General features: G+C 40.9%; 1 protein-coding gene across 8 annotated transcripts; it reads left to right on the top strand.

Annotated features, from left to right (window-relative positions):
* The first annotated feature begins 46,724 nt into the window (after positions 1–46,724).
* On the top strand, positions 46,725–130,482 carry LOC140737957 (Krueppel-like factor 3). 8 transcript variants are annotated; one of them, XM_073064837.1, is made up of 9 exons: positions 46,725–46,861; positions 55,292–55,372; positions 56,422–56,470; positions 93,857–93,954; positions 106,935–107,394; positions 108,454–108,537; positions 110,176–110,317; positions 124,346–124,509; positions 125,155–130,482. In XM_073064837.1, exons 2-9 carry the CDS (start codon positions 55,328–55,330, stop codon positions 125,334–125,336), a joined length of 1,224 nt encoding a protein of 407 aa, XP_072920938.1. In that variant the 5' UTR covers positions 46,725–46,861; positions 55,292–55,327; the 3' UTR covers positions 125,337–130,482. The 8 variants fall into 8 exon arrangements, with proteins under 8 accessions (XP_072920938.1, XP_072920939.1, XP_072920944.1 ...); XM_073064843.1 differs by lacking the exon at positions 55,292–55,372 and adding an exon at positions 93,699–93,770 and having other exon boundaries at positions 46,749–46,861; XM_073064841.1 differs by lacking the exon at positions 46,725–46,861 and adding an exon at positions 93,699–93,770.
* The last annotated feature ends 13,697 nt before the right edge of the window (positions 130,483–144,179 follow it).

The raw sequence follows: 144,179 nt of genomic DNA, 5'->3' as shown, positions 1-144,179 counted from the left end.
TTTTTACTTTTTGAGTCAGTCTAAGTTTCACATCAACTTCAGTCATTAGCATAATTCTAAATAAACATAATCTCCTCTTCCCTGTGTTGACCAGTTTCTTTCTTCTCTGCATTTGTTCTTTGTCGACATTCTACATTCCTTGTACTCCTGGCTGGGATGACTGACAAAATTTGAAATGGCAGCATGAAATTTTGACAATACATTGGACCAATGCTCAGATAGATACACTTTTGAAATTTTCACCTTTTCAGTTGGTTGCAGGCTGAAATATTTCAGCCTTTAAAGTTAAAAATAGACTGCTTGCTTTTATAGCATAAAATACTATTGTGTGATGACATTTGTTGCATGTAGAAAGCTCTGAACAATTGAAAAGAATATCTGGATGCCAGTATTGAGAAGTGAAGTGTGCATATTAATTGCATCAACCACTCCCTTTCCAAATATGGTGGAACAGCGAATAAGAAGAGAGAGGTACGTATTCATGACTCAGGAATGTGAACAGTCAACCACTATATTTGGGGACAACAGAAACATTGTTCTGGGCAAAAACATAATTAAGTTTAGAAATATAGAAAAAGGCATAATATTCAGTAAGTTCATCTTTATCTTGATCATGACCCTACCTAGTTGCCTTTCACCATATTCATCAACATTTTCATGCCTTGAGATCGTGATTTACAGTGCCTGTAAATGTATACACCTTCCATTTGCTTGGAAGTTTTCATGTGTTATTGTTTTACAACATTGAATCACAGTGGAATGAATTTGTTTTTTTTTTACACTGAGCAACAGAAAAAGATTCTTTCATGTCAAAGTGAAAACTGATTTCTACAAAGTGATCTAAATTAATTACAAATATAAAATAATGGATTGCATGTATTCACCCATTCAGGTCAGTACTTAGTAGGTGTAACTTTGGCAGAAATGACAGCCTTGAGTCTGTATGGATAGGTCTCTAAGAGCTTTGCACATCTGGACACTGCAATTTTTCCCCATTCTTCTTTACAAAACTGCTCAAGCTCTGTCAGATTGCATGGGGATTCTGAGTAAACAGCCCTTTTCAAGTCCAGCCACAAATTCTCATTTGGACTCTGACTTGGCCACTCAAGGATATTAACTTTGTTGTTTTTAAGCCGTTCCTGTGTAGCTTTGACTTTATACTTGGGGTCATTGTCTTGCTGGAAAGCTAATCTCCTAAGTCACAGTTCTCTTGCAGACTGCATCAGGTTTTCCTCCAGGATTTCCCTGTATTTTGCTGCATTTCTTATACCCTCTGCTCCCACAAGCCTGGTGCAGTGAAGCAACCCCATAGCATGATACAGCCACCACCATGATTCACAGTAGGAGTGGTGTGTTTTTGATGATGTACAATGTTTAGTCTGATAGCGAAAAAGCTCAATTTTGGTTTCATCAGACCATAGAACCTTTTTCCAGCTGACTTCAGAGTCACTCGTATGCCTTCTGACAAAGTCTAGCTGAGATTTCATGTGTATTGTTTTTCAATAATGGCTTTTTCTTTGCCACTCTCCCATGAATCTGCGATTGGTGAAGCACCAGGGCAACAGTTATTGAATGTGCAGTCTCTCCCATCTCAGCTATGACAACTTCCAGAGTTGTCATAGGTGTCTTGGTGGCCTCCCTCACCAGTTCCCTTCTTGCACGGTCACTCCGTTTTTGAGGACAGCCTGCTTTAGGCAGATTTACAGCTATGCCATATTCTTTCCATTTCTTGATGATTGACTTAACTGTACTCCAAGGGATATTCAGTGACTTGGAAATTTTCTTGTATCCATCTCCTGACTTGTGCTTTTCAATAACCTTTCCGCAGAGTTGCTTGCAGTGTTCTTTTGTCTTCACGGTGTAGTTTTTGCCAGGATACTGACTCACCAGTAGATGGACCTTCCAGATACAGGTGTATCTTACTGCAATCAATTGAAACATCTTGACTGCACGCAAGTTTATATATAGCTTGGACATCTTAACTAGTTACGTGACTTCTAAAACCAATTAGCTGCACGAGTGATGATTTGGTGTGTCATATTAAGGGGGGGTGCACAGTGAATACTTATGTAATCAACTATTTTGTGTTTTATATTTGCAATTAATTTAGATCACTTTGTAGAGATCTATTTTCACTTTGATACAGAAGTCTTTTTGTGTTGATCAGTGCCAAAAAGGCCAATTCAATCCACTGTAATTCAATTTTTATAAAACAACAAACCATGAAAAATTCCAAGGATGGTCAATACTTTTTCTAGGCACTGAAGAAGCTACAGAGTAGACCTTGTTTAAACTTAGGGAAGAGTGGAAACTTAATATACCTGGCTACTAAGTATTCAGAGAAGTATGCAAAGTTAAAAGCACAGGTGTGAGTTTTGATAACTATATCACTTCCCACAGGAGGTGGTAATTCACTGGAAGTGTTTAACACTGATAGTTGAGAAAATTCTGGGAAGCATTTCAAGAGAAGGTAGATAAATATTTGAATGACTGAGTACATATGTGGCACAGAAGGGAAAAGATATGCTAGGGCTGATCGTACATGATGATATTGAATGGCAGGGCAGGCTTGATGTGGTATGAACTACTACTGTTACTATTTTCCAATGTTCTTATGAAAGATTATATTACATTCAACAGAATAATATTCTAAAGACTTCAAGAACTGAAACTATTTGCGTGTAGTTGAAGAGCATGGTAGCTCTATTGCTGGTACAGACCCCAAAATGTTGTGTAGGAGATAGCGTAGCAAACTATTATTATCATTAGGAAATAGTTACATAAGCTATAGTAAATCGACTATATGTCTTTGTACTTCAGCTGCTGCAAAACAACAAATTTCACATCATATGTCAGTATATGAGTCTGATTCTGAAAATAATTGGGTCTTAACAATATGATGAAATTCTTCAGGACAAGGTAGAGAAGAGGTTTGAAAAGATGATACCAGGGCTAAAGGAGTTCAGGAATACAGATATTAGAGAATTTAGAGTTGATATTTTCAGAGCAGATGAGGTTAAGTGGAGACCCAGCAAAGTTTTTAATCTTGTGTAAAGCTTTAACAGAGAAGAGAATTTTTAATAGTGGAGAGAATTAATTTCTCTGGCAAGTGAGAAAGCAGAGTGATAGGTTTAAAGTAATGAGCAAAAGATCTAGAAAAAAAAGAGGAGAAATTTCTTGGACTCAAGAGACATTAGAATCAAGGCCATATTTCCTGTAAGTATGATAGAATCAGTTTCTGACAAACAGCCCAAAAATTAGCTACAGGCTCGGAGAGGAATAAGGTACATGACTAAAGGGAATGTTGGGGTGTGTACTAAATTAGACAGCACCTGGCCCAACTACAATGGATCAAATTGCTTTCCATTTCATTGTAGTATCCTATGAGTCTATGCTGTTGAACTACTCCATTTTAGATTTGGTCTAAGTTTTGCCAGTTAATGTTGGCAGACATAGAGTCATGGAAAAGTACAGCACAGAAACAGGTATTTCAGCCCATCTAGTCCATGCCAAACCACTTAAACTGCCTACTCCCATACAGCTGCACCCACACCATCCATGTACTTTCCAAACTTCTTTTAAAAGTTGAAATCGAGCTCACATGCACCACTTGCAGAGGCAGCTTGTTCCACACTCTCACGACCATTTGAGTGAAGAAGATTCCCCTCATGTTCCCCTTAAACTTTTTATCTTTTACCCTTAACCCATGACTTCTGGTTGTAGTCCCACCCAATGGAAAAAGCCTGCTTGCATTTACCCTATGGATACTCCTCATAATTTTGTATACCTCTATCAAATCTCCCCTCAATTTTCTACGTTCCAAGGAAAAAAGTCCTAACCTGTTTGATCTTTCCTCAAAAATTAGGTCTCCCAGTCCCTGCAACATCCTTGTAAAATTTCTTTGGACTCTTTCAACCTTATTTACATCTTTTCTGTAGGTAGTTTGACCAAAATTGCACACAACACTCCAAATTAGCTTTTACCAATGTCTTATGCAACTTCAACATAACATCACATCTCCTGGACTCAATATTTTGATTTATGAAGACCAATGTGCCAGGAGCTTTCTTTATGACCCAGTCTACCTGCACCACCACTTTCAATGAGTTATGTACCTGTATTCTACTGCGTTCCTCAATGCCCTACCGTTCACTGTGTAAAACCTACCCTGGTTGCTTCTACCAAACTGCAACACCTCACATTTGCTTGCATTAAATTCCATCTGCCATTTTTCAATCCACTTTTCCAGCTGATGCAGATCCCGCTGCAAACTCTGATAGTCTTCTTCACTGTCCACTACACCCTTAATCTTGGTATCACCCACAAATTTGCAGATCCAGTTAACCACATCATCTTCCAGATCATTGATATAGATGACAAACAACAATGGACCCAGCACCAATCCCTGAAGCACTCCAGTAGTCACAGGCCTCCAGTTAGAGAGTCAACCATCTACTACAACTGACTGGATTCTCCCACAAAGCCAATGTCTAATCCAATTTACTACCTCATCCTGAATGCTGAGCAACTGAACCTTCTTGATCAACCTTCCATGTGGGACCTTGTCAAAGGCCTTGTCCATGTAGACAACGTCCACTGCCTTGTCTTCATCAGCTTGCCTGGTAAATTTCTCAAAAAACTCTATAAGTTTGGTTGGACACAACCTACCACACTGGAAACTATGTTGACTATCCTTAATCAGTCCATATCTATTCCAATACACGTATATCTAGTCCCTTAGAATACCTTCCAATAACTTTCACACTAGTGATGTCAGGCTCACCAGCCTATAAATTCCTGGTTTATTTTCAAAACCTTTCTTAGACAGCAGAACAACATTACCTATCCTCCAATCCTACGACACCTCACCTGTCACGAAGGATAATTTAAGTATCCCTATTAAGGCTCCTGCAATTTCTGCACATGCTTCCCACAGGGTCCAAGAGAACACCTTGTTAGGCTCTGGGGACTTATGCATCCTAATTTGCCTCAAGACAGCAAACATCTCCTCCACTGTAATCCTTACAGGGCCCATGACTAATGCTGCACTGCCTTACTTCTAGAGACTCTGTGTCCATCTCCCGAGTAACTATAAATGCAAAATAATCCATTTAAGTTCACCCCCATCTCTTTTGGCTCCATGCATAGAGAAGCATTCTGATCTTCCAGAGGACTAATTTTGTCTCTTACAAACTTTTTGCACTTAACGTCCCTCAGGATTTGCCTTCATCTTGTCTGTTAGGGCAACCTCATGCCTTCTTTTAGCCCTCCTGATTTCTTTCTTAAGAGTTTTGTTTCATTTCTTATACTCCATAGTACCTCATTTGTTCCTACCTGCCTTTACCGCTGTACACCTCATTTTTTTTCCTTTACCAGTAGGAGTATCTTTCTACACCTTTTATCTTTACCTTTTATTCTGACAAGCACATACAAGCTTTGTACTCTGAAATGTTTACATTTGAAGGCCTCCCACTTACCAAGTACACCTTTGCCAGAAAACAGTGTGTCACGACCCACATTTGCCAGCTCCTTTCTGATACTATCAAAATTGGCCTTTCTTTAATTTAGAATCTCAACCCACAGAGCAGAGATATCTTTTTGCATAATTACTTTTAAACTAATGGCATTATGATCACTAGATACAGTATTCCTCTTTGCAAACTTCTGACACTAGCTCTGTCTTATTCCCTTACAGCTGATCTGCTATCTCACACTCTCTCATTGGGACTTTTACATACAGATTAAGGAAACTTTCCTGAACACATTTGACAAACTCAATCCCATCCAGTCCTTTTACAGTATGGGATTCCCAGTCAATAAGTGGAAAGTTAAAATCACCTACTATAACAACTTAAAGTTTCTTGCAGCAGTCTACGATCTCTCTACAAATTTTTTCCCTCTAAGTCTTGCAAGCTGTAGGGTGGTCTGCAATATAGCCCTACTAATGTGGTCATACATTTCTTATTTCTCAGTTCCACCCATAACGCCTTACTAGATGAGTTCTCTAATCTGTCCTGACAGAGCACTGCTGTGACATTTTCCCTGACCAGTAATGCCACCCCTCCTCCTTTAATCCCTCCCACTCTGGCGTGTCTTGATTTCTGAAAGGAACCATTTAAAGGACAGCAGATCTGGTACTTCTGTAGGTGGGGAATATTAATATGTGAAAATCCCAGAATTATTGAATGACTCACAGGAAGAGCAGGGGGATCGGTCTTACTTATATTCCTCAGAGCCTCCTGCAGGTTAGTCAGTACGGTATTCCGAAACAACTTGATTTCAGTGGGATAGGGAGGCTGCAGGAAAGAAATGAGAAGGTAAATTTATTTTCTTGATTATTTAAATGCTCTTGGCTGAAATGATCAGAATTATTTTAATAGCTTTTATGTATTTCTAAATAGTAAAGACACATTGAATATGTGATTTCCTTGGGAGCAGCACTCAAGAAGTTGACCCTCTATGGAGCCATTTTCTTAATTCACTTCTTTTATTTGTGGAAGGGTCAGAGGTGGAAAGCGTGAGCAGCTTTAAGTTCCTGGGCCTTAACATCTCAAAAAGCCCACGCTGGGCCCAACACTTCAATGAAATTATGAAGAAAGCACGCCAGTTGCTCTACTTTGTTAGGAGTGTAAGAGAATTCGGTATATCACCAAAGACTCTTACAAATTTCGATAGGTTTATACAGTGGAGAGCGTTCTGACTGGTTGCATCACAGCCTGCGATGGAGGCTCCAGTGCACAGGATTGCAAGAGGCTGCAGAGGGTTATTGACTCAGCCATTTCCACCACAGTCACAATCCTCCCCAGCACCGAGGACACCTTCAAGAGTGGTGCTTTGAATAGGTGCATCTATCGCTAAGGGCCCTCAGCATCTGGGACATGCCCTCTTTTCATTACTACCATTGGAGAGGAGGTACAGGAGACCCACACAGTGAATCAAGAACAGCTTTGTCCCTTCTGTCATCGGATTTCTGAATGGTCCATGGACCCTTGACCAGTATTTACTTATTTTTGTAATTTATAGCAATTTTATATTTTTGCACTGTACTGCTGCTGCAAAACAACAAACTTCAGGTCATATGAGTTTGTGATAATCAATCTGATTTTGAAAAGCCTTACTGCTTTGACAGTTGGCTGTGAAAAATTTTGAAGGGACTTCTGAGGAGTATCCATTCCAAATATTCAATCTTTATTGCTCTGCAGCTCATGTATCTAGAAGCCAGGAGCATTTTAAGCCAGCAATGCAGACTCTCCACTTTCAAACCAGGTAGTGATAGGTATGGGTAACAGAGAGAGTCAATTGTCCAGTACTAAGCCATCCAACATCTAGCCTATAATTTTATCCCCTGCTCTAATAACTTTGTTATTTTCTAAGTTCCCTACCTAAGAAGAAACAGAAGTTTATATTTATTACTTATTTTCAAATATCTGTCTGGATACCCTGAATGCTTTGTACCAATATTTTTTACATTGTTAAAAATTCAGTAGCAGTTACTTGCATATAATAAGCTTTGGCAAGTAATGTTGTGATAACAATCAGATTCGTGCACTTTATGCAGTCCTGGGTAGGTCTGTAGTCTAGTGTAGTTTTTTTTTTCTCTCTGTGTTGTTTTTTACGTAGTTCAGTCTAGTTTTTGTACTGTGTCATCTAACACCATGGTCCTGAAAAACGTCTCATTTTTACTATGTACTGTACATAGCAGTTATGGTCGAAATGACAATAAAAGTGACTTGACTTGACTTGAAATAGTCATATCTAGAAGTATTGATTGGAGAATACATTTTGGCCAGGGCTCTGGGAATAATTCTTCTGCAAAAGAACACCTGCAGACATTCCACCTGAGAGATCTCAACCAGAAAACAGCATTATACCACTTCTCACAACCACACTAGGTCAGTCCAGGTTTCTGGACCCATTCCTCAGGTCCAGGACTTTACGTGCTCCCATACAACATAGAACAAGACATTCTTATCCCATTAAGTCCACACCCTGACCATTTCATTCCCCACTAATTTACCCTGTAACCTCTTTTCCATACATGCCTATTATTAGGGACAGATTTGTCGAGAATGTTCACTCTGTCTACAGCAAAAGGCAGGATCATCCATTAAATTCAATCTCCTAATGGCTTGCATTTCAATTTGACTTTTCCATTCCCATCTTGACTTGTTGATCCATGGCCTCCTCTATTGAAATGATTAAGCCAAACTCAGGTTGGAGGAGAAACGCCTCACACTCTGTCTAGGTAGCCTCCAACCTGGGGGCATGAAATTCAGTTTCTCTAACTTCAGGTAATTTCTCCCCCTCCCCAATCCTTCTCTCTTTTTCCATTTCCCATTCTGGTTATCCTCTCACCCCTGTGCTTCTCCTCCTCTTTCCATCACTTCCCAATAGTTTCCTTTCTCCTTTCTTTCCACTGTCCTCCCTTGTTAGATCCCTTCTTCTTCAGCCCTTTACCTCTTCCATATACACCTTCCAACTTTCCTCTCCCACCCATTCACCTTCTCCCTCACCTGTTCTCACCTATCACCTACCAGCTTGTACTCCTTCCCCTTCCCTCATGTCCTCATTCTGGTTTCTTCCGCCTTCCTTTCCAATCCTTATGTAGGATCTTGGCCCAGAACATTGACTGTTCATTCCCCTCCATAAATGGTGCCCGACTTGCTGAGTTCTTCCAGCATTTTGTGTATTGTTGGTCGGATTATACCCCCTGGATCTTACACCTTCTGGACAATCTACATGACTGACCAGTTCCCATATTTTTAGGGTGGGGGGGGGGGGAATCCAAAGCACAAGGGAGAATATCCCCCAGGCAACAGCTCCACGTATATTAGGTAGGGGATACAGAAGCCTGAAGACAAACATGTAATATTTTAGGAACAGTTTCTTTCCCTCTGTCATTAGGTTTCTGAACAGTCCATGAACACTACCTGTCTATTCCAATTTCGCATTATTGACTTGTTTATTTATTATTGTGCCTTCCAGTAATTTGTTATGCCTGCACTGTACAGCTGCCACAAAATAACAAATTTCACACTTAATGTCTGTGACGGTAAAGCTGCTTCTGGTTCTGAGTCACTTACTACACCAATGATTCATCCAAACTTAAATCCAAGTTCGGGTGGCACATTGCGGAATCAGTCAGGTCAGAGAGCTAGCTGCCACTGCCTGATTTCATTCTTGGAAAGATCTGAATCTGTTGGTCATGTTCCTTCTGATGTATATAAATAATAACATTGTGTGTTATGATACGGTGAGGAACCTCTCCATCGTTCAGTAAGTTGGGCACCATGGTATCATAGAGGTCAGCTATTACATCTGGAGCGTTTCGGAGTTCAGAGTTCTCTTCTGGCACCATGCCGTACCTTCTCCCTGTGAAATGCGTGGGTTTTCCCCAGGCACTCTGGTTTACTCCCACAGTCCAAAGACATATCAGTTAGTAGGTTAGTTGGTCATTGTAAATTGTCCCATGATTAATTAGTGCTAATTGGGTTGTGGGGGGTGAGGGGAGGTGGCCGGGGCAGAGTAGCTCAAAGGACTGGAATGGCCTACTCCACTCTGTGATGTGAAACAAATAAATAAATAACATTGATGGCAGATTCAATCTTGGCATCAACACCACTTAGAACATACATCATAGCACGCGACAGTAAACTACAGGCCCTTCAGCTGATGATGCTGTGATAACCTTTTAACCTACACTAAGATTAATCTAATCCTTCCTACCTACATAGCAGTCCATTTTTCTATCATCCATGTACCTATCTAAGAGTTCCTTAAATATCCCTAATATATCTGCTCCTACCACCACCCAGCAGGACATTCCATACACCCACAACTCTCTATGTAAAAATCTTACCCCTGACATGCTTCCTCTAATCACTCCCCATAAGACCTGCCACCCAGTACTTTACTCCAATCACCTTAAAATTATGCCCCTTCGTATTAGTTATTTCCACCCTCAATCGATACCTCTTATCATGGGCTCACCTTTATTGGCACCGCTCAGATATTGCTGGTTTATGCTGTCTCCCCTTATCATTTAAATCCCTTTCAGTTTAAATATTCGTCCATCTTATTTTGAAAATATTTGCTATCTGCCTCCCAATGCTCTGGAGTGGAGAACTCCAAATATTCATATTCCCAGAGAGAAGTAACACCTCATCCTCTCCACTCTAACCCTAACCATTATTGTGAAACTATGTCCGCTTGATCTAGATTCTCCCACTGGGGAAACATTTTTGCAGCATCTACCCCTTACAGTCTTCTTTGGAATTTTATATTCAGCTGTCATTCTTCTAGACTCTAGTCTAGAAGGCCCAGACTGCTCAATCATTTTTCGTACATCCGGCCCCTCGTCACAGAAATCAATCTAGTGAAACCTCTCTGCACTGACATCAAGGCAAACACATCCTTCTTTAAATATAGAAACAGATAATTGTACTCAGTATTCCAGGCACAGACTCAAGTACTTTAATTGTCTTGCAATCAAGATCAACATTTCATAATCACCACATCTAGACTCATAGAATAGGACAGCACAGAAGCAAGCCTTTTGGCCCATCTAGCCCATGCCAACCAGATCTTCTGCCTAGTTCCATCTACCTTCACACAGACCATAGAACCTCCATTTCCCTCTCATCCATATACCTAACAAGCTTCTCTTAAATATTACTATTTAACACACATTTCTCAGTTTTCTGTTGATTACCCAACAGAATGTATTGCCAATGTGTTACTCCCAACCTTGTGCACTCCTCGTTATTATTCTTTGCGAGCAGAGTTTACTGCTGGACACAAGTTGATGATATAAATGCCCAGGGATTGAAGAAGCAATCCATATCTCCTTTGTTATTTAGTTATCCTGCTGATAAATGCATTTTTGAATGTTAAGTGAGAATAAGGTTGTGTATTTAGTTAAGGAACCAGCTAATGTTGGTCTGTAGAGTGGAAAATGGCCAATCAAGCACCACACTGAACAAGAGCCATTGGCTTTGGAATCTATTGGCAAAAAAGGAAAGAAAATTGAGGATGTCATCATTAATATTCTTTTTAAGAAGTCAGCTCAATTCAGTGTGTATGATCTTATCATCAATCCATGTCTAATTTCCCTTATCAAATTTTCCGTTCCCAAATATACATAGTAAGTATACCTTTTAAAATTATTTAAATACATTTTGCTATAACCAATGTTTACATTTACATCAATAAAATCTTCAACTAATTTAAATTCCCACTTCCATTGGTAAATACAATGTTTAACTACACACAAATTCTCACTTAAAGAAACTACTTTTGAAATTGACATAAGGAAATTTGATGCCAATCAGTAAAGGAAAGGATGACCTAAAGCTATCCAAATGTGCGTTGAGCGAAGCGAGGGTTGACAGTTACTCAGGAGCTTAAAGAACAAGGGCAGAGGTGATCAGTAATGCAATCAGCGGTCATTAATTGAGTAATTAAGGATGTACAGAAGTAGAGAGACAGAGAAATTGAACACATAAGATGAACGAGAGGATCCAATGCAAAGGAAAGAAGTCACATCCATAAATTCACAGGGAAAAATTTGATGCTATGATGCATGAACTGAATGTGTAGCAAAAGATTTAACTCCAGCCAGCTTGTGGAGAAGCAATGAAATAGAAATTTACTGATCTTTAAAGCTGAATAAAGAAGGACAAGGCTTTTCTGATTCCTGAGACATATTAACATATCAATGGACATTTTGTCTCGGGAAGTAGAGCTGATCATTTCAGGGAAGAAGTTCAGGCAAAAAGCATTAAGCATTATCTAAGGGCACAGAAGATAACAACTCTACCTTCAGGGATCTGAACACAAATGTACTATATATCTTCAAAGTGATAGGTGAGGCATTGCCGCAGCTGTTAATTTCACTACATCACAGCTCCTGCAGTCTGGCTAAATGCTGACCTCGAGGAGTTTGCACTCTTTCTCTGGTATTTTTAAAGTCTCCTCGGACTCTTTGGTTTCAATTCACGTACCATTGATGTGATGGCTGCTGCATTAAGTGGCTATGGTAAGTTACCCTTTGTATAGGAGGGTCGGAACAGAGTGGAGTTAATAGGCAGAACAGAAGAGTTAATAGGCAGAGGAGGGTCAAAATAGAGTGGAGTTAATAAGTATATGAAGGGTAAAAGAGAGATATAGGACCAATAGAACATTACGCTGGTGATATTGTAATGAGAGACTCAGAGATGGCAGAGGAACTGAATGTGTATTTTGCATCAGTCTTCACAGTGGAAGACATCTGCAGTATACCGGACATTCAAGAGTGTCAGGGAAGTGAAGTTTGTGCAGTGAAAATTATGACTGAGAAAGTGTTCAGGAAACTTAATGGTCTGAGGGTGGATAAATCTTCTGGACCTGATGGAATGCACTCTTGGGTTCTGAAGGAAGTAGCTAGAGGGATTGCAGAGGCATTAACAATGATCTTTCAAGAATCAATAGATTCTACCATTGTACCAGATGACTGGAAAATTGTAAATGTTATTCCATTATTTAAGAAGGATGGGAGGCAGCAGAAAGGAAACTATAGACCTGTTAGCCTGACATCAGTGGTTGGGAAGTTGTTGGAATCAATTGTTAGGGATGTGATTACAGAGTACCTGGAGGCACATGACAAGATAGGTCAAAGCCAGCATGGTTTCCTGAAAGGAAAACCCTACTTGACTAACCTACTGCAACTTTTTTGAGGAAATTCCAAGTAGGGTACACAAAGGAGATGTAGGAGATATGGTGTACTTGGATTTTCAGAAGGCCGCACATGAGGCTACTTAGCAAGATAACAGCCCATGGAATTACAGGGGAGTTACTAACATGGATGGAGCATTGGCTGATATGCAGAAAACAGAGAGTGGGAATAAAGGGATCCTATTCTGACTGGCTGCCGGTTACCAGTGGAGTTCCACAGGGGTCAGGATTGGGACCGCTGCTTTTTACAATGTATGTCAATGATTTGGATTATGGGATTAATGGATTTGTGGCTAAATTTGTCAATGATACAAAGATAGGTGGAGGAGTGGGTAGAGTTGAGGAAACAGAGGGCATGCAGAGAGACTTAGATAGTTTAGGGGAATGGGCAAAGAAGTGGCAAATGAAGTACAATGTTGGAAAGTGTATGATCATGCACTTTGGTGGAATAAATGGGCAGACTATTATTTAGATGGGGAGAGAACTCAAAATGCAGAGATGCAAAGGGACTTGGGAGTCCTTGTGCAGGATACCCTAAAGGTGAACCTCCAGGTTGTGTCGGTGGTGAAGAAGGCAAATTCAATGTTGGCATTCATTTCTAGAGGAATAGAGTATAAGAGCAGGGATGTGATGTTGAAGCTCTAAAAGGCACTCATGAGACCACATGGAATATTTTGTACAGCTTTGGGCTCCTTATTTAAGAGAGGATATACTGACATTGGAGAGGGTTCAGAGAAGATTCACAAGAATGATTCCAGGAATTGTATGAGGAACATCTAGCAGCTGTTCGGCTGTATTTTCTGGAGTTCAGGAGAATGAGGGGGGATCTCATAGAAACATTCCAAATGTTAAAAGGCCCGAACAGATTAGATATGGCAAAGTTATTTCCCATGATAGGGGATTCTACGACAAGAGGGCACAACTTCAGGATTGAAGGATGTCCATTTAGAACAGAGATGTGGAGAAATTACTTTAGTCAGAGGATGGTAAATCTGTGGAGTTTGTTGCCACGAGTGGCTGTGGAGGCCAGGTCATTGGGTGCATTGAAGGCAGAGATTGATAGGTTCTTGATTAGTCAGGGTATCAAAGGGTATGGGGAGGAGGCAGTGGAGTGGGAATGACTGGAAGAATTGGATCAGCCTATGACTGAATGGTGGAGCAGACTCGATGGGCCAAATGGCCTACTTCTGCTCCTGTATCATATGGTCTTATGGCAGCTGAGAAAGACTGGGAAATAGGTAGATGGGAATGGAATTTCTCTGAGTGCCAGGATAGTCTCGACTGTAAGGAAATTGGAAATCTCATCTGGTTGTCTGATTGACAGCTTAACCAAAATTGAGAGCAGCAAATGAAGGTGAATTGTTATCAAGGTTCACCACATGCTCCAACATACTAAATAGAAATAGTAAAAGATAACAATAGTTGATACCTGAGAAATGGAATTTGAACTCTCTAACAGCTTGTGGCACAACCTTTATCTTTATCATTTACTTGGAACTGATAATAGAGTTATTACTCATAGTCGCATATTTTCCTACAGATGTTAAGGATAGATGAATTGCCATGAATCTATCTGGCGCAAAGGTAGTTTCAACTGTTGCCAATTCATTGTGCTGAAATATTAACTCTCTCTTTTTCATCTCAGATGCTGCCTGATTATTTTATAAGAACACCAGAAACTGAACTGGGAGTAGAGTAATTGCCCCCTTGTATCTACTCTGCCAGTTAATCATATCTTTCTTGGTCGATCACCTCATTATTACTTTCTTGAACTAATTCTACATTCCTTGATTCTCAATATCTGAAACTATAGTCTAAATTTTAGCAATTTTATGTTCTTCAACCAAAAATAGAAGCATGAAGCTGACTGGCTGTTAGTGACTAAATTATATGATTAACCCAACAGATGTTTATTGTTCTATCACAGGATCATTGTTCATAGTTGTTTACTCATCAGCATAATCTTAAATTCCTATGTTCAACTCTTGGTACTTTTCTAGTTTCTAATATTTGCATATGATACTTAGTTCTCTTTACAAATCCACTAGCTAATTATTTTAATTCTTTAACCATGCTTTACCTCTCAAATTTGCCAATGTTGAGCCCAAAGTAGTAATCCATTGGGCCTTCCGTTATTGATGGGAAAGTCCTAAATCTCGTGGCTATTTATGATAAACGGTTACAATTTTAGAAAACAGGGCACATAAATAAAGGAAAATATGCTTGTTTTTATGAAGTAGATTGTTTTGCGGCATTTGACAAATAAAAATACTAAACAGAACCTCTATTTCCACTAAACAGGTAAATATTTCATGTTAATGGCGTTACAATCAGAGAATTGAATAAATGGCTCAATAGGTCAAGCAGCATCGTTGGAGTGAGAAACTGTTTTTAAGGTTTCAGTTTGATGATTGGTCATCAGAACTATAAAAAGTAAGAAATCACATATGCTTTGCAGGAGGTTTGGGAAGAGCAGAAGGAATGTCCGTGATGGAGTAGATGCCCGTAACCATGGTAGCTTTGTGGTTAGCGCAACGCTATTACAGCCCGGGGGCATCTGAGTTCGGAGTTTAATCCCAGTCTCATCTGTAAGGAAGTTCTGTTCATCCTCCCTGCGGAATACATGGGTTTTCTCCCAGTCTTCCTGTTTCCTCTCACAGTCCAAAGACATATTGTGTAGGTTAATTGGTCATTGTAAGTTGTCCTATGATTAGAGTACGGTTAAATCGGGGTTGCTGGACAGTGTGTCTCAAAGGCCTGCGGGGGCCTGTATAGTGCTATATCGCTAAATAAAATAAAATAAATATATAAATAACATGAAGCCTGTATGACACAAATGGTGGCAATGCTTGCCAAGGGAGAGTGATGACCACTGATGCTGTCTGTTCTGAATTATATTCCCAACAGTTTCTTTTTTTAAATTTCTGTCATCTGATATTGTTTTTATTTCTTTATTTGGCAACTCTGTTCAGGTTAAAAACTGTTAGGAGTAACTTTGCACACCTATATTATTGTTTATATTTAACTTATATAAACGTTTGCTCCATTAGGATGGAACCACTGTTGATAATTGCTTAGTAAGTTTGCTAATTAAATTTGGTTATCTGTGAATAATGTGAACCAGGTTCACACAGTCATTGCAGAACTCATTAAAAGTGTCTCTGTTCTCCTCAATCATACTTAAAGGAACAATGACAATCTAAATGTGATAACTATGTGATATGGTTTAGCATTGATTTACCATTTAGAGATCAAAGCTTTGTTCATGCAATTGTCAAATCTACCCAAGCTATACTTGGTAACAACAGAAGGTTTTCCAGTCCTGGTGAAGGGTCCTGACCTGAAACATCGATTCTTTGTTCCTTTCCATAGATACTGCCTGACCTGCTGAGTTTCTCCAACATTTTGTGTGTGATACTCTGGATTTCCAGAATCTTGAGCTACCAATGTAATTTCTAGTGTGGATGCAGCACCATTCTTTATAATTACTATTCTTGGAAAATCCTTCAGGATCAACTTACACTCCATTAAGTAGTTTCTGGAGTGGCTACTGAGGTCATTGCAGGAGCCGTGGAATTTTCTGTCTTCTTAGAGCGGCAGTGGCTGTTGGGGCGGAGAAGTGGGTACTCTATCAGGTCATGAGCACCCACCACCACTCTGCGGTACCAGTACACACTCCAGGTTCCTCGCACTTTGAATGGTCACGGGACAGAAATTCCTTGGAGTCATGTAGGTGCGGAATTAGGATGACCAGACAATTTCAAAAATTCTGAACTCCTGATATTCAAGGAAGGAGAATGCTCCGGCATTGAATGGAATGCAAAGCAGAAAATCAGGTCTGGAGATTAAAAATCACCTGCAACCGCAATCATTCCAGTAAATAGTCGAGAGACTGGCAGACTCCATTACAGGCACAGAAGGCCAAATATTGGATTTCACTCTTTACTGATGTTGTTTGTGCCCACAGTGGTGCATGAAATTAATCACCAAATTGGCTATAAAAATGCTTGAGACGGCATTCTAGTGGCTTATTCTCAGAAGCATGTTGGAAAAAGACCTGTGTGTTTCCCAATAACATCTTTATCGGGTCATGTCTCAGATGAAATGAAAGGTGTAAAACCTTCATGTCAAAATAAAAGCTGGAATTATCCAAGAGTTTAGTCAGGTTCTATTTACTAATATCTAGGTGCTGGTGGGCTTTCACATGACTGGGCTTACAAGTTGGTGCAATTTTGGCAATCAAATTTATGAAAGAACTTGAAAGGATAAATGGCTAATCATGTAAGCACAAATAAGTGCAGCTTCAGATGCTCTCTGGACTGAAGGGCTACAGCCCTTCAAGCACATTCCCAAAATGAGTCCGATTAGCAGTCTGGGAGGAGACCCTCCATTGACTCCCTATGAAGGGACGCCTTGTGTCAAGGGAAGCTGAAGGAGAGCCATTTTATGAAGAGCCTGGGAGGGAATAGTTCAATTAACATTGGTCATGAGTGAAAATCTCTAACATAAGGTCATTGCTTCTAACAACTTACTAGCATGTCAAGGTGAGCTCTGAACAAACACAAAGAGTTCCCCTGGACTTTCTTTCACTCTTGCCCTTCCCTGCTGACAGTTAATTCATTGGTAAGCACCACACATAAGTTTGCATTAAATAAAGAGTTCAGGTGCCAGGCTACAATTCCTTCTTCTTGAGTCCCAAGCTATGCTTGCACACCCTTGGGCAATTAACAAAAGCTTTTCCAATAAGCCTTCACCTGTTTGGAAAGATATAATGGAAATACACGTCAAGCTTACGAAGGATTTCAGGTGTGTCAGTGAAACATACTTCGTGTGATTCTGAAGATAAATAATGCGATTCATAAATCATTTATTAAAAGTAACTTAACAAGAAAATGAAAATGCCCTGCAGAAGCCTTTCATAATCCGTCATTAAACAGAAATGTAATTGCATTACATGGAATTTTATCACAAGGAACTGATCCTCCAGCCAATCAGGTTCATGTCAATGAACCTGCTTCTATTTACTTTATCACATGCCAGAAGCCTAATTTTCTATTCTGTTCTCATGTCTACCCTGTTCTTAAATACATCTATTCTACCAACCACAAATCCTCTCTGAGTAAAATCTCACCTGATTTCCTTCATTGTTTTATTCATTACTATATGAAATAAGATCATAAGATAAGGGAACAGAATTAGATCATTTGGTCTATCGAGTCTGTCCCATCATTCAGTCATGGCTGATTTATGTTTCCCTCTCCACACCATTTTACTGCCTTCTTCTCAAAAGCTTTTATGCCTTTTCTAATCAGGAACTTATCAATCTCCACTTTAAACATGTCCAATTGCATGGCCTTTGCAGTCATCTGTGCCAATCAAGTCCGCAGATCCACAATGCTCTACTCGGCTAAAGAAATTCCTCCTCATTTGTTCTAAAGGGGCATTCTGAGGCTGTCCCTCTGGTCCTACACTCTCCCTCTACTGGAAACATCCTCTCCTAGTCCACTCTATCCAGTCCTTTCAATATTTGGTAGGTTTCAATGAAATTCCCCTTCCTTTTTCTAAACTCCAGGACATACAGACCCAGAGCCATCAAAAGCTCCTCCTATCTTAATTCTTTCATCCCCAGGATCTTTTTTGTAAAATTCCTCTGGACCCTCTCCAGCACAAGCACATCTTTCCTGGAAGATATGGGGCCAAAACTGCTCACAATACTCCAACTGTGATCTGGCCAACATCTTCTTAAGCCTCAGCCTTGCATCCTTGCTTTTATATTCTAGACCTCTCAAAATAAAAGTGGAAATTGCATTTGCCTTCCTTACTACCAATTCAACCTGAAAGTTAACCTTTAGGGAAACCTGTGCTAGGTCTCCCAAGTTCCTTTGAGCCTCTAATTTCTGAATTCTATCCCCAGTTGGAGAATTATCAATGTCTTCATTCCTTCTACCAAGTGCATAGCCATGTTCTTCCCTCTGCTGCACTCTATCTGCGACTTCTTTGCCCACCCTCCCAAACTGTCCAAGTCCTTCTGCAGTTCCTATGCTTCCTCAGCTCTATTTGCCCCTCCACCTATCTTTGTAACATCTGTAAATTTGACCAAAATCCCATCAGTTACATCATTCATAAGACCATAAGATATAGGACCAGAATTACTAAACTATTCTACACTTAGAGTCTGCTCCGCCATTCAATTATGGCTGATTTATTATCCTTCTTTACCCCAGATCATAAGCATGCTCCACTTCGTACCCATCATGTCATAAGCTTTATCAGGTCATTTCTCAGACTACAAGAAGGGCACAAGACCCTGGTGTCAAAATAAAAGTGTGAAATTCTCCAAACATTTAGTCACATTTTATTTACTGAGACACAAGTGTGGCAGCACTACAGATTCTGTTGGGTTTTCACATCATCTGGGCTCACAAGTTGGGCGATTTTGGCAAAGGTTAAAGCGGGCCAAAGCTATGAGAGAACTTGACAGAAGAAACAGCAAGTACAAGTTTGGTTAATTGTGAGCAACTGATCATAAACTGAGGAATAATTTAAACTGAAAAGGGATTTGTTTCCACCCATGGCATTATTAGTGGAAAACCATTCTTTACCACAGGCATCTGTTGAAACATATCCTCAAGCAATATTTATTACTTAACTGGATTTGTATTTGGAAAGGAAGAATACAAAAGGATTAGTAAATGGGTAGGACAATCCAGAAGAAGAGCAAGTTCTTAATAACATCCTAACCTCCACATGGGTATAAAATAAATCTTTGGCTGGAATGTGTAGAAAAACTCCTGTGGAACAGCTATTCTAATCTCACTGTTGTTCTTTAGAGTTAGAGCAACAAATCCATAAACCTAAAAAATTATTATAAGAGCATATGATATAGGAGCAGAATTAGGCCATTCGACCCATCGAGTCTGCTCCACCATTTAATCATGGCTGATCCATTTCCCCCTTAACCCCATTCTCCTGCCTTCTCCCCATAACCTTTCAGGTGCTGACTAATCAAGAACCTATCAACCTCCACTTTAACTGCCTCTACCACCATCTGTGGCAGCAAAATCTGCAAATGTCCTATCCTCTGGCTAAAGAAATTCCTCCTCATCTCTATTCTAAATGGACATCCATCTATTTTGATGCTGTGCCCACTGGCCCTAGACTCCCCCACCAAAGGAAACGTCCCCTTCACATCCGCTCTATCTAGGCCTTTGAACATTTGGTAGGTTTCAATGAGATCTCCCCTCATTCTTCTAAATCCCAGAGAATACAGGTCCAGAGCCTTTAGTCGCTGCCCATGGGATAATCCGTTCATTCCCGGAAAAATGTTTGTGAACCTCCTCTGAACTCTCTCCAATTTCAGCACATCTTTTCTCAAATAAGGGGCCCAGAACAGTTCACACTACTCCAAGTGAGGTCTCATCATTCAGGATTGCATCGAGAACTTGGAGTCCCCACGTCATAACTGCACAGGAGACCTGCACAAGCTACACAAAGAGGGCACTACCACCTGAGGAGACTTGGCACGTCACCAAAGACTAGCAAGTTTCCACAGATGAACACTGGAGAACATTGTGACCGGTTGCATCACCACCTGGTGTGGAGATTCCAATGCATGAGATCAAAAGAGGCTACAGTGAGTTGTAGACTCACCCAGCTCCATCATGGGCACAAGCCTCCTCACCAATGAGGAAATTTTTAATGGCAATGCATCGATCATTAAGGACCTTCATCACCCAAAGCATGCCTGCTTCTCGTACTACCACAAGGGAAGAAATACAGGAGTCTGATTTTTGGAATAGCTTCTTTCCTTCTTTTAAATGGCCCATGAACACTATCTTGTTATTCCTCTTTTGCACTTTTGTTTATTTTTTTATTGTAACTTAACAGTAATTTTTCATGCCTTGCACAATACTGCTGCAACAAGATAACATGGCAGACACCAGTGATAATAAACTTAACTCTGACCCTGACAAGCTAGCCTCCCACCCACCAGCACCTCTTATGAAAGAACCTGCAGTTCAGACTTTGGCCTCAGAATCCCAAAGCCAGAGAGAAAGTAAATAATCCTCAATCCAAGGGTTCTGAAAAGAAGAGGGAGAAGGGGATGGCCTCTCAACCAGCCTGCCAGAGAGATAATAAACACAAGAGATTCTGCAGATTCTGGAAATCCAGACGTACAAAAACTGGATGAACGTCAGGATCTCGGAGGGTCTCGGCCCAAAATGTTGACTGCTTATTTCAACGGACGTTGCCCGACCTGCTGGGTTCATCCAGCTTTTGTACGTGTTGATTTGACCACAACATCTGCAATGTACTTTGTGTTTACTGGAAATCCAGAGCAGCACACACTAAATGCTAGAGGAACTCAATTCAATTCAAGGTTATTTAAAGCCATTTCTGGTACATTAGTGCAAAGGAGAACAAAATAATTATTACTCCAGATCTGATGCAGTACAAAAAACACATTTTTTTAAAAAACATAAATACAATTGCATATGATAGTTTATATTGTATGTACATAAAGAGACTTTATTTTAGGAATGTCTGTACATAAGGTGACTGACAGGAAGCGATAAAGTAGTGGTGGTGAAGTGTGTGGTGGGGTGTGTGGAAGGGTGGGTTAGTAAGTGAAGGTGCTGATCAGCCCTACTGCTTGGGAAAGTAGCTGTTTTTGATTCTGGTGATCCTGGTGTGGATGCTACATAGCCTCCTCCCTGATAGGAGTGGGACACGCAGTCCACGAGCAGGGTGGGTGAGATCGTTCATGATATTGCTGGCTTTTTTTCCCCGGCGTCTTTCTGCACGTACGTCCGTGATGGCGGATGGGCTGGTGCCAGTGAGCAGTGGAAGTTTTGACGATCCTTTGAAAAGCTTTCCTATCCGCCGCAGTGCAGTTTCCATTTCATGCAGTGATGCAGCTTGTTACAATGCTCTCTACTGCGCATCTGTAGATGGCTGTGAGAATTGATGTACATGGTCCAGCTCTCCTCACCCTCCTCAGAAAGCAGTGGTGTTGGTGAGCTTGCTTGATTGTGTAGGATGCATTCTGGGACCATGAGAGGTTTACGGGATTTGCACTCCCAGGAGTTTGAAACTGCTGTGCTGCCGATGTAAAGAGGGGTGGGAGTGATGTCAGTTCTCCTGAAGTCAATAACTTCATTTTTATAAATGACCTGGATAAGGAAATGGAGGGATGGGTTAGTACATTTTCTGATGACAGAAAGGTTGTGGGTGTTGTGGATAGTGTGGAGGGCTGTCAGAGGTTATGGCGGGACATTGATAGGATGCAGAACTGGGCTGCGAAGTGGCAGATGGAGTTCAACCCAGTTAAGTGTGAGGTGGTTCATTTTGGTAGGTCAAATGTGATGGCAGAATATAGTATTAATGGTAAGACTCTTGGCAATGTGGAGGATCTGAGGGATCTTGGGGTCCGAGTCCATAGGACACTCAAAGCTGCTACGCAGGTTGACTCTGTGATTAAGAAGGCATACGGTGCATTGGCCTTCATCAACCGTGGGCTTGAGTTTAAGAGCTGAGAGGTAATGTTACAGCTATATAGGACCCTGGTCAGACCCCACTTGGAGTACTGTGCTCAGTTCTGGTCGCCTCACTACAGGAAGGATGTGGAAGCCATAAAAAGGGTGCAGAGGAGATTTACAAAGATGTTGCCTGGATTGGAGAGCATGCGCTCTGAGAATAAGTTGAGTGAACTCGGCCTTTTCTCCTTGAGCGATGGAGGATGAGAGGTGACCTGATAGAGGTGTACAAGATAATGAGAGGCATTTATCATGTGGATAGTCAGAGGCTTTTCCCCAGGGCTGAAATGGCTAGCACGAGAGGGCATAGTTTTCAGGTGCTTGGAAGTAGGTACAGAGGAGATGTCAGGGATAAGTGTTTTACGCAGAGAGTGGTGAGTGTGTGGAATGGGTTGCCAGTGGCAGTGGTGATGGTGGAATCAATAGGGTCTTTTAAGAGATTCCTGGTAGCTACATGGAGCTTAGAAAAGTTGAGGGCTATGGGTAAAGCCTAGGTAGTTCAAAGGTAAGGACCTGTTCAGCACAGCTTTATGGGCCAAAGGGCCTGTGTTGTGCTGTATGGTTTCTATGTTTCTAACCATCTCCTTTGTATTGTTAACATCAAGGAAGAGGTCATTAGCTTGGCACCAGGTCTCGAACTCTTCCACCTCCTCTCTGTGAGCAATCTCAGTGTTGTTGGTGAAGAGCCCCACCGTCATATCATCAGCGAACTTGACAATGTGATTACTCTGTGTTTGGGTCAAGCAGCTCGTGTGTCAGCAGTGAGCCTGGGGACACCCATGTTGAGGATAATGGGGAGGGAAGAGTGGTTGTGCATCCTGACTATCCGAGGTCTGTTGGTTAGGGCTGCAGGTAAGACAACATCCATGCAAAGGAATAAAGATTCGGCATTTCAGGCCGAGGCCCTTCATCAGGACTGGAAAGGAAGAGGGAAGGAAAAAGAAGAAGATGGCAAAGAGTAAGAAGTATAAAATGGAGGTGATAGGAAACCAGGTGAGGGAGAAGGTAGGTGGGTGGGCAAGGGAGGAAAGAAGTGAAATGCTGAGAGGTGATAGGTGGAAAAGGTAAAAGGCTGAAGAAGAGGGAAGTTGACTGGGGAGGACCGTGGATAATGGGAGAAAGGAGAGGAGAGGCACCAGCGGGAGGTGTTAGTCAGGTGAGGAGTAAAAAAGAGGTACGAGAGGAGCCAGAATATGGAATGGAAAAGGAGAGAAAGCAGAGGTAGGAAAAACTACTGGAATCTGGAGAAATCAAAGTTCTTGTCACCAGGTTGAAATTGTCAAACACCGGCAAGAACGGGGTGTTATGCAGGTTCGTCAAGAGTGGATACTCTTTCAGCCTGCTACTTTCTAATGAGAAACCATCTCCTTTAGTCAGTTTAAGGGCATTTTTCTTCAAAACCAAGTTCAACAGTCTACAAAATTATTGTCTCTACTGTACAACTGCTATAACTGAGATGCTGAAATGTCTCTGAGTGATAACTAACTGAATTGATTTTCCTTAGGACCCTCATAGCGTGTGTGTTTGTGAATTCCCTTGACTATTTTAAGTCGGTCACGTATCAGATTTTGAACAAACTAAGGAAATGTATCTGAACTTCTGATATACAAGGAATACATCAACCTTGTTAATTAGCACTGATTTAACCTCCGGGTCAAACTTCACAAGTGAGTATGTGCTTTTCAACTGTTGAACCTACACCGAAGAGTAAAATTATTCCACACTGCTGATCATAAAGTGATAAGTAAACAACAGAATTAATTTAAATTCCTTTGTATATTCCAAGAAAACAGACTTATAACATGCTGCCAATAGAATAAGGAAGTAAATAAGATCTTTGAAGCTGATTTAGAATTTGTATACTTCTTATCATATCTTTAGTTTAACATAAACAGAAAAATATGGAGTTCACCAAGAATGCAGCTCAGTTTCCAACAAACAGAAAACTAAGTTTGACGAGGTAGACACAAAAATTTTTTTAATTTTTTTAATTTCCGAAAGGTAAATTATGCAAAATTTTGACTTGTTCTTAAAGAAAGTAACAGCTTTTGAACTATAAACTTTGTTACTAAGGTGATTTGAAATGCCTTGGCAAGTTTCAACTCAGCTGGGAGAGTTTAGCTAGAGGGTGTTACCATAGTTAAACATTGTTAAGAGCAGGTGCAGAGTGCAGAGGGTGGAGGGCAGGGCATGGGGGAGTGCAAGGCAGAAAATACGCATTTAACTACAAAGTAACAGGCATTACTAATCAAAACTAGAACAGAGAAAATCATAGATCAAATTATGACTTTTCTGAAACAAATACTTTTAAGCAGAATCTGCCTTTCATCATTGATCAATATAAATACATTTGACATTGCAAAACACTTACCATTCATCATTTCCATCCACTCTGTAATGGTCACTAATCCTTCTAATGCAGGCAAAGTTAATCAGGAACAATAATGTATGTGTATGCACGCAGATTTGCAGAAGGAGTTCATAAGTTGGGTTGGACACGTTTACCAGTGAGTGCTCCAGGTTGCTATAGGCACTGTATTGGCAATTATCATTACTGTTGACATCTAGAATTCTTTCTGAGATGCATCTGCACTCCACACATTATCAGATCATTAGTAGAATGGAGAAATAGCAGAAATTGTTGGCAAGAGCACAAACTGAATTTGATTTGCTGTATTCAGTAATAATTGAAGTCTAATTGAACACTACTGCTGAGATTAGGCTTTTGAGATTTAAGTTAGTGAAGAATTTGCTTTTATTCCAATTGTCGGGCCAAATAAACATCCTAAAGTAGGAGGATTTAGAAGATGGATTTAGTCCTGAAGAAAGGTCTCAGCCCGAAACGTTCATCCGGTCAGGGAAAGTGAGGAGGTGATGGAGAGGAGCTATAGGCAAGTAGTCACATCGGGGCATCGGGAGACAGACAAGTGGGTAACAGTCAGGATGGCAAGAGTCAGATACTAGAGAGTACCCCTATGGCTGTAACCCTCGACAATAAGTACTCCTGCTTGAGTACTGTTGGGGGATACAACCTAGCTGGGGGAAGCAACAGTGGAACAGAGTCCAGCTCTGTGGCTCAGGAGGGTAGGGGAAGGAAGAAGGCAGTAGTGATAGGGGACTCTATAGTTAGGGGGTCAGAAAGGCAATTCTGTGGATGCAGGAAAGAAACATGGATGGTTGTTTGCCTCCCAGGTGACAGGGTCCAGAATGCTTCTAATCGTGTCCACAATCTTGTCCTCATTGTCCACGGGAATGGTAATGGAAGATTGGAGGGAGGCGAATGTTGTCCCCTTGTTCAAAAAAGGTAGTAGGGATAGTCCGGGTAATTATAGACCAGTGAGCCTTACATCTGTGGTGGGAAAGCTGTTGGAAAAGATTCTTAGAAATAGGATCTATGGGCATTTAGAGAATCATGGTCTGATCAGGGACAGTCAGCATGGCTTTGTGAAGGGCAGATCGTGCCTAACAAGCCTGATAGAGTTCTTTGAGGAGGTGACCAGGCATATAGATGAGGGTAGTGCAATGGATGTGATCTACATGGATTTTAGTAAGGCATTTGACAAGGTTCCACACAGTAGACTTATTCAGGAAAGTCAGAAGGAATGGGATCCAGGGAAGTTTGGCCAGGTGGATTCAGAATTGGCTTACCTGCAGAAGGCAGAAGGTCATGGTGGAGGGAGTACATTCAGATTGGAGTGTTGCGACTAGTGGTGTCCCATGAGGAACTGTTCTGGGACCTCTACTTTTCGTGATTTTTATTAATGACCTGGATGTGGGGGTAGAAGGGTGGGTTGGCAAGTTTGCAGATGACACAAAGGTTGGTGGTGTTGTAGATAGTGTAGAGGATTGTCGGAGATTGCAGAGAGACATTGATAGGATGCAGAAGTGGGCTGAGAAGTGGCAGATGGAGTTCAACCCGGAAAAGTGTGAGGTGGTACACTTTGGAAGGACAAACTCCAAGGCAGAGTATAAAGTAAATGGCAGGATACTTGGAAGTGTGGAGGAGCAGAGGGATCTAGGGGGTACATTCCACAGATCCCTAAAAGTTGCCTCACAGGTAGATAAGGTAGTTAGCTTTCATAAGTCGAGGGATAGAGTTTAAGAGATGCGATGTAATGATGCAGCTCTATAAAAATCTGGTTAGGCCACACTTAGAGTACTGTGTCCAGTTCTAGTTACCTCACTATAGGAAGGATGTGGAAGCATTGGAAAGGGTACAGAAGAGATTTACCAGGATGCTGCCTGGTTTAGAGAGTATGCATTATGATCAGAGATTAAGGGAGCTAGGGCTTTACTCTTTGGAGAGAAGGAGGATGAGAGGAGACATGATAGAGGTGTACAAGATATTAAGAGGAGTAGATAGAGTGGACAGCCAGCGCCTCTTCCCCAGGGCACCACTCTAAGTAGGCAGCATCCTGGTAAATCTCCTCTGTACCCTTTCCAAAGCTTCCACATCCTTCCTATAGTGAGGCGACCAGAACTGGACACAGTACTCCAAGTGTGGCCTAACCAGAGTTTTATTGAGCTGCATCATTACCTCACGACTCTTAAACTCTATCCCTCGACTTATGAAAGCTAACAACCCATAAGCTTTCTTATAGCTTAAATAGGTTGAGTGAACTCGGCCTTTTCTCCTTGGAGCAGCAGAGGATGAGAGGTGACCTGATAGAGGTGTATAAGATGATGAGAGGCACTGATCATGTGGATAGTCAGAGGCTTTTTCCCAGGGCTGAAATGGCTAATATAAAAAATGTAGATAAGCCTACAAGAGGAGAGGTTCTACTTGATTTGGTATTGGGAAATGAACCTGGTCAGGTGTCAGATCTCTCAGTGGGAGAGCATTTTGGAGATAGTGATCACAATTCTATCTTTTTTACAATAGCATTGGAGAGAGTCAGGAACAGACAAATTAGAAGAGCATTTAATTGGAGTAAGGGGAATTATGAAATTGGAAGCTTAAATTGGAAACAGATGTTCTCAGGGAGAAATATGGCAACTGTTCAGGAGATATTTCTGTGGAGTTCTGTATAGGTACATTCCAATGAGACAGGGAAGTTTGGTAGGGTACAGGAACCATGGTATACAAAGGCTAAAATAAATCTAGTCAAGAAGAAAAGAAAAGCTTACAAAAGGTTTAGAGAGCTAGGCAATGTTAGAGATCTAGAAGATTATAAGACTAATAGGAAGGAGCTTAAGAAGGAAATTAGGAGAGCCAGGAGGGGCCATGAGAAGGCTTTTGTGGGCAGGATTAAGGAAAACCCCAAGGCATTCTACAAGTATGTGAAGAGCAAGAGGATAAGACAGGAAAGAATAGGACCTATCAAGTGTGACAGTGAGAAAGTGTGAATGGAACCGGAGGAAATAGCGAAGGTACTTAATGAATACTTTATTTCAGTATTCACTATGGAAAAGGATCTTGGTGATGTAGTGATGACTTGCAGCAGACTGAAAAGCTTGAGTATGTAGATATTAAGGAAAAGGATGTGCTGGAACTTTTGGGAAGCATCAAGTTGGATAAGTCGCTGGGACCGGATGAGATGTACCCCAGGCTACTGTGGGAGGCGAGGGAGAAGATTGCTGAGCCTCTGGCGATGATCTTTGCATCATCAATGGGGATAGGAGAGGTTCCAGAGGATTGGAGGGTTGAAGATATTGTTCCCTTATTCAAGAGAGGGAGTAGCGATAGCCCAGGAAATTATAGACCAGTGAATCTTACTTTAGTGGTTTGTAAGTTGATGATCCTGAGAGGCAGGATTTAGGAACATTTGGAGAGGTATAATATGATTAGGAGTAGTCAGCATGGCTTTGTCAAGGGCAGGTCATGCCTTACGAGTCTGATTGAATTCTTTGAGGATGTGACTAAACACATTGATGAAGGAAGAGCAGTAGATGTAGTGTATATGGATTTCAGTAAGGCATTTGATAAGGTACCCCATGCAAGGCTTATTGAGAAAGTAAAGAGGCATGGGATCCAAGGGGACATTGCTTTTGTTGATTCAGAACTGGCTTTCCCACAGAAGACAAAGAGCGCTTGTAGATGGGTCATATTCTGCATGGAGGTCAGTCACCAGTGGTGTGCCTCAGGAATCTGTTCTGGGACCCTTAGTCTTAGTCATTTTTATAGATGTCCTGGATGAGGAAGTGGAGGGATGGGTTAGTAAGTTTGCTGATGACACAAAGGTTGGAGGTGTTGTGGATAGTGTGGAGGGCTGTCAGAGGTTACAGCGGGACATTGATAGGATGCAAAACTGGGCTAAGAAGTGGCAGATGGAGTTCAACCCAGATAAGTGTGAAGTGGTTCATTTTGATAGGTCAAATATGATGGCAGAAAATGGTATTAATGGTGAGATTTTTGGCAGTGTGGAGGATCAGAGGGATCTTGGGGTCCGAGTCCATAGGACGCTCGAAGCAGCTGCGCAGTTTGACTCTGTGGTTAAGAAGGCTTATGGTGTATTGGCCTTCATCAATCGTGGAATTGAATTTAGGAACCAAGAGGTAATGTTACAGCTATATAGGACCCCGGTCAGACCCCACTTGGAGTACTGTGCTCAGTTCTGGTCACCTCACTACAGGAAGGATGTGGAAGCTAGAGAAAGGGTGCAGAGGACATTTACAAGGATGTTGCCTGGATTGGGGAGCATGCCGTGTGAGAATAGATTGAGTGAACTCAGCCTTTTCTCCTTGGAGTGACGAAGGATGAGAGGTGACCTGATAAAGGTGTACAAGATGATGAGAGGCATTGATCGTATGGACAGTCAGAGGCTTTTTCCCAGGGCTGAAATGGTTGCCACAAGAGGATACAGGTTTAAGGTGCTGGGGAGTAGGTACAGAGGAGATGTCAGGGGTAAGTTTTTTACTCAGAGTGGTGAGTGCGTGGAATGGGCTGCTGGCAATGGTTGGTGGTGGCGGATATGATAGGGTTTTTTAACAGACTTTTGGATAGGGTCACGGAGCTTAGAAAAGTAAAGGGCTATGGGTAAACCTGGTAATTTCTAAGGTAGGGACATGTTCAGCACAACTTTGTAGGCCAAAGGGCCTGTTTTGTGCTGTAGGTTTTCTATGTTTCTATGGCACAGTTTTAAGGTGCTTGGAAGTAGTTATAGAGTAGATGTCAGGGGTAAGATTTTTACGCAGAGAGTGGTGAGTGCATGGAATGGGCTGCCGACAATGGTGGTGGAGGCGGATACAATAAGGTTTTTTAAGAGGCTCCTGGATAGGTACATGGAGCTTTGAAAAATAGAGGACTATGATAACCCTAGGTAATTTCTAAAGCAAGTACATGTTCGGCACAGCATTGTAGGCCAATGGGTCTGTATTGTGCTGTAGGTTTTCTATGTTTCAATGTTTCTATTGACTGTTCATTCATTTCCATAGACGTTGCCTGACCTGCTGAGTTCCTCCTGCAATTTGTGTGTTTTGCTTGGGTTTCCAACGTCTGCAACCTTTCTTGTGTTTAGGATATACCATCTACTATCTCTCCCTATTGTTTCACCTCAAGATCTCATCTTCAAAGCTTCCTCAAACATTTGCATGTTGACATTAGTTTAGATTTCCAAAACCCTCTCCAAACACATTCTGTTCCACTTATTCATTGCCGTAGTAGTCTAGTGGTTAGAAGAACACTTTTAGAGCTCAGGGCGTCAGAGTTTGGAGTTCAATCCCAGCGTCCTCTGTAAGGAGCTTGTACGTTCTCCCCGTGGAATGCATGGGTTTCCTCTGGGTGCTCTGGTTTCCTCCCACAGTCCAAAGTCGTACCAGTTAGTATGTTAATTGGTCATTGTAAGTTATTCTGAGACTAGGCTAAGGTTAAATTGGTAATTGCTGACAGCTGGCTCAAAGTGCTGGATGGGCCAGTTCTGCTCTGTGTCTATAAATAAAATAAAACAAAATGGCTCAGCCAAAACCAAACTATGATCTCTGGAAACCAAGATTGACACAAGACTCCTCTCTCTCTCCAGCAACCTGCCTCCTGTACCTTGTCCCCTCCAACTTCTGCCAAGTGTGAAGGGATCATTCACCATGACTGAATTTGAGATAATTGTTACGACTGCCTCTACTAACATCTGCTCTTCTGCTCTGCTGCATCTAGTTGTTTATTTATTTATTGAGATGCTGCATGCCTCTCCCCCATTTTCCTGCACATACAAGCTCAAATTTCACAGAAACAGACCCTCTTGCCCAATAAATCCTTGCCATCCCCACATTCCCTTTAACTTGGTCCCAATGCTACCGTTCACCTACACAACAGAGTTAACCTACAAATTTCCTCATCTTTGGAATCTTGGAGGAATTTATGGAAATTAGAAGAAACAACATGATAACAGGGAGAATGTGTAAACTCCAAATAGAATTGTGAGCTGTGCAACTATGCTCTAATGTGCTCATCCTTCAATCTGCTTTCAGGGACCCAGACGTCTCATTGGCCTTCATCCATTCTGTTTTATTTTACCTTTTTGCTTGTCCATAGCCTCTGTGCTTATCTCTCCCCTTCAAACCTACCAAGTTCAAGTTCAGTTTGTTGTCATTCAACGATATACATGTATACCTCCAAACGAAACAACATTCCTCTGGACCAAGGTACATATAACTCACACCCACAATGCATAAAGTAATATTACCACAAATAAATTGCCAAATAATAAGGCAAACACGAGGAAATCTGCAGATGCTGGAAATTCAAGCAACACACACAAAATGCTGGTGGAACGCAGCAGACCAGGCAGCATCTATAGGGAGAAGTATATTTTGGGCCGAGACCCTTCGTCAGGACTAACTGAAAAAAGAGATAGTAAGAGATTTTATTAATTTATGACACAAGCTAAAAAGTAAACAGTATAATGTTACTGCGCTTCATATGTGATGAGATGTGGCTGGTGGCTGGGAGTTCAGTAGTCTTCTCGCCTGGAGGACAAAGCAGTTTTGTATCTTAACAGTCCTTGTCCTAATGCTGTGGTACCTCCTAACTGATGGTAGGGGGTTGTTAGACGGATGGGAGGGATGGCCCTGTGTATGTAAATCTCTGGATAAATATCTCTGGTGATCCTCTCAGGAGTCCTTAGTTTCTTGTGGTCAGCTGCCTGCAGTTCCCGTACCAAGCAGTGATGCAGCTGGTCAGGACACTCCCGATGGCGCTCCTGTAAAAATTGGTTAGATTTGGAGGTGCGGGGGATGCCTTGCTCATCTCAATCTTCCCAGGAAGAGGAGATACTGCTGCGCTTCCTTGACCGAAAAGGTGGTGTTGAGGGATCAGGTGAGACTGTCTGTTATGTGCACTCCCAGAAACTCTCCTCAAAAAATGTGACCCAAAGCCTGTCAGTCCTCTTCCAGCCACAGCCCCGTTTATAATCCACCACCTCTTTAATATCATCAGATATGTTATTATCACCAACCACCTCTTCCCTTTTCCTCAGAATGTAGTTAGAAATTTTTGTTCTGCTCTTTCCGCAGCTCAGCACAAGATCAAAAAATGAGAGCTGCTGTGATTGCCATAATGAAAGCTCATCTTTAGTTCTCTTCTTTCACCATTCCACAGCTCCAATTCATTCAGTACCTCACCCTCTTCATCCAGAGTGCATCCCCATTAGGCTTCCCTCATTCACTCCATTTACTCCATTCCTACATATTAGTCCCAATCCTACTCACTCAAAGCCCATCTCTTATCCTATCCTTTGTTTCATTCTCTGCTTTTCTATTGTTCTTTGGAAATCTCCTCTAAACTTTAATCTAATCCTCCTCATCTAATTATCTGGTTTGATTTGTGATGTACCACAATGTCATTTCTGCATTAGAGGCACCACATTGGTCTTCTCGTCAAAGAGGATTTCTGACTCACTGAAGCTTTTTGAAGTTTGCACTCTATGGAGCATTAACTGCATTAAACCTGCCCCATAGACAATGCAGATAGAGGAGTGAATCTATGTCCCAGCTATATCATTGATGATTATTCCCACCCATCCCTCCCCCAGTCAACAATGCAAAAATTGATCAAAGACTTCAGCTTCTCTTCTGGTTTCTCTTCTGAATGTTGAAAAAGTTCTCCAATATCATCAACCTAAAACATTCTCTTTTCCTCCCGCCTAATGCTGGCTGACCAGCTGGGTACTGTCTGCTTTTATTTTGGATTTCCATCATCTGCAGGGCTTTTGGGTTTTCAGTTTTTATTCAGTTACTATTTTGTATGAATAATTCTGCTTCATTGACACAATTCAACTTCAGGAGACATTAATCGTGATATGACCTTCAGTCAGCGGCCACGTAGATGGGAAAATTTGACAACAATGAAGGCACAACCCTTAGATCATTTCTATCTTCCTAATTGAGATTACTGAGACCATTCCTATAACCTTAAGCAAGATAATTTGACTTAGAATTTCAGGTTTTTGTGGCCTCAAGGATCAAGCTCAGCAGCCAATGTTTCAAGGATCTGCATCTCAATGCAACAGAACTTGCCTCTGATAAAGGCCAGCTCCCACTGGTCTCCTGTGACAATTCTAGCATGCTCATTTAGCTGCAGTCACAGTGTTTATTTAAAGTCCTGTTGGAAGCAACTAGCATGGGTTCTGGAGTCTTTCAGTGCTTTGAATTGAGCACATTTATCAATAATTCAGGGAATAGCAGCACTGACAAGGAAGAACACACAGACCAGGAAATTCTGAAGAAGGCTAAGGAGAATTGGGGTTGGTGGTGGAGGGTACTGTGGAAGAATTTGCTTAAGGCCCTGGACTAAGACTGTGTTCTTAACTTAACTGCAGTCCTGCATGATCACTCCAGACTGTGACACAAGACATGATATGACTTTGCAATCCATTACTACAAAACATACAATATGTAAATGTTTTCCGATTTCTTGGTAATCTTCTTTAATTATCTCCAAGTAGCAGGGCTGAAGGATTGTTTACAACACATTATAATGGCAAATCATTAACTCAGCTCCATCTGCTGCAATCTTAAATCTGTGTCAAAAGGTTGCGGGTTTAAGGCCCATTCCAGGATACTCGAGCACGGAAGTCTAAGATGATGTATGTGAGTAAATTAGGCTTTCAGCAGGTGCTGTGCTGAGAGGTATTAATGGAAATGTTGACTTTACTCCCAATTGCTTCACTAAAATGCTCCCATGGCACCATTCAAAGGCAAGCTATTCCTAGTGTTACTTGCATTCCTGATATTACTCAATATCATAAAAGCATATTAATTTAGCCATTATCATACTGCTGGATTTGGAGTTTCCTTTGCAGAAAATGGCTTCCAAGCTTCCTACCATAATAAGAAATAATTTCTCTTTGAACTGTCTTAACCGGTTTTCCAAAAACAGAACACTGTGGATGCCGAAAATCTGAAATAACAATAGAACATGCCCATGTACTTTGCAGGTCAGACTGCACTCAGGAAGAAGGAAATGGAGGTTATGTTTAATTGGTCACAAATCAGTTTTGCAACCAATAAAAACTAGAGCTTCTTGCGCCTGTGAAAGGCAGGATAAAAAGCAAGCCTTTATTAGCATAGGAAGTTTAGAATCTAGCTTGGTGTGCTACATACAGTTAGGACTGCAGTTACAGATGAACTGGAGAATGTGTATGTTCCCATCCAAGATAAGGAACTGAACCCAGCTGATCTTCTTTCTGCTGCAATAGTGCTGTCTGACCTGAGTTGAGGCAGCCTGATTTCATTTTGCTAATGGGACTGAGTTAATAGCAATTTCCACAGCGCAGAATCAAATTGCACTCTTTCAGTTGAGAATGTTATACAAAAGCATTTTTAATTTTCATCATGGCTGTGGCATTACTAAATGGCAGGCTGGGTTTGGGAGGAATCCACTGGCATAGAGAATTGCCAGCACGAGCTGCAAAGTGCAGGAACTATGGAAATTACCAGCAAGATAGTACTTCCTTTTCTCTTTTCTGACTCACAAACCCTTCGTGGGGTGGACTCGGATCATTCAGGTGCGGTAGGGAGGACAGAAAGTTGATGGAGCAGAATGCATCACAAGAGATTGCCAATACATAAGAGGAAGCCAAAGGCCAGGGATGGGGGAGACGAGTGCTGGTCTTGTTAGCTGATAGGAATGTTGCAAAATGTTACAGATTTTACCCCTGTAAGCTTTCGAAGCCTGGTCAATGCCAGGTTGGGATTTCATTTCAGAGGATGAGTGCAGGGACATAGAAAAGGGCCGTACAGGAAATGGCCCTTCACCTCATGATGCTATACCTGATCTGGAAATTATTATATTGGATGCCTGAAATGGTTGATGTACTTACATCCCAGGTTTACATACCAGGAGAGACACATTTTAGAAGAATAAGGACCAGTGTAGCAGAGGAAAGGCTGTCAAACACGTCAGTTATTTGTGCGAGCTGTTCCATTAAGGAGTGGCTGGGAATGTCTGTCTCACTCAGAGGCACCATTGGGCAAATTGGAGAGAACCTGGAAATGTAGTGCTATCCAAACCCAGCTTAATAATTTATAGTCTCCATTTTGAGATTAAGAACAGGACAGGGCCAAAGTGTTATGTATTTATGTATATTTTGACCCTTATGGGATGCTGTCAAGCTGCCCTGTGTGTTATGTGAGATGACATTCCGGGTAGATGGTTTACATGTAAAATAAACAGCTGTACATTTGTTCCTCACCTCCCCGTCTCTGGTGGCCAGCTGGCTTCCCAGTACCACAAATATACACAAAGCACAACTGGAAGTTGTTGTAAATAAAATAATGTTTCAAATGGGGCTCATACTGCAAACTGAAAATGGAGCAATCTTACAATTATGAAAAGTAAATAAATAAAAATATAAATAAATAGTCCTAATCACATGACATCAATAACATTTTTATTTTCTGCAAAATCTGCCAATGAAGAGGAACTTTATTCTTTATTACAGTCAGAGCATTCTTTTAGACTGACCTGATTGACATGATATGATTTGTTTCGTTTGCAGAAAACCAAGGTTTCAGAAACATCCAAGGCGCATTGAAATTAATTTGATTAATTCACAAATGCTTGAGATTTTGCAATGCCCTTTCAAGCTAATGACAGTAGCACAGAAATCCTGAGGTACTGCTCATTTAGCTTGCTCATTAACATGATTCAGAGGACATATTGCCCAGCAATTTTGTGAGTTCTGCATAATGTTCATTAAAGTAAACCTGTAGAAACATAGAAACATAGAAAATAGGTGCAGGTGTAGGCCATTCAGCCCTTCGAGCCTGCACCGCCATTCAGTATGATCATGGCTGATCATCCAACTCAGAACCCTGTACCTGCTTTCTCTCCATACCCCCGATCCCTTTAGCCACAAGGGCCATATCTAACTTCCTCTTAAATATAGCCAATGAACTGGCCTCAACTGTTTCCTGTGGCAGAGAATTCCACAGATTCACCACTCTGTGTGAAGAAGCTTTTCCTCATCTCAGTCCTAAAAGGCTTCCCCTTTATCCTTAAACTGTGACCCTCGTTCTGGACTTCCCCAACATCGGGAACAATCTTCCTACATCTAACCTGTCCAATCCCTTTAGAATTTTATACGTTTCAGTAAGATCCCCCCTCAATCTTCTAAATTCCAGGGAGTATAAGCCCAGTCGATCCAGTCTTTCTTCATATGAAAGTCCTGCCATCCCAGGAATCAATCTGGTGAACCTTCTCTGTACTCCCTCTATGGCAAGAATGTCTCTGTAGCCCCTTTAAAAGAAGATGCCCTTTGGATGAGGCAGTTACTCCAACTGAAAGTGATCTGGTGAACAGCTTACAATGGTGTTGCATAGAAGACATCAGGAGTCAATTATAAAAAGGAAATTACGACACATTTGGATATCAGTAGAAGGATCAGTCTGAGTCAGCTTGGATTTATGAAGGGAAAATCATGCTTGACTAATCTTCTGGAATTTTTTGAGGATGTAACTATGAAAATGGACAAGGGAGAGCCAGTGGATGTAGTGTACCTGGACTTTCAGAAAGCCTTTGATAAAGTTCCACATAGGAGATTAGTGGGCAAAATTAGGGCACATGGTATTGGGGGCAGAGTACTGACATGGTTTGAAAATTGGCTGGCTGACAGGAAACAAAGAGTAGTGATTAACGGGTCCCTTTCAGAATTGCAGGCTGTGACCAGTGGGGTACCGCAAGGTTCGGTGCTGGGACCGCAGCTGTTTACAATATACATTAATGATTTAGATGAAGGGATTAAAAGTAACATTAGCAGATTTGTTGATGACACAAAGCTGGGTGGCAGTGTGAAATGTCAGGAGGATGTTATGAGAATGCAGGGTGACTTGGACAGGTTAGGTAAGTGGGCGAATGTATGGCAGATGCAGTCTAATGTGGATGAATGTGAGGTTATCCACTTCGGTGGCAGGAACAGGAAGGCAGATTACTATATAAATGGAGTCAAGTTAGGAAAAGGGGAAGTACAACGAGATCTAGGTGTTCATATACATCAGTCAATGAAAGCAAGCATGCAGGTACAGCAGGCAGTGAAGAAAGCTAATGGCATGCTGGCTTTTATAACAAGAGGAATTGAGTATAGGAGTAAAGAGGTCCTTTTGCAGCTGTACAGGGCCCTGGTGAGATCCCACCTGGAGTATTGTATCCAGTTTTGGTCTCCAAATTTGAGGAAGGACATTCTTGCTATTGAGGGAGTGCAGCGTAGGTTCACAAGGTTAATTCCCGGAATGGTGGGACTGTCATATGTTGAAAGATTGGAGCGACTGGGCTTGTATACATTGGAATTTAGAAGAATGAGAGGGGATCTGATTGAAACATATAAGATTATTAAGGAATTGGACACACTGGAGGCAGGAAGCATGTTCCCGCTGATGGGTGAGTCCAGAACTAGAGGCCACAGTTTAAGAATAAGAATGGTAGGCCATTTAGAACAGAGATGCGAAAAAACTTTTTCACCCAGAGAGTGGTGGATATATGGAATGCTCTGCCCCAGAAGGCAGTGGAGGCCAAGTCTCTGGATGCTTTCAAGAGAGAGTTAGATAGAGCTCTTATAGATAGCAGGGTCAAGGGATATGGGGAGAGGGCAGGAACAGGGTACTGATTGTGTATGATCAGCCATGATCACAGTGAATGGCGGTGCTGGCTAGAAGGGCCGAATGGCCTACTCCTGCACCTACTGTTTATTGTCTATTGATCCACAATCCTGACAGTGAAGGGTCAATGAAGGGCCGGAGTCAATGAGATCTCTACACACATGCACACACGCACACGCCCATAATCTAAGGAGTCAAGCTCCAAGGTTACAGTGATAGTTAAACAACACACACACAAAATGCTCAGGACTCATCAGGAATCACGACCCTGATGAAGGGTCCCAGCCCAAAACATCAACTATTTATTCCCCTTACAAACTTGCTGAGCTCCTCCAGCATTTTGTGCATATTGCTCAAGATTTCCAGCATCTGCAGAATCTCGTGTGTCTACGATTCGCAGTGATCATTAGAGTCTTTGGCTTGTAGCAGAGCAGAGGCAATTAAAAGTGATTCTATCCTTATTCCCACTCCTCTCTCTCAGTCACCCAGCAATCCATCTTTTCAACTTCTGATGTTAAGAGACTGGGGTGAGATTGGGGGAGCAGAGAGTCAGAGCATCGGTGAGGGGAAGATCAATGAACAAATCTGAGGGAGTGATGGGTAGCAGTTGTGTTTGGTTTCCGGATGGGAGTACCTTGTTTATTTAGATGTAACAAGTGGTTTGGGCTCAGTTGTACCATACACATACAGGAATTGCATAGTGGTAAGACAGCTCAAACGATCAGAAGACACTCAACGGCCGTTGTTTCTGAGCACCAGACTCCCGAGCAGGGAGCTGCTCAGGGCCTGCAAACAACCTGCTGGAAGATCTCAGTGGATAGAGCAGCGTCAATAAAACAGGAGAAACTGTCAATGTTTCAACCCCAAACCTTGTATCAGGACTGAGAGTGGAGAGGAGCACAGAGAGGAGAAGAGAGTGGCAAGGAAGAACTCTGGGGTGAGTGGTGCACTGAGGAGTGGTGTAAGCTCAGGGAATGTGAACTGGGGTGGAGTTGGGAGACTGTGCCAGGTGAATGATAGATGGAGGCAAACAAAGACAGTGCCAAAAAAGAAAAAAAAAGACAACAGATGGAACTAGATGGTGGGACTTACTCTGCTTAAGTAAATCCTCTTTGAGCCAAAGTAGGCACAACACTTTGCTCTAGCACAATGAGTCTGTCCCCACTGATACCCCCATCCGATTACCTCCTCTTGTCAGCTCCATGGTAGCGCAGAGGTCTGAAGAATAATTTCACATGCTTTAAGGTATAGTGAGTAGGCGATCACGTGATTTTTCCCAATAAAGTTTAATGATCTAATATGCATACATATTACAATATGCAGTAGAATTTATATGGCATTCTGACTCATTTTAGCTCCCTCAGGTGACATATTGAATGCCCACAATTTCAAGACTGGACCAGGATTTAGTAAAGCCCTTGGCACTTAGTTGAGGGAAGGATAGTTCAGGTGCTACCTCTCCGGAGGATTTGTCCTTGCACACCTTCCATCACGGTACTGTTTCTGACGAAGGCTTATGCTGAGGGGGGAGGAAATTCTTGGTGCAGCAGCAGGCCCGCTCAGAGACTGAACGTGATGTCAAGAAGCACTGAGAGATTCAGGACCAGCTTTAACCCAAAATGTTATGCACAGCTTCCGTCTGTCTTTCCCAGCTTGGATAGCAACTCCACCATCTGGCTTGAACTTTTCCGAAAGTGTGTTGTGATCCTCCCATCTTCTGCTTATTCTTCTAGTAGTGTTATATTCTTTCACCTGCAGGATTTTGCTTTGTATCAATCAAGTCAATTTTCATCACATGGGATCTATAGTTCCAAAATGTCTCTCTCTTTGCTTACTTGAACAATAGCGTAACATCTGGCATCTTCCAATTACTGTAACTTCGATCATTTTAGAATCTAACGACTTCTGGAAGTCTATCACTGTTGTATCCACCATCCTTACAGTTTGCTCATGTAGATTTGAGCCTTGATCTAACCAACATCACCAATGTGCTGGTCATCTTGTGCTGCTGGTGTTATTTTGCAACCAAGAATCCAAAGAGACATTGGGCAAAGTGAGATTAGTGTTTGTGACCCACCTGTACCTGCACCTATGGATGTTTTATTGATGGGATGCAAATAAGCTTTAAAATAAGGCTCAAGAGGAATGTTTGGATCAATCAGGTGTTAATTTGGCTTCTGTAGTACTGCCCTGCAGTTACGTTGCAAAGTGACACAACGATTTGGAGCTGCTGCCTGACTTGATGTTGGCAGCTCATCAGATTAAAACTTCAAACACCCTAGTTGTATGATTTCTGACAGCTGCAGTGAGGCGGCAAGAGGGTGCCTCCAAAATTAAATGGGTCTATAATCACTCCCATTTGTGGGCCGGAAGAGCTGGAGTGCTGACAGTGAAGCAGTTATTCAGCCATCAACCGTACTCGGGCAGAGTATGCAGGAGGGCATCCCAACACCCATCCTGCATCCCCATCACCCAGCCACGGTCCTGCTCTCCAGGCTCTCTCCCCTCCCCCCCTCAACCCCCACAGCCTTCCTGAAATGGCCAGCAAGATGCTGCCAAACGCCTGCTTCCACCATATCATTGAAGCGCAGGGCCAGTGGTATATGAAACAACGCAGCAGCCCAAAGGCTTGAGTCATGCTCCTCCTCACACACAGTCCTGAAGAGAACCAGTGGCCAGTTGTTCTATCTGTACCCCGTGTTGCGTAGGATGGATCTGGCCCCGTTGCCGGGTAACATCCGAGTTAGCTGGACTTTGCTGCACTACATATCCTTCATGGAAAAGTCCTTCCACACCAGCAGCTTTGACCACAAGTCCTTCATGCAAGGATCAGCAGACAATGCAGGGAAAAGAACTCAATGGACACAGTGGGGTGGCTTCTTGAGCAGACTATCCAGACCCTCTGGCAGAATGCCTCATCACCAGGCCTCACCAACAGGTACCTGGCGGTGAGAGGGCTCCTCCAATCAGATCTTTCCTGCATGCCTGGAGCATCACTCCAACAGCTCGCTGCCCGTGGGGTGACTGTAGTGGGGAAGAGGCAGTACCGTCACATCCTTGTGGACTGTAGGTTTGCAAAGAGGGTGTGGAGAAAAATGAAAACACCTGTGCTGCAGTTCACCTCGAGCAGCTGTGTGACAGAGGGTTCTCAAATCCAGGGGCCGTTGTCAGGAACACACACAGAGATTAACATCAAGTGCTGCTGGCAGATCATCAACTGGATGAAAGTCACCATCTGGTTGTGCCTGCAACGTGTTGGTCTGCCAGCACATGGAGATGCCCGTGGAAGAATGCTACTGACTGGGACATCCCAGGCCGCAGGAGTACCCACTGAAGAACACACTTGGTGCAGCCACCGCAAGAGCTCGGTGGGGAAGGACCACAGTATAGAGTTCTCCTCCTTCTAGCTGGGCTGGGGGAGGAAGCCTCTCAATTATTATTATTATTATAGCAGTATGCTACCCCAGAGTGCCACAGAGTGGAGTACTGCTATTGATGTGTATGAATACAATAGAACAATATGCCAAGCCTTGACAATGAATGTATTAAATGAAAAGGCATTGAATGGCGTATTCTTATAAATGATATTTTTTTATTATGAATGAAGTTTATTCAGTTAAAAAAGGGGGCAATGCATTGTGTGAGTTAGTACATTCCCAGTATCTGTGCTTGCGCACCGTCGAGCAGACGTACAGAACACTAGTGAATGTGACGTCAGCACACCTGACCTCCATCTCCGTTGCTGAATTCAAAGGTTTCCCAAAGAATTATCTGCATTTCCCTCTTTTTCCTTATTTCAGTGCAGTCCCGTACAACATGGTTTGTCAGCCTCGGGTAGTTTTTATATATTCAGTGATTACATCTCATAATCGCCCTCCCCTGCTGTCAATCTGTTGCAGTGGTATAGAGTCTTGATAGAGCTAGTCTCCTACACAAAACAATAGCAAAACAGAGGAAACAGATATGTGCAGAGATGTACCATCATTAAGGGCCCTCAACAGCCAGGACATTCCTTCTTCTCATTACTGCCTTTGGGGAGAAGATACAGGAGCCCAAAGACCTACACTCAATACTTTAGGAACAGCTCCTTCACTTTCACCATCAGATTTCCAAACAGTCCATGGACTCATGAACACTACCTTGTTATTCCTCTTTAACACTACTTATTTATTAATTTATTGTAACTTATGGTAATTTTTATGTCTTGCACTGTACTGTTGCCACAAAACAGCAGATTTCGTGTGTGTGCGTGTGTGGCCTCCGTCGGTCGTGGTTGACCATGGGTACTGTGCCTCTGGTAGTCACTGGTTTGTCGAGCAGCGTCGACTGTGGCTATTGAGGCCAATCCTGGAACGGTAGGCTCTGTCACAGTTGCTGCATGTGTAGATTTCATGACATATTGTATATCAGCGATAATAAACTCGATTCTGACTGTGCTCCATTTTTGGCAGTAGAAGCTGAACTAAACTGTGTGCAACATAATCTCTCAACAGCCACTTCCACCTTATTGCCCTCCTCCAGCCCTTTCTCAGGCTGTCTATTAATGGTCCTCCTTAATGGATCCTTCCCTGTAGATCAGATTATTTCCAGCACTCCCTGCATGACATACTTCTATAAACCTCACATTCAAAGCTATTCTGTCAGAACCTAGCTGGAATTAAATCCTGCTTTTTCCTTACCCATGATCTACAGTTGTTCCCAATATTCCAAAGCTTCCAGTTCAGCAGGAGCAGAAATAGGCCATTTGGCCCCTTAAGCCTTCCCTGCCATTCAATATGATAATGGATGATCTGTCCTTGGCCTCCATTCTTCTCTGTTCTCTTTCTCCATAACACTCAATTCCCTGATCACTCAGAAATACGAGATGACAAGAATAGATTTCAAGTCAGACGTTTCTTGGGTGATGCACCTGCCTTGTCTAGGCTGCCTAATATATGATGTCTGGTAGGATGAAACTTTTAAAATCAGCCTTTGAATTTCTTTGTTAGTTTCAGAACAATCAAGACACAACTTCAGGTTGACACAAGTAGCAAAGCCATCAGCTCATTAATCACCGATTAGCCTTCATGAGACACTGGGAAACCTGAGTCAAAATACAAGATGAAGAACTGAAAGATGTGGAAATACTAGAATCTAAGATATTCCTACATCATTTATTGATTTTTTTGCACTTTCTGTATTTTAACCCTTGAATATATATAGAATGGTGCTGGAAAAAGGCCAGCTAGCTATATAATGAAGGATCCCACCCTCCCTGCTCATGGACTATTTATCCCACTCCCACCAGGGAGGAAATTATGCAGCGTCCACATCAGGACCACCAGACTCAAAAACAGCTACTTTCCCCAAGCAGAAAGGCTGATCAATATCTCCACCCAGTAACCCACACCTCCACACCCCCCCACCACCACCACTTTATCGTTTCCTGTCAGTCACCTTATGTACAGACACTCCTGTACCTAGCATCACTTTATGGGCATACAATCAACCTATGTATATAAGCTATCGAATGTATTTATATTTATTTGTTTATTTTTGTTTCCATTATCTTATTGTGTTTTTGTGCTGCTTGGGTCTGCAGTAACAATTATTTCATTCTCCTTTAGACTTGTGTACTGCAAATGACATTAAACATTCTTGAACGTTGAATCTTGAATTTTGAAAGACACGCTAATAATACAATTCGCATTTTAAAGTTTGAATTATTTTCTTTGAAACAGGAAATGGTGAGACCATCCTTCACATTCTCTCCAGTTTTCACATCAGTTTAGACAGCTGGCATACATTATCCACCTTTCCTGATACGAAAGCTCTTTTAACCCTTTGGCTCATTATCCATAAATTTTACTGTGCCATTGAAGTAAAACTTCAATAGTCTGGCCTCTCATTGTTCAGAAAACTTGATGGTTTGGTATCTGGCTCACTTATTAGTCTGGAGCCTGAGCTGAGGTTCTAGAGTGAATGTGGGGCAGGAATCCTGAGTGTGGTTCTGTGCACAGTGGGAAATAGGGTTAGAGTTCATAACACCAGGGGTAAGGAATGTAGGTATGTTTGCAGCCACAGTTGAAGTCTGGAGTACTTGTTTATTTCCCAATCCCTTTAAACTCTCTGGGTCAACTAGAAAAATTGTTATCCCAATGTGTATTATGTTTGAAAAGTCAAAAAAGTGTGTTTAGGTATTAATAGGAGTAACATCCGATAGTCTGAAAACATTTCTGGTTTAATATCACCAAATGTGGCAGACTACTGGAATTTGACTGGATTGTATTGCTTTGTTTCAGCCTGGCAGACGCTAACACTGTTAAGTCTCCTCTCTCTGAACCTCATTCGACTGTAGTCATTTCTGATGGTGCTTTCTGCATTTTAACATTTTTTGAAAGCCCCAGGGACATGCCAAGTAAGTCAGAGCTCTGAACTGAGTCTGGTTATGGGGTTGCAGAGTTGGGTAATGGTGCCCGCACTTTTGGCTCTAAGGTCAGGGAAATTAACTGACCAACAGTACTAATTGCCCTATCGACTGTCGAGTGTTCTCAGCAGCAACAGAGGCTCCAGCTCCAGCCTGTGACACTGTTCATCTTGAGAACCATCCACACTATAAATTTGAATCTGCTGCACCGACTAGGCTCAGGCAAACCCTATGATTATGGAATCTGGAGATCCAGGTCGAGTGAACTTCTCATGTGTCCCCAAATAACACGTCTTCAAAGGTTGCTCCACAAGATCGGACAGCTTTGTCATTAGACCAACACAAGAAATGTCAACTTGTGGGCAGTCCTTCTGTGGAGTAGCTCCACAAAATGTCCCAACCACTGACAATGGCACTGTCTGAAACACAACACCTGATCCTTCCATTCAAATTAAACTGTACACCTTTAAAGTTTTTTTCCAGTCTTCTCTCTCTCCTTTGCCATAGAATACTTGGCCGCAGAAAAATAGTTCCTCTGCTGCCCTTTACGGCTAGTTTCAGTGAGGAACACCACAAAGCAAGGATTCATCAGCACAGTCAAGATGTAAAATCTTAAGTCCCCAATCCCAATGGAAGCCAATTCAGTCCCTTTTATGTTATATTTCTGAAAATGCATATTTTTGATTATGTTGAAGGAAAGACTTTTTCTCAGAGAGTAGGCCACTATACCAAAACAACTCCATAAACAGAACTGAGTACTGATGTTAGAAGGAATGATTGGCTTACTTATATTGAATAACTGGAACATTTTATATGTAATAATCATAGAATGTATAATGTTCAAAATGTACACAACTATAAGGCATATACCTAGGGTATATAGTAGGAAATATTTCTGTAATCAGAGGCTAATAGTTTAAGGTAAGAGATATAGGATGATTTCTTTTTCATCCAGAGAAATCAGAATCAGGATTACCAAAACATTGGCTATTCATTTCCTTCCACAGATGCTGCCTGACCTGCTGAGTTTCTCCAGCATTTTGTTCAAAGGTTCAAAGGTTCATTTATTATCAAAGCATGCATCCGTACACAATTCTGAAATTCCTCTTCTCTAGATTGCCATGAAACAAAGAAAGAGCATGGAAGTTGTTCAGAGAAAAATATCGACCCAACCCCTGAACAAAAAAGAATAGCATCCTGATCATCAACCCCAAGAACCCCCTCCCCGCACAAAATGGAACAGTAACATCTGCCCCCAGAACCACAATGCCATCTCAGGATTTCAAAGACATTCATCGAAAGAGGGGGACACCAGATGAGTCAGAGAGGCCTACCCACTTGCCATAGCAAGCCACACAGCAATAAGCCACTCTCAGATTCCTCATCCAGCAACGATCGAAATGAAGGCAGTTGGCGCTGAACTTCTCACTTGCCTTCCACATTTGACTCAATGTCTCAATCCTTCTTGATACTTTAATCGGCGAATAATGGACAATTTAACTGGCGAAATGGAGTCGAACATCGGCTTGTGCTCCATCTCGAAGTTCTTGGAAAGCTCTTGGCTGAGTGCTAGAAAATGGGATTACAGTGGATAAATGGCATGAATATTAGGAGCAGATCGAGGTCATTCACTCCACTGAGTCTGTTCCACCATTAGATCATGGCTATTTATGTTTCCTCTCAACCCTATTGTCCTGCCTTCTCCTCATAACCTTTGGTGCCCTTACTAATCAACCTTCTCTGTAAATATACCCAATGAAATGCACAGATTTACTATCCTATGGTCTGAGAAATTCCTCTGACTCCATGCTACATCACCATATGATTCTTGTGGATGTGTTGTCTGAAAGGTGGAGCTGGACAATGTTCAATCGAACCTGCTCGTCACCCTTACTAACCACAGTGTTCTCAGGGCTGCAGATAGTTTTTGTGGCCCACTGTCTCTGAGTAATCTCCGTGCCTTGCTGCTGAGCAATCCCACAAAGCAAAGAGGCCTGTGAGCAATGATCAGGATATTCAGACAAAGGATGCCAAAGCCCAAACTCCAACCCCCGAGATGGCCAATTGAGGTAATGTTTTAAAAACCTAAATATTAAGAATTATTAAAGATAATAAAAAATTAAAGGTAATTCATTCATTTAAAAACTGCACCAAAGTTATAGAAATTAATTAGAAACATTAGTTTAAAAGCTGTCATTTATCTGCTCTTAGCTTTCCAATCAAGCTTGTAATTGCGTTCATTCATATCGCCCATGGCTAGTGTAAAGCCATAGACCCAGATGTAAAATGCACCCATACTCTTAGCCAAACATGCCTGAACTCTCTTCTGGCCCTGATGCTGAATTCAGTACTGATCAGGGAAGTTCCTGCACTAAGGTTTGACCCTCCAGCCTGTGTCTAGCTTCCCTGCTGTGATGCACAAGTTCAGAAAGAGCTGATTCACACAGCTGTCTATGGAATGGACGGCTAGTGAGAAGCACAATCCCACCCATTACATCTTGGTTCCTGACTTCAACCTTCTGGGCTGAACCATGCTAAGCCTGCAATGTTTGCTTTGTTGGCAATCTTCTAGTCAGGCTTTGCTCAAAATTCTTGGCAGTTCTCCATCAATGGCTTCAGTCTTTTAAAAAGGCATTTCTGCAAAACCTCAATAGCCTCTCACTGAACCTGCTGGCTTAATGCTTCTTTGCACTTTCTGGCTCAAACAGGATTTAAAAGCACAAAAGGGAGACTACTGACCACTTTCATTGCTTTTCACTTTCTTAAGACACATTTTAGTGCTAAAAAGAAATCTCTGGTTTGACAGATACACTGAAGACATCCTCTGCTGCAGAGCAAAGCAGTTTTTGAGATTTTATTCAGAGTAAGTTGACACTATGAGACACCAAGTTAATCCATCCAGTTCTTGGTATGAAGTTTATATTGTTTACTAGTGAGAGAAGAGTATCTGGAGATTCTGAGCAATGGTAAGAGTAGAGTCCAGAGGTTTTATAACTCCACCCTTCCCAGTCTAAGCCCGCCCTAGATATCAGTGATCATGTGATTGGAGTAAGGTATTGGCAGTGTTCAGGGCAGTAGGATTCACATTACATGCACATTCTCAAAGGGGGAGAGAGAGAGAGCAGTGTGTGTGAATTAAAACCAAGGACTACACTTAGAGGAATTTACTAAGCTGAAACAAGTAAGTTTTTGTTTAATTATCTGATACCTAACCATATTGTTTTAGTATTAAGTGCATACATGGTATAGGAGTGTTTTGATATGCACAAGTGGTAGTTCAACTAATGTTGGAGAGGCTAATCAGAAAGCTTGTGTAGAAGTTATTCCTAATTCCTGCTTTGCTCAGCTGTAGCAGTTTTCTCCCTGCCTGTACGTCTATTCCCCCTTTCTTGTGCCTCTTTTGCACTTGTCTCCCTTTCTCAAACTTCCATCATTCTACTTCCATTTTAAGTTTTTTTTTAGATGACCCTAGTTTGTTACCGGTGTTTTAAACTCACTGCACAATGTTTTAAACTCTGTGTTGTTTACTCATCTGTTGCTGCTCTAAGTCACTTCCTTTTTCTCAGATACAGTCCTGTCAGCGTACATCCAGAAGGAGAAAGAAGCCAGTTTAACAGATTACCTGAACTGGCTCAGAACACATTTATTTCTTATAACAAAAAGGAGTCCAAAAGAATAATATACTGATTTTGTTCATCGACCAAAACAGTGTTAATTAAACCCTCGTGCTGAAAATGCCAACTCTTTTGTCTTATGCCACTGTAAATGAGTGAGACCTGGGATTAAATTAATAACCAGTAACAGTTTTTGCCCTGCCATTTGAACCAAAGAAGGATATAGTTGCTCTCTGATCATTTAAAAATATTTAGCCAGAAACAAAGTACGGCTGGTGAAAGTGAGCAGGGCAAAACAAAATAAAGTGCAATGTGCTGTTGTGTGAAATGGGTCCTGGAGATCTCTTTACTTTGTGCACTCGTTGTGAAGAAGGGCTTGGATCAGAATACTTTATAAGAGCTTCGGAGGCCAATGAAAGAGATGTGGTCTTGATTACTAATGTCAAAACTCTGTGGCTGATCTAAAAGTAATAAGGAGGTGGTCTCCGCCTTTTTCTAAACATGCATTCCTAACATTGTGTTTTTAAATGTTCTGTGAATTCTTTCTAACATGGACAAGGCGAAAATGTTGTAGCTTTTGATTGATTCTTGTCTTGTATTGGAAAATCTTCCTTTGTGACAGGGACCTCTCTAGATTTTTTTCCAAAAATCTGTCTATCCACATGGAAATGGAAATATTTTAGATGCTGAGGCAACTCAGGTGTGATCTGTGATGTTATAGATATTATATAGTTTGGTTCCATAGAAAAACTTCATTGGACCTATTTGTTTTCTGTACCAACTACTAGACAAACCACATTTGTATGTTATCATATTGATCCACTGAATTCCGTGCAGTGACCTTGCATATCTACAGCTGCAAAACTGTTTTAGTGCTATGAAAATTATATGAAAGAAAGGTCTTTGTTTGATAACATTTATGAAAGGACCATGGCCATTGTACAAAGTAGTTGATAGCATTTTTCTTGTATTGGACTTGGGTCTTTCTATGCAGGATTCTGCCAGACACATTTTACACAGACCTGCCCTTCTAATACAGATTTTATGAATTTTCTTTTGAGTTTAACAAAAGACTATTAAACCACCACTTTAATTTTCACATCCGTGTAATGCTACAGGACAATCCTTTTTTTTAAATGAAATAACTTAATTTTCTAACCATTTTCTTTTACTGATGGCCCTACCTGTGAACTGTCCCTTGATTACTACGTGTTAGATTGGAATTAAGCAGGTAGATGGTTCACATAAAACTTCTGCAGTAAATTACTTTTCTTGGAATATGTCATTCCCTAAACCAATGCTTATGTACCACAGTTAGGTTGAGGTTTATAAAATACAAGACAAGATCTGGCGGTGGACTGTACCAGTGTTACTATCCGGCCAAAGTGGCTGTTGGAAAGTTTCATTCTCTTTGTTGTGTCTGACCTAGGAAGGAAATGGGAATCAGCAAAGTTCTCTTGTTCAAATTCCTCACTATAAATTGTGTGATTGTGTTTGTGCCTTGTACTAATTCTGCCTGCTTTGACTTCATACCTCATATCCGAGTATACCTTTGCTGGTGGGAGTTGCAGAACATCTTGGCGGTGAGGAATTATCATATCAGTGAACTGTACACACCAAATGGCTGAGGGCCAGAATGATATTTAATGATTCAGTGGAAGGGAGTGGAAGTTAGAAAGGCAGGGCTGAGAGGGTGTAGGAATACTAATTATGGACAGGGTTAGAACATACAAACTTTCCGTCCTACCACAAGGAATACTCACACACCATTGGACAAATCAGAGGTAATTTCTCATCTACTGTTTGGGGTCTCTTCCCCCTGTGTGGATGTTGCATGTCCTGCTTTAAGTGTTTGAGACTCCCACTGAAATCTGATAAGTGCCATTGTGCAGGAGGTATGGGAGAAACATGCAGGCGAAGGAAGAGCAGGTAGGAGGTCATCACAGCAGTGATTATAATTGCTAATTACAATCCTCCTTTCCAAACTTTGCCACTTCATTTTATTTTTACTTGTATCCTCTCTGATCAATTTCAGGTGCAGCACCATAATCACAAAGCAACATAGATGACCCTCTAGGTATGAGCCTGAACCATGTAAGCAGGGATCTCTTTCAAGTCATATTTCTCTCACTGCTGCCCCCTGCATGTCCATGCTTTCTTCTTTCCCATGACACACAAAGACCAGCAACAGTTGCTGCACAGGATTGAACGCTACGGCCATGTCAGTGAGTGTTCTGACCTGCCCGCAGAGCAGTGAAACCGCTCAAGTTATTAAAGATGGGCAATGGGTCAGTAAATCAGAACATAATCATTCCATACATGTATTAGATCATTGGTCTTGCCAAAGTCCTTAGATCTTTGGAACCTCCGATACGCATTATCGCCACATCAATAGGATATTTCTATTTGAATTTAACTATGGAAAAGAACACTTTTCTTATTCACAATACACGGATCCTCAGGATGAGTCTCATCACGCAGTATCACCTCTGCAGAACAATTAACTTTTCAACAATATGAACAGCATGGTTGAGTGTGATGTGTCTTTCTAAAGGATTCTGATTAATAATGCTGACCTACCACAAGAAAAGTAATCATTGACAACGATTTTATGTAATTTGTTTTATTATAATTTTGCTCCAAAATTGGATATAGTCTCATTTAATGTTTTGCAAGCTGACATTTTGTTAGAATTATTTTGATCTTGATTCATGTTTTCTGATAATAAAGTCTTTAGGTCGGATAGTAAAAGGAAAGTATCTTGAGGACTTGATCACATGATGGTGTTGCTAAATCAAGCACCAGCAAAGGATTATATGTTACAAATAAAAGTAAATCTTTCTTTTGCTTCATTTTAATTGCTTCATCGTTGTCAGAACTTGGGTATGAATTTAAGATCTCTCCCTAAGTTACTTTGGTCTCCACCTTTCTCTTCTCCTTTAAGAAAACTTGATCTAAAACCCCCCTGCAGCATGATGTCAAATTGCATTTGTTTACTCATTTTCTTTGTTAAAGATGCAAGGTAAATGCATGTTGTTGCTCCTGCATTGTAGTTCAGCATTTTCAACGGTGAAACTCTAAATGTTCTAAAGTACAAAAATTCAAAGTAAATTTATTATCAAAGCACATATGTGTCACCATATACAACCCTGAGAATCATTTTTTGTGGGCAATCACATTAAATACAAGAAATACTAAAAATCAATATAAGACCACACCCAGCAGGATGGACCACAACCAACATGCACAAAAACAGCAAACTGTGCAAATACAAAATGAAAGAGCAAAAAACTAAATAATAGTAAATAAATAAATAGATTGAGAATGTGAGATGAAGAGTCCTTGAAAGTAAATCCATAGGTTGTGGGATTAGTTCAGTAATGGGGTGAGTGAAGTTGACTGAAGTTACCCCCTCAGGTTTAAAAGCCTGATGGTTGAATGGTAATAACTGTTCCTGAGCTGGTGTTGAGAGTCCTGAGACTCCTGTACCTCCTTTCTGATGGCAGCAGTGAGAAGAGAGCATGACCTGGGTGACGAGGGTCCCTGATGATGGATGCTGCTTTCCTGCGACATCGGTCCATGTAGATGTGCTCAATAGAGGGCAGGGCTGGGATGGACTGGACCGTATCCAATACGTTTAAGGACATTGGTGTTTGCATACTAGGCTATGATGCAGCCTGTCAATATACTTTCCACCACACATCTATAGAAGTTTGTCGAAGTTTTCGATGTTATGCCGAATCTTTGTCAACTTCTAAGGAAGTTGAGGGACTATCATGCTTTCTTCATAATTGGACTTGTATGCTGGGCCCAGGACCGGTCCTCCAAAATGATGACACTGAGGAATTTAAAGTTGCTGACCCTCTCCTCCTCTGGTCCTCCGATGAACATCGAATTTGGTATGAACATCAAATTCTCCAACTTCTGATAATTCCCTCTCTCTCCCTTCCCTCATCCCACTTTCACTCTGTTTCCTCTTCTAGCTGCCTATCACCTCTCTCATGATTCTGCCTTATCCTACTACCCATAGTGCTTTCCCCTTACATTCCTTCTTCACCTCTCCTGCCTATGCCCTCCCTGCTTCCCCTCCCCCACCCCTTGATCTTTCCTCTGGTTGGTTTTTCCACCCTCCCCCCACCTTCTTTATGGAGCCCCTGCCCCCTCCTTCTTCAGTCCTGATGAAGGGTCTCGGCCCGAAACGTTGACTGCTCATTTCAACGGATGCTGCCCGACCTGCTGAGTTCATCCAGCTTGTTTTTATGTGTTGATTTGACCACAGCATCTGCAGTATACTTTGCGTTTAGTAAGCACACACCTTGTGGTGCACCTGTGCCGTTGGAGATTGTGGAGGAGATGTTGTTGCCAATCTGACTTTGATGATAATTTCTTATAACAGCGCTCCATGTAGATGATCTCAATGGTGGGGAGGGCTTGACACCCTTCACGGTCTAGGCCGTATCCACTACTTTTTGCAAGGCTATAATTATGCAGAGCACCCAGTGGAGACCCACTCGCCCACGGGAAGGACGTACAAACATCTTATGGACAGCAAAAACAGAATTGAAATTGAACTACAAAGTCCTGAGCTGTAATAGCATCACACTAACTGCTATGCTACCAAGGCACCTTTATGGTACTGTGATGTACCGCGGATTATGGTCACCATGTGGTTGATGAGTCTAAGCAAAATAACAGTTCAGCATGGATTTGATGGGCCAAAGGGCCAGCTTCTTAACAACTTTTGACTCAAGATGCTGTTAAAGTTTTGGGCTATGTACTTCAGTGTGATTGCTTTTTGGCTTCTAGTCCAGCTTTCTAATCCTGTGCTTTATTCCACTGTTTCGAATTATTTGAACCAAGACATGACTGAAAATTTAAACACTGCCACTCAACAAAAAAAAGAATCATTTGCAGGCAGTAATCTGTATTGATAGTACTTTCGCTGGGTGCCGTGGGTGTGTTCAACATTTGCCAATAGTCCAGTCCTGTTGTCTCCCATGTTATTAACCCCGTAATTCCCAGAGTGCAAATCAGAGCCAAGCTTGCATCTGTAGAATCTAACAATTGAGAATCAAACAACTTTCAAAGAGGGAGAAGCATGACTGTGAGTAAATGCAAGAGCGATGTTATATTCCAACAGAGACTCTTATGGAATAAGTACTGCACCCACACCTGGGCCATAACCCTCTACGCCTATGGTACGCCACTGTATTATGAGGGCCCCACAGTAGCATAGCGGTTAGCGCGAGGTGTCACAGTTTACGCTGACTGTAAGAAATGTGCATGTTCTTCCCGGGTTTCCTCCGGGTACTTCACCGTCCTTCCACACTCCATAGACATACCAGTTATTAGGTTAATTGTTCAATGTAAATTGTCCTGTGATTAGGCTGGTGTTGAATAGGTGGCTTGCTGGGCGGTGTAACTTGTTGGGCCAGAAGGGCCTGTTCTGCACTGTATCTTTAAATAAGTAAATACCTCGCCCATCTATATCTTTTCCAAATTTCCTCTGAAATTGAACCCACATCCACCACTTCTACTGACAGCTTGTTCCACACTTGAACTGCTCTCTAAGTGAAGAAATTCGCCCTGAAATATTTCACCTTTCACCCTTAACCAATCTCAGTGAGGAGCCTGCTTACATTTACCTTGTCTATACTCATAGTTTGGTATACCTCTATCAAATTCTCCTTTGAATCATAGACTGTAATTATTTCTTATTTTATTACCCATTTGTGGGGCTTATTGGGTTCCCATGACTTTTCTCCTATTAGTGTTGTAGTCAGCAGAAGAGTTTGGTCTTTTGACTGTCATCTTGTACATGCACAGAAAGCCTGCAGGTACTGCTGCCTTAAAGCAGTCAGTCCTCACTTGATCTGGTGTTTTGCTATGTAGCAATTTTTTATAAAGGAGTCCAAAGTCTAATTCAATATTTCCTGCAGGAAAATATCAGGGATATGTGGTGGTGGGGCAGGGATTGGACAGATCAGTTTGAAAGTTAGCACGACCTTGATCTTTCACCCCCGAATGCAGTGACTGCTTAGTTTCTCTCAGATGGGCAGTGTACCAGGTCCGCTGCTCAATAAATCCCCAGCTCTCTGCTTCTGTTAGCAAGTTTTTCCAGCAGCTGGCCAAGTAAAACTCCATGGAGTGGGATATGCTTTGAGCAACAGGAGTCAGCTTTTAGACGAGGTGATCTGACAACAGTTAAAATTTTTCCAATAATGGCCTGCTTGAAAGAAATCTGATATTTGTATGGTTAATATACTTAAGTAAAAATAGTGGGAAAACAATGTCCTGTGTCTGACAGTTATCAAGCAGTAATTTCTTTAGATATCAAGTTACAACATTCAGTGTCATCCAGTTACAGCATTAAGGGTTAGCTCGGTCCACTCAATTCTAATAGCCAGTTATATTGTACAAGAAACTCTCCCCTTGCTAAGCAACCTTATGCCTCAAACAGCAAAAACAAACCTTCCCTGCAAACCTACAGAACCACACCCAAAAATAAAAATATCTTGATACATTGCTGTACCCAAAATTCTAACGTGTTCTTTATGTTCTGCATTGAAGTGTCTGGATGGAAAGTATTTCAAGCACCACTGCTTTGGAGATAGTTGAAAAAGTAGATAACAAAATCCTTTTCTGTACAAAATAAAATCTAAGTGAGACTATAGATATCCAAGAAAAGCTGACTGAGAGCAAGGTATTGGAAAAAATGGCTTAAACAACAGATTTATTAAATAGTAATAGTTTAGTGGTTTGCACATCGCTTAACAGCACTAGCGAGCACTAATCAGGGTTCATTTCCTGCTGCTACTTGTCAGGAGATTGTACGTTCACCCTGTGACTGCGTTAGTTTACACCGGGTGCTCCATATCCCTCACCCCCACCGACATTCCAAAGACATGCGGTTAGGGTTAGTCAGTTGCAGGCATGCTACAGTACGTTGGCACCAGGAGCATGGCGAAGCTTGCGGGATGCCAAAAACAATTCCTTTCTGACTTGATTTGATGTAAATACAGTAATGCATTTCGCTGTATGTTTCCACAGTTTGATGTTCATGTGCCAAATAAAGCTAATCGAATCTATCTAAGTCGGTAGGAAAAGTTACATGACCCACTGAAAACTTTATTATGCATGAGCTAAGGATACAGCTTCGGTAGAGCAATAAATATTGAATGAGTGGTGTTCTGTCAGTTACCCTTGTTTGTACTCTTAGGCATTATACACTTTAAAAGATACTTAAATACTTCATTGACAAAAATCATATTTAACACAATCTGGTTCCCTCTACAGGTCAAATTCAAAATAGTTGTGGAGGTAACCATCCATGAACACAAAAGTTATCACTTAATTCAGATCTTTTGAAACAAAATGAAGATTTTCTCCTTCTGAGAACAAGTTATGTTTTATAGCTGGGGTTAATTTGAACTGGTTCACAATGAATATATGACATTGCCATAAAGAAAGAAATACAAGGTTGATACAGTGTTGTTGTGTTAGTTTGCCTGCACTGGGCTTTCAGAATACCATTTTAGGAGCATGTGCAACATATTTTATTGCTGTTACCAGCTCTAAGGGCATGACTGGGAAGACTGGCAGCAGGCTGAAGGAGATAGCTAGATATTATAAAGTTGATGTAGTGGGGAAAGTGCACGGTATTCCCTGCCAGCCTACGTAAACTCTTTGTTCTGCTTAGGCTTCCGGCATCGTTAATGGATCATATTAAGTTCAGGTGGTCCGAACCCATAAAGTGATTTTAAAGTTATGTAAAGTTTATGTTAACTCTTTGCAGTGTTGCTTTGTACCTGTCACAACTTACTGCAGTAGAACTTTTGTTGGCAAGTGAAGGAAGCAACTACAATAAGTAGTGGGTGTGAGTGCTAATAACAAAGAACCTAATGTATTGTAGTGATAGAAATGTGGATAGAGCTTATCAGCACTTAAAACTAATACTCCCATATTTGTGTTTTTGTGCATATCCTGCCCTCAATCAGTGGCCACACTTCAGAAATAGTTGGCTCTGAGATGCTATGGGATTCCATGAAAAGGCCATGAAACATGCCATAAAAATTCAGGTCTGTGTAGAAGCAGATATTTCAAATACTTACTAACATAAGGATAAATTTTGACTTTAAGTATCTGTAACTTAAAGGCTTTAACTAACAATTTTGGAGAAATGAGAAGTGGATACTGGGAATTTCATAAGTTTCATAAATAGTTTTAATAAATACCTGATTGTTTTCTGCATCCCTAAATTCACGCCAGCATTGCTTACTGGCACCATAAGCTAAATTTTTTTTTTACCTAGTGAGTAAAGGGATTCATTCACTCCCAGGAACTGTAGGCAAGGTTTAACTGAACTCTATCAACTGAAAGAAAATTTGTTTTCTTGACTGGACACATTTTCCCATTTGGAATCACATGTGCAAGCAGTACCAAACTCCACAAGCAGGTTATAGCTGAAATTACAATTTAAAAGAATCATTCTAACCAAAGAACACTCGTCGATGTCAGTCAGTATGAATGGCAAGCAGCCAATGATCATTTCCTCAAAACTCCCTGACCCAAACTGGCCCAGCTGCCCATGTAAATAAGACTGTTTAGAATGTATAAATGCCTCTCCCTGGTTTCACTCCGCCTCAGCCAGCCAGAGCAGTTTCCTGCTCTTTGTTTCAAGGCTGAGGTTTGCGTCATGCATTCCAAGTGCTATTTCAATGTTCTTTCCTGTTTAGGTTGTTTTCTTCTAGAGGAGCTGAAGCCCTGTCCCTGCCCTAACCCAACCCCCGGCCCCTCCCTTCCCCCCAGAGTCATTCATTATCTGTTGACACATTGTGTACAGATGGTCACTACTCCCTGGTCGCCTCCTGTCTGGAAAAATGAAACCTTGCACCCAGATAAAAGTTGGAGATTGATTTATGCTGGTTGATCAAGCAATACTTTACAATTATCTTCTTTCTGACTGGGTGCTGAGACGAATGAAGGAAGTACCCAGTTGTTGTAAGTTAGACATTGTGCCTGTGAGGAATTGGTGGAGTGATAGTCATATTGTTAAATTTTAAGTAAGTCTTTCTGCTGCATTGCAATTTAAATTTTTAACATTTTCTTGCTTGTTTCTTTTGCCCAGAAACAATTTTTTGACCAAAAAAGGAGCATAAACTGCGGAAAGATACAAAGTAAGTGTTTGGTTGTGATTTAGGTGACAAGTTTTATTGCAGGGGGTGGATTGTGGTTCTTGTCCATTGGCCAGTAATATATTCAACTTGAGGATTTTTATTTAGTTTGTGATATTTAAGCTCTCAAAGTATAAATTCTGCTTTGCAGAAACAAATCTGAATATATTCACAAGGTTTATCCCTTGGTTGTGTTGGGTGTTAACACAAATGACAAATTTCACTGTGTGTTTCGATGTACATGTGATAAATAAATGAGAATCTGAATCTGATTGGTATAAAAGTTTATAGGTATCACTGGCAATCAGCTACTGGACTGTCCCTAATTCCATGAGTTTACACCAGTGGTTCCCAACGTGGGGCATACACCCCACAGGGGGGTAATTTGATTTTTAAGGGGGGCAATTCGAGAATGAGTTATTAACAGTGAATTTTTTCTAGTAAGTCTGTGTGAGTATGAGTGTGTGTGCGAGTTAATACATATGTGTATATACAGTATGCATACATAAAAATATTTGTGTGTATGTACATGTGTAATTGCGTATGTACTGTATATATAGTGTATCACCATCATTACAACCATCAAATGGCTTTCATAATTAAATTAATGAATTGACTGATGTAGGAAGGAACGAATGAACAAGTCCAAACGCGTAAGAAACTCGTACGAGGTCGCGCCAATGCTGCTTTTTGCAGTAGCTTTCGGTTCTTGGTGGTGTGAAGGTGTGTACATTGCGTCATCTCTTTTAAACGGTGTATCTGTCTTTGTATGCTGTAGAAACGAATCGGCATTGTTTTATTTATTTATTATTATTATTATTTTAATATCACTTAATGTTCTTTTTTTTTACAATTTCTTAGTAATTTCTTCCTCAGAACTTTAACAGTCCTTTGGTTCTTTTATTTTTCTCTTTCATGAATGCCATGTTCTTTGGAAGCTTGTTTAAACCAAGTTAATGGTCTTTTAGGCTTCCTCCAGGTGAATAGGAGTTCACTTTTTGAATAATAAGAATTATATATCACCACAGGGGGCATCAGGATTTTAGAGGTTATTAGGTGGGGCATGGCCAAAAAAAGGTTGGGAACCACTGGTTTACACCATAAGAGTTGGTAACATAATTGTATCCTAGTATATCTAAGGTGAACAAACTATATGTCTATTTATGGCAAGCATGGGCTCTCTGGGAAGATACTAGATCACAAATGTATAATATTAGGATGCTTTGGTGAATGTGGGGAATTAGCTGACAGATCTTTTAAAATTAATTTCTATTTAGACACGCTCGTTATTTCCCTTATCTTTCTGTCCAGCTTGTGATGTAGAATCTAAATGATGCAACAGGCAGGGATAGATCCCTGCCCCTACCTTTATGCTTTGAGTACATGGGAGTGCCAAATGCCACCCCCAGAATGCCCGGCCAGGGAGGAAATGTGCTTCAATTTATGAACTTCATTTGTGAGAACTTGGCTTCTTAACTTTGCTTACTTTGCAACTCAGGACCATATCAACGTTCTGAGACAAATGATATTGTTGCAACATGACATATACTGTATAATACTGGAGTGGAGATAAAGGTGTAAACACAGAAAATGCTTGTGGAAAGGCAAGAAAACAGATTAACTTTTCAGATTAAGTATTTTATCAGAGCTTGTTCTTGATTTTGGACTGAAGTTTGCTGCCTGAAATATTGCCATCTTTTTCTTTGTCTTAAAATGAATGTGAGCCAGTACAGTGTGTTCACTGTTTTTGTGTGCCTTTATGCTGTTCCTGGACATTAATGAAGACCTTTCTGTATTTGTAATCGGCATGGTTCTTTTTTATTTGCAATTAAATAACAGGATAGGGGATCTTCTATGTCCATCTGTAGGTGACAACTTTTCATGCACCTGTGATTGAGGGCATGTATTGCTTTCTATGTCATTCTGATAGGAAACATCTTTCAATTGTTAATGAACTGGCACATGAGTGTTAATTCAAAAGATCAACTGAGATTACAGTAGTTTCATTCCCTGTTAGACAATTATTTAATAATCTGAATCACAGTTCTGGTGCAAATAGCTTGCTGGAATTAAATTGCTTATTCCAACAGAGGTCAACATACTCATTCCTAAACAATCTAATCTATTGGGATTGTCAGTAAATTGTTTTGGCAGATGTACTTGTAAAAAGGGTTATGTAAAATATGGACATTGTTCTTTGATGCGACTCAATGATCTGTGCAGGAAAATATTGCAGACTATTCACTCAAAGAGTAGCTACATAGTCGAACAGAAACACGTTTTGCAACATGATTTACACAGAGAACCTAGGTAGCAAGCTTTCTGATGTAATGTGTTCTTGTTCCAAGCAGAAGTGCGGCTTTAAGACAGGAAACCAGACAGCAGTCTGTCCCGATAAGGGAGGGTATTGTCTGAGGGAGCTGGCTCATGTGTACTCCCCAGAGATTACTGGGTGGGAAGAGATGGCTGACAGGATACCATATGTAATGTGGCCCAATATTCTTCTCCAAAGCTAGCTGCTTTTATTCAAGTGGATAATGGAAAAAGAAACATAGAAACATGTGCAATTTTTTCTCATTTTCACTTCAGTTTTTATAACTTTTTACTAGTATAATTACTTAAAATTTTGAAGAAATTTAGAATGAGTTGCATTCGTTAGAAGGAAAGAGAAATATAACCATAATTGTGTGAGTGCAAGCACTGTGACAGTACATATGTGAAGCACATAAAAGTATTAGAAGAAATTATTACAGTAGTATAGTTGTTTTATTATTGAACTAATAATGCAGAACTCAGGACTAATGATTCATAGGTATAAGTTAGATCCCACTAAAACAGTCTGGTGAATCTAAATAAACAGAGTCCACATCAGGAATGGTGACTAGGAATATACAAGTTTCCGATCAAAATCCACCTGGTTTACCAGAAGGAACCTCAAAGGGGACTAACCCTTGTCGTAGGGTTTGGAGGCTTACGTGCCTCAATGATCTGGAGAGCTATTATGGTCGGAGTCAAGGCCTTGCGCTTTGGTTCTTTGTAGGGTCAATCATACCAAACAGGTCGAGAGTAGAGGCCAGGCCAAGAGTGGTTCACCAGTCCTCCATGTTTGGGGGTTCAGCTCAGGTGAACAACCCTGACTGGTAAAAAAACTGCAATGTAGAATCCTTCTTCATCTGTGCGCAACGCCATGGACAGACGGAGATGGAAGACCTTCATTGTTGCTCTAAACACAAATGGCAGACGGGCAGTAAGTTATCAGAAGGAAATTTGATGTCCTTCCCATCTGTATCTGACCCTTAATTACCCTCTGAAAGGGGCTAGCAAACCTGTTGGCTGTGTCAAAGTGGCTTTGAAAGTCAATAGTAAGAATAAGATTGGATACATCCCATTCTGTCTTGACTGAGAGTGCATGCACCCCGCCAAGTTAGCCATGCAAAGTCCTCCTTGTACTTCCTGTTTCATTTTGTGTCCTGCACCAGAAACGCTGAGCTGTTCCAGACCAGTCAGGCAATTGTTGAGATATACACCTGAAAATGTTCTGTGTTTCAGCTGGTATCTCTCACACTTTATGAAAATTCCTGGGGCTTTGGGGACATCATTACTAAGCTCATCATCTGGACTGAGTGGGCAACAGGCTCCTAATGGTATTTGCACACCCACCATTGAGGTTTGTGTGTGCGCCGATTAAAGGCTATAGTCAGACTCAGGTCATTCTTGGGTAAGGTCTTAGGTGTAGTCACATAGATATCCTCAGAATAACACCATCAGATGACCCAGACTCTCTATCTTCATAAGGTATGTTCCCTGGGAAGGTCAGGTGGACCAGAGGTTGCCATGCAGTGGTATACAAAGAGGGACAACCTGAATTCAAACCCCATACAAAATGCTGGAGGAACTCAGCAGGCCAGGTAGCATCTATGGAAAAGAGTACAGTCGATGTTACAGGCCAAGATCCTTCATCAGAACTGGAGAAAATCAGCATCTGCAGATTTTCTCCTGTTTGTGATCAAACCCCATAGTTTCTCAAGGCCTCAGGACAAACATGGGCAAGGAAACCTCTTACTGATAGCCATCTTACCTCACAGATGAAATTGTTTCACCCCCATGTTGAATTGGCCTTTGTAAAAGGAAATGAAGGTTGCAAAGACATGGAATGTATTCTTGGTTGGGGTTTCAAACTGTTTCAGAGGTACCCATTACTTACAACCACTCTTATGCTGAGGGACTTTGCTGCCCAATTAAGCCTGTTGTAGGTGGACTGAGAACTAATAATAGTGTTTACACTGATTGGGCTTTGTCCTTCTGAATTGCCTTGCACTTTTCCATGACTGTATTGGTAGAAGTGTTAGGCATGCAGAGACGAGTTCCTGTCTTTATAATGAGGACAAACTCTCTTGTGCTATGCGTACCATTCAGAATCAGAATCAGGTTTATTATCACCAACATTTGTTTTTTGGCAGTAGTTCAGTACAAGACATAAGAAAAGATTTCTATACAGTAAGTTATAGAAAAAAACAGTAAATAATTAGTACAAAGAGGAAAAGTGTTCTTGGGTTCATGGACCATCCAGAAATCGGATGACAGAGAAGAAGAAGCTGTTTCTAAAGCATTGAGTGTGGGTCTTCAGACTCCTGCCCCTCCTCTCTTGGGGTAGTAAAGAGAAGAGGGCATGTCCTGGAAGGTCAGGGTCCTTAATGATGGATGACGCCTTCTTGAGGCATGGCCTTTTGAAGGTTTCTGTGATGGTGAGGAGTCTTGTGACCATGATGGAGCTGACTAAGTCTACAACCCTCTGCAGTATCTTTCAGTTCTGTGCACTGGAGTTTCAATGCCAGGCATTGATGCAGCCAGTCAGAATGCTCTCCACAGCACATCTATAGAAATTTGCTAGAGTCTTTGGTAGCCTACCAAATCTCCTCAAGCTCCTAATAAAATATAGCCACTGGTGTTCCTTCTTCATGATTGCATTGAGCTCTGGATAGAACCTCTGGGATGTTGGCACCCAGGAACTTGAAGCTGCCCACCTGCTGATCAGTGAGGACTGGCATGTGTTCTGACTTCCCTTTCCTGAAGTTCACAATGAATTTTTTGTTCAGCATTGTTCTACATTAGGTGGATTCATGCCACGTCTAGCAACTCCAAGCCGGCCACACTCTGAGGCACATGGATCTTGGCAGGGTTAATGTTGTATTCCACTGTCAGTAACCTCATACTTCGGATAACCACCACTCTGCAATTATCATCAATCTAGTAGAATAACTCTGGTTCAATGAAGAGAGGTGAAAAGCATACCAGGAGCAGAACCAGGCATTCCTGAAAATGTCTTGCAGACCCGGTGAAGCCACGAGGCCCAACTACATGAGTGAAAAACAGGACAATACAGAGTGCGGAGTGGTCCTTTATTTGTAGTCAGACAATTAATAGGAGATGGAGTCTCCACGACGACACAATGTGAATTCATAAAACAAGACTGAACAATCTGTAACCACCTTCAGCCAGAAGTGCTATGATCCACCTTGTTTTCCATCACAGAAGCGAGTCTTCATTCAGATTGATTCATTCCATGTGATATTAAGAGAACCAGTTACAGAAAAACGTTGTTGAGATGGAGATTAATTCTCTTGTTCCAGCACATCTACAAAGCTTACAAAGACAACAAAAGTGCGGCCCTGTCCACAAAAACCATTCAAAATCCAGAGTGGCCAGTTAGTTGCATTGTAATCATCCGTGAGGTAATTGAAGATATCACCAGCAATGCCCGACATTCATCATTCTCCATCTGTGCAGGATCAACAGCCAAGAGGGTTACTAGCATTGGGCAGAGACCTAACTGGAAAAAAAATCATACAAGTACTTTGGCTAGAGCCAGTCAGGCATTCTGTGACAATCCATTTTGTTTCTGACTCCATAAAGCCTTTGACCATCCAAGTGAGAACTACAATGGAATATTCTCCATTTTCTTGGATGAATGTAGCTCCACCATCACTTAAGAAGCTGGACCACAACCAGGGCAAAGCAAACTTCTTGGTTAACATGACTTATTTACGTCATGTATTCCCTCTTCCTCCCAGCTGAGCACCACAGAAAAGAGGAAGAAGCAGAGATTTTTGCTATGGTATTCCTGAGCTTTAGCAGTGCCATCATTTAACAAGTAGGTTCTGGAATAATTTCCCAAATGTAGATGTCCCAGAGTTACTGGAAAGCTCCATTGGCCATTCCCCAGCTAAACGTTGTCAGAACTCACTAAAAACGTCAGGAAGGTTCAGAATAGTCAAAAGGCTTTTACAGGATTGATAGACTAAAATGTTAACGGTGAGGACAATCATCAAAGCTTTTCGAGGAATTTTTCAGGCATGGCTTATAATTTACAAATGATGCCACAGGCCAAGCATCAGTCAGTGCCCTGCTGCAGAGCCTGAGGACTGTCTGGGCATGGAGCTGATCGTGGTCCTTCCTGAGCCCAAAGGGAACATGGATGGTGAGACCTGGCAGTGAACCTACCTCAGAAATGTACAGTGATGTCAGGTTGAGCTCCCTGCTCAGAGGTGAGGGTTGAGGAGAGAGGCTTAAGGCAATGTCTTAAAAAAAAGAACATTAGAGAAGTGGGGGTTATCTTTGCCTCCAGGATGACTGTGAAAATTTGAGTTCTTTTAACAATTTTTGGACCTGACATTTTCTTACAATTTGTTAATTTGCTTTAGCATAAAGTTATTTTCAGAAATCATGGGTTAAGTGGATTCTTTTCGATTCCCCAGAAATAGTATCCATGATTGTTGGATTCGTTGAAAAAAAATTGATTTAGGATAAGAGCATCCAGTGATATTACAAACTTGCATGTATTGATACACAACAAACAAATTATATCACAACTGTGCGTAGCAATTGAATAAAATCTATAAGCAAATTCTGGTTGCTATGGGATAGCTAGGAAGGAAATTATGACAACTTAGTTCAATGCATCCTTTGGGTAAATGTTATGCAAGGTGAAATTTAATCTTGAAGCATGAGTGACAAAGTATATTTTAAAATGAATATGTTCAGCAGCAAATTCCTTTATTTTTCCTCAAATCTTCTTGACTCGTTGGACAAATACTACTAATAAACATTTGCTTTCTTAATGTGGGTTATTGATTTCGATGTCCTGCTGTATCTAATTTCACAATTGTAGTGAAAGAAAATTAGAATATTCCAAACCTTCTTAAAATCACTTTAGGGCCACTTCTCAATGTATGCTTTTACTTTCACTAATTGTTGGTAAGCCATTGTAGAATTTTCTAATTTTTTTTGTAAGATGTAGATGTATATTCTACTAGCTTTCATTGAAGATTTTTATTAAGCAAATAAGATTATATTATAGATGTAATCTGTAAAACTAGTAAAACCAAACTAATTACTTGTGGTTGCATATGTAACTTAATTGGTTAATGTCTTGTGATACATAATTGTTTACATTTCATTAGTGTCATCTTTTGATTCACCTCACTTACACACTGAAGTAGTTGCTTGGTTTCATTATGTGGGACTGGGTGTGTTACGGTCCCAAATTTCTGTCTTGTTTGGGCAGGTTAAGCTGCCCTAACAAAAAACCACACAAATGGGTGTGGAAAGACAGGAATGTAAAGTGCCACGGAAACATTTATTAACAGAAGAAAAGGAGAATTGTTTGCTAGCTCTCTGTAGTGGGAGTAGTTACAGTACATTACTAGACTAAGATCAGAATCAGGATTGTTATCACTGTCTATATAAGACCATAAGACATAGAAGCAGAATTAGGCCATTTTGCCCATCGAGTCTGCTGTGCCATTTCATCATGGCAGATCCATTTCCCTCTCAACATCACTGTCCTGCCTTCTCCTCTTAATTTTTCACACCCTGTCTTAGCAAGAAGTCTCTGACTGACTTATCAATAATCCTCTGCTAACTTCCACAGCCACCTGTGGCAAAGAATTCTTCCACACCAACCCCCTAGTTAAAGAAATACCTCCTAATCTCTGCTCTAAATGGTCATGCCTCTATTCTGGGGTTGTGCCCTCTGGTCCTAGACTTCCCCACTATAGGAAACACCCTCTCCACATCCAGTCTATCTCGGCCATTCAACATTTGATAGGTTTCAATGACAGGTTTCATTCTTCTAAATTCCAGAGATTACAAGCCCAGAGCCATCAAAGTATCCTCATATGACAAGCCTTTCATTCCTGGAATCATTTATGTGAACCTCCTTTGGACCACTTCCAATGTCAGCACATCCTTTCTTAGATAAGGGGCCCAAAACTGAGGCCTCACCAGTGCCTTATAAAGCCTCAGCATTGCATCCTTATTTTTCTATTCTAGTCCTCTCAAAATAAGTGTTAACATTGTATTTGCCTTCCTCATCACCGACTGAAACTGCAAGTTAACCTTTAGAGAATCCTGAACAGGGACTCCCAAGGCCCTTTGCACCTCTGATTTTTGAATTTTATCCCCATTTAGAAAATAGTCTGTGCTTTTCTTACTTCTGCTAAAGTTTTTGACCATACATTTACTGACACTGTATACCAAATACCACTTCTTTGCCCATTACTCTGTCTTAAGTCCCTCTGCAGCCTCCCTACTTCCTCAACACTACCTGCCCCTCCACCTATCTTTGTATCATCCACAAATTTAACCAAATCATCCAAATCAATAACATACAACTTAAAAATAAGTGGTCCCAACATAGACCCCTGCAGAACATCACTAGTTACTGGCAGCCAATCAGAAAAGGTTCCCTTTATTCCCACTTTTTGCCCCCTGCCAGTCAGCCAATGCTCTAATTACATTAGTATATTTCCTGTAATACTCTGGGTTTTTATCTTGCTAAGACGCCTCATGTGTGACACCTTATCAAAGGTTTTCAAAAAATCCAAGTACACAACATCCACTGATTCTCCTTTGTCTATTCTGCTTGGTATTTCCTCAAATAATTTCAACAGATTTGTCAGGCAAAATTTTTCCTTAAGGAGCCCATGCTGACTTTGGCCTACTTTATTATGTGCCTCCAAATACCACAAAACCTTATCCTTAACAATCAATTCTAACATCTTCCCAATAACTGAGGTCAGGCTAACTGGCCTAAATTTTCCTTTCTTCTGCCTCCCTCTGTTCTTGAAGAGTGAAGTAACATTTGAAATTGTCCAGTCCTCTAAACCATGCCAGAATCCAGTGATTCTTGAAAGATCGTTACTAATGCATCCACAATCTCTTCAGCTACTTCTTTCAGAACTCTGGGGTGTACACATCTGGTCTTGGTGACCTATCTACCTTCAGACCTTTCAGCTTCCCAAGCACCTTCTTCCTAGTAATAGCAGCTGCATTCACTTTTGCCACCTGATGATCTTAAACTTCCAGCACACTGCCTTCCACAGCAAAATATGTTGCAAAATACTTATTCAGATCTTTCGCTATTTCCTTGTCCCCCATTACTACCTCTCCAGTATTATTTTTCAGCAATCCCATACCTACACTCGACTCTCTTTTACCCACTATGTAGCTGAAAAACCTTTGGTATCCTATTTGATGTTATTAGCTACCTTACCTTCATATTTCATCTTTTCATCTTATGGCTTTTTAGTTACCTTCTGTTGGTTGTTTAAAGCTTCCCAATCACCTAACTTCCCACAAATATTTGCTCTATTATATGCCCTCTCTTTGGCTTTCGTATTGGCTTTGGCTTGTCAACTGTGGTTATGTCATCCTGCTTTCAGAATACGTTTTAGGGTTCTATCTATTATGTGCCTTTCAAATTGCTCCCAGAAACTCCAGCCATTGCTCCTCTGTTGTTATCCCTTCTATTGTTCCCTTCCAATCAACATTGGCTAGCTCTTCTCTCGTGCCTCTGTAATTCCCTTTATTTCACTGTAATAGTAATTCATCTGACTTTAGCTTCCCCCTTTCCAATTACGGGATGAATTCTATCACATTATGATCACTGCCTCCTAAGGTTCCTTTACCAGAAGCTCCTTCACACAACATCCAATCTAGAATCGTTGATCCTTCAGTGGGCTCAACTACAAGCTGCTCTAAACAACCATCTCATAGGCAATCTACAAATTCTCTAATCTTGGATTCCAAAATCCGCACCAACCTGATTTTGCCAATCTACCTGCATATTGAAATCCCTCATGACTATCGTAACATTGTCCTTTTGACATGCATGTTCTAACTGGCGCTACAGTTTGGAGCCCACATCCTGGCCAGTGTTTGGAGGCCTGCATATAACACCCATCAGGGCTTTTTTTACCGTTGCAGTTCCTTAACTCTACTCACAATGATTCTGCATCTTTCAGTCCTATGCCACCTCTTTGTAAGGATTTGATGTCATTTTTTTACCATCAGAGCCAAGCCATCCCTTCCACCTACTTGCCCGTCCCTTTGATATAATGTGTTTCCTTGGATGTTAAACACCCAGCTACAATCTTGTTCAGCCACAGCTCGATGATGACCTCAACATCATACCTGCCAATTTCTAACTGTGCTACAAGATCATCTACCTTATCCCGTATCCAAATCTAACACCTGTACTGTATTTGTCATCCTTTTTGATTTTGTTCCCGTTAGATTGCAACTCATCCCGCTGCCTGCAATCTTTCCCGTTTGTTGGCCAGTATCACCGCATACTTCCTCTGCTTGTATATCAACTGCCATATCGTCATCCCTATCACTTCAGTTAAACTAATTCCCTGCCGCATTAGTTTAAATCCTTCTAAGTACTGTAGTTCTATCAAATCTACCTGCAAAGATATTGGTCCCCCTCAGATTCAGGTGTAACCCGTCTCTTTTATACAGGTCATATCTTGCCCACAAGATCCCAATGGTCCAGATATCCGAAACTCCCCTACCCCCCTTCACCAGTACCTCATCTGCCAAAGCATCCTATTCTTACCCTCACTAGCACATGGCATAGGCAGCAATCCACAGATTACTAATCTGGAGGTCCTGTTTCTCTGCTTTCTACCTAGCTCCCTAAAATCCCTCTTCAGGACCTCCACACCTTGTCTACCTATATCATTGGTGCTGATATATACCAAGACTTCGGGCTACTCATCCTCTCCCTTGAGAACACTGTGGACATGACCTGAAACATCCTTAATCCTGGCAATGTGCCATCTGGGTGACTCTATTGCGCCCACGTAACCTTGTCTCTGTTCCTCTGATGAAGGAATCTCCTAACAACACTGCAACCCTCTTCATCTCTCCGTTCTTCTGAGCCACAGCACCAGACTTAATGCCAGAGACCCGGTCACTGTGGCTCCCCCCAGTAGGTCATCCCCATCAATAGCATCTAAAGGTTTATACTTTTTACTGAGGCAACAGCCACAGGTGTACTCTGCACTGTCCGTGCATTTCCCCTCTTTCTTCTGACAGTCTCCCACTTACCAGTCTCCTACAAGCTGGGGGTGACTATCTCCCTGTAGCTCCTGGCTGTCACCTCCTCATTCTCCTGTATGAGTCAAAGGTCATCACATTGTGGTTCCAGTTCCTTGACATATGAAATTATACTTGTTGTGTTGAGGTGTTGATAGAGTGCAAAGGCATAAAATTACCAAATAAATAAATAGTGCAAAAAAAAAGAATAATGAGGTCATGCTTATGGGCCACTCTGAAATCTGGTGATGGAGGGGAAGAAGCTGTTCCTGAATGTTCTTTCTGGTCCTCTGTGATGGTAGTACTGAGAAGAAGGCATAACCCAGGTTGTGAACATGCTAAATGATTGATGCCATCTTCTCAGGACACCACCTATTGGAGATGTCCTCAATGGTGGGGAAGGGTTGTGCTCATGATGGGACTAGCAGAGTTTACAACCCTTTGCAGCCTCTTTCAATCCTGTGCATTGGAGTCTCTATACAAGGCTGCAATGCAACTAATCAAAATACTCTCCAACATGCATTTATTAGAAATTTGCAGGAATCTTTGGTGAGATACCAAATCTCCTAATGAAGCGGAGCTACTGGGAAGGGGTTGGGCCAATGAAATATGAATGCAGACCGCACTGTAATATCTGGCAAACCTATATTTAAATCAAGTAAATCAATCTTAGTTTACTTTAATATTAACAATGGTGACCATGGTAGTCAATTCTGTTTTAAAAACTTACTTGCTTTCTTATATCTTTGAGCGAAGAAAATCTGCCAAGTATTTCTACTCTGATGTACAAGTGACAGCACATTCCGCAAAGTGATTGATTTAAACTGCCCTCTCAAGTGGTAAACTATCCCACTGTTACAGCAAATTGCTTCAAAGGCAGTAATCGGAATAAAACTGGGTGGGCATGACAGTTTACACAGTTAAGACAAAACAGCTCTGAAAGCCCTCAGCATTGACAACTGGCCCATGGGATCTCGATGCATCAGATCAAACACAAACAGGCTGCATCAACTTTAAGAATTACCAGTGGTGTAAGAGGTTTTGAAAGTAGCTCGGACACGAAGCAAACATTGTATGGGATACTTTGGCGCATATCTCCAACAGCACAGTGATACTAACTGAACCATCTGAGCCCTGAAGGATATAGAAGTCAAGCTGGGTTGGTGGCATGTCTTGAGAAAAGCAGCACATGAAATGAACCTGCTTGATCTCGTCCTCGCTAATCTGCACGTTACAAGAGTTTCTCTCTTTGACAGCATAGCCAGCCGTGAGTTCCAAATAATTTTGTGTGTGCCAAGTGCTTTCTTCAACATAAGGATACTGTTCTTCATGTTGATGGTACTGCATTTATGGTATATGTATTCTATTTCTTGCACAATTTTTAATCTCCAATATACATATACTGCATTTGATTTATTTATCTTCTATTCTAAGTATTACATTGGACTGCTGCTGCTAAGTTAACAAATTTCACAACACATGCCAGTAATAATAAACCTGATCCTGATTCTGAGACTCAGTACAGATCAAACCTGAACATCGATAGTACCTCCTGGGTGATTAGCCGCAGTGGAATTGTATTCTGCCACGTTCTGCCACGCCATGACCAAGCACATTCCGCATGCCACCCTCGTTCCAATGGGGACCAAATGAAGCAGGTGCAGCTACATTAAGCAGAATATCTGAAGTGTTTTTAAAAATAAAAACAAAACAAAAATGCTGGGAAAAAAAACCCAGCAGGTTGATTTTTATTTACATCAGGGCAGTATTCTGGACAAAATTATCCTTCGTTGCTCATCACTGATATTCCTCCCATTATTCAGCCAGAAGTGAGGCTGCTTACCGCAGCTTTTAATTCTGTTTGCAATGCCCCTGATAATAAAGCAGTTTCTGATGGCGTACGACGCCCGCCTCACCACATCATGGCAGCAGACCGCAGAGGTTCTACAACATCACTCATCGCCACTTTCTTACAGCCATTGGCTTTGGCCAATAACTATGTATTTTGCTAATGGCAAACACATTTAACACATCTAGATGGGTGGGATGAGTGGCGGAGAAGTAACGGGAGCTTGTACTATTTTCTTCAGTTTGTTTAGAAATCTCCTCGCATGCTTGATTCCTACAGCAGCCAACTTAGATCTCCCTGAGTGCCGTTATCTTAGTAGAGAAATATAAAGCTTGTAACACAATCTCCTCAGGTTTCAGATATTGAAACACAAGAAATTCCGATGCATCATCCAGGAAGTGAAAAGTTCAGGAGTGTGGGAGGAGAAGGGGAACTTTTGGGAATGCAGCATAATCATTAAAGAATGCTCTTGTTTAGCCACTTCATTGCTTGCAGTCACAATAGACAATGTTGTAACTTTGATTACGGTGCACCATGCTACCATTACAGGTGATATCATCGTGATGAAATTGCTTTTGTCCTCCGGCTTCTCTCTTTGCTCAAACAATCAATCTTCCTTCACAATGAGGCCAAAGAAGTAGGGCAATGGGAAAATGAGTTGAGTTAGAAAAAGATGGTTTAGTAACATTAAAAAGATAAAATGGGGCCTATGCAATAATGTGTCAAAAGAAAAAAAAATGACCTGGGACTTGAACAAAAGTAGAACTATCCTACATTAATGTGAAATATGTGATTAGCTTATTCTGACCCTTTCAAAAAAGCTGTGACCTTTCATGTCGTCGCATCTGAGGAATTAGAATACTTCTAAATAAATAACTTAAGCTACAGCAGGTTGTTCAACATAGTTTAATAAAATGTGATTTATTTAAATAGTGCATTAACAATAGCAGAAACACAAATCCTTTTCCATATATTCTGTATGTTTTTAACATCCAGATGTTGTATAAACTTTAATCTGAAATGGTTGCCGTTAAATGAAGTCTGACTTGCTCAGTTACCGGACATATAAACAGCTTGGTGACATGGCTGTGTATTAGCAGACCCTGCTACATCATGATCTGGTATCGATTTTTACAAGAGCACTGAATACAAGTTAGTAGTTGTACATTGATCATTAACATTGAATTTAAAACTGACTTGGAAATCTGCAGTCTGATCCATAACACTCGACAGGGATTTCAAGGTTGCTACTTTAGCAGGCAAACAAATAAGAGGGAGAAATGTTAAATTTTATTGACTTCGCTTCTGAAAAATCTTGAAACAATTTCCAAGTAACGTGGGAGCACTCATTAGTTTTTTTTTCATCTAATGGTGAAGCAGACAACGACGCAAATAGCTCCAGAGCCATTTTAAACATTGTCACAAGGTCTTGTGCAATTATATTTTCAGGTTAAAGGATTATGTCAATAGGGTGTAGTTACTTTGGAAAGGTAATGTTGCCTTAATCTTTACTACCTCCACACCCAGCTACTCACCACCCCACCCAACAACTGCACTCCCCACAACTCTCCAAAAACCAAAACAGAACCAGAATCAGATATATTATTACTGACATACGTCTTGAAATTTGTTGTTTTCTGGCAGCAGTACAGTGCAATATTGAAAACTTACTATAAGTGACAAAAAAAATTCTCTGTGGCCACTTTATTAGGTGAACCTGTACACCTCGTTAATGCAAATCAGCCGATCATGTGACTTTTGATTGCCGATGATTTTCGCGTGCAACGGTCTCTGAAATTTCCAGGGAATGGTATGAAAAAGAAAAGCCGATCCAGTGAGCGGCATTGTTTTGGGCAAAAGTGCCTCGTTAATGAGAGAAGTCAGAGGGGAATTGCCAGACTGGTTTAAGCTGACAGGAAGGTGACACTAACTCAAACAGCCACGTGTTACAACAGTGGTGTGCAGAAGAGCATCTCTGAACGCACAACACGTCAAACTTTGAAATGGATGGGCTACAGCAGCAGAAAGCCACAGGCATAGACGAAGTGGCCACTTCATTAGCTACAGGAGGTCCCTAATAAAGTGGCCACTGAGTGTATTAAATATTAAATATCCAGTGCAAGGAGAAAGCAAAAGTAGCGAGGTAGTGTTCATGGGTTCGTGGTCCATTCAGAAATCTGATGGTGGAGGGGAAGAAGCTGTTCCTAAAATGGTGTGTGTGTGTGTGTGTGTGTGTGTGTGTGTGTGTGTGTGTGTGTGTGTGTGTGTGTGTGTGTGTGTGTGTGTGTGTGTGTGAGTGTGTGTGAGTGTGTGTGTGTGTGTGTGTGAGTGTGTGTGTGAGTGTGTGTGTGTGTGTGTGAGTGTGTGTGTGTGTGTGTGTGTGTGTGTGTGTGTGTGTGTCTGTCTGTCTGTCTGTCTGTCTGTCTGTCTGTCTTTGGGCTCCTGTACCACCTCTCTGATGACAGCAATGAGAAGGGCAAATCCTGGATGGTGAGGGTCCTTAATGATGGACTGCACCTTTTCTGAGGCGTCACCTTTTGAAGATGTCCTTGAAAAGGGGGAGGCTGATGCCCATGATGGAGCTGGCTGAGTTTACATCCTTCTGCAGCTTTTTGTCCAATCCTGTGCAGCGGCCCCTCCACGCCAGGTGATGGTGAAACAAGTCAGAATGCTCTCCATGGTATAGCAATAGAAATTTGTTTAAGTCTGGTGACATAGTAAAGTTCTTCAAGCTCTTAAGGCATTGGCACACCTTCATAATTGCATCAATATGTTGGGCCCAGGATAGATCCTTTGAGATGTTGTTACCCAAAAACTTGAAGGTGATCTCTCAGTGAGGACTGGTGTGTGTGTTCCCTCAATTCCTCCTTCCTGAAGTCCACAATCAATTGCTTGGTCCTACTGATGCAAGGTTGTTGTTGTTGTTGTTGTTGTTATGACATCATTTAACCAGCTGATCTATCTTACTCCTGTATGCCTCCTCATCACCATCTGAGATTCTGCTAACAATAGCTGAGTCATTGGCAATTTATAAATGGAATCTGAACTGTGCCTAGCCGCACAGACAAGACTGCAGAAAGAGTGGAGTCATGAGCTAAGCGTGCATTCGTGAGGTGCACCTGTGGTGATTGTCAGTGAGGAGAAGATATTATTTCCGATCTGCCTAACTGTGGCCTTGTCAAAGATCCAGTTGCAGAGAGAGGTACAGAGGTCCAGGTTTTGAAGTTTGTTGATTAGTACTGGAGGGATGATAATGTTGAAAGCCGAGCTGTAATCAATAAATAGCAGCCTGGCCTATCTTTGCTGTTCTCCAGGTAAGACCAAGTGGAAAACCAGTAAGATTGCATCTGCTGCAGAACGATTGTGACAGTAGGCAGCTCACCCTGCTCTTCTTGGGCACGGGTCTGAAATGCAAAGCGATAGGTTCTTCTCACTGTCACAACTCATAATGGGCTTAAACTAATTTCATAAAAAAAACCTCTAATTTGTTTAATTTGTATTTACAGTTCATCCATCTATGCGAGAAAGAGGATGATGGTGAATGGTTGCCTTTGTGTTGGGTTTCCTGTGATCAGTGGTGTTGAACAGGGATCTGTGCTGGAATCTGTCCTCTTTGTTATATACGTTACAATCCAATCACAAAAGCAACTGTTCACCATCATTCTCTGTCTCCTTTTACTAAACCATCCTTGGATCCAATCTGCCAACTTGCTTTGAATCCCATGGACTTCAGTCTTCCACATGTGGCCTTGCAAAGGCCTTAGTCTATGTTTACACCCTCCATACTGCCTTGTCAATATCTTTTTATTATCTCTTCATAAATTCAATTAAATTAGTCAGACAGGATCTTCTAGGTCAAAGCCATGCTGACTATCTCTGATCAATCATTTCCTTTCCAAATGTAGATTAATCGTCCTTCAGAAATGTTTTCAATACCTTCCCCGCAATTGATGTCAAACACAGAGGCCAGGAATTTCTTTGCTAAGAATGTGGGAAGCATATTTGGTAATTCACAGATGGCATACATGTTGGTGATGTTGTTGACAGCAAGGAGGATAGTTCTTAGGCTTAAAGATGATATTGCTTAATTGGCAAAATGGCCAGAGCAGTGGCAAATAGAATTTAATTCCGGCATGTGCAAAATTATGCACTTTGGGATACTTGAAACGAATAGAACTAACAACTTGTATGATAGAATCTGAGGGAATATTGAGGAGCAAATGGACTTTGATGTACAAATCCATAGATCCCTAAAGGTGGCATCACAAGTGGGAAAAATGGTGAAGAAGGCATTTAGAATGTTCACCTTCATAAGTCAAGTTTTAGCATGGGGATACAACTTCATAAAACTTTGTTTGGGCCACATGCGGCGTACGGTGTGCAATTCTGATCACCATACAGTATATAGCAAGGATATGTTTGGACCTTGCACTCGACAAGGAACAAAGGCAATTTAATATGGTGCTGGAGCATTTCAGGTGTGGGATGAGACTGGATAAGCTGGGCTTGTTTCCCTTAGAGCAGAGAAAGCTGACTTAAAAACAAACTAACAAACAAGTCCAACATCAGAAAACTTGATTTTAAAAAGAGAATTAGAGGGCAGATGAGGATTTTTTTCACCCAAATAGTGGTTGCAACCTGCAACACACTGCCTGAGAAGATGTGTGTTCTCACAACATTTAAAAGGTATCTGGAGAAGCATGTGGATTACCAGGAACAAGTGATGTTAAATGGGATTAATAAAGATTATACTTTAGTAATGATCTTCCAAGAATCATTAGATTCTGGAATAGTCACAGAGGACCAGAAAAATGCAAATACCACCCAATTCTTTAAGAATGGAGGGAGGCAGAAGAAAGGAAATTATAGGCCAGTTACTCTGACCTTAGTAGTTGGGAAGATGTTGGAGTCCATTATTAAGGATGAAGTTTTGGAGTACTTGAGGCACATGACAAACTACGGCAAAGTCAGCATGGTTTTCCTAAGGGGTAATCTTGTCTGAAAAACCTGTTTGAGAAAATAACAGGCAGGATAGACAAATGAAATTCAGTGGCTAGCTTACTTGGATTTTTATAAGTCTTTGACAAGGTGCCACACGTGAGACTGCTTAACAAGATAAGAGTCCATGGCCTTACAGGAAAGATACTAGTATGGATAGAAGATTGGCTGACTGGCAAGAGGCAAATTGTGGGAATAAAGGGGGCCTTTCCTGGTTGGCTGCCAATGGCTGGTGGTATTCTGCAGGGGTCTGTATTGGGACCACTTCTTTTCACATTATATGTTAATGATTTAGATGACAAAATTGATGGCTTTGTGATCATGTTGGCAGACAATATGAAGCTAGGTGGAGGGGCAGATAGTGCTGAGGAAACAGGGAGTTAAATATTGGGAGAAATGACAGATGAAATGTAATGTAGGGAAGTGTATAGTCATGCACTTTGGTAGAAGGAATAAAGGTGTAAACTAGCATGAAAATTCAAAAAATCACAGGTGCAAAGGTGCTTGGGACTTCTTCTACAGGATTCCCTGCAGATAACTTTGCAGGTTAAGTTGGTGGTAAGGAAGGCAAATGCAAAGTTAGCATTCATTTTGAGAGGGCTGGAATATAAGAGCAAGTATGTAATGCTGAGGCAATGTAGGGTGTTGGTCAGACCACACTTGGAGCCAAACGAAACAGCGTTAGTCCAGGGCCAAGATGCTAAACACAGTACCACAGCACAAGGAACACATAGCACAGATAAGGTGGCAAGCACATAAAAGATAGCAGCAAGATACAGTCAAACAAAAAACTATAGTCCAGGTCCCTGACTCTATTAAGGTTGCAGCAGTCTGCAGTCAAACACATTGCAGCTCGTCTTCTGCCAAGCTAACACTGGGGGGCAGCACTGAGTCCAGCATGGACACCATGCCACACCACCTCTGGCATTCCGATGGAGCGCCTGACTCCAATGCCTCCCACTGGGCAGCTGCAAACAGGCAAAGAAGGAACACTTCCATAAAAAGTTTCAAATGTGTTTGGATACTGATGAGCAATGCTTGTATCTGTATGAATCATGATCAAAACCAGGAAAACAATTGACATGAAATATTTTGAAATTAGTGACTCAAGAAGCACAGTAAAGTTCTGAATCAAATTATGTTTGTAACTGAATATCCTAACAATCAATAAGTAATGAGAATGAATTTAAATGTATTGTCTTCCATGGGATACTGTCCTGTGCATCCTCCCCCTCCCTCCTTTGGTAAACCTTGACTCAGCTAAAACTTTGTTCCCCAACTTTAACTCCCATTCAGCCATCAGTTTTGTGCTTAATGTATTCATTGGCATGTGCCCAGCAACCTCTGAGTTTTAAATCCTTCCATGGCTTTGCCCCACCCTATCAACACAGTCTGCCCCAGAGCGACAAGTCACAGAAGTTCTCTGTGTTCCTGTGGCTTTCGTGATTCATGATTCCCGCAACTCCGCTAAAGGCAGCCAAGTCTTCAGCTGACCCCATCATTGACATTCCTTCACTTCTCCAGCTCTAATCCATTTACTTCTTGTCATAAAATCATATAGTTTTTATTCGGCTCTGCTTGCTTACCCTCACTTCTCTGTAAATATCTCAGCATCACACGTTGCCTTCTCATATTCATATGAAGGCTTTGGAATTTTTATGACTTAATTGGCACCATGTAAGACAAAATATCAGTGTCCTCTGGAATAACTGATAAGATTGTACTGTATTGTATATACAGTAACATACATTTCTCAACAGCAAACAGATCCTGATTTTGTGCTAAATTGAAAATGGGGGACTGCAGCTCACTATTGGGTTCTTAATGGACCCATTGAGACTTACAGTGGCCAGTTTATTAGATACACCTGCTCATTAGTGCAAATATTTGGCAGCAGCTTAATGCATAAAAGCATGCAGACTTAGTCAGGAGGTTCAGTTGTTGTCCAGACCAAGCATCAGAATGGGGAAGAAATGTGATCTAAGTTACTTTGACCGTGGAATGATTCTTGGTGCCAGAAGGGGTGGTTTGAGTATCTCCAAAACAGTTGATTTCCTGGGATTTTCACGCATAACTCTCTCTACGGTTTACAGAGAATGGTGAGAAATGCAAAAATATCCAGTGAACGGCAGTTCTGTGGACAAAAATGAGAGAGGTCAGATGAGAATGTTCAAGCTGACAGGAAGGTGGCAGTAACTCAAATAACCAATCATTATAACAGTGGTGTGCAGAAGGACATCTCTGAAAGCACAACACCTTTGAACCTTGAAGTGGATGGAGTACAGCTGCAGAGGACCACACCGGGTTCCACTCTGTGCCTAATAAAGCAGCCTCTGAGTGTCGTGTAACTAGCGGTGTGTCCCAGATCCTCATTGGCTTGTCACTGCATCAGGGGAACAATATCAACACAAATGATAAATAAAATTAACATTATTTCTTTCTCAGTGCTTTAAACAAGCTTTATCTTCCACTCAGCTTCCACTCAGATCTTCCACTCAACACAAGCTCAGCTTCCACTGAGGAATATCTATTTATCCATCAATGAATTGCACCATTTCTGACAATTGAAGCCGCATTTACAGTGTATTCACCAGGAGGTCATCAGCGCTTGTACTATCCACGTAATAAGAACCATCCTTATTGTTTCTTCAAAGGAGCTGAACCTTAAGCAGTCTTGTACAATGCACCTACTTCAAAAGACCACAAGGAATATTTCCTTTGCTAATAACCAGAACACCATATTACCCTGCAGCTTTGTCCCTGAAATAACCCAAATAAAAACCTGCACCACAAATTGCACAACAGCAGAAATTCACAAGTCTGGGGAAGGGGTGGGTACAAGTGTCTCACAAAGTCATGAAAACAGATTTCTTCCTACTGTTTGGTGTGTGCATGAGTTCTGGAAGCCTCCACGCCGGGTACCAAGCTACCCCATGCATGCTCAGACACCTCTGTTCCATTGAATTATGGCCGACATTGTGTTTCAACTTGGCACTCAAGGGATTGCACTCCCAAGCAGTGGTGCTGCTTGACACAAAAGCTGTCATGTGAAGCAACAATGCTGATTAATTATTCCTACTTGGCACCCTGTGAAAGAAGTAATGTTGCAGCTTAAAAAGGTATTGGGCTGGCTTTGTTACTTGAATAATGACAGCATTCTTCTGAAGATCAGGTTCTGACACAATGAGCAAGTGTTTAGTGAGAAGTGTACCATGCCTATATTGACATCACAAGATAAATACATTATTTTGCTATTGGGTAAAATGTGCACTAACTTTGGTCACAACAAACCAGCCTATGGGTGTGCTGAGGTTTTGTGATGCACAGTATAAGATATGATTTATCCCACAGTTCTTGGCAAGTCATTTCTTCACAAGTGGCACGAGAATGAACCAACCCACAGCCTACACCATTTGGCAGATAATTACATAATGGGAATATTTGGCACCATAGGACAGATGTCCCACCTGCCATATAGGCAGAACAATTACAAACAGCGGAGGAGGAAAATGAAAGACAAAAATAACAACCAAAAGAATGCCAGAGGCAAAGACAATATATTAGAAAATTCATGGCAGTCTTCAAAAGCATCTAAACTTGTGTATCAATATAAATAATTTGAAGCACAATTAAAACTAGTTTAGACTTATCCAGCACAGAATTACATCTACATTATAAAATAGTTAACAGCATTCTGTCATTTAGTTAGAGATTATTATTGGACCAGTGACAGATAAGAGGTGATAGAAAAAGTTGTATATCTAGATTTAGAAATGTACTTGCAAAATATCCTGATTGTATTGATGCTTCTGTGGGCCACTGATTTGTTCTGACATTTTTATTTCTGATCTTACCAGCCACACTAAAGGGATATATTCCGTTCAAATTCTATTTTTATAAGCCTGAGTACAAAGCTAGGATTCAATTAGCACAGCCATTTAGAACCTCGGATCCATTCCTTGGCTGCCTGGGCTGACGATCACAGGAAGGAATATAGCTTAATGACAAAGATCTTAAGAATCTGGGATGCCCAGTCATCATGGATGTTTTGGGCCAAAAGGTCTGTTTCCCTATAATTCCATGACTAAACCCAAATAAACAGGCAATGTCCCAGTGAAGGCTCTCAGCCCAAACATTTGACTGATTATTCTTCTCCAGAGATGCTGCCTGACCTTCTGCAGCATTTTGTGTGTGTTTCTCCTCCTATCATCTTTCACTTCACTATATCAACATTTTAACTCCCATTACTACAATGTCAATAGATACTACTGTTAACACATCAGGTTGGAAAGGTTTTCTGACTAATGGTCTCCTTCAAATTCTTCAGAGGCTGCCTGACCCGCTGAGTGAATCCAGCAATTTCTGTTTTTATTTCAGATTTCCAACATCTGCAGTTTTTTAAATAAAACTATCAATCATGCATGTTTAATTATAGAGGCATTCTATCTTTTCAATTCTTATATACATAGTTAAAATAGCAATATAACGTAAAGTCAAAATAACATTCCATTCTTTATTTCAAGCTACTAGTAAGGCATATGTTGATGCAGCTACTAATGCTTCACATGAACAGCTTCACTGACACTACAAAGGTGTGCCAAGAGTGAACTATGAGCAAGGTTTGGAAATTATAAAGTTGTCTACAAAGACTGGGTATCTGGTTGAGAGTGAGGAGCAAAACTCAAGATTCGAGGAGTACATAGATGGTCTTGTTAAAGTGATTTTTGGGTTTAGCACATCTAGTAAATGACTCCAGCCACCAATCTTCAAATCTGAATATAGATTAATTTAATTTAAAATGCAGCTCTGAACAATAGGTTCCTAAAAGCCTTGAATCACAGACCAGACAATGTTGGTTAAAATTCATTTAACTGTCTGTGGTGTGGGTGCGAATCTGGAGGTGTAAACTTTGTGTAGTTTCAAAGAAAGCATTATGGATGCATTGTAAATATGGAATTGTCCTTTGATGTTTAGCTCATAAAATATCACGTAGCATTGGGCCAGCCAGACCTTTCCACCGAAACATCTCAATATGATGCTTTCTCTACCTTGTTTTGTTGAATAAAGAGGCTGTTTGATATCTACCAGTACTGTTCTCCAGTGACTTCATTCACACAACAACAGTCTGATTACTTAAACAGAAAACAAGCAAGTGGGGTTTAATCCAGAGAAGTATGGAGTATTGCATCTAGAACGATGTACTAAGGCAAGGAATGCACAGAAAATGGAAGAATGGTCGTGCCAGTCAATAAAGTAGTTAAAAGACATACAGGACGCTGTCTTTTAATGAGTAATGATCATGGAGATAATACTGCAACTATGTACAATATTATAACCAGAGGATTCCATAGAATAAAGATCTGATTGCACTGGAGTGGGTACAATGGTGATTGACAAAGGTATTGCCAGGACTGAAAAACTGACGCCATAAGGAAAGATTGGATAAGCTGGACATGGATGTGAACTTCTTGCCTGGGAGGATGAAAGAGGCAGAAACCAGCATCACTGTTCATTTATAGTTGGGCATATACTCGACATACAGACTCACTAGTTCCAGAAACTGGACATCGGCTGTGCAACTCTTTCTTGATTAGCAGAGACATACTGGGCTGAATGGTTGTAAACTTTCTATAATTCCTCAGTACATAGCAGCTATAAGTTGCAACAGAGCCCGTCACGGACTGGGTCTCCATCAAAATATTTAGTTTGACAGGTCCAATGGTAAGTAGTCAGAACTTATTGGCAGCCGCTATGGCAACTCAATTAAGAAAGGGTCCTTCATGTTGAAAGTGGGAATCATCAGACCAAAGTTTGATTTGCACCTGCATAGTATAACTATTTTTTTAAAGCATGGGAATGAAGGCTTCCACAATGCAGATGAGTAATACGAGCATGCTGGGCAGGAAAGTAAACTCTCAATCCTGGCTTTGTCCCCGTGGTAGAAGCCAGAATAATGAATAATGGCAATTTCACTGTAATAAAATGAACCCTCCATCTCTTTGTTAAAGTGGATATATACAGTGCATCATTCATCTGCTCAGGTAAAAAGACAGATAAAACCTGCAATCTGGCACAGAGAGAATGCTGAAAATGAACACTTACATCAGTGAAGGGAGGACAGAAGAATAATTCAGCAAGAAGACGTCACATCATTACCCAGTTTCAAAGGGGAATTGTACCCGAACCATTTACTTTTCTTTTATCTTCTTCAGCTGTGGATTAGCCTCAGCATCATCTGTTTTTGTGTCAATTGTATTTGTTTTGCGGGCTTGTATTGATGTTGGAGCCACAAAATGTCAGTTTGAGTTGCATCAGTTTTGCTCAGAATCACTGTGATGATTTGCAAGTGTGACTAAGAAGAGATTTAATATAGATACAACATTTTGCCTTTAATATATTGTACTTTTTTCATTCTGAATATATCATTTTAGTTTTATATTGATGCTATCTCCCTTCACCTTCCACTATGCAGATAACATTTCATCTACAAAAGGCTTCCACCCTAAGCAAATAGCTCAACAGATTACCTTTTTAATCTCCTTCTGCGCAGGGAAAATAGTGCGTCATTTCTATGTAAGTTTGTCAGGCTGTGTTTATCAGGGATGGGTGTTGTGAGCCATTTGAATCATCAGCTACCTCTGAAACGTTAAAAAGATAATATTTATCAACTTTTTAAATATGAAGGGGAACTTAATGCCTCATAAAGATAAACGCCCATGTCACGGTTCGTTGGAACTGCATAGGAAACAGGTTCTGAGGAGTGGGAGAGAAGGCAGGGCTATCAGTGAGAGGAGGTGCTGATCGAGTCCTCTAGGATGTGGTCAGGGCATCAACAATGAAAGGCAACAGTGAGAATAGATGAATGTAAAGACACAGGTACTTAGTTATAGGCAGAACATTGAGGACTGATGAGGTGAGAACTAAGTGTTTGGTGACACTGCACCTATATGGAGCTGATTTTTCAGGGTAGGAACAAGTCTGCACAGGTCTCCTTTACATCAAAGAATGTCATAGATGCACACTGAAGAATGCTTCTTTGCAGGAAACCTGCACGAGATGCACGTGCCTGGGTGAAAGTCACAGAAGTGACATTAGATGCCTTTATTCATGTCCAAGCACCTCTGTGAAGGAGCGAGTGGAAAATTACAGACCTCACAATCCACATATTCTGTCCAGATTTCATGCAATGGAAGACTTTTCTCAGGAATTCAATCTCATAATGGCTATCAATGTTGCAGCACACAACTGAACTTCCAGACCTATGACTCTGATGTCAGTCTTCAGCCTTAAATCCCTTGAGCAGAAAATCTAGCCCAGCTCTGCATTTGAGTTCAGAAGACATACCTCTCTGTCAACAGTATCGCTTTTGGCAAATGCTGGTCTTGGTGAAGTGGAAAGAATTGAAGGAGAAAGTAGTGAAATTGTTTTGACTAGTAGTTATTTCTCAAATGACATCTAAAGCACATCATCAAATAATTTAATCCAGTGTTATTATGGAAGCTTACAGAACACAATTTGACATCTGCATTCCCTACTTTGCATCAACAACTACACCTCAGAAGTAGCTCCTTCCATAGCAAATTTTTCTATATCCTGAAGTCTTTAGAGCTATTTTGTTCTGATAATAAATGAAGATCATGAAGCTATTGTTATAAAAGGAACAGATTTTTTCCATCAGGGGCTGAGAGTAATTGTGGTTAATATATACCTACTGATCATTTCCCTTGTGATCCCTATGCAAAAACAAACACAGAAAAATCAACACAGCTATTTTGACATTAATTCAGTTCTGCTAAAGTTCACTCAGTGACCTTCCCGAAAGATATATTGTTTTCCCTTTTCCCCGACCTTTCTGAATACATTCATACATCCATTCTCAGTAAATGAATAAAAGGAAGCTTAGAGCCAGGGTACACTGTGCCCATTGTGAAACCTACGTAAATTGACTCCTGGTATGTAAATCAGTTATAGAATGATTATATCAATACAAATATTTGCCAACTGTTTAACTTGGATTGTAGGGAAATTTTATCAGTAGCATAAAAATATCATGTATTGTATTTGCAATTATTGATTAATTTTGGTACCGCACTTTTAGTAAGACCATTTCAAGACTGCTTTTGACACCAAGCATTTTAGTAGTTTGTATCATAGCAGTTATCTGTATGGCAGTGATGAGTCATGGCCAGGGAGCGGAAAAACAGGAGCTTCAGCCTATGGAGTCTGCCCTGACAATCAAGCACCCATTCACACTAATTGTACACCAATCTCAGTTTATTCTCTCCTCATAGAGAAATAGAGCACAGAAACAGGCCCTTTGGCCAATCTAGTCCATGCCAAAGTCACCTAAACTTCCTACTGCCATCGCCCCGCACCGACCGGGACCATAGCCCTCCATACGCCTACTATCGGTGTACCAAAACAAACTTCTCTTAAACATTGAAATCGAGCTCACATGCACCTCATGCTGGCAGTTCATTCCACACTCTTTTGATCCTCGGAGTGAGAAAGCTTTCCCTCATCTTCCCCGTAACCTTTTACCTTTCACCCTTAACCCATGACCTCTGGTTGTAGTCCCACCCAACCTCAATGGAAAAAACCTGCTTGCATTAACCATATTTATACTTCATAATTTTGTATACCTCTATCAAATCTCCTCTCAATCTTCTATATTCTAAGGAATGAAGTCCTAACCTATTCAATTTTTCCTTGTAGCTCCAGACCCAGCAATATTCTTATAAATTTTCTCTGTGCTCTTTTAATCTCATTTACATCCTTCCTGTAGGTAGGTGAGCAAAATTACACACAATATTCCAAATTAGGCCTCATCAATATCTCATACAACTTCAACATTACATCCCATCTTCTATACTCAATACTTTGATTTTTGAAGGCCAATGTGCCAATAGCTTTTTCTACGACTATGTACCCTTGAAGCCACTTTCAACAAATTAAAAACCCATATTCCCAGATCCTTTTGTTCTACCACACTTCTCAATGCCCCACCATTCACTGTGTAAGACCTACCCTGTTTGGTCCTACCAAAGTGCATAACCTCGCACTTACCTGCATTAAATTCCATCTTGTATTTTTCAGCTGGTGCAGGTCCTTCTGCAAGCCATGATAGCCTTCCTCGCTGTCCACTACCGTCCCTATCTTGGTGTCATACATAAATTTGCTGATCCAGTTAAGCACATTATCATCCAGACTGTTGATATAGATGACAAACAACAATGGACCCAGCTCTGATCCTCCTGGCACTCCACTAGTCTCAGGCCTGCAGTCAGAGGTAACCCTCTATTACCACTCTCTGGCTTCTCCCACAAACCAAAGTCTAATCCAATATACTACCTCATCTTGCATCTTGAGTGACCAAACCTTCTTGACCAACCTCCCATGTGGAACCTTGTCAAATGCTTTGCTACAGTCTATGTAGAGAACATTCACTGCCTTGCCTTCAACCACTTTCCTGGTAACTCCCTCAAAATACTCTATAAAATTGATTCAACATGATCTACCACACACAAAGCCATGCCTACTATCCCTAATCAGCCCGTCTATTCAAGTATTTATGTCTGGTCTCTTAGAATAACTTCTAATAACTTATCCATTACTGATGTCAAACTCACTGGCCTATAGTTTCCTGGTTTATGTTTAGAGCCTTTTTTAAACAGCGGAACATCATCAGCTATCCCCTAATCCTCTGGTACCTCTCCTGACTCTAAGGATGATTTAAATATTTCTGCTATGGCCCAGGCAATTTCTGCATTTGCCTCACGTTGGGTCTGAGGGAACACTTTGTCAGGCCCTAGGGATTTATCAACCCTAATTTGCCCCAGATAGTATTCCCTTCAACTCCCCCTAAATTCCACCGCTTGTCTACCCAACAGTCACCAATTAAGACATTTTAATATTTTTTCAGGTTTTCAGAGATTTGTCTTAAAGCTTCACATCTTCCTAATGTTACATATGTTGTTATTTGTTATGTAATAGATCATAAACATATTCTAAATTGCTGAATGCTTGATTTATCACACACCACTGTATCTACAAAGGACAGATGCAAAGCAAGACACAGCTCAGCCGTAATGGAAAAGCAGAGCAATCTGCATGGGCCTAATTCTGCTGTACGTCTTACGGTCAAATGTATCTTCTATTGAGTTGAATTGACTTCACATACATGAGTAAAAATCTTTACGTTACGTCTCCCTCTAAATGTGCAATTTATAGTAACTTGTAATAAACAGTATGTACAACAGAACACTTAATATAACATAGAAATACAATTGTATCAGCGCGAATTAATCAGTCTGATGGCCTGGTGGAAGGAGCTGTCCCGGAGCCTGTTGGTCCTGGCTTTTATGCTGCAGTACCATTTCCTGGATGGTAGCAGCTGGAACAGTTTGTGGTTGGGGTGACTCGGGTCCCCAACGATCCTTAGGACCCTTTTTACACACCTGTCTTTGTCCTGAATAGCGGGAGGTCGCACAGTATATAGTGTACAGGAGAATAATTTAGAAACTGAGTTTTTCACTGTAGTGCTAACCCACAAGCAAAGCAATAAATCTACTTTTGTGACCCTGGGTGACAATAGATCTAAAGATAAACTATTGCGGCAAGACAAATTGAGGAGGTGAAACGCAGTGCTGTTTTATTTAAGTACGGGGCAGTGTAATTTGAATTTCTGAAATTGAAAGGTGGAAACCAAAGGGAACAGTATCTTACTTATCTCTATTCAAGGGGACTGCAAATTCCCATCAGAAGCAGAACTAATTTTCTGTTCAATGTAACACAAGGTTTTTACACCCTCTATTTGAACAAAAGTCTACCTTTTGGAATTGAAGCTGCTCTAGGAGAATTCTCAAATGCCTCCTAGTCATGGTCTACAATGGAAGGGTAGTGGTTCATTTTTCTGTGAATAGTACATTTATATCCTGCATTGTGGAAATGCCCAGTTCTGCTTCCTTTGATCCATGTGTGGGAAAATTACCTTATTGTTTGGAGTCGGTGGATCTATCCAGCCAAACAGTGTGAGATAAGAAATTTTAACTGTTGTAGGGGCTTTTGGAGTTTGAAATTGTTTTGTGTCAAGTTGATAAGAAAGTTAAAGCCACTCATTTCTCTGCAAATGTAGTAAAGTTGTTAGCTAATCTTTTTGTTAAAAACTAATAGAGAACCTTCATCATGCAAACACTCTTCCACACATTTTGGTAAATTTACAAGTCGTCAAGTTTATTGTCATTTTGACCATAAACTGCTGGTACAGTACACAGTAAAAACAAAACAATGTTCCTCCAGGATCCTGGTGCTACATGAAACAACACAAAACTACACTAGACTATGTGAGACAGCACAAAGCTACACTAGACTACGTAAAACAACATAAAAACTGCACTAGACTACAGACCTACACAGGACTACGTAAAGTGCACAAAACAGTGCAGGGCAGTACAATAATTAATAAACAAGACAATAGGCACAGTAGAGGACAAATTACAATATAATAATAAATGACATAGATATTATTCTAGACTCTGAGTACTGAGGAGTTTGATGGCTTGGGGGAAGAAACTGTTGCACAGTCTGGTCGTGAGAGCCCGAATGCTTCCGTACCTTTTGCCGGATGGCAGGAGGGAGAAGAGTTTGTGTGAGGGGTGTGTGGGGTCCTTCACAATACTGTTAGCTTTGCGGGTGCAGTGTGTGGTGTAAATGTCTATAATAGCAGGGAGAGAAACCCCGGTGATCTTCTCAGCTGACTTCACTATCCGCTGCAGAGTGTTGCGATCTGAGACGGTGCAATTCCCGAACCAGGCAGTGATGCAGCTGCTCAGGATGCTCTCGATACAACCTCTGTAGAATGTGGTGAGGATGGGGGTGGGAGATGGACTTTTCTCATCCTTCGCAGAAAGCAGAGATGCTGCTCAGCTTTCTTGGCTATGGAGCTGGTGTTGAGGGACCAGGTGAGATTCTCCGCCAGGTGAACACCAAGAAATTTGATGCTCTTAACTATCTCAACAGAGGAGCCGCCAATGTTCAGCGGACTGTGATCGCTCCATGCTCTCCTGAAGTCAACAACCATCTCTTTTGTTTTGTTCACATTCAGAGACAGGTTGTTGGCTCTGCACCAGTCCGTTAGCTGCTGCACCTCCTCTCTGTATGCTGACTCGTTCTTGCTGATGAGACCCACCACGGTCGTGTCATTGGTGAACTTGATGATGTGGTTCGAGCTGTGTGTTGCAGCACAGTCATGGGTCAGCAGAGTGAACAGCAGTGGATTGAGCACACAGCCCTGGGGGCCCCCGTGCTCAGTGTGATAGTGTTGGAGATGCTGCTCCCGATCCGGACTGACTGAGGTCTCCCAGTCAGGAAGTCTAGTATCCAGTTGCAGAAGAAGGTGTTCAGGCCCAGTAGGCTCAGCTTTCCAATCAGATGCTGAGGAATGATTGCGTTGAATGCTGAACTGAAGTCTATGAATCAGCATTTGAACGACTGTGTCTTTTTTGTCCAGGTGGGTGAGGGCCAGGTAGATGGTGGTGGCAATGGCGTCATCTGTTGAGCGGTTGGGACGGTACGCGAACTGCAGGGGGTCCAGTGAGGGGGCAGCGGGGTCTTGATGTGCCTCATGACGAGCCTCTCAAAACATTTCATGATGATGCATGTGAGAGCAACGGGATGGTAGTCATTGAGACAGGACACTGAAGACTTCTTCGGCACGGGGACGATGGTGGCGGCCTTGAAGCACGTTGGAACGACGGCACTGTTCAGGGAGATGTTGAAGATGTCAGTGAGAACATCTGCTAGCTGGTTTGCACATCCTCTGAGCACTCTACCAGGGATGTTGTCTGGTCCAGCAGCCTTCCATGGGTTGACCCTGCATAGAGTTTTCCTTACATCGGCCACGATAAGACACAGCACCTGGTCATTGGGAGGAGGGGTGGTCTTCCTCGCCGCCACGACATTTCCCACCTCAAAACGAGCGTAGCTGTTATTCAACGCATCTAGGAGGGAGGCATCATCTGCACAGGCAGGTGATGTCCTGGATGCCCTTCCACATGTGCCTCATGTCACTGCTGTCCTGGAAGTGGCTGTGGATTAGCTGGGTGTGTGCACGCTTTGTCTCTCTGATGGCCCGGGACAGTTTGGCCCTTGCTGTTGTTAGAGCTGCCTTGTCACCTGCTCTGAAGGCAGAGTCACAGGTCCTCAGCAGCCCACGCACCTCTGCGGTCATCCATGGCTTCTGGTTGGAGCGTGTAGTGATGGTCTTGGACACAGTGACGTCGTCGATGCACTTGCTGATGTAGCTGGTCACTGATGCCGTGTGCTCCTCTAAGTTGGTAGAGTCGCCATCGGTTGCAGCCTCCCTGAACGTGTGCCAGTCAGTGTGCTCAGAGCAGAGATGGCTCCTGCTGGCCAGGTTTTCACCTGCTTCTGAAATGGTCTGAAGCGCCTGACGAGCGGTCTGTATGCTGGGATTAGCATAACAGAGATGTGGCCTGAGTAACTGAAGTGGGAATAGGGCTCCGCCCGGTACACATTAGGGATGTTTGTGTAAACCAGGTCCAACGTGTTCTCCCCTCTTGTTGCAAAGTCCACATACTGATACAGTTAAATATCAGTCTCTAGCTTTAGCTTCATTAAAGGTATGGCTTTGCCTCCACTATGAGAATGCATAGGAAGTGTGTGTGTGTTTGTAAGCGCATGGGCTGTGTGTGTGTGTGTGTGTGTGTGTGTGTGTGTGTGTGTGTGTGTGTGTGTGTGTGTGTGTGTGTGTGTGTGTGTGTGTGTGTGTGTGTGTGTGTGTGTGTGTGTGTGTGTGTGTGTGTGTATTTGTAGGAGTGCATAATATTATTCTGTTTTGCTATGATCTTCTTGTTATTCCCACCCTAACCTCTACAGCAGGAATTCTGATTGGTGCCAGGTACCCCTGGTTTCTACCCAAAGCCCCTAAATGTTGTCCCTATTTGCTTTAGCAGAAGTGGTTCCTGACCGTCTGCTGTGAAATTGATCCTGTTTTCATTATCTGGCCCAAATTACTACAATCACTATTTTCACTTCTGCTCACAGACGTGGTCGTGACCACAGCATTGAGAAAGATGTCTGAGCAGTCTGCTCTCTGCAGTTGGAGAGAAAGGATGCCCAATTAATATCAACTGATTAATATTCATCTTTATTGTTAGAGCAGAAAAGTCCAATGGAAGCTACTCCAGTTGAGGTGAACCACTGCATGAATTGCATTGACTGAAGCTAGGTGACATTGAGGGAACTACTATAATGCTGTGAGCCCTTAAGCAAAACCAGCTCAGTGCACCAGCTCTCACAATCGTGCTCAGCTGTTCCTGCATAAGCGGTTCCTTCCTCTCGCTAAGGTCAGGTGCTCAGTGGATGATTCCTGTCTATGAACTTCCCTCAGGTTTCCTACTGAATATTACCTAAACTTGCAAGTTGGGGCAGAACCTATTGGAGAAATCAGCCTTGATATAACTGAATCTTGAAAAGATTATTCTTTGAGAACCTGCAGTCTTGCTGGCCAGTAGCTCCCAGCAAAGGTTTATGGTCACAGTTTTCTAATGAAGAACCTCTTGCACCTCACCTTAACAGCCCTCTCCACCCTCACTACCCCCATTCCAACCCCTCATAATAATATATAATCATCTTGTTATTATTGGTTTGTGCTGGTTAGTTACAGCATTATAGCACCATATAGCAGTAAAAGAGTCCATCAGTCCACCATGCCCATATAACCATCACCCCATGCCACATATAATATCTACCCTTCAACATCATCAAATAGGTAATCTGGCCATTATTACATAGCCCATGAGGGGTCTCAGCCCAAATCATCGACTGCTTATTCATTTCTACAGATGCTGCCTGACCTACTGACTTCCTCTAACATTTTGTGTGTGCTCTTCTGGATTTCCGGCATCTGCAAAATCTCTTGTGGCTAAGTTAGGGACTTGCAGTGGCCTCATTTGTCACCACCCACCTTGTATTACAACAGCAATTCAATCTAAAAGTACATCCCTGGATAGGAGGTAACCCCAGGGGGTGATTGATAGTGTATAAATGGAATTTTGTTCCTTTCATTTGGATCTGATTTACCTCTGTAGAAACCCTGGAATTATAGAATAATATTAACATAACAATAAGGGTGTAACAAGCACCTCTCAGGAAAGTTTTAGTTCAGCCAGTCTAGTTCTGTCACAAGATTATTGATGTTGCTTTCCCCTATGGGATGGACGATTATTACAGTTACTTTGTTGTTGCCCTTAAAAGATTGTCAGCATCTAAACTGGAGAATATAATTCTTCCCAGGAGCTTGGGTGGATGAGGAGACCTGCCATGCCACTTATCCCATGAGACATTCTACTTCTAACAAAAGCTAGCACACCTATTCTACTGTAACAGGTTCTTCTCAGCTGTTGCTTGGGCCATCTATCCTCACTGCCTAAAACTGTGATGAGTGATCCGCCCTTTGATAGATCCAGTTGTGTAAAATTATACCTCTGAGTAAATAAAGGGATGGCAGCTTATTCCTGCCCCATTGTGTTGTCCCGAACAAAGACGGCAGAACCTGTCACTCCTTATGACTGGGGAATTATTTGCAAGCTAGAAAGTGCTGACTGAAGGAAAAGTAAATTCACAAACACAGGACAGCCTGCTTCGTTAAATTGAAATGGGTCTTAAGACTGTATTTTGTTTGACCTGGGTATGGTCAAATTTTTTAAAATTATTCTTATACTATCAAACTGTCAGACATGGAACTAATCCAACAGCTAAAATGTTATTACAAGAGTCATAGTTTTAACTTTGACAGCAATCAGGCACCTGAAGGACTGAGATGAGCTAGAATCCTCTGCCTAATTTTACAAAAATGAATCTCCGGCAATTTTAAATGTGTTACTGTTTATTTGAGATTGGTTGGAAATTTCATTCAGAGAATCACTAGGTGTGGAGCATTCCATCCATTCTCAGAGTATATTGTATTGAGATTTCCATTTTATTAGATCATGTTACAAGTGATTAATCCAGTCAGTGATGGGATACGCTCATATTCAAAGTGGGACGCCCTTTGCAAGGGAACCTTGGTTTTCAAGGGATATTGTGGCCCTAGTTTTAAAAAGAAAGCAGGTATATCGCAGCTATAGGCAGGTAGGAACAAATGAGGTGTCTATGGAGTACAAGAAATGCAAGAGGACATTCAAGAAGGAAATCAAGAGGGTTAAAAGAAGGCATGAGGTTGCCCTAGCAGACAAGATGAAGGAGAATCCTAAAGGGATTCTAGAAATATGTTAAGAGGAAAAGAATTGGTTGTCTAGGAGATCAGAAAGGTAGTCTATGTGTGGAGCGAGAAGAGATGGGAGAGATGTTAAATGGATTTTTTTTTTGCATCTGTGTTTACTCAGAGACAAACACAGAGTTTATACAAGTGTGGCAAAGCAGCATCGAGGTAATGTACCCTATACAGAGGCGTTAGCTGTCCTGAGGCAAATTAGGGTGGACAAGGTGTTCTCTTTGACCCTGTGGGAGGCAAGAGCAGAAATTGCAGGTGCCCTAGCAGAGATACTTAAATCATCCTTAGTGACAGGTGAGGTACAGGAGGATTGGAGGAGAGCTAGTGTTGTTCCGCTGCTTATGAAAAGCTCTAAACCAGGAAATTACAGGCCAGTGTGAGCCTGACATCAGCAGTGGGAATGTCATTGGAAGGTATTCTAGGGTTCTGGATATGAGTACTTGGATAGACATGAACTAATTAGGGTAGTCAGCATGGCCTTGAACATGGAAGGTCATGTGTAACCAATCTTATAGAGTATTACAAGAAAGGTATCAAGAAAGTTGATGAAGACAACATTTAGCAAGACCCCGCATGGGAGATTGGTCAAGAAGGTTCAGTTGTCTGGCATTCAAGATGAGGTGGTAAATTGGATCAGACATTGGCTTTGTGGGAGGAACCAGAGAGTGGTAGTAGATGGTTGCCTCTGTGCCTGGAGGCCTGTGACTAGTGCAGTGCCACAGGGATCAGTGCTGGCTCCATTGTTATTTGTCATTTACTGTATATCAATGCTCTGGACGATAATGTGGTTAACTGGATCAGCAAATTTGCGGATGACGTCAAGATAGAGAACATTGTGGACAGCGGGAAGGACTATCGGAGCTTGCAGTGAGATGTGAACCAGCTGAAAATGACAGATGGAATTTACTGCGGACAAGTGCAAGGTGTTGCACTTCATTCGAACCAAACAGGGTAGTTTTTATACAGTGAACAGTAGGGCACTGAGGAGTGCAGTAGACCAGTGGAATCTGCAAATACAGGCCCATAATTTATTGAAAGTGGCAGTACAGTAGCAGTCATAAAGAAAGCTTTTTGCACATTATCCTTCATAAGTTGAAGTATTGAGTACAGGAGATGACATGTTATGTTGAAATTGTATTAGACAATGGTGAGGTCTAACTTGGAGAATTGTCTGCAGTTTTGGTCACCTACCATCAGGAAAGATGCAAATAAGGTTGAAAGAGTACAAAGAAAATTTACAAGGATATTGCCGTAACTGGAGGACCTGAGTTATAAGGAAAGATTGAATAGGCTAGGACTTTATTCCCTGGAATTTAGAGCATTAAGGGGAGATTTGATAAAGGTATACAAAATTATGAGGGATATAATAAGGGAAGACACTAAGGCTGGGTGGACTACAACTAGAGGTCATGGGTTCTGGGTGAAAGGTGAAAAGTTTTAGGGGAAACATGAGGGGAAACCTCTTCACTCAGAGGGTTGTGAGAGTGTGGAATGAATTGGCAGTGCAAGTGGTGCACACAAGCTCGATTTCAACATTTAAGAGAGGGCTGAATATATACATGGATGGTAGGGGTATGAAGGGCTATGGTCCAGGTGACATCGATGGGAGTAAGCTGTTTAAATGGGCTGGCATGGACTAGATGATCCATAGAGCCTGTTCCTGTGTGCACTTTTCTGTGGCTCCTTCTCTAAATTCCTTGTATGAGGACTGTGTTTTAATCACAAATGTGTTCCAAGTTATTCAAACTTGTTTATAGTAACTTTGTTTTCTACAAGTTGCCCATCTGTATTAAAAAGTCTCTGGTGAACACATCTATTGTGAACAGGAAGCCATCACAAAACTTTTTAAAAAGCGTAAAAATCTTCTAGAGTTGCGTTTGAATATATTTTTAAAAATGACGCAATTATGTAGGATTATGGTTTTCCTTTAAATCATTTTGTGTAGCAGTTATAAATATTCTTTTTTATTGCTGTATCTAAAATTCTCAAAAGTTTTGTGTTATGCTTTGTAAATCCATTCTTTATGCAAGAATACATTACTCAATCAATTTGGCATGATGTATAATATATGTTAACTATTAAAGTACATCCTTGAATGTGTACTGAGCTTCCATAGAGACCTGATGTTTTAATTTACATTATCACAAAAAAGTGAGAAACGTATCAATTCAAAATGATGAATATTAACAATATTTAAAATAATGTTGGCATAATTAAAAATTTAGTTTTATGTATACATTTTAGTTCTAAAATCTAACCAATGCAAAAGGCTAAAAAAAAAGCAAATATTTGTATTTACTCCATTTAAACCACTTTAAAACTTAAGATTTATCATTTATCAATAAAACAGAGGCAAATTATGCAAAGCCTTCAACCCTGATTTGTTATCAATACCATTTAATGGTCAGAGCATTCACATTCATGAATGTTTGCACTGGTTAAGAGGGTTCTCTTTGTGGAGACAACACATTGTGAAGACAGCACAGTGAAGAAGTACTCACTCCATCTAGGTAAATAATAGTAGTTAACCTTTGGGGATGTTTTCATCAGTTGAGAACTCACCCAGCAGATGAGTTCTCCTATCCTCTCTTATGGTGGTGTATTGGAAAAGAACTTATTTTTCTGCGAAGCTGGAAGCCAGTAAGTCATGTGCAATTATTGGTATTAACCCATAGCCTCAGTATTTATGAGATGATCCTGTTTTATAGGGCTTTGAGGAAAGGGACCCAACACTGAATGGTGGGCATATAGTACCTGCTTCCACCAGTGCTTCTCATACTGTAAGTGTTTAATCCACTTGGGTTATGTTTTGCATGTAGGCACAGAATGAGTACAATGGTCATGGTCAAAATCCTCTCTTCTACAGGTCGAAAAGCCGACTCTTTCTGGGACTGGAGTTTGCTCAAAATGCTCATGTTTGACTGTCTGCCTGGAAAGCAAAACCCCATGGATCCAGCTTCAATGGTAAACAAGAATTTTCATCATTAAGCTATTCATAGCAACACGTCACTGTAAATTAAATCCAGTATATTTCAGCTAGCACTTGTTTTCCATCTTCATAAATATTCCTGCAGTGCATGTGGAATGGTTACGATCACTTGCAGGAGAGAGCCCTCCTTCATTGTTTCTTTGGCTTTTTCAGTGGGGTTTAAAATGCAATAATTTTGTTGAATCTTCCAGTGAGTTTATCCAATTAATGGCCAAGGCATACAAAATAAAGCTGCCATCTTGATTGGCAGCCTATGCAATTTGATAATGGAGTAAAAGGAAAGGTGTGGGGCAGGGTTGTTATTCCTTGTAAACACCCAGTGATTCTCTGTTGGAAAAACATATACATGAGCTTAGTGTACAGGAAAAAAAGTCAGGTTGGTGTTTCTTCACTGCCTTATCCAACATGTACCACACTGGTGTATTTAAATGCATTGAAGATCCCCGCTTACGCCAAAGCATAAAAACATTCGGGCCCTCATGGCTTCTCCACCACCCGGTAGGATTAAGCTCCTCATTTACCCAATGCCACTTTGCTGCACTGAGCTCTCTATTCCTTGATTCCCTTGATACTTGAAAACCTAGACCAGGAAGCTGAGCTTTGCTGGCCGTCTGAGAAGTTTCTGGCACCCTCATTGTGGAAAAATTACTTCTCATTTCTGACTTGAATGACCATCCCCTTATTTTGAAACTGTGCTCATATCAGGAAAAAGATCTACCCAGTACCCATCCTGTCAACCCCCTAAGTCTTTTGAACTTGTACCGGCCCAGCCTAGCACTGAAGAGTATAGAGTTTCTATCCTACATTGATTGGCCTTCTCGGTGAATTACTTGTATAATATCTGTCAGAGTCAAATGGAACTATGCATCATTTCTTGTTTGATTTTGTAAAATATTTTATTAGCATTTGTTGGTCCCACTGCAGAAGAGTTTCTTCACAAGTTTTTCGTCAGAATCACCAACCAAATAAATTTGTTATTCATTAAATATTATCAAAAATACCCTATGTTGCATCTTTTTCATGGCTTTGCAGTACTGACAGGAAGTCCAGCAAGTCTGCTGGGCTATTACCGAGTCATATTTTCCATATCAGGCCAGCAGGCCTTTACATAGCTCCCAGCATTCACAGGATTTTTTTCCCCAGGTGCTCAGCTGGCTCTGGCCTACATCATCTGTCATGCTCCTGATTTGCTGCCATCAGTCCTATAGTCCTGTGCTGGGCTTCCCATAGAGCTTGATGTGTGAGATCAATCTTCTTCCTTCTGCAACAATGGGTTTCTGTCAATCCAAGCAGCGCCAACCTGGCCAGGAAGGGGCACATTCAGCCTGTGGCTTCATCATTCAAAGTAAAGGTATACTGAAGTTGTTAGGGAGGAATAATTTCCTCTCTAGCAACTTCCATATCTCTTCACGAATGTTTTGAATGAAAGAGTCAATTTTCCTGGCTGCCCATACCACTGCTTTCTGTTCACGAGCTTGGAGTACGGAATAACAGGAGCAGTAGGATTTCCTGTCCAAGGCCAATAACTGGCCTGCAGGAAAATCTACCATTGGCTGGGGCAGGGCACAAGGTAGAGGCCAACTGTAGGTTTTGGTCCCTGGAATCTTCAGTCATCATGATCTTCCCTAAACTGTCCATTTCAGATCCAATACCCATGTTGGCCAGCTCTGCCAACATGCAGATTCATTCCCAGCCTCCCTCACACCCAGCTCTAGCATGTTCCTATGGCACCAGTGAAATTCTGTGGCTGGACCAGCCAGACAGTGGGAAAGGCCCTGAGCACTACAGGACTTCATCAGACACATAAACAAGAGGAAGACTGGGAAAGACCCAGTAAGTTTGCAAAGGTTTGTGACCAGGGAGATTGGAAAGCTTGTCAATTATAGGCAGATCTGTCTCTACAGTGCCTCTGGAGTCATTAGCACTGCATAAAGTATTAGTGTCACAGGGAATTAAATTTAAAAAAAGCAAAATTCCTTTAAACAGCTTTATAAATACCCATCAAATTAGGTAAAGTTAGGAGTTGCATTTGCTGAGTATGTTTTAGCATTGTAAAGAAGCACGTGGCACTGAACTGATGCAGCTAGAGTCTGTCGGTTTCTACCTGGCCGTATCTTTCTCTTCCCAAAGAAGTGATTCCTTGCTAAGCTCCAACTCACAGATGAGAATCATTTGTACCACTGCTGTATATGAAGCCTGCCCATAGTGCGGTCATGTCGTTTAATTGCAAAGTGATACTGAACTAACTCACATCAGAACCTACCCAATCAACACATCTGACTTTAGCATCCTTACTCTTTGTGGGCTGGGATTATATGACACAGCCGAATCTCAATTTTCCTGCTCAGCTACTGACAGACAAGGCTGATGGATCCAACAGGGAGCAAAATATAAATAAGACGAAGGCCAATTGTCCTATGGCTACAGCCCATAGCACAAGCATCACAGATATGTTAAAAGGAAGTCTCCAATTAAGAGCTCCAACACCCATAGAAAATGCCATGGATTATTGAAAATAACCTCCATTTGTTATGGAATACTCTCTGATGTTAATCCTTCCGATAGCACAACACGTGTAGGAAAAGATCAGGAACTGTCCTCTACTGCACGCACCAAATATGCGTTGAAAAGCAGCAGCTGCGCATTGTATTCAATTTCCAAAGCTTGGTTCTATTGAAATCAGTGGAACCAGTTTTCAAAAGTGGAATACCACACCCAAATGTTACTATATTGTTCATTTAGCATAAGCAGCTAAGGTCAAGTTTCTCCTTACTTGTAAAACTGGTGTTTAAATTCACTTGTTATCTGGAATTAGTTGACAGCACAGTTTTTCAATACCATGGAGAACACAGAAGTCCCATTTTACAAGTTTAAATTGAAAGCAGGTCACAGTGACTCCAGATAAAAGAAAGAGTCAGATACAGAATCAGGTTTAATATCACTGGCATGTGTCGAGAAATAGTTGTTTTGTGGCAGCAGTACATTATAATATTAATTAAATATAAATACAATTTAATACAATATTAATCAAATTAAATACGTAATGCAAAAAGAGAAAAAAAATAATGAGTTAATAGTCCATTCAGAAATCTGATGGCATTGGAGAAGAAGCTATTTCTAAGGCATTCAGTGTGTATCTTCAGGTGCCTGTATCTCCTCCTTGATGATAGCAATTAGAAAAGGATATGTCCTGGGTGATGGAAGTCCTTAAAGACCAATGCCGCCTTTTTGAGGCTACTATCCAGTTTCCATCATATTAGAATGTCCAGGAACAGGAGGCAACTATTCTTCTCCATCTCCATCGTAAACTGAACATTGGGATGTATACTGTTTAAACTACAGGGGTATAAATACCTCAGGACTAGACATGCCCAGCCATCATCCCTGATGAAGATGGCAGAGTTTATCATCAAAACATTAGTTATAGTCGATACCTGTATCCAACTGGAAACCCGAGAAGAGTTTATTCATCATATACGGCAGGAAAGCACTAGATCCTTTTTGGTCAAATAAGACATTATATTTAACAAAACTCAGTGAGTGTTCAATGCTATCAAGGTTGCAATTAATGTTTGGGATGAAGCTGTCCATGATTAAATTGGGGAGGAATAAGCAGAAAACAATAAGCAGGTGAAATATAGCAGTTAGTTAGGTAATTTGCCCTTCACAGCAAATCAAACAAGGTTTGCAGGAAAGCTACTTTTTTATAATTGAAATGGAAAAGGTTCAAGTGTTTATGTAGAGACTATGTTTACAATAAAAAGTCAACTGTATTTGTTAATGGGAGGCAGAATACAATAATTCTGCAGTATTAATTTATTTTTCTATATTAACCCTTTGGTAAATTTTAGGGAATTATACAATATAATGATGGAAAAAGCACACTTACCATTGAACTGAAAAGAAAAAGAGTCAGAATCATATTTAATATCAGCGGCATATGTCATGAATTTTTTTAACTTTACAACAGCAGTGCAATAAAATACATGATAACTAAATATAGAGAAAAACAGTTACAGTAAGATATGTGTGTGTGTCTAGTAAATAGTTAAGTTAAAATAGGTAGTGCAAAATAACAGAAATAAAAAAGCAGTGAGGTAGTGTTCATGGATTCAATGTCCATTTAGGAATTGGAAGGCAGAGAGGAAAAAGCTGTTCCTGAATCACTGAGTGTGTACCTTCTTCCCGATGGTAACAGCACGAAGAGGGCATGTCATGAGTGGTGGGGATCCTTAATAATGGATGCCACCTTCCTAAAGCACACCTCCTTGAAGGTGTCTTGGATACTAAGGAAGCTGGTACCCATGATGGAGCTGACTAATTTTACAAGTTTCTGCAACTTACTTTGATACTGTGCAGTAACCGCCCCAGATGGTGATGCAGCCAGTCAGAAAGCTCTCCACGGTACATTTGTAGAAGTTTCCGAGTGCTTTAATTGACACTTCTTTCCACTTCTGATCCCTCTAAGAGGATTGGTTTGTGTTCCCTCGTCTTACCCTTCCTGAACTCCACAATCAGCTCTTTGGTCTGTTACGAACCCCGTAACTGGGTCACTTACCAGCAAAGATAGAGAGGTCCGTTGAAGTCTGATGGTACTATTTTTAACAGTATTTATTAGTAAAAATACACAAAAATAATATCAATGCAAACATACAGATAATATACATTGTCAATACTAAATCTAAAAGTACGGGTATAATAATAATCAATAAGAAATAGCTCTATCGTTGTCTAGGGGATAATGTATTGTCCGATGGAAATATAAAAGTCACTCAGTTCATTCAGGCTGCAGCCTTTGGTTGGAGTCAAGAGAGAGATTTTTAGAAACTTGCCAGCTTTTCCTTTTAATGATTCCGAACCTTCGAGAGTTTCGTTGGTGTCCTCTTCTTTAGCTAAGCCGTTCTTCCGTGGCGAGGCCCCAATCCCAGGCAAAGGGAAAGGATGCACGCGAGCCCCCCACCGGCTGTCGTTATCAAACGCTGTCACAGGATTTCTAGCGTATCTCCTGGTGCGTCTGAAGGGGTTATTCCCCAGACCCTCTTTTATCCTTACTCACGGGGTCTCAGATGTCAATCAGGTTGGGATGATGCAATCCCTCAACCAGCCCACTCTGGTCATCCCCTGAGGGGCTTCAATGAATAGTACAGTACTCAATACACAATTCCGTCTCCAAGAGACAATGGCCGTTATCAGTGGTTCTGTCTTGCTGAGGCCAGGACACATTCCAAGCCTTGTATATTCTGGACGTCTCTCTCTCATTACCTAGGTCCCAGACCCAAATTAATAGCGATCTTGCGATTCTCAAAAAGGAGGGGGCTACTTTGTACCCTCAGAGTTGTGGCACATTCGTAACAGGTCTTACTGACGTTGAGTGCAAGTTTGTTGCTCCGACGACACTCAACTAACTGGTATATCTGTCTCCTGTATGCCCTTTCATCACCATCTGAAATTCTGCCAACAATGGCTGTATCTTAAGCGAATTTATAGATGTTCTTTGAGTTATGCCTAGCCACACAGTCATGAGTGTAGAGAGAGTAAAGCAGTGGGTTAAACTCACATCCCTGTGCAGTGCTAGTGTTAATTATCAATGAGGTGGAGATGTTATTTCCAATCCACACAGAATGTGGTCTTCCAGTTAGGAAGCTGAGGATCCAATTGCAGAGGGAGGTACAGAGGCCTTGGTTCTGTAGCTTTTCAAGCAGGACTATAGGAGTGATGGTGTTAAATGCTGAGCTATAGTCAAATAGACAACATCCTGACATAGGTATTTGCATTGTCCAAGTGATCCAAGGCTGTGTGAAGAGCTATTGAGATCATGTCTGCTGTAGTCCTGTTGTGATGATAGGCAAATTGCAGTGGGTCCAGGTCCTTCCTGAGATTCCAGCCATGACTAACTTCTCAGAGCATTTCATCACCGTAGATGTGAGTGCTACTGGACAATAGCCATTAAGGCAGCTCACACTGCTCTTCTTGGGCACTGGTATGAAGCAGGTGGGAACTCCCAACTGTAGCAGTGAGAGATTGGAAATGTCTTTGAATATTCCTGCCAGTTGGTTGCCATGGGTTTTCAGAGCCTTACCAGGTACTCCACTGGCCCTGCTGCCTTGCGAGGGTTCACCCTCTTGAAAGACAGCTTGATGTCGGCCTCCGAGACAAAGATCAGAGGGTCATCAGATGCTGCAGGGTTTTACTTTCCCTTTGAAAGTGAGCATAAAAGGCATTGAACTTGTCTGGTAGTTGAAGCATCATTCCCATTTATGATGTTGGGTTCAAATACAGGCTACATTTACAATTTCTAATGCCCCTCACATCACTTGTCCACCAAAAAGCTACAAATGTTTGACACAAATTTTATGATCTTGACAGATAAGAAACTGTTGTTGTGATTACAGGACACACAAATTTGCTTCACAGCCACTAAAATTCTGCCACTGTTGCAATGGAGAAGACAAGCAAAAGGCATTGAATATTTTTTTTAGCCTATTCTCATGAATTATCAGTTGAGTGGAGATTAAGCAAAAATAGTTCTATGGTAAGGACACGTTCAGCACAGTTTTGTGGGCCAAAGGGCCTTTATTGTGCTGTAGGCTTTCTGTGTTTCTAAATAAATCAATTGGGGCAACTGCAGGGCAGGGCTGCCAGTTTGTTTTCTGTCCCATCTCATTCAACACATTATTATTTAAGGTTAATGTTTTTCATTAATTCATTGTGCCACATTCTGTTTTTATGTCATTGGCTTGTCAACCTCTTCACAATTGTAAATCATTGCAAACATCAAAGGTAAATGAGCTATTAAATCTGACAATCTATTAGTCAGTACCGGTATTTTAACATTCTCAGAGTTGCAATTTCTCAAGCATTTGGACGAGAAAATAAATGGGACTGTCATGTCATTCTGAACATGTTGACACAAATATCAATTATTTATTATATTGCAGTGGGGCGATAATATTCAACAAGCTTAAACAAGGTTTGTGAAGCACCAAATGTTTTTGTCAATTCGACCTTTTGCTGTGCTTCAAGAGTTCAAGAGCAGTTTTTTTTCTTGTTTGATTAGGTACATCTTCACTTATTCACTTCACTTTGAATGAGCTGCAGTTGAAGAAATGTTTTAGATATTGTACTAGTAAAAGTGAAAAAGCACTATCCTGACCATTTCCCATATTAGGTAAGGTGCTATTTATTTACAAATTACTGACCTATTTCACTTTAGAAATTAATTCATTTCAGGACGTTTCCTTAGACTTTATGAATTCCAAAAACACGTTCATATAACCAGCAGCTCAGTATGAAGTGAGTTAAGGACTTGATGTGAGGAAATTTGTTCATAACATTATTAGCACAAGTATACATAATTACATTTTTACACATGTTAAGCTGTTGTTGATTCAAGGGTGTTTTCTTTTACCTCCGGGAAAAATTGGCTGAATCCCAATGATTAAAAATAGTTATAACATTTCAACTTCTTGTTTCAATGACAAAATAAAGATCATGAATAACGCTGTTTTCTTTTTTAGTTTGCTGGTGTGTTAGAAAAGCTTTGTAGAAGTTATTCTTTTAGTGTTACAATACTTGAGTTTTTTGTTAAGAGAATATTGCCCTTGAGTTTATTTTGTGATGGTTTTTAGTGGCTATGCAGTGATGTGAGACAGACTAAAACTGCTGGAATCCGAGGCCACAGACAATCTGGGTTTTGCAGCATCTGTGTGTTTAGGTTGAGGGGGGAATTCTTGACCTTTCAGGTCCAAATGTAGGCATTTTAACCCAAAATGAGGGGGAATTCCTTTTCTCCCGCAGGTACAGCACAACTGATGACTTGCTCCAGCAGAATGTTTGTTGATGCAATGGTGTGAGTTGGTAGTGCATCCACTACTCTAGAGCCAAGGCTTTATCTCTGATTTTGCTTCTGCCTGCCAAATGTCCAGCTATTCCAGCCAGGATGCTGCTGTGAAAATCCTGCAAGCTGAAAATGTGGACGATCTGCATGAGAGAGGCTTTGGCTTTCTTTGGGTTGTGAGAGGAGGCATCCTGTACCTCCTGCTCAGAGTCTTGGTCAAGAGTTAAAATTCCAGTTGGTTCCCTCTGATTTTTGATACCTGCATTTCCAGGTGAAAACCAGGACCTGCCAGCTTCCATCGGCTCCTAGTAAGGCTGGATGACTTTAACTATCTCCTGCTCATGGGCTGCTTATCCCACTCCCATCAGGGAGGAGGCTACCTGAATCAACAGACTCAAATACTGTTATTTTCCCTAAGCAGTAAGGCTGGTCAACACCTTCATCCACTTACCCAACACCACCACTACTATTTCCTGTCAGAGTCGCTTTATCTATAGGCAGTCCTGCTGTGCCTCTCATCACTTTATGGACATGCAATCAATCTATGTATAGAAGCTATCTTATGTATTTATATTTATTGTGTATTGTTTTATTATTACGTTCTTTATTTTGTTGTGCTTTTGTGCTGCATCCAATCCAGAGAAACAATTATTTAATTCTCCTTTATACGTGTACTAGAAATAACAATAAACAATCTTGAATCTGGCTTTCACGGGCAGAAAGGGTTAACACTGCCCACCCCCCCCCCCCCCCCCCATTAGCCATGAAATTACATTAAATTTTAATTCTCCTGGAAAACTTCAAATAAGACCGACTTCACTGCTTGCAGGCAGAAAACTATCAATAAATGCCTGTAAAATATGATTTTTCTTTTGATACCATGACAAATGCTCAATGTCCTCATCTAAAGTTGCCCTTTTCCTATAACATTAGTTATTTATTGTTTAAAAGGCATGGTTAACATACAATGATTGTATCAGAGATGGGTATAAGATGGAGACATTAAGCTTTTCCACTTTAAATCACAACACTGTCATGTACAAGATTAATACCTTACAAATTGTGTTCTTAACAGCTTAAAGAAGTAGTAACTTCATGAATAATTTCTTGAAAAATCATTTTCCGTTTGGACAGATGTTTAAGTTTAAGCACCAAGTTTAATTGTGTAATGTATGGATCTATTTCTTTCAGAGTAAAGACACCCCCCCCCCCACTTCACTCTGCACTTTGTATTAATCTGTTGTCTACATATGCTCATTGGTCTTTCTCTCTCACTGCAATGTGAATACACCAGTTAAAGCCATCTCTCGCATGTGTGCTTTTACTTGATTGATATGTAGCTGTGCACAGACACAGCAAATTGGTGACGAGTACGAACCTAAACGTCAGAAAATATGACCAAATGCACCCATAGTTACGGCACGATTATGAGACAAAACAGTGAGAGTTAAACAGCACCGAGAAGGCTGCCACGGATACTAACAAAGGCGTGAGCAACTGTGAAAGACGCACTGAATCTAAAGTGAAGATACGTGGCAATGGTTTCAGTCGGAGAAGTTGACGATTGTGATGGCGCTAATGAAGGCCGGGAGTTGTATATCGACAGGGTTGAACTGTATTGTAACATTAGCAACGTGGAAGAGCAAAAGAAAGCCCATACACTTCTTCGCTTAATGGGCTCAGGCACGTACAGTGTCTTACATGGCCTAGTAGCCCCTGAAAAGCCGTTCAATGAAATCATTACAATGCTGCAGAATTACTTGAGCCCTACACTGCCGGCAATAGCTGAGAGGTTTAGATTTTACAAAAGAAACCAGTCAAAAGATGAAAGCATTTCTGAATACATTGCAGAACTGCACAAACTTTCTCAGTACTGTGACTCTAGAGATGGACTTTCTGATGCATTAGGGGACAGGCTTGTATGTGGCAGGCATAGTCAAAGCACTGAAAAGAGGCTACTATCCGAAAGAGACCTGACCTTGGAGTGGGCATTGACCTTTGCAATATCGTTAGAGAGTGCAGCAAAAGGTGCAGCAGAACTATAAAAAAGGAGGTGAGAATGTGAAATGCACAAAACGTCCCTGAATGGTACAAAAAGCCAGTCGACGTTATCAATGTGGCAAGTCCTCCCGTGATGCAAATGACTGTTGATTGACAGAAAAGGTCTGCAGGAAGTGTCACAGACAAGGTCACATAGAGAGAGTGTGCGAGGCAGACAAAGAGCGCAACGCGTGAAAAACTAAGTGATGCTGAAGACCTACACGGGCAAAAAAATGTCTCCCAAAGGTTAATTGAAAGTGAAGGTGACATATGGAGGCCAAACACAGCAGTTAGAGCTTTATGTGTTGAGAAGTGGACAGCCAGCACTTTTCAAATGCTTGAGAAAAATCCAACTAGATTGGCACTCAATCAAAGCTCTCAGTGTGACATCAACAAGCAACTGCAGACCAAATGGTAACACTAACCAAAGGCTGTCACAATGCCAATCAGAAGCTGCTTGAGAAGGGAATAATTAAACAGAACGAAGACTTGGACAAAAAGTTCAAAATGCACCCCTACAGGCACTGTTACACCTGTGGGAGCAGCCGTTGCCACCATGGCAAAGAGGACGTGTTGACTTTGCAGGCCCATTCATGGACTCCATGTTTCTGATTGCTGTGGATGCTTATTCAAAGTGGTCGGAGGTTATACCAATGAAATCAACCAACTTAGCAAAGACTGTCTCCACTCTGTGGACTATCTTCACCAGAGGTGGCTTACCGGAACAAACTGTGAGTGACAATGGACCACAATATATGTCAGCAGTATTCCGACTGTTCATGAAGAAAAATGGCATCAGACATTTCAAGTCAGCCCCTCACCACCCAGCAACGAATGGGTTAGCTGAAAGGTTTATCCAAACTTCAAGAACTCCATTAAACTCCTTTCTCTACAGCACAAGGTGGACAACGATACACCTTCAATGCTGTTCATGAACAGGAATCTGAGATCTCGCATAGATCTCCTGAACCAGATCTATGGAGAGAAGTGCAGAATAAACAGTTTAGCCAGTTGCCAAATGAAGCAGTAAGGAGCATTGAGATTGGACAAGAAGTCCTAGCATGTGATTACCAAGAAGACAAGTGGACACCTAGTAAGACAGCTACAAGAACTGAACCACTGATGTACACAGTGGATGTTGGAGATCAGACATGGAGGCATTATGTGGATCAGGTACTGGATTCTCAACTGAAGAACACACCTGAGTCGACTGCACCAAACAAGATAGACTCATTACCGGCACTGCACTTACCTCTCAGTGACAATGTCACTGACGGCAATGTGACACCAGAAACCAAGAACATTGTCTTAGACAAGGCACCTCCCAAACCTCACACCGCTCCACAGGTCCAGAGGCGCTGTCCTGAAAGAAACAGGGTGCCACCCAAAAGACTGAATTGTGAAGTTAGTTATGGAATGTTACTGTGAAAACCTATCTGTTTGGAATATTGGTTATGAAAGAGAAATTGAATATTTTATATACATACAGTTTTATGTTACATTAATCTAAAGGGTGAGGAAGTGTAATGTATGGATCTATTTCTTTTAGAGCAATGACCCCCCCCCCTTTAGCGCTGCGTATTGATCTGCTGTCTATGTACGCACATCGTTCTCTCTCTCTCGCTACAATGAGAATACACCAGTTAAAGCCATTTGCTTTTATTTAATATATACATAGTTGTGCACAGACACAAAAAATTACTATTTATGCATTTACACAGTGTTCCTCCAGGGCCAAGATGCACAATACATATGGTCACACACAGCCCATATAGTTACGATAGCACATACAATCACAAAACTACTTTTTGATTTTTTTTAATTTAGAGGCACAACCCAGCAACCAAGCTGCTGACGAAACTAAGACCATTGAAATCATATGGACCAGGAAAGAAATGCATACACTGCCACATATCACAATTTATGGCAGAGCCATCAATTAAACATTTGATGTCCAAATGCATTTTGCAATGCTGAGTCATTGTTAGTTAGTCAGCATTGTGAAATCCAGGTACTGTGAATCTCCATTTCGTCTCTTCATAAATAATTAGAATAAATGAGGGTTGGATTAAAGATGGCATGACTTGCAATCTTCCTTGTGGCTTTCTAAATATTGGATGAAAAATGCGCTCTCATCTCTGATATTCCCTTCAGCTGATCTGCTCTAGGCTTACAAATGGGGAGCTGATCTTGGGATCATAGTTATACTGCACAGAAACAAGCCCTTCTGTCCAACCTGTCCATGCCAATCAGGGTGTCCTCTTGAGCTGGCCCTATTTGCGTGCATTTGGCCCATATTCCTCTAAACCGTCTTGATTGACGCATGTGGAGAATCCAACATCTATTGACGGTGTGGGCAGAAAAATCCAAGAACTTTGTATTTTATATCCTATTTATCAAAATATAGCTAATCAACTACTTTGATTTCAGTCTTATCTAATGTAGTAAAGGAACTATGTAGTATCTCATATTGATAAGCCTTGTGAAGATGTAGCGACCGAACAGGCTGTTAGGCTTGCCTGCTGCACCCTGAAGTCACATAAAGTCAACAAGTGTTCTAAATAGAAGGGTAGGTGGAATCTGTTTCTAGCTAATTTTTTCAGCTTCAACAACTTTAAAGTTCTTTTTGAAATGATGCATAAATATTGTTTCAAGTTATATGCATTTTTCACAATAGCTAAGGTCGGTCTCAAAGTAATTACTATTTAATTATGACAACATTTCTACTTTGGATGTTTTGGCATTCTGTTCAAAGACTTTGTCTGGCTCTTCACACCCAACACCACTATTTATGTAAATGTAATAGGACTCTCTCTTTCCAATGAAGTTCCACGTTAACTCAGGAGAAAATGCAGTGGACCAACTGGAATGAAGTCAGCTCCCAGCAGGCTTAGGAAATTTTCAATTGGCTTTGCATGAGCACAAACTCCAGTCCTGAGACCAGTAGTGTGGAATGCATGAAGTTGGAAATAGAAATTCTTTTCACATTATATTTATGCAGGTTTCCAGCTGGATCACATCAAAGCTGTGAATTTGAGTTTAGTCAAAGCTAATTCAATTTCCATTCTTCTCTTACAGCCGTTCCAACATCTGGGGCGCCTAAAGCATGATATTAAATCCGAGAACAAGAACAACATCACTTACTCCCTACACTCTGGCTCCCACATTGGACTTCTTCAATCGCTTGAGCCCAATGCAGGTCAAATCGAGCCAGTAGATCTCTCACTGAACAAGAAACATTCTCCACGTATGTCAAGTTCCCCTTCCTCACCATACTCATTGACTGTGCTATCTTCGACATCTCCTACGATGAGTGTATCTCGTTCAGGCTCACCTAATAAGAGGTCACCTCAGCCGCCTAACAGCATGCCATTAACCAGCCCCACAATGCTGACGAGCCACCTATTATCTCGATCAACCATTCCAGGCTCAGGATTGTACCCCGTGATTCACCCAGTGGTGGTACAACCTGTCGTATATACTCAGCCTATAATGGTTCCCACTATGTTAAAGGACGAGATGAGGAATAATCAGCAAGGTGAGTGCACAGTGTAATTACAAGGGCCTACGTTATTGGACCCTAGTGGTATACAGAGCAAATATTCACCGATTTCATGTGTTACTGATTGCCTTTAAAGTTTGATGTCAACACTTTTATTTAAAATCCATCTTTCATGACTTCAGCATGTTTTAAAGCATTTCCCACCACACCCACCTCCACATTGTGAGATTACTACCTGTAAGCTAGCAGAGCAGGAAATTTGCACGCAGCAGGATCCGCAAACTTGGTAAGACATTGATGCATAGTGAATCTGTTTAAGAGAACTGTTAGCCAGGTATTTAGTAAATCCCATCACTTGGGTAAGAAACGGACAAGGGGCATAACAAGTCCTTTTCACAGAAATTCTGAATGAACTTCAACGACTAGCTGAGTCATGTGATCTGGCTTTAACAGCTGTGAAAACTACAAAAGTCAAAGTGAAGTATATTGCCATAAGCACAAGTACATGTCTGCAGCATCATGACACATAGATTCATATAAACAGCATTCACAATAAAATCATAAGTTCGGCATAAATTATACACATTTTTACAACAAAAACACAATTAGAACAAAGTCCTTTTTAGTGTAACGTGGGCAAGCCAGTGTTTTTATACTAGTCAATACAGTTTTCAAAACCCTGATAATCTGGAAACATTCAGAATGAAAAATATTATCAAAGTTTTAAAAAGGTGGTAAACATAAAACTGAAAAAAAAACTCAAAAGTTGTGTTCCTAAAAGTATTGCCCCCATAGCCTTTCTCAAATCAAAACCACATCCTGAATGGTGAGGAATTGCAACACCTTGATTCTGATATGTGACCTGTTTTGAAATCGCCCGCAAAAGCCTTATAGCATGTTCAATGCTCCACTTTCTCATGGATATGCTTTGAAATCCCCAGCTTGATGACACCTGCAGGGAACTGCTGGTGCTTCCAAATGGAGCTGCCAGCGTCTCACACAAAACCTAACCCATGGACATTGAAAGAAGAATGTGGACTGTGCTTTGATTTGTTTGTGTATTTGCTCACGTTTAAATTTCTTCTCCCTCATTAGGTTTTCCGATGCAGTGTGCGATATCTGGTCCCCGATATCTCCCTAGGCAGCAGCATCCGCAGTTTTGTAGACATTCAAGAGGAGGTAAATAAGAATAACTTGCAAGGGCAGAAGTTAGAAGTCATCACGGTAGTAAACCCCCGAAAATATAGAGCAGACCAGCACAGAATCAGGCCCTTTAGACCACAACATTGTACCGAACTAATTATCTGAGATATTAAACAATCCATGTAACCATATAACAATTACAGCACGGAAACAGGCCATCTCGGCCCTTCTAGTCCGTGCTGAACGCTTACTCTCACCTAGTCCCACCAACCTGCACTCAGCCCATAACCCTCCATTCCTTTCCTGTCCCTATACCTATCCAATTTTTTTTAAATGACAAAATCAAACCTGCCTCTACCACTTCTACTGGAAGCTCGTTCCACACAGCTACCACTCTCTGAGTAAAGAAGTTCCCCTTCGTGTTACCCCTAAACTTTTGCCCCTTAACTCACAACTCATGTCCTCTTGTTTGAATCTCCCCTACTCTCAATGGAAAAAGCCTATCCACGTCAACTCTATCTATCCCCCTCATAATTTTAAATACCTCTATCAAGTCCCCCCTCAACCTTCTACGCTCCAAAGAATAAAGACCTAACTTGTTCAACCTTTCTCTGTAACTTAGGTGCTGAAACCCAGGTAACGTTCTAGTAAATCTCCTCTGTACTCTCTCTATTTTGTTGACATCTTTCCTATAATTCGGTGACCAGAACTGTACACAATCCAACAACATTATGGTTAGTTTTCCCAAACTATTTTACTTCCAATCTTTTTTTTTGCTAACCAAATCCAAATGCTCAAGAACCTGAGGTGCAATCCACACTCACAGCTTATTAACATTGTGCATTGGAGTCCTGATGTACAGTAGTTCATTATCACATTTCTTTCCACATTTGTTATGCTTTCAGATCAGAGCTGTTTCTGAAGGTGAGCATCATGGAGACCCATGAAATATTTTCATCAGTTACCTTGTGCCATCTTGTCTCATTTATTTATTCACCATCTTATTCCATTTCAAAAGCCTGGGATATCTTGTGCAGCTGGTGTTTCTTCACTTAATATATATGATTTCCTTTTATCTTTGACCTTTTCCTGTCTACGTCCTTTTTTTTCTTGACAGTATTAACTCCTTGCTGGGATTCACTTCCGTGCATTGCCTGCGCTCATCAACCTTTCACCTGTCAGGTTTGATAGTGAAGAGCAGCAGTCCATTCTCATCGAATACATAGAAATTCATGCGTATGCATACATAAACACTTCTTTCCCAGAGACTCTGATCAGAAAGTGATAGCACAGGTCCCAGAGGTGGTACAACATTTAATATTGTTGCCTCACAACTCTGATGACCTCAGTCCAATCCTGACCTCTGTGTGGAGTTCGCTGCTCAACAGTGAGGTGCTGGGCTGTAGCTTATTTAAAGATTAAAATATATGCGGAATAATAAGCCTACATTTATTAAACCAGTGGAATTGGAAAACATTTTGTTATTATACAGATTTAATTTTTTTTTCTAATAACATTAAAAAGCCATAATTTTTGAACATTAGATTTTGGGAAAAAAACGAAAATAAGAGTAAGCGAGATTGGAGGAGCTTGATTTCAAAGGTTAAGGTAGTCTGATCTTTACAGGTAAAGTGTTATCATGTGTTGACTGTTCATTTTTTTCTCTGTGACTAGTTCAGATCTTCGACTCAGATGATCAAAGAGATATGGTGATGAAAGCAATAAATCACAAGCAGGAGTATGAACTGTTAGATAACTGCATCAACGAGGTGTCGTCTTCAGTTGTCAGTCCCATTCAGCCAGTCACATCGCATGAGTAAGTATGCACCTCCGCTCAGCATTTATTTAGCTGCATTAAAATACGAAGGCTAATAACTACAGTGAGTAACTTTAGAGAGTGAAATGAGGAGATGATTGAAGGGGAGCTGCTTTCTCCCCTACCCTTTGCTCCTAATTCTGTTGCTCACCAGCAAAATATTATCTCTCAGAGCCATCCCACCTGCCTTTCTCATCACCAACACAGAAGTTGTTTGCCTGTCATGAAAGTAGGTCTCTACACCACAGGAAGGTTACTGCTTTCAAAAAGGATAGCAAAACCTTGCAAATTGGTCAACGTAAGAAAAACTCTCAGAAGATTCTTGTATGAATTCAGTAGAACCATAGCGTTTTAAATCAAATATTGTGATGAAACCATTTCCTAGATTTTGACTTATTAAAAGAATTGCTTACATTTATAGACACTATTCTTTATCCTCTTCATGGCTTCCTGGTGCTTTACCAATTATTTAAGTTCAGACAGCATTATCATGGAGGAAATACAACCACCAATTCATGCACAGCAATCCTCTGCACACAGTACGATAGCAACCTCCAAAACCCAACCAGTTCCTCTTCATAAACACACTCATTTGTCTAGCAAAAGCTTGTTCTTACCCTCAACAACTTCTCCTTCACTTCCTATAAATTAAGGATGTAACCATTAGCCCCAGCTACACTTTTTCGTTGACTATGTGGAACAGTCTTTATTCCAAACGTACTCTGGCAATCCTTCCCAAGTCTTTCTTCACTAAATTGATGACTGCATTGGTGCTACATCCTGCACTCCTGCAGAACTTGTCAATTTTATCACCTTTGCTGTCTAGATCCACCCTGCCATTAAATTCACCTGGACAATGTCTTAGCACTTCTCTCCCTTTTCTGGATCTTTCTATCTCAAAATTGAAGATTCAAGATTGTTCAATGCCATTTCAAGTATAAAAAAGAACAATCAATTGTTACTCCAGATCCACCACAAAAAAAACGTAAGATAAGGAACAAAATAATAATTTATAAAGCACAATAAATATAAATACATAAGTTAGCTTATATACATTGACTGTATTTCCATAAAGGGATGTTAGCCACAGGAGTGTCTGTACACAAGGTGAATGATAGGAAATGATAAATTAGTGGTGGCTGAAGATGTGGAGTGGTGGGTTAGTGGGTGTATTGATCAGCCTTACTGCTTGGGGAAAGTACCTGTTTTTCCAGTCATGTGGTCCCGGTATGGATGCAATGTAGCCTTCTCCCTGATGGGAGTGGGGAAAACAGTCAATGAACAGGGTGGGTGACATCCTTCATGATGTCACTGGCCCTTTCCTGGCACCTTTCTGTTTATACCTCCTTGATGGCAGGTAGACCGGTGCTGGTAGATATGTTGGGTTATTTTGACTACCTGTTGTAGAGCATTTCTGCCCACCAGAGTCCAGTTTCAGTACCATGCAGTGATGCAGCTTGTTCGAATGCTCTTGACTGTGCATCTGTAGAATAACGTGAGTACGGATGTGCGTAATCCAGCTCCCTTCAGCCTCCTCAGAAAGTAAAGGCATCGGTGAACTTTTCTGATTGTGTACAAGATTACCCTTGCCTTTGTTCACCTTTTCCACAGTACTTACCCACCTATTTTTATCCACAATACTTATCCACCTGACCGTTTCTATCTCTGTCCATCATCTTTCCCTTACCTGTTTCCATCTGACACCCACCATTTTTTACCCCAGACTGCAGCATGTGTAATCTCTTCTGTCTCCGTAGTAACCAGTTTTAGTTTTAGTGATGTTAACTGACAGGTAAATATTGGCCGGGATAAAGGAAGTTACACCCCTTCTCCATCTTGAGTAATGCCAAAGGATCTTTCTTGCTTTAATATTTCAATCAAGTGGCAGCGTCTGTGACTGTAGAGTAATCCATCACGTTACATGGGAACTTCAGTTTGTGCTCAGGTTTTTGGAATGTTATGATCCAAAAACTTCCATCTTCGAAGCAGTGAGACACATATGTTCTTCCACATCATCTTCAGCAAAGCAATTTAAGCAATCGCTGAACAGGTAAAATTATTGGTGATTTATTTGCAAGCCAACCCCAGCTCTTCAAGAGAATCAAAGGATTTAGGAAGCTGTTTGAATTTTTTAAAACATCATTTATTTGTATATCATCTGAAATGTTTCTGAGATTTATCATATTATCTGTTTACTTTATCCTTAGTGTGTAGTTATAAACTACAAATTGAGGCACTTAGTGTAGTGAGCAAGGCACTTAACCACACATTGCTCTGCGACGACACCAGTGCCAAGCTGTATGGGTCCTAATGCCCTTCCCATGGACAACATTGGTGGCGTGGGAGAGGGGAGACTTGCAGCTTGGGCAACTGCAGGTCTTCCATAAAAAAAACCTTGCCCAGGCTTGCGCCCTGGAAACTTTCCAAGGCGCAAATCCATGGTCTATCGAGACTAATGGAGGCCTACTACAGTTATAAATGGTAAATCAATCAAGAATTCTGACAACTAATAATTTAATTGTACCATTTTTATTTCTAAATTTATTTTAAATGCAAATTCAGATTAATAAATTACCTTCGTCTGCTTTTTCTACTGTTTTTTAAACTGGCATTTGGAGCACAATTTCTGTATTATAAACACATTGCTGTTATAATCTATTGGCCTGTTGGAGATATGAAAAGGGCTAAAACATAACCTATTTTAAAGTAACAGGAAGTGAAATTTCAGACAGACGCTATGAGATTTCCTTTGTTATTTCTCAACTACAGTTTCAAAACTATTTGTTAGGTTTTGCTTTATAATTTTGTGTTCGTTTTTGAAGAGTCTAAAGTTAGGGAAATGCTGATATTTTTTCTCTCTGTCCTGTATCACATGGAAATAACTTGCCTGTTTGCTCTCTATTCACACCCTGACGTTCATGGCTCTTTTGAAGGATGTAAAGATACTCTGTAATATTTTAATTTAAAGCATTTCCTCCTGCTTTGGTCACATACCATTTTTCTCCCCATTCGAGGGATTATGAATACCTATTCCCAAGAGTTTGCCGGCGATGAATATTAGGCATTTTTTTCCGGAAGCACACAGACGCCTAGTGAAAATAATGGAAGTAGTGAACCTCCTTGCGACTATTCACTCACTCACACCTTCAGGCTCACACTCACACTCACTTCACCACCTCTGTGGGTGCCACATTGGCCTCATCAAGGAACTGAAATGGAAACAATTTATCTTTAGTCCCAATGGACTGCCTAATGGAGAGAATGTCAAGTCATTGAGAGCTCCAGGTTCATGATTGAAACACTTATGTCAGAATTGGTGAATCCTGACAGCTCATTAGACAACCAGTTATGGTTTCATTATTTAGTGGAGTGGTAGTTGCCCATTCTGTCCAACAATGACAGGGAATCTGTGCAGGAGAATTTTTAATGTGGAAAAGCCATTGCACTAAGGCAGTTCCACTCTCTTGACCTTAGACGTCCTGGGCCAGTGTTGCAACAAGCGTCACAAACTGAGGTCACCTATTGGTTGCAATAGATGACCATGACATCTTCTGAGGCTTGTCGCGCTCTTCACTCTCCACAGAGTGTTGCATTGCTGCCTTCCTGGCCATTGGCTCTCACTGTAGATCTCACCTGTTTTAGCCGGCCTGTTGAAGCAGCGTACTCGGGCTGCATGTAAAAAAGCGACTTGGAGCCACGTGGGATAGTGGAGTGTCCACTGCCCCAGAATGGACACAGCAAGCCCCTTCACCAGAGGTGCCACCCCTCCCTGGACACCCCAAACATTTAATGGAGTATGTCAGGCTTAAATGATAAATTATGGAATATGTGAATGTTATGTTGATGCTTTGTAAGTCGATATAGTGCAGAGAAATATCACACTGCTATGTAGATATTACACTGTGGTAGAGTATCAAGCTGCAGTTCACAACCTTCAGTTCAGTAGAAAATTAAATAGATACTAAAATATTCTTCTTCTGGTGATAAATTCTCTCCTCTTTTGTCCAAAGACACCAGCGCCCTTCTGAGCTACGTTTTAGCCAATATATTCCTGTCCATTGCTATTTTCCATTCATGAGATGGAACGAGTACTGAGTTTATTTAGTATAAATAATATCTTCACTGGGCTTCATCCTTTCCTCATTGACACATGTGGGTAATTAGCAAGTAACAATCTCAAGACCACTAACACCACCCCACCCAACCCAGAACCGGGAGGTTAGTTAATTGTAGTTCCCAGACACTGCTTTGGGTTAGATTAGAAAACTACAAAAAAAACACAAGCTTCCATCCTGAGGTGTTTATGAACATTTTGTGCATCAGCTTCTTGAGTGCCGCGTAAACTAATAAAGCAGGTCTGTATTTATTTCTGTAATCCAACAATGCATACACGTTGCTGAGTGGAATTGTTATAGTCTAATATCAGCTGTTTTGGGTTTTAAAACAGCTCTGATTACCTCTGCTAATATGCTTATATTTTGCTTAGTAGTTAAATACCCTTTAAGGGCTAGTCAGTGATATTTAACTCTCTCCACCCCCACAATTTTCCCCAAAGTTATTAATATTGTTATAGAACCTGGGTGTTGATACTGGACTTGCAAGCCAAAATCCTTGGTGTGGAACCTGTAAGTTATTAATTTAGAGATAAGTAAGACTGCTTGGATAAAATCTGATCAGCAATTCTCAAAATGCAAGTTGTTACATTCTCATATTCCTTGATCAGATTCCATAACCTGCAGCCAACTGTTGTCTCCCAACCCCTGTTGCTATCTCTGCCCTTTCTTCCCCCACCTGATCCCATTTGCCAATTAACCTAACTTCACCTGGATTAAACTATCGCTTGCCAACTCCTGCTCCATGGTTCCGCTTTTTAACTAGCGATCTCCCCCTCTGCTCTTTCGGTTCCAATAAAGATTCTCAGCGCAAAGCACTGGAAGTGCTTCCATTTTCGTCCAGCTGCCTGACCTGCTGCACTCCCCCAGCAGGCCACTCTTTGCTCAAGGCCCAATAATTCCGCAAAGTCTTTAACAGAAGTGAAATCCTCCCTCTTCCTGTCGGTTACACATTTAGGCCCGGTCCCTCACTATTGTGCTGTCAGTTAAAAACAATTAAAAAGGCCCATCACCTGCCAGCTCCTGCTCCACCCTGTTGCTCTTCCCTTTTTATACTGGTTTTCAGTCCCGAGGAAGGGTCTCAAATAGAGGCAAAGTTACTGACTCAAGGGAAGGCAGAGATCTCAAGGAGTTATTTGAGTGAAAGAGGGGATTTGAAAACAAGAATAAGTATTGAAGAACTGAAGTGCTGGTAGATTGGGAGACAAGGTGGGTCAATGAATACAGAACATGGGCTGGGATAGAGTTTTTGGTAGGTTCATTGTTTAAAACAGAAGTAGAGAAGATTAGACACTGACACCCTATGAATTAAAGTTTTAAAAACTGCAGATGCTGGCTGTCTGAAATGAAATCACTTATCAGGCAGCATCTGTAGAAAGAGGACAGAGTTCTGATCAAAAACCCTTCCCAGGATAAAGGAATCTCAAACTGAAATGCAAAAACCAACTCTCTTCAGGTCTCCTTGTAGAGTAAGAAAGTATTGCATCTGTTATACTATAGTCACCATTAGATTTATGTCCTACACATTAATATTGTTTTTTAATGGTGACTTGTTTCTGCTCGAAAAGAAGCATTCATATTGTGCTCGGCACTTTCTCAGCTATTTTTAAGAGTTACCATGTAGTCTAAAATACACACCCACCCTCAGCAATTAAACATGCATAATCTTGTTTCAGCATCAATATTTTGTAAAGAATTAGTCTAAGTAAAGAGAAATTCTGCAGACGCTGGAAATCCAAGCAACACACACAAAATGCTGAAGGAACTCAGCAGGTCAGGCAGCATCTATGGAAAAGAGGAAACAGTCGAGCTAAGTTGATGCTTCGGGCTAAGACCGTTCTTCAGGACTCTTGACCCTAAACATCAACTGTTTACTCTTTTCCATAGATGCTACCTGGCCTGCTGAGTTCTTCCAACATTCCATTTGTGTAGCCTACTCGAAATAAAGGTTGGAATAAATCAGCAACTTTACATGTTAATTGATGGTAAAGTGCTGTTAATTAGCTCTGTGATTGGTCATACTTAAAAATTTGTAGTTTCTTTCCACGTTAATTTTAGCAACATGGTCATTATTAAAAGACCCCACTCATAAAATCTCACAGCAGCTTTTCAGCAGATAAGTGAATTTCAGATCACCTTCTAATTAAACACCTATTTGCTTTAGACTGGATAAACAAACGAAGCCTTTGGAAATCTGCTTATGAAGTGGTGACTCTGCAGCAGACATCCTGTGGGTGGGGCCCACAGTTGAAACTACTTTTAGGTGTTGACATCAATTTTCGAGAGAAGCCACACCCTACAGGCTGTATCAAAACAACAGGAAATGTTTAATAGCAGATCGGAGGGGGGCTCCTACAGTAAAAATCCAGAGTTCTGAACTTTTAAAGACAGTTGAGGAAATGAGGGAAGATTTTATATATTTTATGGGAAAAAATACATTGCCCTGCCAATATCGAAACATAATGGACAAAAATTTTCACTCAATGAGGTCAGTCCTACAGAGTGGAATGCTCAAAAGGGGAATGTCCCTCAAATATTGTCACACAATATTACAATAAATGTCTGGAAGTTTTTTTGTGTAAAATAATGCTGAAAATAAATGTAATATAGAACTGCTATAGTTATTCGTTTAGAAAGCACAATATTTCAGAAAGGCATTTATAACAGTGGTTTGGGAACAATTTGGGTGGTGCTGTGTTGATGTGTCTCCACCAAAGGAAATGTAAGGCACTCCTTCTCTCCATTAGCCTGCAGGTCACCACTAGGCAAGGTGCAGTGCAAGTTTAGCCCCACCTGCATCTCACAAGTCCTGTTTATGCGACCACTGACGCCGGGCAGACAATCTCTGAAGAGTACGGGTAATGGCTGGGGTCACCCGTCTTGTAAAGACACTGGTCATAAAAAGGCAATGGCAAACCACTTCTGTAGAAAAAGTTCGCCAACAACAATCATGGTCCAGACCACAATCACCTGTGTCATACGACATGGCACTTGATGATGATGACAATGATGATAGAACAATAAAAATCTCTTTGAGTCATGGTGATACTCAAATTTGGAAAGGCAAAAGCACCACTCATTTGTCAAGAGTTGTGAAAGATAGGTTTTAGTGATAAGCTTCTTCTGATGCCATGGGTATGAACTTTTCACCTCTCTGCACAGTTAACAGGGTGAAAGTATATTCCTAGTAGTAACTATAAAGTATCTTTGCTGAAAGTTTCTGAAAAAAGTCAACTCAAAACTAAATGCAAAACTGCAGATGCGATAAGTCTGAAATAAAAACAAAAATATAGTAAGTGCTCAACACACAACTTCTGTTGAAAGAGAAAACAGACTTAAGATTTTGATGGTTGTTCGGATGAAGGTTCGGATGAAGTGGAAGGTTAGTTATCTCTGTTTTTCCACAGAAACTGTCTTGGGTGTTGAGCGCTTCTTGCATTTTTGGGTTTTATTTCTGACCGATCGTATCTGCAGTTTCGTCATTATCGCCATAAATGTTCTCTGGTCCACTGAGTATATCGAGCATTTTATGTTTCATCTAGGAAATAGTCAACAGTCACAAATTCTAACACAGAACTCTGCAACTTTGCATTAAACAGTTTCTCAGTGGCTTATTGTTCTTTGGAAATAAACTGTTCATTGTCATGTGGCAAGAACAGTTCTTTCCCATTTAAATAGGACTGATTAAATTGGTAAATTGGCTTCTTATTGTCACAAGTACCGAAGTAAAGTGAAAAGCTTTGGTGTGCCATCCATACAGATCATTTTACCACAACGCTGCATTAAGGTAGCACAAGGGAAAACAACAACAGAAGGCAGATAAGCTGTTACTGTTACCGATAAGCTACATTTTTTCAATGGTTCTACAATTACACTTCCAGTATTTGAAGTAGAAAGTTTGTAGTGCTGTGATACTGTCAGCTTTGTGAAGGGAAGATCGTGTCTGATAAGCCTGATAGAGTTCTTTGAGGAGGTGACCAGCATATAAATGAGGGTAGTGCAGTGGATGTGATCTACATGGATTTTAGTAAGGGATTTGACAAGGTTCCACCCGGTAGGCTTATTCAGAAAGTCAGAAGGCATGGGATCCAGGAAAGATTGGCCAGGTGGATTCAGAATTGGCTTGCCTACAGAAAGCAGAGGGTCATGGTGGAGGGAGTACATTCGGATTGGAGGATTGTGACTAGTGGTGTCCCACAAGGATCGGTTCTGGGACCTCTACTTTTCGTGATTTTTATTAACAACCTGATGTGGGGGTAGAAGGGTGGATTGGCAAGTTTGCAGATGACACAAAGATTGGTGGTGTTGTGGATAGTGTAGAGGATTGTCGAAGATTGCAGAGAGACATTGATAGGATGCAGAAGTGGGCTGAGAAGTGGCGGATGGAGTTCAACCCGGAGAAGTGTGAGGTGGTACACTTTGGAAGGACAAACTCCAAGGCAGAGTACAAAGTAAATGGCAGGAGTGTGGAGGAGCAGAGGGATCTGGGGGTACATGTCCACAGATCCCTGAAAGTTGCCTCACAGGTAGATAGAGTAGTTAAGAAAGCTTATGGAGTGTTAGCTTTCATTAGTCGAGGGATAGAGTTTAAGAGTCGCGGGGTAATGATGCAGCTATATAAAACTCTGGTTAAGCCACACTTGGAGTACTGTGTCCAGTTCTGGTCACCTCACTATAGGAAGGATGTGGAAGCACTGGAAAGGGTACAGAGGAGATTTACCAGGATGCTGTCTGGTTTAGAGAGTATGCATTATGTTCAGAGATTAAGGGAGCTAGGACTTTACTCACTGGAGAGAAAGAGGATGAGAGGAGACATGATAGAGGTGTACAAAATATTAAGCGGAATAGACAGAGTGGACAGCCAGTGCCTCTTCCCCAGGGCACCACTGCTCAGTACAAGAGGACATGGCTTTAAGGTAAGGGGAGGAAAGTTCAAGGGGGATATTGGAGGAAGGTTTTTTACTCAGAGAGTGGTTGGTACGTGGAATGCACTGCCTGAGTCAGTAGTGGAGGCAGATACACTAGTGAAGTTTAAGAGACTACTAGACAGGTATATGGAGGAATTTAAGGTGGGGGGTTATATGGGAGGCAGGGTTTAAGGGTCTGCACAACATTGTGGGCCGAATGGCCTGTACTGTGCTGTATTGTTCTTTGTTCTTTGTTCTATAATATCAAATTCATTACATTCTTGACACACTTGTAACAGAAACAAAGACAAAGTATTTTCATCAGGATGAGTTATTGTCTCTTAGGACATAAATGACATAGTTGAAGAACAACTCTGCTGAAATATGTCACTCAAAATGTTTAGAAATACAATCAGAAAATTCATGCAAAGAACATTTGTTGGTAAATTTTATGATTTGCAATGATTTTTCAATGCCATATTGTGGCTTGTCTAACTGGTTGAACCCCATTCTTCAGAGAGTGAATGTTGAGGTAGCTCTTTGTGTTATTGCCCTCACTTAGTTTGTGCTCATTTTTCTCATTGTAGTTTGTGGAACACGTCTGTGAGCCATTTGATACAATATTTTCTTGTATTTCAGTATTAACAAGATTCTTTATGTGCTGTTAATACTTTAGAAAATATGTGTCCTACCCTCCCCCATATTTATGATGATTGGACAAATTTAAGCCACCTAGAACCTGCTCAATGAGCAGATACATGTTTCTCTGTTAGAATGACATTAAAGTAAATTTACTTGAATGTATTTCTAAATTATTAGATATTGGCAAATGAGTGGGAAAAATGTTTACAACTAGATCTAAGTGAATGGAGATATGTGAGATTTCTCAGCTTAAGGCCACTGGATTGGGAAATCTCTGATCTGTTAATTCCTAATCGTATTTCCAATGCTTAAGCTTTTCCCATAAAACATTATTGCTGTATATTCTTCTGTCAGTAACAATTTCTGGAAATTCTGTCTCATTATGCCACATAATGTGAATTAATTAGAAAACTCTTCAGTAAAAATCTGTGATCTAGGATAGATTGGGTTCATTGCAAAATTTGTCATTTCACTTGCACGATGATCAACAGTGTACAACTTGAATCAGGACATCACGGTTGTGAAACTCAGTATGGCATCAGCACTCACAGACCACTCTTTGCAGAGTGTGAAGGCCTGCTTTAGGGAATGTAAGGGAGCGGTTCCCAAACAAGTGTGGAGTTCCTGAACAGCCTGTGATGTCCAGTGCTCTTTGAGTTGAAAATTTATCACATGCAGCCATTCCCTTCTCGCGGGGCAGAAAATACAAAAATTCAAAAGCACACGCCATCAGACTCAGGGATACCTTCTGACCCACTGTCATCAGACTCTTAAACAGACCTCTGATATGCTAAAGATGAACTCTTGTTCTTCCCATATATTGGTAATGGGTTTGCTGACCAGGTAGTTCTAAACTCAAGCAAAGACCTTAACCTCTATGGATATAAATAGCCACAAGTGCTCTCACTAAAGGGAGGTTATATGGTAACTACCTTTCCTGTAACTAGTTCACTTTCCATTTTACCCTCCACAGTGAGTTTAGCTGCTGATGCCCGTTCTTTGAGTCATGGGTCCCCCCCCCCCCACCAAGGAAGATATGCTTCCAACTAACAAAAGTAGTTTAAATACAGTTCTTTATTATTCAGAGACACATTTAAATCCAAACAACATTCTTGTAACACATTTAAAACTCAGAGGATTTCTATCTTATAAAATAATTCCAAATCACAAACCATTTCTAAAATACAGGGAATTTCCAAATCACTGTTATAATTCCTATAAGCTAAAAATACATACCAGTCACAGACAAACCAGTCATCCATTGCAGGCATCGAAGACCAGGGAAATGGATTCTAGTTCACCCCATGTTTCTGTTATGCTGCTTAGTGTTTCTTAATTATTCCTAAAAATCCCGAAATACTATCTTGATTTATGCTATTTCTTTGTCACTTGAGTAGTTTCACACACGTGATATTCCTTTCAGAAATCCTTTCACACAACTGATTTAAAAGCTTCTGGTGATAGAGTTCCCAGGTTCCCAAAATCAATGCTGTGAAGCTGGCTCCATGAACTTCCTAACTTATTAACAGGTCAGCTATTGATATATTAGGTGATATTTTCCATCTGGTCTGCAAGCTTCCTTGGACTAAATAACTTACCCAGTGCTTTCTGTTTTGAAACATGCCAAATTAAATAAGCTGGTTTTATACTGTACCTCTTCAGCAGCAGAGTAGGTGCTGTGAACCAGTGTCCGCTCTATAGACAGTGTGTTTGTTTTCTAAGCTGTTTTCAGCTTCAAACTGATTACTGCTTGCCATTTACATGAAGAACTGAAGTTTGGCTCCCACTTATGACCAGAAGCTAAACAATTACATTTGGCTGGAAGTTTAAATTATTTAAACTCAACACTTTGATCTTCAGAAGCTCACATCTATGTTTAGAAAGGTGAGCTTGGTAAAAAAAAATCAATGCCCACGAACAGTGAATATCTATCACATCAATCCGACTTGCACTTTGTTTGTTTACATGCATTGCACTTTCTCTATAGTTCCTACACTCCTGCTTGTTGTTTTCTTTTTACTAACTCTCAGTACTTATGTATGCCGTGATCCACCAGGATGGCACTTAACACAGAAGTGTTTTCACTCTATCTTGGTATTCATGACAATAATGAAACAACACTCATCATCCCTTCATGAAATTGAGCACGTGACATCCCAAAGCCCCAGTAGCACCTATCCCCTCTGATGCTTTGCAGTGACTCTCAGTATTTAGCTTTTCACCTCAACTAATTACTGATGCCCCAACCCTGCTCTTCACACTGAGTTCCCTTGTCGCAAACCCTCCTCTTTGATCTGTGACCCAAACCTACAGCTTGCATGTCTCCTCTGCTTGTCTTGCCATTGTCTTGGCATGCAGCGGAAAGACATTTGCAGCTTCCTGGTGCCAAACCCACTCTACTGAATGAGGTGCCTCAAGGTGCCTTGAGTAAAAGGAATTAACAACAAACTCCTTGTGTCTGCCTCACCTGGATTTACATTCAAACCAAAACACAAACATGAGCATTAAGAGCAAAAGTAAACAGCCCTTCAAACCTGTTCTGCAATTCAATAAGGATGTGGCTGGTCTAAATGCAAACCCATTCTTGTCTTCCCACAATAATATTTCTCCTTCTTGATTATAAAGAATTCATTCACTTCTATCTTATGAATCTGCTTTCACCATCCTTTGAGGAACGGAATTCCGAAGATGCATGCCCATTGTGGGAAAAGAAATCCAACTCACCCCTATCTTATATACCCAACCTTATATTTTAAACCATGACCCTTATTTCTGAATTTCTCCCACAAGATGAAACATTCTTCATATCTATCCTGTCAGGAACCCTTATGATCTTGAAGGCAATAAATGATGCCAATAGTTTTCTCCTTCAAAGCAACATTCCAAATACCCCATCTTGTTTAAAGTTGCTTGCCTTCAAATCTAAGTGTTGCCTGGCCTGCCACACTGATCATCGCTTATTTTTGCATTGACATAGTGCCTCTCCTGGCTCAGTACACTATCCCAGCAGTGGATTGCTTGATGGGTGTGGTTACACTTCCGGGAGATCCTTTTGTCTTCCCTACCCCATGCTTTCCCTCAACTCTGTGGCTCTAGAAGAATGAGAGGAGGTCTTTTAGAAACGTATAAAATTACGAAAGAGATAGATAAGTTAGAGGCGGGAAAGTTGTTTCCACTGGTAGGTGAGACCAGAACCAGGGGAAGTAAATTTAGAATGGAGGTGAGGAGGAACTGCTTTTCCCAGAGTGTGGTGAATCTGTGGAACTCTTTGCCCAATGAAGCAGTGGAGGCTACCTCAGTAAATATAGCTAAAACAAGGTTGGAGAGATTTTTGCATAGTAGGGGAATTAAGGGTTATGTGAAGGTAGGTGGAGATGAGTCCGTGGCCAGATCAGCCATGGTGGAGCAGGCTCAACGGGCCAGATAGCCAAATCCTGCTCCTATTTCTTATGTTATGTTTTGACATCGTAAGAAGTCCTTTAAAATATGATAGCGTTCCCTATACACCGTTATAGGGTTGCAGGGAAGAAGAAGGTAGTGTTCCAGCGGAGGGGTTGACAGGGCTAGATTAAGGGAAATGGGACTGAGGGGCCTGATGGGATTGCTCTGTCAGGAATGCATATAATCAGGCATATGGCCACCTCCCACTTCTTAAAAGTCGTCCATTTTCTTCAGAAGCTCCTGTGGGGAAACATATTTTGAGGGTTTCCTGTACATTTTGTAAGAAGAATGATGCCAATCCGGATGCTCCTAACTAATCAGGAATGGTCAGCTCATTCCAACCAATGTTACTTTTTATAGGTGCATACTGTTCTAAACGGACATGATTTTGTTCATATTCTTGCTGGGAAATGATTAACCGAAAGTCTTTGGTCTCAGGAGATCTCAAAAAAGAGTAATCACAATATTATATTTCTTCAAGCTTTTCAAAATTATTGTGCTTCGCAAAAATTATTACTTTTTTAAAATTTGTTATCAAAAGCATCTTCATTATTCATCATATCTCACCAACAAATCTTTTGCACATATCAACTAAATGCTGAACTATAACGAGAGAGAAATGTGATTTGTATTGTGCAAGATGAAGTGACTAAAAATATAACATGATTGGCAACAACTATGCAAATTTGAAGCTAACCATGAATATAAACTTAAGGTGAATTACAAAGAAAAGAACTTTTACAGGCGGCATACCTATCCATCGTGTGTAATGAGGGAAGTGTAAATCAGTGTTCATTCTAGAGTTTTCATGTTTTGACCTTCTAAAAGATGCAGGGGGAAATAAATGATTAGTTTTGTCATTGTGTGTATAATCTACTGTTAGGTGATTAGTTGAAAAGTGATGCAAAATTTCTCTCTCTTTTCAGGAGTCATACTCCTTCAGTTATCGTACATACTGCTGGAAGACCACATCCTATTGAGTCACCAGATACTCAAAGGAAACGTCGTATACACAGATGTGACTTTGAGGGATGTAATAAAGTATACACAAAGAGTTCACACCTCAAGGCACATAGGCGGACACACACAGGTAATAATAAGAAGGACTATCATAATCAAAACTTTAGTATGCTTTGTGTCAGGGTATTTTAAAAGAGACCCATTCTGAATTAAAGTGAGTGAATTAAATTTTGTTCCACTTCCTACATTCTTTGAATTTATTACAATGTTTATTCTGTATCTATCACCATTTTCCATTAGCATGCCATTTTATTATTTATTAGCAAGGTTTCTTGGTTTGCCTGGAACATACTAACACCAGTCGAGAACAAATTAATTTTAATGAACTTTAAAATCAAGCTCTACAGTCATAGATCCAAGTGAAAGGATACATTCTAACAGATTGATGGCAATGCCAGTTAATTCACTCAGCTATAAGTGGGTTCAATCCATTGTTTTGCAAATGTATCAGGTTTCAAGAAACATTTTCAATCGTTTAAAGTATTACTGAGTTTGCAGGGTTTTAATGGATCAGCTGAAATTGTGAATAATCCTTAAACCAAATTACTGCAGGGTCAAAGACTATCTTAATTCACATTTACATTGTTTTGTAGATCTGGCATTACTTCCATTTTGTCCACAGTTTAAACACTTCAAATTAAATTATGTCCACAATTTAATTAGACTTCAAATGCTGTGTTATGACTGAACTTACATTTTTTCCTTGTTCCTGAAGGTGAGAAACCCTACAAGTGTACTTGGGAAGGATGCACGTGGAAGTTTGCCCGCTCGGATGAGTTGACCAGGCATTACCGGAAGCACACCGGCATCAAACCTTTCCAGTGCCCTGACTGTGACCGCAGCTTCTCTCGTTCAGACCACCTTGCCCTGCACAGAAAGCGTCACATGCTGGTCTGAGTCTCTCACTGTTCACAGCGTAATCCAGATCAGATGCAAACTATTCACATAATTTTTCTTAACCAAGATTCAGCTGGGCTGAATCCTTCAACAGATGAACTCTTCCATGTTCTCAGCACCTGAAACACAAACAGAACTCATTTGCTATGTGCAGGAGTCATGGTTAACAATAAGGATGACTTTATATTAGTGCGTAACATTCCCCACTTTATCGTCTCATCGGTTCATTGAAATTGTCAGAGTTTCTTCTGATTAATAGGCCTTAATGTTCTTGCCAGAGAGATTCTTTCATCACCATAGAATGCTGCTCTTTGCTATATCCTTCACCAAAACTACATCCTATCTAAAACGGATTACATTGTCAAAAAACATTGTCAGTGCTATCTCTTTATTGTGCAGAGATTGGTTTGTGCTTCGAATTATGATATTTTTACTGTGAGGGTGGAGGACTTCATAAAATTCAAGCCCTAACAACTGTGAAAGAAGAAAAGACCTCAAGATACAATCGGAGTTCCTCCAGTATTTTGTGTGTGTTGCTCAAAATTTCCAGCATCTGCAGAAATCTCTTTTGTCTCCATTGGAGGAAATCTGCTCACTATGACCTTTATTGCCATGTAGCCAAATATCCAGTGACATTTCTTCAGTATTTTTGTTGAAGGTGAACTCCCTTCAGTGGTTAAATTTGTATTTCAGTATCAACTCAAGCCAGTTCACGAAGTTAAGCACCAAAGATACGTCAGCAATAACTTCTCTTCATATTGGCCCACATGTGAAGCTATCAGAAATTTCATCCATCAGAAGGCACAATTACCATTTTCTCAAGACTTTCAACAATGATTCTGAAATTTCATAAAGGAAGAAGAAGAAAAAAAGTCAATCCTTTGCACCTGAGGTTATAAGCAAGTGGTTCAGGAACATAGTAATGCTCCTCTATATAGCCTACCTTTTCATTGTTGATTGGATCACATATTTTTACTTTTCAGATTTCTTTTCACCAACATAAGAAAGTGAGTAAACACAAATGAAAAAGAAGTTCATAGAACAAATTGATAAAAATAACAAAAAAAATCCAGATGTTCAATCTCTACCAGTCACTTGTAAAACTTCCAGTAAATTTTACACTGATTTGCCAAAATTTTCTTCCTTATAACTCAGATAGTTCAAAAAGTCTTGCAATCACATACTGAATTTAACAATATTGACCTAATTGTGAACAATGGCAAAACATCGATTTACATCAGCAAGCACAACTCTTATTTAGTCACCTGAGTGAGAAAGGAGGTTGTTTCAATATATGTCTCAAAGATTTTAGTTCTTATTATTAGTTATTCTAACAGCATAACACATCTTTAATTGTACAGCTATTCCTGACATATTCCTATGGTCAGTGGAATGTACTGCTGGTTTCATAATGCATTAACCAAATACAGCATTTGGTCTATTCCTGTAAACCGTAACCCAGAACATCCTAAAGAAATTAGGTATATTTGTTGAAAAGAAAAATTGTGAAAATCAGTGCAAGAAAATACAATCTGCCAATAAGGCATTGACTGCAACATGTGTAATATCTTGCTTAATTATTTTAAGGTATTGGGGTAATGATATTAAGCTTTTCAAACAACATCAATTAGTTAACTCTTTGTTAAGTTTCTTTACTATTGGACCATTGCTTGCAGTTGTTAAAGTTTTATGAGCTCTCATTGTAGCCAGTCAACAAATTGAATACTCTGAGCATATAAATGGCAAAACTAATTTTTCTACATACCACTAGGACAGGTCTGTGTAACATTACTGTTACAGTCACTAAAACATTTCAAAATGGAGTGTATTAAAATCCAATTTTTTCTTGTTACTTCCATATTTTGAGAAGAGAATTTTAGCTGAATTGGAATGGCTTATCAAATTTAATCACTACTAACATTTCCAATACATTGACTGGCATATTTTTCATTTAAACTTTTAAATGAGCAGGACACACAATGATAAACCATTATGACTTATATTAAGATAAGTTTCAATTACCTGTGAAAATATGTTTGTAAGCCACACATTGCTAACATCCTCAGCCATAAATCATAGCTTTTAAAATACACATCTTGAATTATTTCCCTATACTTAGAGACTGAAAATAAGTAGTCATCAGCATGCTAGGTTTCAGTTCACCTTCATGATTTGAGAAAACATTTCCTGTAAGATATGCATTGTGACTCCTGCAGCAGATTGGAATATGTATTTAAATCAATTTAATGCAATTCAATCTACCATATTCCATAGATTATATTCTTGCAATTTGAAATGGATTCATTTATACAGGCCTCCAATGTTGTTTAAAGCACTGACTGAATCCAGAAAAGAAGGTAAATAAGTCAGTTTCCAATTTGTACAGAGTTAGTTAATCCCAACCCAGATGCTCCTGATAACACTGGAGATTCTACAATCTGTCTCTGAAAAAAATAAAAGTTGCAGGACTTCCTTTTGGCAATCAAAATCAATAACTTGCTGCAATAAAGCAGATGTACGTGTGGCTCTCAGGGAAGGACATGGCTGTGAAGTTGTCAATGATTAAGTGGGCCTGCACTATCCTATGGTCGCAGGTGAACATTAACCGATCATTAAATAACTCAGGGAGAGTATAGAGGTATCTAGATCCGTGGACTGCAACCCAACAGCAAGCCAATCAGTTCAGGGACAGAACTGGAGCTAGATTAGTTTCTTTTTCTCTCACTTCATTTTGGTTGAAAACTGGGTTTTTAATTTATCATCTTGGTAAGGTTAAGCTTTCTACAGGGAAGATCAGTACTTCACCACATAGAAAATCAGATCCAAGGGGATCAATATTCATCTTTAGTTGTTTTCACTAATATAATAGTGCCTTTGGATTAAAATCTGTGTTAGTGCAAGTGACCAGAGGTGAATTTTTACCCTCTCTATAGTGTTTATAATTTCAACCAACATGTGGATGCGGAGAAGAAGTAAACGTTTAGATGATCAAAGCAGTAGATTGAGAGTAGGTCATTGCTGATAGGAATGTCTGTCTGGAATAGAATTACAGGTAACGCTCTGCTTCGGGGGCACAAGATGTTACATTCTGTGCAATAGGACAAGAATAGTAGAAACCAGTAGTTCACATATAACTTGGTAAAATATTGCTAAAAATTGAAAAATGTGAGCACAACACCTTGTGGCAGCTGGCCTGCCTTATGGACAGTAGTCATACATATTCTATGTTTCATATTAAAGAGTGACCTATTTCCTGTAAGGAAACCGTGTGGGTGATATGTTGAAGAATTTAAAATAAATTGCACTTGAAAATGGGTGTAATCAGGTAATGTTCACAACATGAATAATAATCTGGGAGTATTTTTTGGAGAGGAGATGTAAAAATAAATTGCCTCTCTGCTTTAAAAGTAAAAAATAAATAATAAAGCAGAAAGAGTTTTAAAAGACTACGAAGTGCACATAATGTGCTGTGTCATATACTGAGATGGGAAGGAGGATTTGGATGCATACACAGTTTGAATCTATTCTTCTCATCTTAGACATCTAAAATGTGAATTTTTATTATTTTTTGAGGGGAACATACATTTTGGTTTAGAATTTGGTTTTGGGATAATAGTTAGAGAAGCTTATTGTGATGGTATAAAAGTGATCCTGAACAGATGAAATGAAAAGTCAAGGTGGTAACAAATATGGTTTTCTTTTTTATTTTCATAATCATATAGAGAGACAATTATAAAAAGAGATCTGAACCAATCCAAGCATGAGTAAGGTGAAGAGTTAATCAGGTTTCTACTGTGTACAGTGATGATATTAAGCAATGTATGTAGCTGTCAATCCTACACTTTTCAGAAAAATATTCCTTAATTTTAATATGTAATAGCTTTTAATAGTGGCACTCAGGCACTGTTTCTGTTGTACAGCAGTATTTGTTTGGTTAACTAGAAATTAAATTAATTTTTCAATAGTAGTTCCACTGATCCATGAATTTAACATTATTTTTCTGGATGAGGGGAATGCTGAAAATTAATTCATCTCTGCATGAAAACTGATTTTTTTAAAAATAGTTGCTCCTTTTGTTTCAAAGGAATTCAAGAAAAAGTTAATCATTAGCAAAATAATTCATGGGTGAAGAATTCAAAACAGAAGGTGGCTTAATTATGTCCCTCCCTCCCAATCAAATTGGATGGATTTTACCAACGTCAATGGGCAACTAGAATAGTGGGGAAAGCAATTCACCATCATTGCAGCAGTCATTGAATCCTATTCATACTGCCCTCTTCCTCACAGGCCCTCAAATTTCTCCACCTACTCCAAATTGCCAACTGGTGCAGATGACTGCAACAGAAGGTAAAGCTGGTGAGAGAAAAAAGCTAACTCTGTTAGAAAAAGACTTCTGATTTTCAAAAGAATATTATAAATTCTTACTGAAAATGCCAAACACTCAGTAGGCCAAATAGCATCCAGCAAAGGGATTTCAACCAGAAACGTTAACTTTTATTTCTCTTTCCACGGATGCCACCTAACCTACTGAATGTTTCTTGTATTTTCTGCTTTCATATCAGATTTTCAGGATCTGTAGTTTTTTTTAATCAAATTCTTGTGGGGATCAGAGAAATTTCTCTGCAAATCATTGTTATTACTCATATTTGTAAAAAAATAATTCTCCCTTTTCACCATTATGTACTTTCACTTGAGATTTAAGCATTCCACTGTTACATGGCTAAGATTATTTCATCTGGTCAGTGTCTCTGCAAGCCTGCTTTTGAATACTCCAGCAGATTATTGCTAATAGCTTAAGCAGTAAATTGTGCTGGAAAATATAGAACAACATAGGATTATATTTCAAGAGTTAAGACTAAATGAGTAATTCTGGGTTTATATTAAGTCTTGTTAACTTTATTTAAATCATTTAATAGTGTATGCAGTCAGTATAATTAAAGATGTGAAATTTTAAAGATATTTTTACTATTTCTTCAACATTTCTGATTGTCCCATGGGAGTTTAGTAATGACATTTTGTCATATCAAACTGTGAACACAAATTTGTACTGTACAGTCTTCTTATTCTGTATTCAATATATACATACATATATATGTGTGTGTATGTATCATACATCTGTCAATAAAACTCTATATACACAAAAAAACCTGTACTTCTCTTCAATACTATGTACATGTTTTGTAATGTTATGCCCAATCAGCTAGAGAAGTGTGTAAGTCTCATCACATGAGTCTATGTTAAGTATAAATGGAATTGATGGCTTTGTGGCAAAGTTTGCGGATGATACAAAGTTAGGTGCAGAGGTAGGTAGTGCTAGGAAGCAACGCGATTGCAGCAGGACTTAGACAAATTGGAAGAATGGGCAAAAAAGGAGCAGATGGAATACAGTGTTGGGAAAAATTGATGTATTTTGGTAAAAGGAACAATAGTGCAGACTATTATCTAAATGGGGAGAAGGTTCAAATGTCAGCGGTGTAGAGGGATTTGAGAGTCCTCATGCAAGACTCCCAGAAGGTTGAGTCCGTGGTAAAAAGGCAAATGCAATGTTGGTATTTCTTTCAAGGGGAATGGAATATAAAAGCAAGGAGATAATGCTGAGGCTTAGTCAGGCTGCACTTGGGGTATTGTCAACAGTTATGGGTCCCATATCTCAGAAAGTGTTGTCATTGGAGAAAGTCCAGTGGAGGTTCAAGAAGATCATTCCAGGAATGAAAGGGTTAACATGTCTGGAGCATTTGACAGCTTTAGGCCTGTACTCACTGGAATTTGGAATAATGTGGGAGGATCTCAATGAAACTTACCAAATGAAAGGACTAGACAGGGTGGATGTGAAAAGGATGTTTCCAATGGTGGGGGTATCCTGAACTAGAGGGCACAGCCTCAAAATTGAGGGGTGACCTTTTAAAACAAAGGTAAGGAGGAATTTAAAGAGCAAACACGAGGAAATCTGCAGATGCTGGAAATTCAAACAACAACACACACAAAATGCTGGTGGAACACAGCAGGCCAGGCAGCATCTATAGGGACAAGGGCTGTCGACGTTTCAGGCCGAGACCCTTCGTCAGGACTAACCCTGACGAAGGGTCTCGGCCCGAAACGTCGACAACCCTTGTCCCTATAGATGCTGCCTGTCCTGCTGTGTTCCACCAGCATTTTGTGTGTAAGAAGGAATTTTTTTAGCCAGAGAGTAGAGAATCTGTGGAATGCTCTGCCACAGACTGCAGTGGAGGCCAAGTCAGTGAGTATATTTTGTTACGAACCCCATAACTGGGTCACTTACCAGCAAAGATAGAGAGGTCCGTTGAAGTCTGATGGTACTATTTTTAACAGTATTTATTAGTAAAAATACACAAAAATAATATCAATGCAACCATACAGATAATATACGTTGTCAATACTAAATCTAAAAGTGCGGGTATAATAATAATCAATAAGAAATAGCTCTATCGTTGTCTAGGGGATAATGTATTGTCCGATGGAAATATAAAAGTCACTCAGTTCATTCAGGCTGCAGCCTTTGGTTGGAGAGAGACAGAGATTTTTGAGAAACTTGCCAGCTTTTCCTTTTATGATTTTGATCCTTCGGGAGTCCCGTTGGGGTGGCCGTTCACTTGTGGCCTCTCCTTTAGCTAAAGCCATTCTTCCGTGGTGAGGACACCAATCCCAGGCAAAAGGAAAGAACGCACACGAGCCCCCCCCCCCCCCCCCCCCACCGGCTGTTGCTATTAAACGCTGTCACGGGATTTCTAGTGTTTCTCCTGGTGCGTCTAAAGGGGTTGTTCCCCAGACCCTCTTTTATCCTTACTCACAGGGTCTCAGATGTCAATCAGGTTGGGATGATGCAATCCCTCAACCAGCCCACTCTAGTCATCCCCTGAGGGGCTTCACTGAATAGTACAGTACTCAATACACAATTCTGTCTCCAAGAGACAATAGCCATTATCAGGGGCTTTGTTTCCGCTGAGGCCAGGACACATTCCAAAACCTTGTGGATTCTCTCTCATTTCCTGGGTCCCAGACCCGAATTAATAGCGATCTTGCAATTCTCAAGAAGGAGGGGGCTACTTTGTACCCTTCAGCCCCTCAGAGTTGGGGCACATTCGTAACAATTTAAGGTGGAAGTTGATAGTTTCCTGATCAGTCAGGGCAGCAAAGGATATGGGAGGTGTGTGGAGTTGAGTGGGATCTGGGATAAGCCATGATGGAATGATGGAGTAAACTCGATGGGCTGAATGGCCTAATTCTGCTCCAATGTCTTATGGTCTAAATCATCAGAGTTATACAAAATAATCAAATTCTGTGCAAAGAGAAAACAAATGTTCCACATCAATAAATACTCACAGCATCATTGTGAGGTGACCTCACTGTCAGTCACCATAGACCCAGCATAGTTTAGGGTGCAGCCTTCCACTGTGGGAGCCAGCGCCCTTTCTAACACCACCAGCTGTAGAGACAAGAATGACATCTGCCCAAAACCCTGGCCTTCACCTCACCAACACCAACCTTACTTTTTAAGTAAAATGTTTGTATCCCAAACAATCAGAGCCTGTCCTTGTCCCAGATCAATCTGACTCACATTCAGTGGGCAGATTTCCAAGTCTGAGAGCTGGGAAGTGTACGAAAGATCCTGCTGCCCTCCTGGAATCCAACCAGACACCTCAAAGTTCAAAGTAAATTTATTATCAATGTACATATATGTCACCATACGCAACCTCGAGATTCATTTTCTTACAGGCATTCACAGTAGATACAAGAAACACAATAGAACCGATGAAGACGGACAAACGACCAATGTGCAAGAAACAATAAACTGTGCAAATACAAAAAAATGATAAATAAACAATAAGTTGTGAGAGCATGAGATGAAGAGACTTTGAAAGTGACTCCATAGGTTGTGAAAACAATTCTGTAATGGGGGGGGTGAAGTTATCCCCTCTGGTTCAAGAGCGTTATTGTTGAGAAATAATAACTACTTCTGTACCTGGTGGTATGGGTCCTGATACTCGTGTACCCTGGGTTGTATCCACTACTTTTGTAGGCTCTACCGTTCAGGAGCATTAGTATTACCATACTAATGTCATGATGCAACCAGTCAACATACTCTTCACTACACATCTACAGAAGTTCATCAAAGTTTCAGATGACATGCTGGAGACCTGTTACCCTACTGTATCTGCTCTGAAGGTGCTCCATTATGGGCATATCTGTGAACAAGTTCATTCAGAACACCAGCAGAAAATCTTTTGAAAGATAGAATGTCCCGTGAAATTGTGACTAAGGGAACATAAGCCATTTCTTGCCATTAAGAGTTTGAGCAGAGCTAACTATAATTGTTCTACTTCTGTTCATAGGCCACATTCAGACATGTATTTTTTATTGAATCAGGCACATTGTGATTCACCACCGGGAATTTGTACACTTGCTGCCACACAACAGACAAAATTACGCAGAATCTGAAGTGCTGAGGCAGCTGAACTCACCTTGAATTGAGTGTAAAATTACATATTAGAAATTGAAATATCAGAATAATTAGAGATTCACCAAGGAAGCTTCTTCATAAAATCTTAAAAAATACAAATGACCATCAATCCTTGGTAGGGAACAAGGAAATGATTACTGACAAATAAATGTGAGGAAAATGTTCCAAATTTGTCACTTGTGTCTCACATATCACTAATTCTATAATGCACATGACACCATCCTGTGTGAATGAGCCCTGTAATTTGGATCTCTGGCGCACATCCTGCAAAGAAATTCTCTAACAGTTAAAATAAACATGTGGGCTCCCGGCAAAGCATTGTCTTCGAAACTGCTCCAAATTAATCGTTCAGCAAGATAAAAATTGTCAGGCGCACCACAAGGGGAAAAACACATGTGAGGAAAATACTTGCTGGTTTCCATTACCAGATGGTTTCAGGACTGGAGGATGTATTAAAGCTGATGGGTAAAGGATATAATGGAAAAAAAAAACACTTTTAATGCAGAGATCAGTTATAATTTGGATCTGGTACATACCACCTGCAAGGAGAGGATAAGGGGGTCAATCATTGCTTTCAAAAGTAAATTTAATATGTATTTAAGGGATAGTAATTCAAAGGCTAGAGAAATAGAGTAAAGGAATGAAGTTGAATTGATTGGTCTACCAGGTGCCAAGATTGACTTGATATTTTGAAGATAAGAAATAGAAACACATCTTTTGAACCTGCTCAACCATTCAATAAGAGATAGAGGACTGCACGAACATTGATGAAAGACTGATATTTTATCTGGAGTAATATTCAACAAAATTAACTATTACAGAATGTCCTGTTCCCCCAAGATGCCATGAGCAATACCTTAAGAGATCAGTCACATGTCATTATTACATTGTGATTCATGCCTTGTACAGAAGGACAAACAAAAATATAGCTATTTCCTGCTACACTGATGCCCACATTTTGACAGTAATGTTATAATGTTGTTCTAACGTTGTGACCTCAGTCAAGTCTTGCAACAGAGCAGAGGATCAGTAGGTAAATTGCCAATATTGTGCAATTTGTAGGTATAAAGCATTCCAAGTCACCTCCCTGTCCTTTTACTGGAGAAGACTTTGTGCTCGGGCTGTAAAGAATGGAAGATATATAACTGCAATATTTTTCTAGAAAGAATACTGAGCAAATGTAATGCAAACAGTATAAAAATTTTACATATGATTAATGACTCAAGTAATACATTCCCAAACACGTAGGAGAAGGGCAGTAGTTGGCTGGAAACACCATCACCTCCACAGAGAACCATAGAATCCTACAGCACAAAGCAAAGGCCTTCGGCCCACTATGTCCATGCTAGCTGTTGGTACCCAGTCCATTGTCTTCTATGCCTTGGCAATTCAGGTACCTGTCTTGCTGCTTCTTTAATGTCATGAAAGTATCCGGCACCGGCACCTCTTCAGAGAGTTCCAGACTTCAGATATCCTCTGTGAGAAAAAAAAGTCAACCCCTCATCTCTCACCTTAAACCAATGCCCTCTATCCTTAGTTTCTCTGCCATCAGAAGAAGGGAATTAGTGGAATATATTATCTATTCCCCTCTGTCTGATTATCCCTTAGTCTCATTTGCTCCAGGGAAAAAGAATGCGGCCGAGTCACTCCTTAGAACTGAAATCCTACAATTTAGGCAAAATTCCTTTGGTATCCTCTCCAGCACAATCACATCCTTCTTATCCTGTTCATACCACATTCTGATTTGTAAATATATTGTTAGACCTTCATCGTCTCTGAGTCAAAACCTTGGAATTTGCTCCTTAACCACAATATGGGAGGACTGTTTATCATGGAGTCTGCACTGAAGACAATCTATTGCCATCTTTTCATGAACGACTGGAACCGGTCAATAGATATGCCTTTGCCACCATTACCCACTTCCTATGCAGTGGCATAACAAAAAACAAACAATGAAGAGCACAGTCTGTCTTCACGATGCAAATGGAAAAACAGTTCAGGTAGTGAATTACCTACTTCCATCCTCAGGCCTCACTCAAGCCCACTATTCCCACTTTCACCTCTAACCCATCCCCTTTCCCCAAAACTTGAGTCCCATTCCTCTGACTCATCAATCTAATTCTACCATTCCTGATTCCCAGCCTACCCAGTATCTCCACCTCCCAGTATCACAATAACCAGTTTCAGTCCTTCTCCCTTTATTTATTCTATAAAGCCAGCATTCAATGCCCTCTTCCTCTTGCCACACAAGACTGCATAGCTACAGACCCCCTGAATTCTGACATCAGTTGCATCCCAAGTGATCTGCTGTTGCAATACATTTAGCCTTTTTGGTTGCAGGAAAAATCCTTGGCGTGCATGCTTTTTTATGAATGTTTGCTTCCAATTATAGAGCTAGAGAACATCAACAAGAAATCAAAGGGCAGCACAGTAGTATAACAGATAGCATAACGTTATTACAATGCTAGCATCCCGGGTTCAATTCCTCTGCTGTCTGTAGGGAGCTTTTATGTCTTCAGAGGAGCCCAAGGGTTTCCTCCAGGTGCTCCAGTTTCCTCCCACATTCCAAAGACAGTAGGCTAATCGGCACATGCATGGAATTAAATAGAGTGGGCTCGTTGGCCAGGAGGACCTGTTACCTTGCTGTATCTCTAAATAAAAAAGAAATGTAGGTGACAAGTCTTTACCGAGAACCTGGTGAGAATTCGAGACTCGCAAACTCGGCGGCTGAGGAAAATAATGTAGATGTCTGAAAGTTGGATAAACCTCCGAGGGAGAAGGATGCACAGATGGAGTTAGATGAGGAAGTATGACAGGAGGCTGGACCTGACCTTAAATGGCAGCCTGAGCTATTATCGTGATAGTGTAGTAGTTAAATTGCTGGACTGGAAGTTCAAGGAATGATTAAAAACGTCAGTTCAAATCCCACCAAGGCTTGTGAGAAATTTCTGGGTGGCACAGCAGTGGAATTAGGGCATTTGCTGCCTCGAAGACCCTGCGATCCATGTTCAATCCTGATCTCCAGAGCGGTCTGTGGGGGGGGGGTGGTTACATGTTCTCGATGTTACTGCCTGCATTTCCTCTGGTTTCCTGAGGACATCTGGATCAATACAATAATTAGGCACCATAACTTGTCCCTCAATGTAGAAAATGGTGGTGGTGGGGTTGGGGTGGGGCAGTGCCCTTGATAGGAATGTAGGGAGAAACTAACAAGGGGAATGAGTGGAAATGGGATTGCGCTGTGAGCTGGTGTTACTTCAATGGTATGAATGAATAAGGAAGGGTGGGACTTCTTTAGTGCTGTGTTTTCTATAAACCGCATTATAGATGGGAAGTAGTTTGGTCAAAAGGGTGGGGCCGCAGGAAGGAGGTTGTGAGACCAAACCTCCAGGATTATTTTGAACATGAATTAGCAACACAGGATACACTTGGAAATATCAAGACCAGCAAAAACAGAGTGTATTTTAAACACACTGTATCTGTCCAGCAAAAGCAAGTTACAATCAATCCAAGAATTTACTTGAATTAAAGACAACTCTTCCTAATAGATAGGAAATGAAACAGTAAAAGAAAATGTATTAACTAGCTTAAGCTTACTTCACTTCCATAAACCACATTTTAATCATCTACAGTCCAGAGGTAGATAAAAGTTATGACACACCCAAATACACCCAACATGGGCGCCATAGTAACGGAGCAGTTACTGTGATGCTGTTGCAGCTCAGGAGGTTAGTGCTCGGAGTTCGATTCCGGTTTGTACGTTCTCCCCTTGGATGTGTGGGTTTCCTCTGGGTGCTCCAGTTCCCTCCCACAGTCCAAGGACGTACCAGTTAGCAAGTTAAATGATCTTTGTAAATTGTCCTGCTAGGGTTAAATAGGTGGTTTGCTGGTGGCACAGCTCATTGTGCTGGATGGGCCTATTACTCTCTGTAGCTAATTTAATGGACCAAATCCCCTTGGCTGTGGCTAGTGGTTCCATAAGACATAGGAGCAGAATTAGGCCTTTCGGCCCATTGAGCCTGCCCTTTCTCCTGCCTTCTCCCAATAACCTTTCACACCCTGGCTAATCAATTACCCATCAATCTCTGCCTTAAATATGCCAATGACCTAGCCTCTACAACGATCTGTGGCAATGAATTCCACAGATTTACCACCACATACTGCTTGCATTCAAATATAACACCTTCAGTCCTGTATTTGTCATCCTTTTCAGTTTTCCCCATTACATTGCAAGCCCTCCCACTGACTGCAATTTTGCCCTGTCTCAATATACACTACTTCAGCTTGTAAACCAACGTCCCTACCCTCAGCCCTATCACTCTGGTTTCCATCCCGCTGCCAAATTAGGTTAAACCCTTCCCAACAGCTCCAGCAAACCTGCCCACAAGTATGTTGGTCTCTCTCGGGCTCAGGTGTAGCCCGTCCCTTTTGTACAGGTCATACCCTCCCCAAAAGAGATCCCGATGATCCATAAATCTGAAACCCTGCCCCTGCACCAGTTCCCCAGCCATGCACTCATCTGCCAAATAATCCTATTCTTGCCCTCAATAGTTCCAAAAATGAACCCCAGGCTAACAAAGGCCTGATATACCTATGAGACTTACTGAAAACAGATGGACCCACGCAGTGCAAAGGGTAAGGTAAGCATATTTTAAAATATTTTGATGTTTACATTTATTTCAATTGTTTTACTGGGTTTTGAATCGTCTATACATTTTTTTTTAATTATCTGTATCACTTTTACTAGTTTTTCCATGTCTCTCAATGTCTTTGATAAAATAATGCCAGCAAACAGGCATGGTTTTTGTCTGACGACTTCAACAACAGCAGTTACTCACCTGAATGCTCTTCTTCATTCTATTGTTTCCTTATTGATATTAATCACCTATTACTTACATAGTGTTTCATTATAGTAAAATGAAAATGCAGCTAAAAAAAATTTTTAAAAAGAGGAAAGAACTCTACTTTGCTCTGACGTAGTTAGATTGCCCCCTAGTGGTTCCTGATGCTCAGAATGCCAACATAACCCCAATTGCCCCTCTCACTGACCTCCATAACACAACAACATAAAAGCTCACAGCAAGACCCTGGAAAATGTGTACTGCTTGCTATACATTAAGCCCCCAACCCCATCTCAATGATGATGAAATTCACTTCGGCCTTCACTGCACTAGCACAAGCTTTGGTCATCTGAGGTAGTTCCTGATGTCAAGCATCCGTGGTCTTGCTGTTCTACGTCCATGCTTCTCCAAACTGGGTCACATCCAGTAGGTACCACAAGGAGCAGGAAAAGTACCACCAGCAGCACTGTTTCTGTAAAATCCTCCAAATTCCTGTAAGGATGAGTGAACCTAATGTCAGTATCTTCTCCCAAACTGACATTCCCAATTTTGAGGCCCTAGGAACAGGCCACATTACTCACATGAGCATCACCAGATTTCAACAAAGCATTCTATTTCCAAGCTCTGTCATAGCAAGAAATTGTCAGGGTGCAGAGAAAAGTTGAGTCAGAGAATTACAGAGACATACAGCACAGAAACAGGCTCTTAGGCCCATCATGCCTATGGCAACCGTCAAGGACCCACCTATACCAATCCTACTTACCAGCACTTGGTTCAAGCACTCGTCTACATGCCTAAACGTTGAAAGTGTGCTTACCTCCAATACTCACTCAAGCAGTGCATTCGAGATTCCAAACACTTTATGGGTGAAAGAAAAGTCTTGTCACTTTGATTCTAAACCTATTACCCCCTACGCTAAACTTATATGCCTTCAAGTTCTACATACCTTAGTTATGGAGAAAGGTTTCCTATTATCCATCCAATCTATGCCCCTTAAAATCGAGTGTACCCTCAGCCTCCTCCACTCAGAGGAAAACAAATCCAGCCTCTCTTTGTAAATCTTAAAGACTCCATCCTGGGCAACATCCTGATGAATCTCCTCAGCGCCCTCAACAATTCCGTTCAATTAAGTATAATTACATTCATCCTAATAATGTGGCATTTAGAGCTGCACTCAACACTCCAGCTGTGGACCAATCAGTATTTTGGACAGTTGTCCCATAACCTTCCTGTTCTCGTGGTTTGACTAATGAAGGCAAATACTCTGCTTGCCTTCTTCTCCGTCTTAACTACCTGTACTGCAACCTTCAGGGAATCGTGGACATTTAAAACAAGATTGTACTTTTCCTCAAAATTCCAGTCACTATGTGTATCCTATCCCTATTAATCCACCAAAAGTGCATCATGTCACACCAAGCAGGATTAAGTTCCACCTACTATTGTTCCTCCTTCTTATCAGCTGGTCAATATTGTTATGAAGCCTGACAATCCTCTCACCGTAAATAATGCTACCAATTTTCATGTCATCTCATACTTATTAATCGTACTTCATACATTCCATCTGGCGTTAAAGTATACAATGAGAAGTCAGGTAGACGACACTCTTCTAGGCATATAAACAATGCCATCATGCCCTGCCTCCTGTTACCAAGCCACCAGTTTTTCATACCAGACCTTGCCAAAAGCCCTACAAAAATGCAGGGATGTGCTCAGAGCTCCCTTGAAGAAGTAGATCATGACCCTTGATTCTCTGATTTATGACTATTCAAAGTATTAAAGAGTAAGCATTCAGGATGATATTGAGAAGCCAAAATCCATACATTGGGAACAAGAGAAAATCTGCAGATGCTGGAAATCCAAGCAACTCACACAAAATGCTGGAGGAACTCAGCAAACCAGGCAGCATCTATGGAAAAGAGTACAGTCAACATTTCGGACCAAGACCCTTCCTATTCTTGTCCTCACTGGTTCCAAAAATGAACCCCAGGCTAACAAAGGCCCGATATACCTATGAGACTTAATAAAAACAGATGGACTTACAAGGTTCAAAGGGTAAGGTAAGCATTTTAAAAAAATATTTTGATGTTTATATTTATTTCAATTGTTTTAATGGGTTTTGAATCATCTATAGATTTATTGTTTTCAATTGGGGACACATAGAAGTCCTGAATGCAGGAGATGGAAAGAAGCACCTCGTGAACAATGAATGCACTTGCCTGCTTTGGAAGCAAGTCATCCTCAATTTCAGAACAAGATAAAACTTGAAAGGCCAGTGGGCTTTATGACAACAGAAAACTGCTGGTTGGTAACTTACTTCGTGGGATGGAAATGTGCAATTCTGGACTCAGTTAAATATCTGAATCCTTGCCATTACTTAGAAAGTGCTGGTTTATGCCTTCACGTCACTGGTGGTCTTCCTGAAGCTGTCCCATGTGACACTTCTCATGCCATCCTTAGTTATTCAGATGTAGGGAAAATCACAACTAAAATCTATTCTCAATCAGACGCACACACACACACACACACACACACACACACACATACACACATACAAACACACATATAGATGTGTGCACAAACACATACTGCAAACATGCATGCACACGTACACATACATGCGTATTGTATGTAAATTGTGCTGGCAATATACAGTGATGTTTTGCAGGCACTAAACTCCTAGATACTCTAATAGATATACTTCTTCTGAACTATGATCACTGCAATCTGCAACTTCCCCTTAAGAAATGTACTTTTGAACCATCTTAATGAGCTAGGATTTTACAAGCTCCTGAAGGATTTGGTGAACCTGACTGTCTAGAGTTCCATGTATTATTTGTTTACATTTTTCTACTATTTGCACAATTTGGCCTCTTTTGCACGTTGGACGTTTGTTGGTGTTTGTTGTGTGGTTTTTTGCAGGTACGAGCATCACCAGGACGGGATAATTTTCAGACATATCTTTGCCTGTGCAGACTTTTCTCTACATTTATGGATGTGGTTGATGGGAGTAAATAATCAATTTGGTCATTGGAAGTGTGAGATCATACAGAGCCAGTGAAGTGTATTATGGGTTACAACTGTGATCTCAGACAGTGCTTCTGAAAGCAGAATGTATTTCTTGGCAGTGTCTCTAGAAGAGATGCTGTGATCAAAGTATCTATTTTCCATTTAAACTAGCAAATGGAGAGATTTCAGACTGTAAGTTAAAAACAAAGGTTGTAGACTGAGAATCCTAGATCATGAGAAAATCAGCAGATGCTGGAAATCCAAAGCAACACATATACGCATTGCTGGAGGAACTCAGCAGGCTAGGCAGCATCTATGGAAAAAGTTAAAAAATCAACATTTTGGGCTGAGACTCTTCAAACGTCAACTGTTTACTCTTTTATATAGATGCTGCCTGGCCTGCTGAGTTCCTCCAGCACTTTGTATGTGTTGCTTCTAATTTCCCGAATGGCAGGACTTCAACCAGAAAGGGGCACAAATGCTAAAATATTTTATGTGTGATTAATAGATTTTAAAAATTGACTGTAATCTCTAGCTATGCCCTCCTCATAATGTCCTTTGTCAACTATATATGTATCATCAGCAAGTTCTTATATAAGCAATTTGAGAGGGAGAAGCATAAGTCACATGTATCAGTATTGCAATGGATTAAAGGGAATTACAGAGGAATGAGAGGAGCTTGCCCGGGTGGGTTGGAGGGGGATTCTGGTGGGGATGACGGCAGAACAGAAGTGGCTGAAGTTTCTGTGAATAGTTCACCAAGCGCAAGATAGATCTGTCCCTTCGAAATAAGTTCTCAAATGGCAGGGTTAAGCAACTGTGGCTGACAAAGAAAGTTAAGGAAAGGGCATATAAAGTAGCAAAAGCGAGTGGGAAGTTAAATAATTGGGAAGCTTTTTTTACAAGGCAACTAAAAAAGCTATAAGAAGGGAAAAGATGAAATATGAGAGCAAACTAGCCAAGCAGGAAATTAAAAGTGTTTTCAATTATATAAAGAATAAAAGGGAGGTGAGAGTTAATAATGGACACTGAAAAATGATGCTGGTGGGGTAGTAATGGGGAGAAAAAGAAATGGCAGATGAAATTAATAAGTACTTTGCTTCAGCCTTTGCTGTGGAAGACACTAGCTGTATGCCAGATGTCCTTGAGTGTCAGGGAGCAGGAGTGAGAGCCATTGCTATTAGAAAGGAAAAAGTGCTAGGCAAGCTGAAAAGTTTTAAGGTGGATAAGTCACCTGGGCCAGACGGACTACATCCCAGAGTTCTGAGAGAGGTTGCTGAAGGGATAACAGATGCATTGACCATGACCTTTCAAGAATCACTTCATTCTGGCATGGTTCGGAGAACTGGAAAAATACAAATGTCACTCCAGTCTTTAAGAAGGGAGGAAGACAAAAGTGAGGAAATTATAGGCCAGTTAGCCTAATCTCAGTGTCTGGGAAAGTATTGGGGTCTATTACTAAGGACAAGGTTTCGGGGTCTTGGAGACTAATGAAAAAATAAGTTACAAATCAATACCTTGAAATAACAAACAGTACACAATATGCGATCAAACAATTAAGCTTTACAATTCTTACTTTGACCATACAGTTAGTAAAGATGACAATGAAAGAAAAGAAAAAGGGCCCATTCTTATGAAACAGTCCATTGCGCAATGTTGGAGCTCACTGATAAGCCGATCGTCCACCACCAGCCTCCTCCAATCGTCGCTGCCCTTCGGACCCTCACTCCAAGTCCACTCCATCTGGCGGTCTACCAACTCCCTCCATTCGCGTCTTCTCTCCTCATCTCTCCCCAGCAAAAGCCTATGAAAATCTCTCTTCCAGACTCACAAGAAAGAACAATAGCATTCCAAACCCTGTTATCTCTAGTCATAACCCAAACATTACTGCTACGGAGAAACCATTACATTATCAGTGGAACCTTACAGCTTGTTACACTTAGATTTTCAGAAGGCATTTGATAAGGTGCCTCACATCAGGCTGCTTAACAAGTTAAAATCCTATGGCTTTACAGGAAAGATACTGACATGGATAGAGGAATGGCTGACATGCAGGTGGCCACGAGTGGGAATAAAGGGGGCCTTTTCTGGTTGGCTGCCAGTGACTAGTGGTGTTCCTCAGGGATCAGTATTAGGAATCACTACTTTTCTCATTGTTTGTCAATGATTTAGATAGTGGAATTGATGGCTTTGTGGCAAAGTTTGCAGATGATACGAAAATAGGTGGAGGGGTAGATAGTGCTGAGGATGCAGTAGGACTTAAACAAATTGGAAGAATGGGCAAAAACTGTCAGATGGAATGCAGTGTTGAGAAATGTATGATAATGCATTTTGTTAAAAGGAACAAGAGTGCAGACTATTATCTAAATGGGGAAAAAATTCAAACTTCAGAGGTGCAAAGGGACTTAGGAGTCCTCATGCAAGACTCCCAGAAGGTTAATTCACAGTTTGAGTTTATGGTAAAGAAGGCAAATGCAATGTTGGCATTTATTTAAGGGGAATGGACTATAAAAGCAA

This window comes from Hemitrygon akajei, chromosome 13 (genome assembly GCF_048418815.1).
Source record: "Hemitrygon akajei chromosome 13, sHemAka1.3, whole genome shotgun sequence".
NCBI lineage: Eukaryota > Metazoa > Chordata > Chondrichthyes > Myliobatiformes > Dasyatidae > Hemitrygon > Hemitrygon akajei.
Note: the sequence above shows the minus strand (reverse complement) of the source record. Positions and strands in the feature narration are given on the sequence as shown.

What these genes read in the sequence shown, in the direction of transcription:
- LOC140737957 (XM_073064837.1), top strand. Translation starts at nt 55,328, where the DNA reads ATGGGATTCCATGAAAAGGCCATGAAACATGCCATAAAAATTCAG. An exon ending in CCATGGATCCAGCTTCAATG is followed by an intron (nt 93,955 to 106,934) that starts GTAAACAAGAAT and finishes CTTCTCTTACAG; the next exon opens with CCGTTCCAACATCTGGGGCG. An exon ending in CAGCCAGTCACATCGCATGA is followed by an intron (nt 110,318 to 124,345) that starts GTAAGTATGCAC and finishes CTCTCTTTTCAG; the next exon opens with GAGTCATACTCCTTCAGTTA.